Below are 144179 nucleotides of genomic sequence, written 5' to 3' on the forward strand. Positions count from 1 at the left end.
GCCCTTAGGATCAATTCTCCTTTCTACGTGTAAGTTAATTTTAGATAGAGATTGTGTCCTTGCAACTAAGAATTATAATACATTTAGGGAGGGACTAGTGTTTAATATTTTTTCAAGGCTGTAGATAAGTGTTACTAATAAATTGAGAGATAAACCAATCAAGAGTGAACATATCAAAAGACTATCAAAGTAAATGTCTGTGATTTAGAGGTCACTTTCCAATGTTTCTCTGCCACAGACATTCCATAAGACTTCCAGGACGACTTTACTACCAGGATCACTTGCAAGGCACACTCAGAAGTATCTGGTTATATACAGGTGTGCAGGGAGAACCTGAGTACTTGAGGGCATGGTGCAGCCACACGGCTCTGCAAAACAGGCAGGGGACAAAGTGGGCTAGCACCAGGATACCTAAGGACATGCTGTGTTTAATAATGAAAAGGTCCATAAAGGCGGTGGGCACAAATATGAGCAACAGCTTTTGTTTGGAGCAGGCTAGGAACAGAACAGAGGCTCAGTCAACAATGAGACAGCAATAGCAAGCCATATCAGTGTTGTAAGTAAGTAGAAAAAGGGTTCTTTGCAAACAAAGGTTGCCTCCACTTACTTCTCCCACACAAGATGGTGAGCTCTTTGAGTGCAAGGTCTGTGACTCTTTACCACCAGTGCCTAGCATGTGCCTGGTATACAGCAGGCAGAGTGAATGCTGAGTGAGTGAATGGAAGAATTAACAGCATTTTACAAAAACAGATCTACAATTCCTTGTCTTAAACTCCTGAAGCCAGATGTTTCAGAATAAGGAATTTTTTAGATTTTAGAAAGGCAAGAATCATGCATATTACATGACATTCCCCACTGGGGTCTGGGACAGCACCTTATAATCAAACATTCTATAATGAAACATAAGCATAGTCATACTACATGGAATGTACTAGTCTATAAATAGCCTCATATCAGTCTCAGGTCAGATTTTGCTACCAAATAAATTTTGTCACCAAATTTCCCAATTAAAAACCATCTGTATTTCAGAATTGCGGATAAGGTCTGCTGAAGATTGTGATTGGAATCCTGGAAAAAATGGAGCTCACAGTCTGTGAGGGGAAGCAGATTTGCAAGCAGTTTAATTCAATGTGATAAGGCCAAAAAAAGGAATTACCAAGTATTGAAAAAACACAATTAAATCTATCTGGTAGTATGTGAGAAGGCTAAGTTCATTCTAAAGAATGGGAAGTTTTCCAAAAAGACAGAAATCCAGGTAAAGGGAACAAGCACCAGCACATAATGGTGTGAAAGGGCAACCCTGCTGCAATTTCAAGATTAAGTGTGTGAACACCTGAATATATATACGTCAGCATTCCTGCCATTTTCTATGGGATCTAACTGTATTCTTCAAGCTTTCAAATCAACGAACCAGATGGATACTTTACAACAAATGATAGTTCATATGCTTCAGACACTCATCTGAGAGAACACCCCATGAGAAATCTATTAGAACGGTCGTTCTCAAAGTATGGTCTCCTAACTAGCAGCATCAGTGTCACCTGGACTCGTTAGAAATGCAAATTCTTGAGCCCCACACCAAAATTACTAAATCAGAAACTCTGGAGGTGGGTGTCAGTAATCTGTGTTTTAATAAGCTCTCAAAGTGATTCTGATGCATGTTAACCTTTAAGGACCCGGATCCAGAATAAACCTTTCTCACAGTGTGATTCTCAGACCACCTGCTTAGACTTGTTAAAAATTGTATCTCTTGGGAACCAGCCCAGACCTCTTAAAGCAGAATCTGCACTGAAGTGGAGCCCAGACCCTGAACATCTAATGAGCATTCCCAGTGATTCTGATGCACACCAAGATTCAAATACCACTGCATGAGATTATCAACTCCTTAAGGGCAGGGACTGTCTTGTTCACAGTTTATTTCTAATAGCTGTGCCATAATAGATACTCAGTGAATGTTTTTGAATGATTAGCTAGCTCCACAACAACTTGCACATCACTACAGCAACTGCCAAGGCTGCTGAGAATTATAGGGGTATATGTTTGTCCATTCCTTTTCTTGCCTCTCAAAACAATAAGGATTTTGCTTGTTTAAAAATGGTGGTTAGCAGCTTGCTAAGAATAGTTGGACTGTTTGTTAACTGATGAATGAAAGCCATCTTTGTTTTTAAAGACTTGGTTTTAAAGAAAGATGACTATGGTTTGGGGGAGAAGAAAGGAAGCTGAGGGCCTTACTACCTCAACTACCTAAAGTTCAGACTAATTTAAATAAAGTTGACAGACATAACTATTACCCTGGGGAAATATGATCCATTTAGAGACACTATTCTGGCAAGAAAATTCTAAGAGATGGCTTTCAGCACCTGCACCCTTTGTTTAGTTCAGGGAGAAAGACAGCCAAAACAACAAAGAAAGAGACTTTTAGAATTCAGGCTCCTTACACTTACCATTAAACACAGATCACCCACCAAATTAGTCTAGTTGAGGGCAAAAGCTGATTCCTCAAGAAATTAAATCTTTTCAGATTTCATAAATAACGGTGAGATTAAATTGAAATGGTTAAGGAAATACAAACACACCCCAGAAATTAAATAATTGACCTTGTAGACACACATATTTCAATTAATAGTCCCATTTTTTAAAACTGTCAATTTATTTTCTACCCAATTCAGTATCGATAATATACAAAAGGATATAAACAGATTGTCATTAATATTTACAGGAAGACACACAAAACAATTACCAAGGAACAAATACAGCAAAGTAACAGGAGTTGCTTATCCATATCTACCCCACTGTACAAGGTTTATTCTAGGACAGTTTCCCAGTTCTCTAGGAAAAAACTTGTGGATTTATACCTTTTATAGGGGTCAAGCAAACATTACAAGAGCTGATATGATCAAGGTTTGTACTGATAACCAGAGAAAGGCTTTTAAAGAACTCTATCTAATCTTCAGGCCAATGTTACAGCATCAGTGGGCTCACAGGCAGGATGTGACTTCATCAAAGGAAATGCTTCTCTCCTCCTGGCCTCCCTAAGGTCCTCCTCCTTGTACACAGGAGATGGTACTCCCTTTAATATCACCCTGTCCCCAACAGATGGTGTGTAGATTATCAGCACACAGTGGAGAAAAGGAACTGACCCCCTTATCAACTAAATACAAAGCATGTCTCGGGAGGCAGTTTCTAAATCTCCAATAGGCAGACATTATGTGGCCTGTATTTCATACACAGCACATTCTTTTGAGAGAAAATGGGGATGACCATCTCAGAAACATTCACATTTCTCATCAAGTAGGAGGGTACTTCAAACGGTTCACAGAAAAATAGAATTAAGAGATAACATGAATCTTTCCATGAACAGTTCAAAGTACCTTCGTGTACCTTTGCCCAAAGTCTAGGGGAAATGGCAAGAACCTAAATGTAACCAGACATTTTATACAAGTAAGTCAAAGTCTAAAGGAACCATCCCATCTTCAGTCTCAGGAATTAAATGGGTTAAATACCACAATTCTTCTTTAATGGAAGCAAAAGATTAAAAGTCCTTGTCTCCCAAAATGCCTCAGCCAGGGGCAGCACAGAAAATGGAATATAAAAGTCTTAACAGCTTCAATACATGGAACCCAACAGTTCTCATTCAACCTAGCCACAATTTTCTGGTCATTTGTTAAAAAAAAAACCTACCACATTCAAAATTCAACTTTCACATTCAAAAAAAGAGGTCAACTCAACTGCAGGGGCAAATGGCAATAGCCTAAATACACAAACACATGACTACTGAAGAACAGTCCCATAAAGACACTTTAAAGACCAGCAGGATTCATTTATAATTTGGCATGTGCTGGTTGAAAGGGCAATAGGGCCTGGAGCTAAAATAGTCTATTGTAAAGATATAATAATACATCAGTGAATTGGACAAATGGTAGACATATATACCACATTAAAGATTCATATACAATACTGTGCTGCCTTTAAAGAAAAAATTGGGGGACACTAAGGGAAAAGATAATAGAAAAAGAGCTACAATGGAGCATTTCAGTCCAAAGCTAGTCCAATGAATATTTATCATTAGGATTTCCAATCTTTCATCTCCAAAGAAGTTGTTCTAATAAATTATAAAATACCTCGCTCACATTTGGGACATACCACACACTCCCAAGTACAGTAATTCCTCTGACGTTCTGGTTTCGCTTGCTATTTGATGACTTAGTTGTTTTGGGCTATAAAGATTTTCTTAATATATTTTAATTAGCCAGTTAACACAACAGAGTCTGCTCTCTCTGTGAGGCCACACAAGCTTCACAAAATAATTTGATCTAATGAAGATGAATGGTGGGGAAAAAAGGGAAAGTTTCCTGTTTTTTCTTGCAAAACTTTTTCTCTCACTTGAAAAACTCTGCAATCACTTAATGTTTTATTCCAGAAAAAGAAAGCAAAACTAGTTGGGAAAACACCCATATACTTACTGTTTACTGGCATGATAAATAATAAATTCATAGATGTCAGTTAATTGTTTTTCAAAAACCAAAGGTGAATGTTTAATCTTGCAACTTAAGAACTGAACTTTTCCACATTCCTTTATAGAGTTAGCATCTGTAAATTGAGACTTTTTTTTTGGACAATCATGCAAATTTAATTTGTCCCTGGAAACAAAAACACAACCTAGCAGATTAACAAAATATGTCTTTTAGACAATATTTTTTCTGTGAATTTTTCTCCACTGTTACCATTTTTATCCCTCAGTAAACAAAAACTACTCTAAAAAAGTTTATGCATTTCGAATTTACAGAAAGTAAACTCTTAGAATGATTAGCAGACTGTATCAAGCCAAACTATTTTAACTTCTGAACTGGCTCCACTCTTCTCAAAAGTAAATTCTAAAAATTTTTGAGTTATTATTATTAAGTTATATGAGCTGGAGACATTTCTACTGCCATACATGCTTCTGTAAAATTGAATAAAGATTCTGTTATACCACACACACAAAAAGCAATCAGTATAGAAAAGGCAGTTTTTGGTTATTCTGTTGAGAATTTCTTTCCATGATTTCTCCCATTAAAGTATAGTTTTCAAAGCAACCACTACGACAAAGGAAGCATCTAATTAGTCCATTTTCTTCTGATCCAAGAATGCTGAACATTTACTGTCCCATCTGTAGTTGTATCAGCAGTGTAATGAACACAGTTTATATTACTTAACTATTCTTTGAACTCCAAGAACTGTTGAAGTCTTTTCTGATGTTCTGCAGATGCTTGCACAGCGCTAAATGAAACATAAATTCAAAGCATAAGCTTTATTTTACATTAAGCGTATTAAGTGAACCACAGGGCGCAGAGTCAATATTTTTCAAAACAATTAAAAATGAATAGAAATCTCCACTTATTTAGTACTTCTGAAAAAGCTGGATGAAAACCCTTTTTAATCTAATGAAGAGGAGGGCTTGTATTCAGTAATGGTGCACTTCTACCTTCTAAAAGACCAAAGCAAATTAAGACTGACAAGTGAAGCCATCGACTTTAACCTGCTCTGCTGTGGAACCTGCTGTGCAGAGTCCCAGGCCTTGGAATAGAATTTTCTGGGTTTTATTATTTTATTTAAACCAGATTCCAACATTATCTTTGAGTTGTAGAATATTTGAATTGCCTTTAATATAAAATCCTTTAAACTAAAATGTTTGGTTAAAACACAATAGACTCCACTAATCGTTTGCAAAGGTAACAGCTTGGTGGTTTAGATTTACTTTTCCCTTTGAACATATGTTTTACATGGGGACAGAGTTCTTTCTCCACCCTCGCCACCACAAAAATACATTACCTTGACAAAATTAGGGCAAATATATACTAAAACTAGTATAAAACTTTCTTTTAAACTTTTGGACAAAAGTTGAACACAATGAAAGATTCTGGTTTTCTAGTTCTTGAACAGTAATATATCATTAGTGACTGTAAAATTCCAGATAACTAAAGGTCACCACTTTTTAAAGTGCCAAAACAGTCTTATTTTAATAATTTTGCTACAAATCATCCTAAAATGCCTTATACACATCTCTGCTTTCTTAAAACATGTAGCCATCTCTAATTGAACCATTTCAAGCATTTCACTGTGCAAAGATGCTCTCTAGGTGCTAGCGAGGCTGTCATCTTTAACTAAATGGCTCTGAACTTTCTCAAACGCTAACTCTGCAGCTTTTCCCATGACTCTTCTCTTTGCTTGCACGTAGTGACCTAGCCCTTACTATTTACTGTTGTACTCCCAATAGCAATCTCTGTCTCTCTGATAAATTTTGGTAAATTGTAGACTGAAAAACCAATAAATCAAATTTGTCTAAATTAAGAGTAAATAGGGGTGGGGGGGGAGTGGGGAGATGTAGGTCAAAGGATACAAAGGAGAAAATAAGTAGGATAAACAAATCTAGAGGTCTAATGTACAACATGCGGGCTACAGTTAATAAAATTATATTAGGGATTTTTGTTAAGTAGATTTTAGCTGCTCTTGTTACACACATACAAAAAGCAATTATGTGAGATGATAGATAGGTTAATTTGCTTCCCTACAGAAACCATTTTACTGTCTATATGTATCCCATGACATGTTGTAAATATCAAATATATACAATTAAATTTTTTTTAAAAAGTAAATAGGTGCTGAATAAATGTCTCCAATAAGTAACTGGCCTGTATTAATTTTCATGGCTAAAGAGGTTACTTTATTTACACCTGGTTTTTAGGGGTGGAGCTTTGGGTAGTGAATAATTAGGTATTATACGGTAATAATAGTTGTCACAATAATATGTAATGTACAATGGGCTGTATGATCTCATTTTATCTCTAGTAATACCATATGAAGGGAAGTGGGTTTGATAACATTCCTTTTCATGGGAGCATAAACAGTATCAGAAAGGTTCAGAGGTAAGGGGAGACAAGACAGCCTACTGGTTAAGAGTATAGACACTGCAGCTAGAATTCCAGGGTTAAAAAGATTTGGGTCTGAATCTGGTCCTGCAACTTACTACCTGCATAATCTCAGATAAGTTACTTAAATCATTAGATAACCTGTCCATAATCAAAGATAGTCAGGGATGTAGCCAGACATAAATCCAGATGTTTTAACTCCACATCTAATATTCTTTCCACCATACCATCCTATCCTATATTTGTACAAAATACTTTCTTCTTTTTTTTTAAAGATGACCGGTAAGGGGATCTTAACCTTTGCCTTGGTGTTGTCAGCACCACACTCAGCCAGTGAGCAAACCGGCCATCCCTATATGGGATCCGAACCCAAGGCCTTGGTGTTATCAGCACCACACTCTCCCGAGTGAGCCACGGGCCGGCCCCAAAATAGTTTCTTCTGATCTCATCGGTTTTCATGCATATTATAAAATCTGGCTTTTCTCAGAGAAAAGAAACTAAGGCAGAATTTCATTCTTACAATTTTTAATCAGCCACCTATTTCTCTTTCTTATCTATAAGTTCCTATTTTCCCCTTTTCTCCCTGTTTTTGTTCCATCATGAATACACATCATACCTACTTCACTCTAAATTCATCAGTGAGTGTTTTCTCAGCGTATCCTACATACCAGTTTATATTGTGGAGGCACTCTAGTGTTGTAGATGGAAAGGCAGATTTTTAAGAGCAGGAAAGACCAGATTTTCAGGTTGACGTTCTAACATGCACTAGATTGTGCTATTAGGCAAGTTTAAACCTCTGTGTTCCTCAGTTTTCATATCTATACAATTGCAATCTCTATCCATCACAAGGTTGTTGAGAAGAGTTAATGAAAAAACATATATAAAGTACTAAGGGTACTGTCTAGAATAGCTCTGTCCAATAACACTTTCTGCAATGATGGAAATGTTTTATACTTATGCTATCCAATACAGTAGCCACTAGCCATTTATAGTTACTGAGTACTTGAAATGTGGTAGTGGGACTGACAAACTGAATTTTTATTTAACTTTAATTAATTTAAATTTAAATAGCCATATATATAGCAATCATATTGGATAGCACAGGTCTAGAAGGCACTCAATAAAAAGATTTTTTGTTTGTTTTTAAATAAATTAATAAACTTCTTAACAATAGAGAATTATCTACAGCTCTTATGTATTCCTACACAGAATCAAAGGGCTCCATAAATACTTGCTACTGCTGCTGCCTGGTATCATGGAAGCAAAAGGAAATATATGACTTGCTTTTAAAAGCAGGTGGTATGAGGAAGTCCTAAACTACGTATTGACTGCATAACAAAAATCAGGGGAATCTCCTGTGCATTCTAAAGTTCATTTATAATTATGATAAACACAGTTTAGTTAATAAACTAGTATCCCTCATCCTGCCTAGCTACTTCATTTCTTGAGAGGAAAGCAGTAAACATCAATAAATCTAAATATAAACAGATTTGGCCTTTGTGGTTTTCTCTCTGGTTTTATTTCTAAAGGTGGTGTGATCTGTTGGTGTTTTTCCAGCATGATTCACAAAGCAGCAGGGACTCATTTATGGAATACTCTGCTCACTCCAAGTCTTAATTTGCTGACCAAGATGTAATAACAGAATTATTTTTAATATTCTTTTTTGGAAAGGTACTCAGTGTTTTGCCTTTTTTCTACCTTAAGGATTTTTGGTAATTAAAAAAAAGAAAAAAACCTAATTAATTACATTTGCTTCTTTAATAACTTTCTATCCTTTCTTTTGTTTATTTGAAATCCCCAAAGCCAAATTTTAAAATATAATATTAAGTCTAAATTCAAGCTGTTAATTCACAATAGTAAATAATCAAGGTCCCAAAAGAACACTTTCGACATGTAAGCCTTTATACTTCTCATACCTGTTTCTTAGGGGAACTCCTGAAAGTGGACTATTATCATGAATCAAAACAGGTAAACTTACTTCAGATGTTCACCAAATGTAGTAGTTATTCGATAGATGGCAGTTTTCAGTGATGCTCTAAATGCAAATCTTAATGTTTTATAAGAAGTGTCTACAAGGCTTCCTGAAATCCGAGGTGGTTTACTGGAAGCATGAGGAAGCTTGAAGTACTTGTCAACTGCCTAGACAAAGGAAAACACACACACACACACACACACACACACACACACACACACACATTATTTCAGATCAAGAAAGCCAAATTAGTCCAAAGAATTAACAAGTTTTTATATAGATACACAGATAGATATACACATATAAGAGACATGCTATAAAATATATTTCTTATTGTGTATCACAGTCAAAACAGTTTGAAAAACAATGCAGTAGAGGCTCAGCTACTTCAGCAGTTACCAGGGCCCAACACACATCCAGACCTGCCCTCTAAGACAGCTGTAATTCAAGGTCCTTGAAAATTGCGAAGCTGGGAAGTAAGACACTAATATCCTACTTTGTTTATGAGGTGTGACAGGCAGAAGTACCTTTATTATGGATTTCAGCAAAAAAGACCAAAACTTTATACTTTACATAAATAAAGTTATTAAACTAATTAGTTTATCTTCTTTTTCAATTATAGATGATAAAGCATCTACAAATAAAAATAGGTGGGGGCAAAACAGTGAGAATTCCCAGGTGAAACTGATTCTACTTATAGTTGATAGAATAATAGTGATTTAGAAATATCTTTTCAATGCTAAAGGCAAATAATGTAATTTTTAAATGATATAGCTACATTGAGAAGTAAAGGTGAAATTTAAGTGTTTTAATCTATTATGGCAAGATAATTTCTAAAGTGACAGGAAATAACAGTATAATCACATTGTTTATAGTTATGGATGTAAATACCAAAAAAAAAAAAAGAAAAGAAAAAAAAGAAAAATAATTAAAATTATTTCCACCATCATGTTTTTAATTAAAGAGCTCTTTCATGTGATTTGACTATAGTCTTTTTTTATTTCAGTATCCTATTTTTATTTCAAGGATGCAATATCTTCTCTTATGTCTGAGGATTTTGATGACAGCTTTTTTGTTTTTTTTTGTTTTTTAGTTTTTTATAGTTTCTTCCAAACTGCTTTCCCTCCTTTGGTTCTGTTGGTCTCTACCTTCTGCTTTAGAGACTTTCCTCAGAAATACGGTGATCCATGGCTCACAACTCCGAGTGGGACCTCCTAAAGAGCTGACACAAAGCTCTGAGTACACGGTTGGGGATTACTGACAAACTTCACTGTAGATGATACGCATAAACTTTTCTGGAGTGAACTCCCAACTCAATCACTTCACGATCTTTCTTTGTCAGTCTCCAGAGAAGAGTCTTCTAGTTGGAAGGGCCTCCATCCTGGCTGGAGGGCCTGGGCCCCTGTGTTCTGGGAGCCAAGTGGGGAATAGAGCCATTAAACTCATCCCTATGCTTTTAGCACAGAACCCACAACTGTGTCTGAACTCTTCCAGTCCAGAGACCTGGTGTTCTACTCTCTCTAGAGGATAAACCTCAGAATGGAGTGTAAGAGCAATTACCCAGCAGCAGAGGATCTAAGAGTCTAACTGGTTTTCAAATAGCTTTCACCCAAACCTCCTTATTTTAGAACCTGTCCCTTCACCCTCGGATCCAGAGGTACCTGGCACTTTTTCCACTGTCAGCTTGGGAATTGCCTCTGAGAACTGCTAAGGTAGTTATCTCAACCATCTGCTCTGAGCTTCAAAAAATTTATTGCTGTTGTGGACTCTCTTGTTTATGAATTTATGTAGTTTTAAAGTTTTTACCAAATGCAGTATTTTTGAAAACTTTTGACAGCTCATTTTGTTGAGGAGAGTACAGCCATTTTCTTTCCACCATAACTGCAAAACATTTTCATTCTTAGGTTTATAAAGACAAACTCAAATAATCAATTCAGTGACTTTTTAAAGATGTTGGAAATGTAAAATTACTAAAAACTTATAATATATCTTAGTTTTGAAAAGTGTCCAATGGACTTAAATGAGTAACTACAAGAGAATAAATTTTATTAAATTTTTATAAGTAATTTTTCTCTTTGTTCTTTGAAAGACTTCCAAGAAAGAATAAAAGTCATAAAATATCAATCTTTATAAACCGTTAGAACTGCTCTAAAAAGAAATAAATTAGGTCCTACCGACCCTAGTGGTATAAGGGGGTTTAATCAAGAAGGAGAGTCTTTTGGAGCTAATGTGTCCTTAATACATCTCTAATCCTCACCTTTTATAACAAGGATAAGCGGGCCTCAGGTTCAGAGACTTCAGCAAACAACACCATCTAGCTAGAATTGAAAATTACTAACTTTTGTCACTTTAATTACCTTATCCTCAATTCTGAAATCCACGAAGCCCTGAAAACAAAAAACTTCTGTAATTCTTTTAGTGGCAAAAGCTGCCCTGACCTGAACTCTTCTGGCAGTAAAACCTGACCTGAGCTGACTCAGGCTATTTCCAGTCTTTGTCCCACTTAATATGAATATTCAGATGTTCCACTGGAAAAAAGCATACAAGGGGATTCTATCTGATACCAATAGGAGTGTTACGTAGTATAAGATATATACTATGTTACACTATTAAAATCCAAAAATATCTGAATTCTGAAATATATGGTAGGGTTTGAGATGAGGGACTGAAGACACATACTCTATTTGTAGCAAGTCAAACTAATTTTCCTTTTACAATAAATTTATGTTAAAAATAAAGGATTTAAAATACTAAGTAAGTAAAGTTCAGGTAAATAAAATATGATTGAAATTATGATGACAATATGTGTTAATGAAAAATTATGACAAAAATTATGAAGGTGGTACATGAATAACTTAAGTTTGAACGGGGCATCTATCTCACACAGTCTCCTAGTCTGCTTGCTTACAGTACTAACAGCAATGCTTTTTAAATCTTTCTTTTAGTCTGAAAGACCTTTCTTTTATCCTGTATAATATAAGAATTCTGCCATACGACATAGTAACAAAGACAATAAAGTAATAACAGCTGACACTCACTGAGCACTTAACATGGGTCAGGCACCATGAGTGCTTTACGGAGATGATCTCATTCATTCTTCCCAACTCTCTGAGGTAGATACTATTATCCCCATTTTTCAAATACAGAAACTGATGTTTGGAGATTACCATATTTATTGGTTCTGGAATGTACTTTTTAATTTTACATTTTATAAATTCTAAAATGGAGATATATCTTCCAATTAGCGGCATCATAGATTCAAAGAAATACAGTTAAATGTCTTTTCCAAGGTTGCACAACCGGGAAATACTAGTAGGGGCTAGAATTCAGACACAAGTCAGTCTGACGCAGATCTCACACTTTGGCACTTCTGCTACACTGCCATTCTATCGTAAGAAAGGAGGCTGAGAAACACATACCCCTGCCAAGCCTTCACAGAGGTAATCTGACGGGTGGACTGCTAAGGACCTGGGGTCCAAAAGCCTCATTTCCGATTCTGACTCAGCCATTACTGGGTATAATCTTGAATAAGTCAAGCAATAGGTATAGTCTTTCTGAGAGAAACTCAATCATGCAAAATAAGCCTTCTTCTAACCTCACAGGGCTGTTACAAAAAAATTTATAAAGCATTTCTTTTAGAGTACTATGCACATGTTAGGTAAAGCTGAAGAGGATTCTAGGGAAACAAAGAACAGACTCTGACTCTTGTAGTTAATTCTTTGTATGATTATCTGTTTTACAAGTCTGTAAGCTCCTGGAGGGCAGGAACTATGTCTGTCCTTTTCCATTCTGTATCTTATCACAGGCTAACCACTTGATAACTAATTACTGGATGCATGGATTTGTGAATGGCATAAAGGTAAACTTCAATATTCCAAATTTATCAACAATGTGAATATAATTAATGCCATAGAACTGCACACTAAAAAATGGTTAAAATGGTAAATTTTGTTCTGCATATTTTACAACCATTAAAAATTTTTTTTACTTAAAAAAATACTCTATTATTTTGGTCCCCAACCTTCTGTATATAAGGAACTTTTTTAAGAACAACAGCAACAAAATATTGTGACTTCCACAGAATAATTGTTCTCCATCTACTGACTGAGGAAATAAGTAACTACCATGAATTCAGTAATGCTTTCAAATAAATTTGTATTTCAATTAAGCAAAATGGCATATAGATACCCCTGAGTAATAGCTGCAAACACATCAGACACATGTTAATTATTCAGATAGTAACATTTGCGTGGGCTCATGAGCCCCTTGTAATAACTGTGATCTCCCAGATGGCCCAGCCACTGGTAGGAACTAGCATATCTATCACTCTACTCCTTGTCCTCTGAATGGTTTGAAGAGTGAAAGGCTCCCTTTTCCTTTCACATTTTGCCTTTAATGACTCATAGTGAAATGACCAATGGTACTGATACTGAAAAGTAGAACAAAGGAACAGAACAGTTCCATACAATTGTTCGTTAGTAACACCCAGAAGCTGGTATTGTAAAACTTGCCTTAAATTACCGAGGTACTTAGAATTCACTCTCTTCACTAAGAAACAAGTAACCCTTCTAGATCAAAGAATGTAATACCAAAAACATAAAACAGGGTTCATGTGAGTTACATCACATCCTTGCTTCTCAAAATGAAAGGGTGGTTGGAGATCACATAATCAACCCAATGCATCAGAACTGACACTCAATTCAAGCCCCAGAAGAGAAGCCTTCATACACTGAACCAGCAATGAAGCCATTCAGCAGCCATCCAACAAGCACTTAATAAGTGCCTGACAGGTACCATATCAGATTCTGGGAATACAGAGGAGGTAAGGTCCCGCCTCTACTCTGTCTAATAGAGTAGACAAAATGTGGAGATGGGGGTTATAGAGCAGAGCTAGACAAAAGGAGAAAAATATGTTCTAGGCAAGAAAGGAAACAAAAGGCATCATGTAGTACAGAATTAGAGTTAGGTTAAGAAAATAAGATATTTGGGGCAAAAATGACCAGTCCATGGTGGTTATTACTAGTGATTATGCTCATGGGAAGAACAGAGTGGCTAGAGTCAGAACATGAAAGGATCTCAGTTTAGAATTAGTAGGGGCCACAGTAATAATTCAGGACAGGATTGACAATAGCCTCACATAAGACTGAGGCAGGAGGAACAGGCAAGAGAACAGATGGGCAACAGTTACAGGTTTGACTCCTTGGGGTTCTGCCAGATAGGTACAGCTGAAGGACATGGGGACAAGGGAGTAGAATGAATTAGTAATAAAGTGGTTGAGTCAAGGGTTCAGATCCTCATACCAGCCAGCTGCCAAAAACTAAATACATAAATGTATACATACATATATACACACATACATAATAAGTGGTTGAAATGACGGACAATAAGATCTAATCTGGATAGGGAAAGACATAAATATAGTAAGGAGGGAGCTGAAAGACAAAGAACATGAGGAAAAGGAACTGGAAATATGGGTAAGACCAAAGACACTATGCAGAAGCAGCAAGGGCATGAGAGGGCTGGGCTTGGAGTGAGGGATCTTACACTGGGGCCCACAGGCCTATGGGTAAAATTCAGGGGGGATGAACTTTGGGATAAAAATTACATTTATCTTCACAAAGCTTTAATTAAAATCTAGTACTTCCTCAATTATGAATGTAAGCAACAAATCACATTTGTTGTATTAGCATTAGCAGTTCCTGTGACTTTGTCACCAACAGAAATCACCAATATCCTCATACCATTCATCTTATCACTGCTTCAAAATGATGATAGTTATTAGACTCACTGACAGATCTTGTTACTTAATGCAATCATTAAAAAGTGCATGAACTATATCACAGAAACCTTAATGATTATATTTCAATATAACCAACTTCTTTTCTAATCCTAAGTACTTCATTTTATGCATTAAAGAACACTAGTCTGAGAAAAAATCCATGGGCTTCACCAGACTGCCAAAGGCAACTATGGCACAAAAACACTGAAGGACTTTGGGTTAGAGGGTAGAAGGCTGGAGTTTCAAGCTTTGGAGTGGAGTACTCAGGGGATAATGATGCCCAGGTGATAGACATGGGTTTAGAGAGCATACAAAAGGGTAGAGAAGAGGAAGTCAAAGAACTGTGCGGCAATGGTGTGCAATACGTTATCCATGTGGGCACTGAAAAGAAAGTGTGTGAGGCAGTTTGTAAAATCTGATGAATGCATGATATGACCAAAAGGCTGACTGTGATGTAGCTTAGGGGAAATTAGATGTCACAAGCCTCACACAAGGAGGGGTTTTTATACAAAGAAGCTAAGTATCAAGTCACTGGTCCTATTCTTTGTTCCTTTTATCTCTTCCAAATACCCCAAAATAGAACTCTTTGCCTCCTTCTACTCTGTCCCTCAAAAGTATTCTCCATTCCAACTCCTCTGTTTCAAAATAAATAAGGCCTGACTTTTTAATAAATCTGTAATCCTTGCCTTCCTACTCAGAGGTATGAATGACTTTCATCAAATAAACAGATTGCTTTCCTTCTAATCCCCTATTGTGGAGTATGCATAAAGCAAAGGTATTTCACAGGGCCTGGTTTTCCAAAGCCTTGCAGTTTCAAATATTGACCTTGCAAAGGGCAGGAAATTTTCCCCAGGCTATATAGTCTCTATTGTAAGATAAAAAATTGTAACACAGCAAGGTTACTGACTCAAAGACAGACAGGTTACTGATTGATATGTAAAGATACTGGGAAATTGCTGTAAGAGAATGTTTGCTAAAATCAAGCTTTTGTTAGTGGATCAACTTAATTGCATTATAGAATGTCACCTTACTGAATGTTACCAGCTTCTATTGTTAAACTTGTTAAACTGTACTTAGCAAAAACCCCACCTGTGTTCTCTTCCTGTAACTTCCTGGTCTGGAGAATAAATGTGGGAAGAGAACCCCAATTTGTGGGTAATTTCCCAAATGGAAGGAATGCCTCTATCTTGAGAGTTCCAGGAGATTAACCCCTTTTCGGGGCTTCTCACTGCTCAGAAGAGATGGGCTTTGAGTAATCTTTGGTGGCTCCGTCACCCAGGGGAAAAAGGGTGACAAATCCATGGGAGGTAAAGCAAGCAACACCTATGGAGAACAACTAGGAAATTTGATGGTGGGGAAGGTGAGAACAGTAATTTTAATGCAGAACACCTCTAAGGCAGTGTGATCTTTATGAAATCAATTCAGTGAGTTTCAACCAGCATTAAAAAAAAAAAAAAAAAGAATGGAAAATATTAGATTACATTGCACATAATAAAAGGTAAGTATTGTTCCAAGAATCTTTTATTTCTGTTACATACACAAATATACACACACATATACACATATTCTGAGTCTAATGTAAACACACTGCAGATCGTGATCCAAAAAGCTTGAAAGCCATGGTTCTAAGGGTAGCACCGTTCCCTCTGAAGAAAGAATCCTATGTGGGGGAAAAATCCAGGGCAAATTCAAGAAGAATAAGGGGTGTCGGTCTGAACCTTCTCCTGGGGCCTACACTGCTAATGCCCTGCAATCATACCAGGTTCAAATCCCAACTCTGCCACCTATGAGATTTGTGTGTGAGACCTGATGTAAGTCACTGTACTACTTGTAAGAACCCAAATGCCCCAAAGGATCACACCGAGGAATGTAAGAACCCAAGTGCCCCAAGGGATCACACCCTGATCCTTCTCGGCCACACCCACCCCAAGCCCCATGCAGTATGCTAAGTAGGGATTGTATTTTAAGCCAATCAGCCTTCCCTTAAAGCCCTATATATGTGTGTGTGTGCTGCCTAATAAACGAGCTCTCTCCGGTGGATCGTCAACTGGTGCCGACTCGTCCTTTCACTACTGAGACTCCCTCATCTGTAAAATATGGCTAAAACACCTCCACCTTGCTTACTTCACAAGACAATTTTGAGGGTTAAATAAAATGATATAAAATCACTCTGTAGACGATAAAGCATTGCACTGTTATTTTAAACTACACAGTAAGAGTGATTAAAAAACTGTTATGAGCACCAAATATAATACCCAAATCATGGTTACCCTATTGTGTGGTTAGACATGCCAGACACAGATGCTCCTCCACTTACAACATGATTAGGACCTGAAAAACCCATTACTGAGTCAAAAATATTTTAAGTTGAAAATGCATTTAATACAAGGATAAACCCATCATAAATTCAAAAAACCATAAACTGAACCACTGTAAGTCAAACCATTGTTAAGTCAAACCACTGTTAAGCCTGGGACTGTCTGTACTAGAAGCTGTGGGGAAATACTAGAAAATTATTTCTTTAGATAAAAGGATCTGGGAAAGAGTACAAATAATAAAACTATCCATGTGGACAAACATGTTTCAAGTAATATACATGAGAAAGTGGGCACAAGGAGTACTCAAAGCAAAAAAATCACTGGTTTTGATGGGTAAGAATTCCTAAGAGGTAAAATGAATTGATTTTGAAGGAATGGTGAAGCATATTTTCTCTTCACATCTTAAATGGCTTTCCATTACCAAAAGAAGCACCACTTGTTATCCTTCAAGCCTAGTTTAATATCACCTCCTCTAAAAAGCCTACTGCACACCCCAGCCACTACCTCCAAATACCTCAAGCACATAATGTTTATACAACGTGGGGTAAAATGTATCACCCAACATAAAGTTAGGAAAGGAAGCATACTGGAAAGCAGAAAGCATATGTTTTATTTTTCTGCCTTTCCTCAAGTCTAGAACTTAAAAAGACCTGTTGGTTAAAACTAACCACTCAGGAGTAATAACCATGAGTGCAAAAGCGAGATACCCACCCCCCTGATCCCTTACCTGCCCACCCCTTTGGGAAGATCAAAATGCCTTTTAGCTAGAGGACGCCCTGAGGGACTTCATCACACCTGCATGAGGTCACAAGCAGTTATAGCGCAGAGGGGTGAGGCGAGTAGTGAGTGAAAGAAACGGGGCGGGGCTGAGGCCAAGGAGAGGTTGGGCTACGTCCTGAATGTTCCCCGTACAGAGGATTTTGAAACTGCCTTCTCAATGTATATCGACAAAATAAAATTTTTTTAAAAAAATGAAAAAAAATTAATTAATTAATTAATTAATTTAAAAAAAAAAAAAAAAAAAATGAAACTGCCTTCAACTCGTCCGAAATGGCTGACTCTCCTCTCTGCTGCTCGAAATTTCTCCAGACACAGAATCTTGCCTGTTTCCTCACAAACCCACACTGTGGCAGCCTTATTAATGCAGATGGCCATGCTGAAGTGTGGACAGATTGGAACGATATGTCCAAGTTTTTCCAGTACGGATGGAGATGCACTACTAATGAGAATTCTTATTCAAATTGTACCTTGATAGGCAACTGGAACCAAGAAAGATATGACCTAAGGAATATCGTACAGCCTAAACCCTTGCCTTCCCAGTTTTGCCACTACTTTGAAACAACATATGACACAAGCTACAATAACAAAATGCCATTTTCAACCCATAGATTTAAGCGAGAGCCTCACTGGTTCCCAGGACATCAACCTGAACTAGATCCTCCTCGATACAAATACACAGAAAAGTCAACTTATATGAATAGCTATTCAAAGCCTCAAATTGGGCATTTCTCTAGTTGTGTGTGGGATCCAAATATTGACCAATTTCAGGGTCCAGGATTCTGAGAAGGGATAAGACACTTAGTTTTTCCAGAGTAGAATGTAGGAGGGAGCACATTCTAAGCACAACTAAAAATTTAGCTCACTGTAACACAGTTTCACTCCCCTAATAAATAAAGCACAAAGCACAGAGAAAAAAAAAAAAAAACAACTAACCACTCAGCCTAGTGATGAGCATCTACTGGCATCAGCTCTTGAGCCTCTAGCCAATAGGAACTTATCTGTATGGGTAATTTAATTATAGACCATTTTCAGTAGATATAAATTGTATAAAGATCCAATCTTATATCACTGAACAGAATTCCAATATCCTAAAATAATCTTTAATAACAGAGACATATCCTACAGGTTTAGGATTTTTCTGTTCCCACAAAATTTTTATAAGCAAATTAAGTTTTCTCTTCCTACTCTCCTTCTTTTAGATTGCAATTTCCTGAGGGTGAGAATGGTATCATTATTTGAACTTCCAACATGTTCTGTTATTCGATAAATATATAAGAAACAAACAAAAACTCAGGGAGGGGGGATGACCTTTACCCTCACCCAACCCACAGATTGCTCACCTCTTGCAGTGTCAACAAAGTATTAAGGATAGCTGGTAATGTAGTCTGGACAACTCCAAATCTATCTTCTGTAAAGGATGCTGCTACTAAGTGAGACAGACCTCCAAGAGAAAAGAAAAGGAGACATTAAAAGTTAATCAAAATTAAGCAAATCCAGGGCCGACCCCGTGGCACACGCGGGAGAGTGCGGCGCTGGGAGTGCAGCAGTGCTCCTGCCGCGGGTTCGGATCCTATTTAAGGATGGCCGGTGCGCTCACTGGCTGAGCACGGTGCGGCTGGTCACAAAAAATGACAAAAAAAAAAAAAAAATTAAGCAAATCTGTTTGCAATACATCTGAGAAAGAATATAATCTGAATATAAAGAAAACTACAAATAGGGGGACTTCTGGTCAAGATGGCGGAGTAGACGATTCCTAGCGTTGCTCTCTCCCACAAATCGACCAATGTACAACTATTAAAAAGCAACAACAGGAGGCCCAAGAGCCGCACTGAAACAGGCAGGAGCTGCATGCCATGGGACCCCCCAACCCAGGCCAGTGCCCACCACCCAGAGAGGCCTGAGAGCCACCAGGCCCACACACCCTGAGTCAGCCACACAGGAACAGGCAGGAGCCACAGGACCTCCAGCCCAGGTCAGCCCCCAATGCTTAGAGAGGCCCAAGAGCTGCAAGGCCCACACGCCCCAAGTCAGCTGCACTGGAACAGGCAGGTGCCGTGGGACCCCCAGCTCAGGCCAGTACCCACTGCCCAGAGAGATCTGAGAGCCGCTGGGCCCACATGCCCAGAGTCAGCCATGCTGGAACAGGCAGGCACCATGGGACCCCCAGCCCAGGCCAGTCCGTACTGCCCAGAATTGGCAGTCCCTTCAGGATCCAGGGTGGAACAAGTGGACTGAGATACCCCCTGCCACAATGACTAAGCACCAAAGGAAAAATACCAGAAATATGAAAAATCAAGAAAGTACATCACCACCAAAGGAAAATAATAACTCTCAAGCTCTAGATCCTATAGAATAGGAAGTCCTTGAAATGACTGACAAGGAATTTCAAGCAACAATTCTAAGGAAACTAAATGAGATACAACAAAACTCAGTTAGACAACACAATGAAATGAGAATATACAGGATCTGAAAGAAGAAATATACGAAGAAATCAATGCCCTCAAAAAGAACGTAGCAGAGCTGGTAGAGCTGAAGGATTCATTCAACGAAATAAAGAAACACAACAGAGAGTCTAACCAGCAGGCTAGAACAAGCAGAAGAGAGAATTTCTGACCTTGAAGACAAGCTGTTTGAATTAACACAGGCGGACCAGAAAAAAAGAAAAAAGAATTTAAAAAATTGAAGAAAATCTGTGAGAGATAACACAACCTTAAGCACTCAAATATCTGAATCATGAGTATTCCAGAAAGGGAGGAACAAGGAAATGGCATTGAAAACATATTCAACAAAATAATGGCAGAAAGCTTCCCAGGTATAGGGAACGTCACATATCTTCAGATTCAGGAGGCCCAAAGATCCCCAAACATATTCAATCCAAAAAGGGTCTCTCCAAGACATGTTACAGTCAGACTGGAAAAACTCAAAGACAAAGAAAGAATTTTAAAAGCTGCAAGAGAGAAGTGGCAAGTCACCTATAAGGGAGCCCCAATCAGACTGAACATCAGATTTTTTCATCAGAAACCCTTAAAGCCTGAAAAGAATGGGATGATATACTCAAAATACCAAAAGCCAAAAATTGCCAGCCAAGAATACTTTACCCAGCAAGGCTATCCTTCCGAAATGGACAAATAGTATATTTCTCAGACAAACAAAAACTGCTGGAGCTCACTACCACACAATCAGTCTTACAAGAAATTCTCAAGGGAGTACTGGGTTTGATACCTGAAAAAAAACCATCACTGCCATGAATACTCAAGAAAGAACAAAACTTACCAGTAAAACAAAAATGCTAACAATAAAGAAAAAAAATAGTTTATCTACCACCTCAAGAAAGCAACAAACACAGAAGACAAACAGAAAATCAGAAAGAAAGGAACAAAAGATACTTAAGACATCTAAACAAAAATCAATAAAATGCTAGGAATAAATCAACACCTTTCAGTAATAACTCTCAGTGTAAAGGGATTAAATTCCCCACTCAAAAGACACAGACTGACAGACTGGATTAAAAAGAGGGACCCAACAATATGCTGCCTTGAAGAGACTCACCTTACCTGTAAAGACACACATAGACTAAGAGTAAAGGGATGGAAAAAAGATATGCCATGCAAATAGAAATGAAAAACGAGCTGGAGTAGCTATTCTTATATCAGATAAAATAGACTTTAAAGCAAAAACCATAAAAAGAGATAAAGAAGACCACTATATAATGGTAAAAGGATCTATCCATCAAGAAGACATAACAATCATAAATACATACACGCCCAATGTCAGAGCAGCCAGATTTATAAAGCAAAAACTATTAGATCTAAATGAGACAGACACTAACACCATAATAGCAAGGGACCTGAACACCCCACTCTCAACATTGGACAGATCATCTAGGCCAAAAATCAGTAGAGAAACACAAGATCTAAACAACACTTTAGACCAATTGGACTTGGCAGATATCTACAGAACATTCCATCCAACAACCTCAGAATATTCATTCTTCTCATCAGCTCATTGAACATTGTCCAGGATAGATCACATGTTAGGTTACAAAGCCAGTCTCAACAAATCTAAAAAAATTGGAATTATTCCATGTATTTTTTCAGATCACAATGGATTAAAATCAGAATAACAAACGAAACTCTGGAAACTATACAAACACATGGAAATTAAACAACATTCTACTTTTTTTTTTAAAGATGACTGGTAAGGTGATCTTAACCCTTGACTTGGTGTTGTCAGCACCACGCTCTCCAAGTAAGCTAACCGGCCGTCCCTATATAGGGATCCGAACCCATGGCCTTGGTGTTATCAGCACCACACTCTCCCAAGTGAGCCACAGGCCAGCTCTAAACAACATTCTGCTTAATGACATATGGGTCCAGGAAGAAATTAAACAGGAAATCAAAAAATTTCTTGAAACTAATGAAAATAATGACACATCATACCAAAATCTGTGGGATACTGCAAAAGCAGTACTATGGGGGAAATTTATTGCATTAAATGCTTACTTTAGAAGAATGGAAAGATGGCAAATAAACAACCTAACCCTTCACCTTAAAGAACTAGAAAAACAAGAACAATCCAAACCCAAAGTTAGTAGACAAAAGAAATAATTAAGATCAGAGCAAAACTAATGAAATAGAAACCCGAAAAAGATACAAAAGATCAATGAAACAAAAAGTTGGTTTTCCAAAAAGATAAATAAAATTGACAAACCTTTAGCAAGGCTAACTAAGAAGAGAGAAGACCCAAATAACAAAAATTAGAAATGAAAAAGGTGATATTACAACTGATACCTCAGAAATAAAAGGAATCATTAAAGACTACTATAAACAACTATATGCCAACATATTTGAAAATCTGGAGGAAATGGACAAATTTTTGGACACATACAAACTACCAAAACTGAGCCAGAAGATATAGAAAATCTAAACAGACCAATAACAATAAAAGAAATTGAAGCTGTTATCAGAAGGCTCCCAACAAAGAAAAGCCTGGGACCAGATGGGTTCACTGCAGAGTTCAACCAAACCTTCACAGAAGAACTGATACCAATTCTCTACAAACTATTCCAAAAGATTGAAACAGAGGCCATTCTCCCAAACTCACTCTATGAGGCAAACATCACCCTGACACCAAAACCAGACAAAGATACACCAAAAATAGAAAACTACAGGCCAATATCCTTGATAAATATAGATGCAAAGTCCTCAATAAAATACTAGCTAACAGAATATAGCAACACATACACAAAATTATACACCATGATCAAGTGGGATTCATTCCAGGGATGCAAGGTTGGTTCAACACATGCAAATCAATAAATGTGATACACCACATCAATAAAAGCAAAGACAAAAACCATATGAGCATTTCTATAGACGCTGAAAACGCATCTGACAAAATTCAACATTCATTCATGATAAAGACTCTCTACAAGTTAGGTATAGATGGAAAGTATCCCAACACAATTAAAGCCATATATGATAAGCCCAATGCCAATATCATCCCGAATGGGGAAATGCTGAAAGCTTTTACCTTAAGAACAAGAACTAGACAAGGATGCCAACTCTCACCACTCCTATTCAACACAGTGTTGGAAGTACTAGCCAGAGCAATCGGAGAAGAGAAGAAAATAAAAGGCATACAGATTGGAAAAGATGAAGTCGAAATGTCCCTGTTTGCAGATGATATGATCCTATATATTGAATAGCCTAAAGCCTCTACAAAAAAACTCTTAGAGTTGATAAATGATTTCATTAAAGTTGCAGGATACAAAATCAACATACAAAAATCAGTAGCATTTCTATACTCCAATAGTGAACATGCAGAAAAAGAAATCAAGAAAGTCTGCCCATTTACAATAGCCACCAAAAAAATAAAATACTTAGGAATAAAGTTAACCAAGGATGTGAAAAATCTCTATGAAGAGAACTACAAACCACTGTTCATAGAAATTAAAGAGGACACAAGATAGAAAGATATCCCATGCTCTTGGATCAAAAGAATTAACATTGTGAAAATGTCCATATTACCCAAAGTGATCTACAGATTCAATGCAATCCCCATCAAAATTCCAATGACATTTTTCTCTGAAATGGAAAAAACTATCCAGACATTTATAAGAAATAACAAAAGACCACTCATGGCCAAAGCAATCCTGAGCAAAAAAAAAAAAAAAAGCTGGAGGCATAACGCTACCTGACTTTAAACTAGATTACAACGCTATAATAACCAAAACAGCATGGTACTGGCATAAAAACAGACACACAGACCAATGGAACAGAATAAAGAACCCAGAAATCAACCCATACACCTACAGCCTTCTGATCTTTGACAAAGGCATCAAGTCTACACACTGGGGAAGAGACTGCCTCTTCAGCAAATGGTGCTGGGAAAACTGGCTATTCATATGTAGGAGAATGAAATAGACCCGTACCTCTCACCATATACCAAAATCAACTCGAAATGGATTAAAGAATTAAATACACATCCTGAAACAATAAAACTCCTTAAAGAAAACATAGGGAAACACTCCAGGAAGTAGGAGTGGGTACAGACTTCATGAATATGACCCCCAAAACACAAATGGGATTATATCAAACTAAAAAGCTTTTGCACAGCAAAAGAAACAATCAAAAGAGTGAAAAGACAACCAACAGAGTGGGAGAAAATATTTGCAAAACATAAATCTGACAAAGGATTAATATCCAGAATATACAAGGAACTCAAACAACTTCCCAGCAAAAAACCAAAAAACCCAATTAAAAAATAGGCAAAGGAGCTGAATAGGCATTTCTCAAAGGAAGATATACAAATGGCCAACAAACACATGAGAAAATGCTCAACATCACTCAGCATTTGGGAAATGCAAATCAAAACCACTTTGAGATACCACCTGACTCCAGTTAGGATGGCTAATATCCAAAAGACTGAGAATGATAAATGGTGGCGAGGTTGTGGAGAAAAAGGAATTCTCATACACTGTTGGGGGGACTATAAAATGGTGCAGCCTTTATGGAAAATGGTATGGAGGTTCCTCAAACAATTACGGATAGATCTACCATATGACCCAGCTATCCCATTGCTGGGAATATACCCAGATGAATGGAAATCATCATGCCGAAGGGATACCTGTACTCCAGTGTTTACTGAAGCACTATTTACAATAGCCAAGAGTTGGAACCAGCCCAAAAGTCCATCATCAGATGAGTGGATAAGGAAACTGTGATATATCTACACAATGAAATTCTACTCTGCTATAAAACAGAATGAAATACTACCATTCGCAACAACATGGATGTACTTAGAAAATTATATTAAGTGAAACAAGTCAGGCACAGAAAGAGAAATACAAGTTCTCACTTATTTGTGGGAGCTAAAAATAAACAAACAGACACACAAACAAATAAAGGGTGCAGGGGGAAGAAGACAAAACAGTCACAATAATTCCTTGAATTTATTAAGACAAGTGAACAGATAGGATGTAGTAGTAGGGAGGAGAGAGAGTGGGAGGGAAAGAGGAACAGGTAAAGGGTCATGAAAATCAACTACAATGCATATTGAGAAGTTAAAATTAAAAAAAAAAAGAAAGAAAACTACAAATATAAGAGAGGGAGGCAATACAATACAAAAATGGCAAAAGATTGCAATAAGCACTGAAAAGGTACTCAAACCACATTAGTCACAAATAAAATGACAAAGTCTCTTCTACATTCTATTAAGAAAAAAGTTCTTAAATAATATTGTATTAGGCACTGATAAGTGCTAAGAAGAAAAACAAAACATGGTAGGGAAGTAGAGTGACAACTGAGAAGAGGACACTTTGCATAGATGGTCAGGAAAGGCCTGAGTATCATTTAAGCATTGAGAAAGCAGTATCTATAAGATAAAAAGAAACAGTTCTTTAACTAAGTTTTCATATTTAACATAAATTAAAAACAATCTATTCACTGAATTTTTTTTTTTTTTTTAAGTAGGGAAAGATATGGAAGACTCCCAGGCTCAATTTCTCTGCTTACATATAAGAAAAAAATATGTCCAAATCAAAATACACCTGGGCCGAGCCCGTGGCGCACTTGGTAGAGTGCTGCGCTGGGAGCGCGGCGACGCTCCCGCCGCGGGTTCGGATCCTATATAGGACTGACCGGTGCACTCACTGGCTGAGTGCCGGTCACGAAAAAATGACAAAAAAAAAAAAAAAAACAAACCAAATCAAAATACACCTAAATATCTAAGAAAAAATGATCTATATAAAACAAAGATAGAAAAACCTATCTGAAAATTCAAAGAGTGGATCAAAATTGAGAACGGACCTTTCACAGATTATACTTCAATATTTAACTGATAATTAAAATCACAGTTACAGTTCACAGATATTGCTTACCTTCTAGTGCCCAAATATGCATTTGGGCATCTGAAAAAATAGCCTGAATGGAGGCCTCTGGGTGCTACAAATAAAACAAAAACATTTAAGTAAGTGCCCCTGGGCAAAAACTCTATTATTTCATTTAATCAGCTATGTAGACTATAACAAAAGAGTCACAGCTGCCTCTCAAGAATTCAAATCTGAAATAAATTCTTAAGTTTAACTTGATAATTCTTCACTTAACAACAATAAAGCATTCTGCCATCGACTTATTGTGTGTGTGTGACCCTTGCCAAGTCTCTAAATCTCTATGTTTCTCAGTTTCTCTTCTAAAATGAGTTACATGCTCAGCCCACCTCAGAGGATTAGTACAGGTCACTTAAGAGAATGGCTACAAAAGCTCTTTTTAAAACAAAAGACCTGTCTAAATACATATTACCTCTCTTAAATCGTCTACCCTCAACCCCACTCCAAAAAAAACCCACTCAACATTCTTTAATATAAAACAGTGGAGCAACAATTGGCCCATTTAAACAAATCCTGGCTTTGGTTATACACCTAATGAAGCCTATTAAATACAACATAGTAAGCCTATTAAGTCACATTTCTCAAATCAAATAGCAGTGTCTACAACTCCTTATCATACAATAGATCCACTTGCAAAATCTGAATCAAAAGTAGCCGTTCAGGTCCAAGGAAAAAGGAGATCTTGGTCAGCATCTGCTCTGCCACTTATTGGCTATGTGTGTGCCCTTAGGCTAGCTACTTGACCTCTGAGCCTCAGGTTTCCTTATCAGTAAAATGAGGACAAAAAGACCTCTCACAGGAATGCTACTAGAATTAAACGAGGGAACTTAAGTGAAAAGAACATGGCACACATAAGACACTCAAGGTGAGTTCTCTTCCCTTCCTTCTGAAACCAAGCACTAAAGTAAAACTTCAGACAACCCCTCTTCCTCTCGGTGGAAGACAAGACACCTTTCTCTAACAGAGAAGGCAGATTATTTTTTGGTAAAGGTAATTGCTAGTTGGGGGTATCTTCCTTTCCACTGTAGTGAAAAAGCAGTTTTAAGAAGCTGAAATGAGTCTGTTACGTATATGTATCAGGGCTGTTCAGATTTCCTTCCCCACAAGAGTATGACTTCCAAAGAATAAAAATGAATAACAGATGCCAATGCAAAGTGTCACTTGAAGGCATTAATTGAGTGCAACATTAGCTAATACTGCAATATGTGCAGAAAAAGAGAAGATACATTTAAGAAACTAGAAACAAAAATTCTTTCCCCTACATTGGGGAAAGGTTTTGCTCATCAAAAGATTAATCAAAACACAACAGCTGTAGCCAGTGAAATCAGGAATGAATCTTTAGCTTCTGCAAATGAGATTTACTCTCCTTGGCAGCTGGAACAGCTGATAGACAAGTTGGAAAGTAATTTCATTTGCGGTCTGAATTACAATTTTTTATACATCACAAACTTAACATATGCAATCTAACTTAGTCATCTCTTTTTTGAATACTAAATTGGCCACAAAGATGTTAGCAAGACAATGAGCAATAAAGCATCAGATGGCTATGGATGTGCTCACTTGGCTAAGATCTAGGCAGCCGGAAGGAGTCAATGTTGCATATTAGCATAAAGCTGCCAAGAGTCTCAGGAGGCCTCCTACAGAGCTTCAGGAAGCCCCTTGAGGTGAAATGTGTGTCTAGGGCAACTATTGCTAAAATGGAGGTTCAACGAAGCTCTATGCAAAGCTGCCTGGAGTGCTAGTATTGAGCTATAAAATATTTACAAGTCAGATCCTATCTGGTACTTCATTTCATATTTCATTTCTTCTCCCCCAATCACCAATGCTATAACTACATATTCTTACCTTACTGAAAAAATACATGATCAGCACCCGTTTTGACAAAAAATTCTTAATCTGAGTTGGAAAAAAGGAAGAACGAACACATTTACATTTTTAATTTTACTCAAATATAATATTACACATTTCCAAGATCTTCCTGACACTAACTTGAAGGAAAAAATAAAACACCTCACATCTTGCAGAGAAAAAAGTAATATTTACAATTAACCACCTGAGTAAATATGTTTGTAAAATAAACTGGATAACAAGATGGGCCATCTACCCTAAATTGTATTCCCATGGACACAAGTTTAATCCCCAAATTAGAGCCCTGCCATAATAAAAGGATTCTAAGTGGTTCTGGTGATGTTTTCTAAGACCATATTCTTTTTGAATTCTCTACAATTACCCTGACCTTTAACCTCTTAATACCAAAAATGCATGTTTCCCTTACAGAAAAAAAAAAAAACAAACAAACATGAAGTGGTTTTCTACTAGTTGACATTGACAAAGGAAAAAATGTTCTTAGTGTCAAGCTGAAAGCTAACCCAACTGAGTTGAAAGTGAATTTGCTCCTACCATACTCTCACCCAAAAGCTACATGACTAATCAGAGGAATGCTACAGGGAGCATGTTTCTAATTGCTACACAAAAAGTTACTTGGCAGTACTTATGGCATATAGAGCTATATGCGACCCTGAAGTTTATAAATGCCTTTAACTCTTCTCTCTATACTAATCGTTCATTCCATCAGCATACATTATGACTTTTCCCCATATTAAAAAATAAAACCCTTCCCTGAGCCCTCAACTCCCTCCAGCTAAAGTGCCCCATTTCTCTGCTCCACTTACAACAAAATTCCTTGAAAGATGTTTTTTGTTTGTTTGTTTTACGGTCTCCAAAATTCCTCTCCCAATCTCTCCTAAACCCACACCTATCATACTTTCGTCCCCACTACTCTACCCAAGAGCTCATGTCAAGGACTTGGTGACTTCCACAGTACTAGCTCAACAGTTAATTCTTAGTTTTTATCTCACGCTATCTATCAGCAGCATCTGATACTCCCTCTTTCTTCTCCTTGAAACACTTTCTTTTCTTGGTTCTCTACTTAGCTCAATGGCTACTCCTCAGTCTCCTTTGCTATTTCTCCTTATCTCTCAGAGCTTTAGTCATTGGAGGGTCCCAGTTCTTGTATCACTCTGTATCTGTACTCAAGAATTTGCATTGAGTCTCATGGCTTTAGATACTGCCTGCACGCTGATGACTGCCAAGTTTACATTTCTAAGCCAGAACTTGCCCCTACACTCCAGGTACACGTCTAATTTCCTACTCAGTATTTTCACTTGGTTGTCAAATAGGTATCTCAAAATTGGCATGTCCAAAATCAAACTCCTGATTTCCATACCTCACCTTTATCAAATCTCCTCCTCCAGAATCATCAGTAAATTGCAACTCAATAAACTGAAACTATATTATTCTAGATCCTCAGGCCAAAACCCTTAGTCAACAATGACTGTGATACACCACAACCAAACCATAAGCAAATCCTATTACATCTACTTTAAAATACATATCCAGTCTTTGATCATATTTTACAACCCCCACCACACTACTCTAGTCATAGCTACTACCATCTGCCAGTAGATTACTGTTAGAGCCTTAACACTCTGCTTCCATGCCTGCCCACCAAGAGTTTGGTCTCAACAGAGCCATTAGAGCAGCACTTTCAAAATTTAAGTTAAATTTTATCATTCTTGTGGGCAAAATCATACAGATGTCTATCTAACTCAGAGAAAAAGCCAGCCTTTACAATGGCTAACGGGCCCAGTGAGCCCTGAGTGTCTGCTACCTCTCTGACTTTATCACCCACCTACCACTCTCCCCTCACTCACTCTGCTCCAGCCACACTGGTGTCCACAGTGTTCCTCACAGAAGTCAGGCACACTCCCATCAAAGGGTTTTTGCATTTTGCTGCTCCCTTCCCTCCCTTCATGTCTCTGATCAAGTATCACCTTATCAATAAGTCTTCCCCTGATCACTCCACATAAAATAGTATTCTCTCCCCCAGGTACTCTGACTCCCTTACCTGATCTATTTTTCTGTATAATACTTTAGACATATCAAATTTCTCCCCTTTTAAGCGTATTTTTCTTATCTTGAACATGACCTATCAGGACGCATATTACAGTCAATAGCATGTCATAATTTAAGACAACTTTTTTTTTCTTAAAAGTACATAAGTCTTACAATTAATGGCATTTTATATTCCAAAGAGATAAAGTATAATACATTTGCTTGCTCATCTGTTTCCCTTCACTAGAATGTAAACATTATATGGGAAAGGACTTTGTTTTGTTTACTATTTTCCCAGTGCCTAAAACTGCACCCTGCATATATTAAGAACTCAAATGTTTCTTAAATGAAAGAAGTCACAGATTAAAGGTATTTTATGAAGTTGAACCATATAAAATTGCAGTTTATAGAGCTCAAAACCAGTCAAATATTGGCAGTCTCATATGGGTCTGCTTAATACATGAAACATCCAAAAAAAAAAAAAACCTAACTCTATTTATTCCTGATGACTTACATGTGAGATCTTTAATGCTTTCAATGTTACATGCAAATATGAATCCTATAACCATACCATCCTACCTGTTCACGTTTATTCTGAATCCATGAATAAATCACACTGGGCTGTCTCACTGTCTTACCATCAACACTAATAGAGGTAGATGGAGAAGGATTAGAAAACTCAGTCATTTGCTGATCTATAAAAAAAAAAAAAAAGGTAAGAACTTAGGCTGTCTGATCCTCTGCAACTATGACATTTCAATTTTTAGAAAATATATAAATAGTTCTCACCACAAGCAAAAGTCCATAATCTTGGCCCTCTTCTTACTAGCTGAGGACTTTGCAGTGAGCCATAGCAGGGATTTACATCAAAAATTCCAGCCATCCGATTCACTAGACTAGAGCCAAATGGAGTACCAGGGGGACTTGCAACATCAGGTGTAGAGAATTTTGAAGAAAGCAGTGATGTTTTAACTAATGGTGGCACTGAAGGCCGAGGCATCTGGCTAGATTTTGGTGTCTGAAAAGTAGTTTCTTCTGCAAAAGAACAGACCCAGTGCTGAAGAGGCAACATGACCCAAGCAGGCTATCACGGACGTTCTCAAATGCTATACAACTCAATTTTTTTGTTTAACACATTTACCCAAGGTTCAGTAGATTGTTTTCATTTAGGTTTACATTCTCAAGATCCATATTTTACTACTGCAATTCAATGATCACTCAAGGAGCTTCATACATTTTTCTCAGTCAGACTAGTGTAGCCTCTCGTTTTTCCCCCTCCACAGTTATCTTCATCTTCACAGTCAGCTTCTCTAACTCTAAGCTGTTTTGAATGAACTCATTAAGTTCACATTTTATTTTTAAATGGCAATAACTTTAATTATTGCATTAGAATCTGTCTAATTTTGATGCATGTTCCTATTGTAACTATTACTTGGCTAAACACACCAAATCTACATTGTGAAAATGTACAGGAAAAAAGTGCTAACCTTATCCCATTTTCCCCAAAGTTCTTTAAGTTACTAAAAGTCACATCAAAGACTAATTTGCCCAGGATATCTATAAATCTGACCCTACATATCTGACCTGTAAACGGCTTCTTTACAAATTATTTTATAACTCCACCAATTTAGTTAGAGTCTATTGTACCAAAAAAAGGAATTTTCCTGCCACTCCAGCACAAAGCACAAAGACAAATAAACTGCAATAGGAGTCTATCTTCTAAAGATACTGTAAGAAATAAAACACTCAAAGTACCAAATTTTTATTAAATGAAGTTTAAAGGGTTAGTGGAAATTAGAAATCTTTGAGGAATCAATTTAAAAATTAAGACTGGAATTTTTAAGAGTATTACAATTATTCCTCAAAATTGGAGGTAAAACTGTCGCTGAGTGATAGAATATGACAATTTAAAATATGAAATCTCCATGTCTGGCCAGACCCATGATCCACCCAACCGAGGATTACAATGATCTTTCTAAAATGCTAACTTGATATAACTAGCCTATTCGAAATTCTCCGGGCCGAGCCCATGGCGCACTCAGTAGAGTGCTGCGCTGGGAACGCGGCGACGCTCCCACCGCGGGTTCGGATCCTATATAGGAATGACCGGTGCACTCACTGCCGGTCACGAAAAAACGACAAAAAAAAAAAAAAAAAAAAAAAGAAAGAAATTCTCCAAAGTTTCCATGTCCCTATGAAATAAAATGTACACGTTTCTTTGTAGCATACAAGGCCTCCTTTCATTATCAAACATTGTCTTTCCCATTCAAACTCCTTTCTGACAGATTTCCTTTCAGCAATAATATTATTTTGTCATTATTTGTGTGCCTTCCACTGAAAGGTCAGTTCCAAATGTGTTTTTTTCATGTGTGATTTTCTGGCGTCAAGCACACTGCTTGGTACATAGTAGGCATTCAATAAATATTTGTTGAATAAATAAATGCTTATCTGAAAGTTGATAACATCCGAAACACTCCAGAAATCTTTTAAAATCTGACATTCATAAACTTATTTAAATCATTTTTCATTTGTAATCTATTTGTTTTGGGGCCATGACCAGTCCCTTCAGAGTAATGACTTCAAAATTACAAACAAGTTTACTTTGGTCTATACGGTAATTTTTAAATATTAAGATTAGTTGCCAACATTTAAAAAGTAGAAGATTTCACCTAAAATTTTTTTAGATTTCAGGCTTCTCTTTAAAAAAAAAAAAACATACAAACTAGAAGTTCAGATACTGGGTCCAAATTCCTACATGGTTGGTTAGAGCATGGTGCTGATAATACCAAGGTCAAGGATTCAGATCCCCTTATCAGTCAGCTGCAAAAAAGAAAAAAACAAAAACAAAACCCCAAATTCTCACTCGGGAACAAAAAGCTACCCCATCGGTCCTTCATAGGAAGCCTGTGCTCTCAGGTAGACCACTGTCCTCATCCAGCCAGTTTTACCCACACTCATTAAATGCCTGGCTCCAAAAGGTATCTGAACATTAAGTCCTTTCATCAGACTTACATTCACCTATCTTCTTTCTACTTAAGGGATTTGGTGAATGGCAGAGGTTCCTCCACCTGCACTTCTCCCTTTCAGCTTACAGCTTTCAAAAGGAAAGGGGTATTAACATTATATTGGGCTATCTTGAAACAGTGAGGGTGATGCCCCACTCCCAAATCACTCAGTCATTTCAGTTGCTCTTCTCTGGACCAGCAACTTTTTGTCTGGGATACTGCAACCAGAACATCATCCAGTATTACCTGTAAGGAATCCCCTGGCTTTGGTAAGCCAAGCTTTCTGGTAAGCTGAAGTCTTCCATTTGATGACCAACATTTTGTCAGCCTTTTACTACCACCACCACCACAATGAATTTTTTTTACTTCAAAGATGAAAAATTGTATGTATTAATGGTATAAATTGTGATGTTTGGACTTAATTTTTTCAATCTACAATGATACCCAGATCTTTTTCTTGGTTCAGTACAATATCCCATATGTTGAACAATTTTCCCTAAAAATGTACACCTCATATTCACATAAGTATCCTCAGATTAACTACTGTCATCTTTCTTAGGAAATAAAATGTAAATGCTTTCCCCTCCTTAATAGTACTAGGAGTTACCTGGAGAATTCAATTTCCTAGGTTCCACTGGGTATGATGAAGACACTCTCCCATTTGTAGCAGCAGCTTCTTGGTAGAGAACCAGTTTCTGAGTCATATCATTTAAAAGATTCAAACACTCCCTAGAAATGGCTGTCCAATTGTGAGGATGTCCACCTACAAGGTCCAAACACCAGCTTTAAAATGTAGATAATCTTATAATCTCCACTCAAAGAAGGGAAAAAAAATCAATAATAAATGCTACATTATACTTTGTTTTCAGGCCCACTTTTTTAAGTTAAGCTACTATTTATATTATGCAATCTAATATACAGCAGGCATTCAATAAATATTTGGAAGAATTTTCCTAAAAGTGTCAAGCAAAAACTTGCTATTTTACAATAAAAAACCCCTCCAATTGATCGCTAAAATAAAGCCAAACACTAAGTCATGGTTTGAGTATGAGAGAGCAGGGTTACTTCACTAACGGTATTGAACAGACTGCTGAGACTATAAACAAAGAATTAAGACAATGAACACTACGATGTCCGATGAGATGCAGCCCATGGTCCCCAATGACCTCTAAACTGTTGTGTCTGACACACTGTGCTTTCTTGCATTTTCATTCATAAAATAGCCACTATTTGCTATTACATCTGTAGGAATGACTTGTTATTTGATAATAATCATACCTTATACTTGCAGAGTTTACCTATCTGCTATCTAATTATTAAACTTAAATTACTATGATCCCCATTCCTTTAAAAATTCCCTTACTTCTTATTATCTTTTGATTTTCTAAGACCTTTGTCTCATAGAGTTATCATGTAAAAATTAAGCATGCTTCGTTAATGTGTTGAGAACAGAAGTCCAACAAAATCTGGTTTCTCCCTCCTGTGTACCAAGTGATCATTCTGTCTCCACTCAGATCTCTGCTTAACATTTCTCCCATTTACAAGTCAAGAGGAATACCACTTAACCTGCAGACAAACACACATGAAAATACTCTATCAGTAGGCCTAAGAATGTTTTGTATTGCTGTAACTCGGGATCACTAGGAAATGTGTTAACAGTCCAGTTAAATTTTAATAATATGTCTAGAATGCAGGTTCTCTGTCAGAGCACATGCCACCACGTTACAGTTTACATGACTCTCTGGCAAAAATATTTCACGTAAAAGAATTCCTAAGTTAACCCAAGACTGACAGAAAAGTATTGGTATAGTTACTTTTCCATAGTATCAACTCTGGATTTCTCATGCTGCTAAAAGGCGAGGGGTTCCAATCAATATATTTCTGTATAACTGAATTTCATTTCCATATAACATTTAACTATAGAAGGTTTATTTTACAATTTGGGACTTGGCAAGTTTGGCAAAATAATGAAGAGCTGATTAGAAAGAAGATGAAAAGCTACCCAGATTCTCTTGTTCCCCACATTTTTCCTCTAGGAACAAGGCAGAGCACTGGCAAAATCACAGTCTTGAACAGCTTGGTAAGTAACAGTGGAGAAGTGTTTCTGAGTTGCCATAGGCATCCTTGGGTCACCATCTAAACTAGTTCCTTCTGACTTTTTTTTTTTAAAGGAAGGCAGAGTAGCGTAGCAGGAGAAGGGAGCTCTGTACTTAGAGTCAAATGACAGAATTATTTCAATTCTGACATTAACTTTATTTAAGCCACTTACTCTCTCTGAGATTTAGACCGCCCAGCTAGGGATCAGACCATCTGATTTTTAAGACCCCCTGTAAAACTTCAAGGATGCTTAAGCTGTGCAAAATTCTCCTTTAAAACTGTCGATCTACTGCACCGTTCCTTCAGGTTAAGAGAATGAAGAAACTAAACGAAAAAAATCTTTAAAATATTTTCCTGGCAACAAATTCTACCCATAGCAATGCAAACTCTTAAGTTGTATAAAATTTAAGTCAGGGCTGGCCAGTTAGCTCAGCTGGTTAGAATGCAGACTTGTAAAACCTAGGTCAAGGATTTGGATTCCCACACTGGCCACCCAGCAAAAAAAAAAAAGAAATTAATCAATACTTCATTTAATGGACTAACTAATGTGTGATATTTTATTAAATAAACCTCTGTCACCAAAAACTTTAAGGGGAGCACATTCTGCACATACATGCTTCATCAGGTCTATTACTTCTAGCAATACCTGGTTGGCTAAGGCTAAAAACTTCTTGTCTTCGTGAAGGAGAATATTGAGAAAGCAACATCAGGTCTTGCAAGGCTAAGTACTAAAAAGAAAAAAAAAAACTCATTATTTAATGATTTTACCCTCCACACAATATCTTATTTATGAATTGGGCCCATCATCATATATCCAAGGGGAAATTAGTTGGACGTTTTCATGAAAGAAATAATATTTCAGAACCATAACCTTCCTTTCTAGACTTCCAGAACTTTCCTGCCTCTACCCTCCCTATCCACTGTAGGCTCCATCTATAAGGAACTACAGAACCTCTCTGTTCTTTCATTCCTCTGTGGTGGGAAACTTAAAACATCACTTCCTCCTGGAATGTTCCCTGGCCTCCCTCGCACAAACATACATTCGCATGGCTCTTAACTGTGGCATGTAAAATAATGTATTATAACTGCCTGTTCATTTGTTTTCTCTAGTTCTACCCACCAAACTGTGAGGCCCACAACAACAGGGACAACATCTTGCTTGCTACCAGATCCAAAGAGGAGACACAACATCTGTTGTTCTTTTTCACTGAAAATCTTCATTTTTTTCCCCCTGGCATACCTCTTTACTCATTCTTCAAGAAACCATCCCTTCTGTAAAGCTTTCCTGTATTGATCCCAAGCAGAATAAGTGGTCCTACTGCACTTGCCATAGTAAATGTTAATTATTTCATGTGTCTGCCTTTTCCATTAAGCTGTGCTATATCTTTTTCATCATTCTACCCCAAACAACTAGCATTAACTGACACCTTCCCACTAAATAAGGATTTGGTAAACAACCAAATGAGTAACTGATATTTTTAAGTTTATATAACATATTAGTCATAATTGATATTTAAAGGTAATTAGGACCTCAGTGGTTCATTTTCTTGTTTATAACTTCTCTAGAGTGTGATCAAAACTCTGGGTTCTACTTTCTTTCAATTCATTGTAAAGTAGCATAACCTTTTAACCTGATAAAACATATTATAGATCCATTTCAAATTTTCAAATTGTGATTTGAATCAAAACAATTTATACTCAATTAGCTTGATTTATAAACTTATTACAGCCTCTTTAAACTCTTTTGATGCTAATGCCCATAGTTGGATATGCATTATGCTGAGAAATATTTTTGTATCTTTTCTGAGCATAGAGTTAGCTAGCTTATATGCATACACTGCACTACACGCTAGCACTTCAGTCAATTGGAATGAAAACTAAAAAAAATAAACAGCATTAGCAAATAGGTGATTTTTATAATAGTACTAGAATATTCTAGGCCCTCAAAAATATATCTAAATAAATATGCTAAATATTAAGTTCATTCTGTAAGGTAAGTTAGAGAAGGCTGTATAAAGATACAAAAAATGCACAGTTCTGGTACCTTTATGATGAGAGGAGGATTGCTGTTTAAAACTTTTGGGAGGCATTCATCTGATTCTTCTGCAAATGGTGGTTGAACAGGGAACACATGAGCCTATCAAATATAATCAAATATAAAGACTATGACAATGATTATTTTCATGACTTTATTATATACAGTAAGTAAGCCCTAAATGAAATTACCATAAAAGGAGACAATACAACCAAATTAAGATCTTTAGTGCTCCTTGCAAAAACAGGTTACATTAAAGTAATATAAACCCAAACACACCATTTAAAAAAATGTTACTGTCCCAATTTTAAGATACCGGCTTCCAATAATAGAAACAAGTTTCAGAAACTAGGATTCTTTCAAACTACTGAAGAAAAAAACCTACAGAGATACTAAAATGAAACAAACACACATTTTCTAATACAAACACTTGGATGATAAAAGCAATGTAATTCTTATTCACTTAAGATTTTTTGTGGAAATTACCCAGAAGATCGTCTCAATTTTCAAAATAATTTCTTCAATATAAATTTTAAAATTTTTCTTCAAAAACAAACATTTTATTGCCATATATTTAAATATTTTTATAGTATCTATGTCAGTAGCATGTAAAGTTAATTTAAAATTCAGGACCACTTAGTAGGTACTCAACAGAGAAGTGGAAGCCTCCGGAAAAGAACTAGACTGTAAATAAAACATAGTAAGTACCATTGGTAGTCCATTCAGTTTAATTTCCAAAAATTAAGTAACACCAACACTGTTCCTCAGAAAAAAAAAACCAAAGTAAAACAAACAAGCAAAAAAAACCAAAGCAAATGATGGTTATAAATAATATGCCCCTAGTAAAGTCTCAGAAGAAAGATCAAAAACCAACTTATTGAAATGTTTTTGGACCCTGATCAGTGCTCTACTAAAAATCAATTTGTGCATTCTAAAACACATAATATTAACAAAAAACTCAATACTAACCTCTGTGGCATAGATTTTGAAGAGTATCCATGAGATGTACCAACTCATCAGTAGAAAGACACCACATAGCCAGACATGGTAGAGTAATGAGAGACTCAAAAGGCCACTCACAGTATCAAGAGGCCTCTGAAATTGCCTATGAAAGCAGAAATTACTATTTAATCCTATGGGAAAAATATAACCTACGCATTTAACAGACTCGAAGAAACAAATAAATACTATTTCTAAATAATAATGCTGACAGACTCCGCTCCTTCTGTACCCTTATAGGGTTCTTTCCCTAACACCTCCTAACAAGGTACACAGGGAGCCATAAAGGAAGCATCGACCTAAATTGGCACTACAGTTTCTTGTGTTCCAAGTCTTCACTGACATTTACTATGGACGAAGAATGAACCCAGCCCATAAGCCTAACTACTAGAAGCTGGGTGAAAGTTTATCATTGTTGCTTTGTAGTTTAATGCTTTGTAGTTTAATACTCTATAAACAGTTTTACAGTGGTTAAAAACACATGCAACTGAAATAATGATTTTTACTTTTAAAACAATTTAAGAAACTCTGTTAGAATGCTGAATAAAGCTAATGCTACCGTCTTACCAAAACCTTGAATAGATCGATTATCTAAGTCATAATCCTAAAATCACACAACTAGCAATTGTGAAAACCAGGATTTGAACCTCTGACTCTGCCATTTATAAGTGTTATGATTAGGTAAAATCACTCAACCTATCCCACCCTCAGTTTCTTAACCAATATAATATTGGCATAATCTCTTCATTCTTCCTTTTAGGGCTATTACAAGATTTAAAACAGCTTACATTAGGAGTACCCAGCACGGTGCTTGACATCAACTGGGGGATCAATGTATAATGAAATTATTTTTAACTTTTAATATTTAACTGAGGGCCTGACATACATGAAGGACAGAATATCAGGCACTCAGCCATACAGACAAAACATTTTTTGACTAAAAGGAGGAAAAAAGTATCATGTTAAATTTCTATCAAATATTTTTTCTCTTTCCATCTGACCCAGTTTAAAATCTGGGCTAACATAATAAATGACCCACACATTTGGTTTCATACCTAGCAATTAAGCACAAGACAAAACTAAATTTTACCTAGGAACTTTTAAAACTAAGGAATTGAAATCTACATCATAGAAATCACAATACCTCTTAAATATCCACATATGCCAATATTCCCACTCCCCAAAACTGATATTAGTGAATTCCATATGTGATACATAAAAGTCTCACAGTGGAATAACCAATAATTAAAAGAACACTGAGAGAAACTGACATTTATCCAGCAAATATTGATCAAACCTGCAAAATATGTGGGGGATAACTAGAACAATACATCCCATGGCTGCCACTCAGTTGACACTGTGTCCTTCAACTGGTTACTTGACCTTTCTCAATTTTGGTTTTCTCATAGGCAAAATGAGAATAATGCCACAGCATGGTTAAAGCATGGCGCTGATAACCAACACCAAGGTCCAGGGTTCGAGCCCTGTACTGACCAAACATCAGAAAAAAAAGAAAGCCACAGCATTGGTGTGTACCACAAGATACCACAGAATGAATGTTGAGGGAAAACAAGAGAGGCATGGTTCATGCAACTCAAGAAGTATACTTTTGTATAGTATAAAAGCTGTATCTAACAAAAAAAGAATGAATTATTGTTTACTTTTGGGAAGAGGAACTAGGTGACTGGAGACAGGGGCAGAAGGTGTCTTCTTCACTGCATACACTTTATATACCTTTGGAACTTTAAACTATGTAACCTATGTGTACAATGAATAAATGAGTACAATTTTCAAAAAAATGTTTAAAGGCTAAATCTAAACATGTGGAAAGTAACAAACATCTAAGGGATGGAAACAGAGTTAAAATTAGACTTTTTATATATCACTTACTCATCTATGTGAAGATCCATAGCAGTGCTAATCCAAGCTTTGGGAATATGGCCTGAGGGGAAAAAATACCAAGCTATGAACACAAAAAGTTAATAAAGTAAATCTCAATCATGCTTTAGAATATGAGGTCGTAGAGCACAGCCTTGTAACACCAATGTCAAGAGTTTGGTTCCCCACTAAGAAAAAAAAAACAGAGCTATAGGACATGAGGTCAATGATATGGCCAAGTAAACACCAAGACCTCAGTAAAAATGCTAGAATGTTTGAGTAGGAATGAGTAGGAAAAGAAAATAATTTCTAAATATAGTCCTTGCTTTGCACGGTCCTGATATATACCTATTTCAGTTACCATGGTTTAGTTAAAAAACACCAGTCCCCCAAGAACACAATTCAAATTTCAGTTACCATGGTATATTAACCAAAAAAATAATAATAACTGCAAGCAACTGCATATAGCAAGCACTTCTAGCTTTTTAGTACACAAATCAATATGCAGATAACAGACGCACCATGATCTGTGACCAATCCTGTTACTTCTCTCAAAGTCTGTTGGTGACTGGTCACTTGCATCTGCTACTCAGTTCAGGCACAAAGAGCAAAGCACATAGCTGTGTTGTCTCCTTGTCTCCCATGATAAATCTACATGACATTTTACAAAAATGAATAGCTGAAAGAAGAAACTGGCCAAAAATGTTCAAAGTGCAGCAAAGAAATGAAAAGTGATACTGCTGGAAATGAAATTTGAATACAATATAAATGGAGTTATAGAAAAAAAGAGCTGACGATGGGAATGTTGACACAGCCACTACGTCAGCCAAAGGCACATCTCTAGGGGAAGAGCCAGGCTGATTATAGTAATGAAGTATTAACATCAGAATGACAAGAGCTATATAGAAAAATGGATTATATAAACTACAAGTGAAAAAGTAAACAACAGGATGGCTTATACACAGTGAGGACAGTTCGGTAAAATTATATCCATGGAAAAAAGTAGGATCAGAAAAAGTCTAAAAACAGTACTTTTGAATGTTGGATTTTGTTTATATTATTAAGTGTTGCAGATGAGATTCATGTTATACCTGTACTGCTCATTATACTAAATAAACTACATTTTTGTGCTTAAAATTCATGTTAATAAATTCTACAAGGTTCTCCTACCAACAAGATATTTCTATTGAATTAGTATCAAGTCATGAACTTATAAAAAGGCGTATGTTATTTTTAGATAAGAGTAATGACCAAATGATGCACAATATTTTCTTTTTTTAAAAGAATACATTTTTCAATGTGGTTTAAAAACAAAACAAAAAATTTACCATCTTAATCACTTTTAATTGTACAGCAGTGTTAACTATATGCACATTGTTGCGCGACAGATCTTTAGAACTTTTTCATCTTGCATTACTGAAAATGTATACCCACAGAAAAACTCATCCCCTTTTCCCCATCTCCCAAGCCCCTAGCAACCACCATTCTACTTTCTGTTTCTAAGAATTTAACTACTTTAGATACCACATACAAGTGGAATCATGAAGAATTTGTCTTTTTGTGACTCAGTTATTTCAGTTAGCATAATGTCCTCAAGCGTTATCCATGTTGTAGCACATGACAAGATTTCCTTCTTTTTAAAGGCTGAATAATATTTCATTATATGTACATATCACATTTTCTTAATATTTTCCTTTAAGTAAATATTCTGATGATTTAAACAATCAGTTTGGCTAATCACATACCTACAACTATAGAAAACATACAAACATAATCAAGAATGATTTTGTAGCTGACATTTCTTGAGATACAAGCTAATACATACACTGTATCAAAAAGCAGAAATTCTTACCAAGAAAATAATACACAATGCAGAAATTTCTAATCAGGAACAGTGATTCCACACAACTATGTTTAACTAGTAATAGTAGAGATCTTCTAAAGCGCAAGAACTTGTATTGCTGTGGAAAAAAAGAAAAACAGGATAAAATGACACATCCAATTCATATGACATATTCCACACCATTATAAAGCAAGCACTTAACTATAACAGCCAACATATAAAACATAATCACTGTACAAAAAGACAAAGATTATTCCAGAGGCAAGAAATCAACTATTTCTGATGTTAAAATATTTAATATTTGTATTATACAACATCTTACTTTTTTTTTTTTTTTAAAGATGACCGGTAAGGGGATCTTAACCCTTGGCTTGGTGGTGTTAGCACCACGCTCAACCAGTGAGCAACCAGCCATCCGTATATAGGATCCAAACCCATGGCCTTGGTGTTATCAGCACTGCACTCTCCCGAGTGAGCCACGGGCCGGCCCATATCTTACTGATATAAGATCAGAAATAAGAAAATTAGCAATATCAATCCATACTTGATACTAAGGACTATGGAGATAAAGAAAGTACAAAAAATATAGTAACAACAACAACAACCGCAGCTAACATTCTTTGGATACTTACCACATACCAGGTTCTATGCACTTCACATGCATTAATCCATTTAAACCTCACAACAACCCTGCGAAAAAGGTTCTACCATTATCCCCATCTTAAATGAGAAAACCAAGGCACAGAGAGAATAACTTAACCAATGTTACCAGCAAGCAAAAGGACAATCTGAGATATAAATCCAGACAGGAAGGCTTTAGAGACTGCAATCTTTAAGATAATGCATACTGCTTTTACACTAAATTTTTTTAAATGATGTTTGCAGAAAAACGATAGGCAATGAAGATACTAGCCTAGGACTCAGGAGACGTGAGCTCTAGTGCTCCTTCCTCTGTACAACCTTGAACAAGTCACATCTCCTCTCTATCTAATTATCTATTAGATAAGAAGGCTGAACCAGCTAAATAGCTCCTTAATGGGTAACTGACAATTCTAACAATCTAACAGAAAGGAATTTTTTTTAAAAAAAGTTTTTTCCTGAAAAACCTACACTTCTCAAACAAGGGTTGTCTGCCCCTCTCTCCTTCCTAATCCCTGCTCCCAAAATGACAATGGAAAAAACATAATAAATTATGGAAAGAATCTAAAGAAACCTAATGTACAAAAGATAAAATTCCCAAATTCTAGTCTTCTCTTTGCTTATACAGAATTGATCTTTCCTTAAGGAATTTCAGAAGTTAAAAAATAGCAAAAAATTACAGTATTAGGTAGAAGTTATATTTTATACCATGTCTGCAAATGTCTACAATATCTTATAAAAAGCAGCCCACACAAATAGATGTCACTAACCATACAGCTTCAATTACATTGGTTTATTAAAATATTTTCAAAGTGCAAGATATGGAATTGCACTATTCCATGCAACCACTGGGTGATATCACCACCATACACATACCCACAATAAAAATGGCATAGTTCTTATACTATTCCTACTGTACCTCACACCTCAGCACTACTCGAGGTTACAGAGAGGCTAGGGAAGTGGAACTGTCTACCATAGATATGCAGAGAATACCTAATATACCCTCCTCTTGCTCCCAACCAAGCTGAAGGGTTTTTCAATTCCCTGTTGGATTTCTTCTGTGATTTGGCTATGAGCTACCCTTTACTGAATATTTACTATGTTCCAGGCACATATTTAGTGCTCAATAAATCTTATCTCTCTCTCTCTCTTTTTTTTTTGGTGGCTGGCCAGAACAGGGATTGAACTCTTGACCTTGGTGTCATCAGCACCATGCTCTAACCAACTGAACTAACCAGCCAGCCCTCTTATCTCATTTAATACTTTCAACAGTCTTGCTGGCATAGTTTGCCAAGCTCCGTCTTGATGCCCATTTCTTTGTTCCCTACTCCATAGTAATATTCTGCTTTTCCCTATCACTCCGTTGCTAAGAATTTGATATGAGTAATGGAACTGGTTTTAGTAGTGTAGTCAAGCTTTTTAAAAAAAAAAACCTAATGGGCTAATGGCAATTTGGTTAAAATTAGTATTTTTTTAAAGACATAATATTTTATAAGTTACATGAAAACAGTAGTTACTGAACAACATGGACAACAGGAAACCACTTATGTAAACCTGATCCCACAAAATATATATTACAGTTACATATATACATAAATGAACAGTAAAGGATCTGGAAGAATATACACTACACTGGTAACAATGGTTATCTCTGGAACAAAGATTGAGATTGGCCACAAAGCGGTCACTGGGGGACTTTCAATTTATCTATAGTTTCTGAATATTTTATAATAAAAATGTTACCACTATACTCTTGGAAAACAGGCTGACAGGCAGAACCAAAAATGATGATGATGATGATGATGGCTATTCTTGCTCACAAAAATATATTTAAGGTCTGATGTTCTCTGGTCAGCTTGGTATTTAAAAAAAAAAAAAAAAAAAAAGCAAATGGCTATAACCACCGCATTGCTCTATGGAGGCTTAGAAGGGACAGGAATGAGCCTGACTTCTCACATCAAGCTTGCAGTTTCTTAACAATCCATCCTACTTTCCTTAGCAACTTAAAACACACAAGGAAGGTCATACACTGTACACCATGCTCCTAGGCTAAGCTATGGTGTCCTCCCTTACCCCTCAGTCTTCTGGGGAGGCAAACCCACCCTGCTAGGTAAACAAAGACATTTACAAAGGATGAGGTACTGAACAGCAAGCTGACAAAGTCCTTGCTATTCTAGGAAAGCCAGCAAGGCTGGCTTCCCGTTTGCCTGCTTCCCCCTTCTCCCTCCCCTTGAGATCTGACCTTTGATTGAACCCAGGACCCTGAGAGCTTTGTAAATGAGGAACTTATGTTCTTATTTTGTTGATAAGTAGTTAGTCATGAACCTTCAAGCACCATGGCAGCTGAAGATGTTCTATAAATAGCTTTGCACCAGTCATAACTGATTTAATCAGTACAATTTGTTATTTTCACTGGCTTATAAAAAGGAACCTAAAATAAACTAAGATGCCTTGTAGGTCATAAGCCTGTAAGGTCCTCCTGATCCCATAAAGTGTATCTCTTCATTTCCCACCATCTCCCCTCGGGGTACTGGTCGGCAACAACAAACCTGATGGATGAAAAACTATGGTCCTGGACACCAAGATCTATCATTTCTACTGCTCTTGCCAAATCTTCACCTCCCTTACTCCACTGTCCTTCCACTATACCCTCCAGCAAAACCCCTGCTCCAACCACCCCCTGTTCTAACCATCTAACTGTGCAGACCAAAAACCACCACACACTCATGGTTACAAGAGATGCCCCAAATACATATTTTGACCAAATACTTAGTGGCCAAATGTTAAAAATCAATATTCTGCCAAAGCTGAAGCTGAAGCCAAAGGTGAATATTACCATCAGAGAATAAACTTTTGGGATACAAGAATAAATCTAAAATTTTATTAAAATAAATTACAAAAAAATTTAGTATTAAAATTTTACAGGGGCTGGCCAGTTAGCTCAATTAGTTAGAGCACAGCCTTATAACACTAAGGTCATGGGTTAGGATCCAATCCCTGTACTGGCCAGCTGCCACAAAAAAACAAACAAACAAACAAAAACTAAAATTTTACAAATCTGACATTGCATGGTAGAAATAATAATTTATCAGCATGGTCAACTACTGGACTGCTCCTATGTTCACTCCATTACATACATGCAATGTTTAATAGATGGTCACTTTCAATTGAGGTCCATGGAGTTCCAGCAAGGTATTTTGGGGTATTTCATTTTTCTCTAACACTTTCTTTTCTTCATTCTCTTTATTCTTAATTATGTTTGGATCAAAGTATGATTTACCATGGCTATTTCTGTATAGAATTTTGGAGTTTTTTTCTTAGTGAAATACTGAGGTAGTAAAATTGACATCCTATTTTTAATTCATCTTCACAAGATGTGAAAATTTCTAAATAAGACTTTTTTTTTTTACGCTCACAGATTGCAAGGAGGTAAGGGTCAGATCCTTTTCTATGAGCACTATCTGTAGTATGTATATTTTCATCAGATTGTTCTCATGCAACAGGCATGTCAAACAAGCGTGTGAAAACTTTAGCTAATTCTAATCCATCACATTCTCACATATTATGCCCTCATAACAACATACCATGTGCTTATATATCCCTCCCTCCCCACCAGACTTGGTCCTAGTGGGAAGGGGCTGGTTCTAACATTTTTGCTGAATGAAGTAAATAATAGCACAACCAGGAACCGTGAAAACAGGCTTGGGAGAGCCTTGATGCCACAGTGAGACATCTCAACCAATCTTTCTCTCTCTTGCCAGAGGAGGTGGCTCTGAGTTCCAGGGACAACTCCTACCAGATAAGATTTTTTAAAAACCTAACTGAAAGATAGTTTATACTATACCACTTAAGCAAGTCAGAAATGTTTTATTTATTTATACATACTTTGCCTAGTTCTGAAAAGGATGTGAGACAGTTAACTGACATATTATAAAACTATTTGCATATCCCCAAGCTCACAAGGTTCTGAAGTTCAAAAAGAAGTTGGCAGCTGCACAGAGGTACTTTGCATGAATGTCATCATCATCTTCCTCCAGTCCTGCTAGGTCACAGAAAGTGCAACTACCTAGCAGGAAAAGAGTGGGACAAAGCAGTATTCTAAGAGTGGCAAGAAGAAAGAGTAGCTATAGTTCTCAAGTCTCATGAAAATAAATCTCTTCTCTCTAAATGACATTTTGAGGATATCAGTCCTAAGTCTTACTCATCAAATCTTGGATTAATCAGATGAGGCCAGTTACATACATATACATCAGGCAATTTTAACTCTGTGAAATTCTGGCATAAGGTAATACTCAAATGATCTTACCTGTATTATGGGAAATGGAAGATAGTTCATGTTGTTAACAAAATACAAGAGGCTATAACTATAGCCCATAAATGCTCCAGCCAGTAGGAAAAAAAGATGATGTTCATTTAAGCAGGTTTGTGTGGCAGGGCTATCTAAGCTGAAGGGAGAAAGTTAGGCGATTAATTCAACAGTCAAGGATATGTATCACTGTTTTAGGCCCATTATTTACTGAACACAAAGCTCTGACTTAATCACTTAAGAAATGTTCCAAATTCTAACTAAATGGCTCATTTTAGGTGTAAACAAAAAATTAACTAAACCCTTTTCCCTGAAGCATGAGAATCTGACCTTTTTTAGTTAACTCTAGCTCTGTTCCCCTAGAAATCTAAGGGGGTAAGAATGTCAACTACAATAGTAAGCAATGTTGCCTACAAGTTGCTTACTATCATAGTAAACTGCATCTGGACTGAGAGGAACTATAAATAAATAATATATACCTGATAGAGATGCCATAACTTTGGGCTTCTCTCTGTGTTGTCTCTTATAATTGAGCATTCTCTCTTGGGATCCTGGATGCTACACCTACAAAGTTGTTACAAGAGATACTAGATCCTGTGGGACACAAGGCCTTTAAACCAGGGAGCCCCATGCCTGTTTGATGTGGATCTCTTCTCCTTGCACCTGAGTTGTACCACAGGAAAGAAGACAGCTCCTAGATGGCTGTGGGACCTATCACCTGTATGAACTGCTTCAAGAACTCCTGCTAAAGAGGAGCTCCTGATGCTTCCCAGCTGAAAAACTATAAATCCAAGAAGATCACCTGGAGGGCAGTGCCATAAGCTACTACCCTATCATCATTATCTTATGATATCTTTTAATTGTAAGAATAAGATCTTATCCAGTTGGTGAACATCAAGATCTTAAACTCCTCTGAGAATTTCCTGAGAACTTCTATCATCTATCAAATATCTGGGGGTATATAGAGTCAATACATCATAATTCAGTAGGGGTCAATTTTTCCTGAATGAGTACAGATTGTGGACCTGCCTCACCATCTCCCTCCATGAGAGATGAGGCTCCAGGTTGATTGTTTTCTAGACCCTGAGTTACAAGATAATGAAAGAGATTAGTTCTGCTAAAGATTCTGACTATGAAATCATCAGTAAATTATACGAGGGGTCTTCAAAAAGTTCATGAAAAGATTCATATTATCTTTTAATTCTATTTTTCCATGATCTTTTTTGAAGTACCCTCATATTTATAATAGGTACTAGTCTCTTTAACCACCCTTAGTTTCATTCTGCTCCCTGGAACTCCGACTGCCGCCTCTGCTAAAGAAAGATACGCAAAAAGAATCCAAGACTCATCCAAAATGAGCAGTTGGGATTTCCTTATTCACAGTAGTCCTGTATTTATACATGTCCTTTATCATATATTGTTTGTCAACAAGACAATTTTCACTAAAGAAAAATTATATTAAGGGGGAAAAACTGCCTTACATAATAGTAGCTGGGGGCCAAAAGGAAATCAAATATTCAGTAGTAATCATTTAACATTGTTTTAGGCAGTGGAAAATAGAGAACTTAAGATTACCTCACTAATCTTTTTGGATTTTTAAAGTCAGAACATCAACATGCAATTTATATAAATGCCATGTGTTCAAGAACTGTAAGTTTCAAAAATACAAAAGCACTCTATAAGGGAAGGTAGTTATAATAACTTACAATTTTCTTCATTCTTTCCACACTACCCTTCCTTCAAACTCCAACTAATGCAACCTCCTCCAGGAACATGTATGGATCCTCCCTACTTTCTGAATTCCCACAGGTTTTATCTGCACATCTCACTTTCTTCTTCCTGTTACATCCATCTGTGTCCATGTCTGAATTTTCCTATTATTCTTAACTCTCAAAAAGCTGACAGTCTTATGCATGTTTGAACCACTCTCATAAATCTGACAGTACCTAGCATAGCACCCAGCACATAACAAATGGTTTTTAAAAATTACTGAATTGAACAAACATAAAACATCAAAACACTTGATGCATGTAAAAAAAGCACATTCTGTAGAAGTCTGGAAAGCAAAGAATGTCCATAAGGTATTAACCTATATAAGTCACCTTCGGCTTAGTAACTAAACAAGGTTCCTTAGACAAAACATATTAAATATTACCTCTCAGTACCAGCGCAGGGAACCACAAGAAAACTGTATTGGCCCTTGGTCATCACTGCAGCACACCAAGCCATCACCATTCCCATTGCAGCATGAATAAATGAGTGCATGAGTTGCTGAGGATGAATGATCTTCCCAATCAGTGCCAGTCTGGAGCAGGGAATGGAAGGCACAACTGCAAAGAAAATACATTACTGTTGCTTTATAATCTGTAGCATATGAAGTCAGGGAAGCTAAAACTATTCCCTTTCATCCTTGCCCAAATACTAAAAAGGGCAGGAAAAAATCCATAGTCAATGTAAAATATAGTACAGAGAAAGTCTAAGTTAAAAATTTTTGAGAAAAGAATGAATAAAAAGAGATGCACACACAAAAAAAGAAAAACCAAAAAATCTAGAGGGATGGAACCTAAGGAGAGCATAATTCACATTTTTTCATTTCTTTTTAATTAACATTTCCTGATAGCTCAAATTGTACCCACCCTAGCACTCTCCTAAACACATAAAAAAATAAATAATAATTTTAAAGAGTTAGCTCGTGCCCTGCAGCAAGTTGTCTTTATTTCAGCACTGGAAATTGTCAATATATAATTCATCTGTGAGAATGAATGCTGGGTAAGTGGTGCTCCTATATACTCCCACACTATCCAATGTACTGTAATCAAATATGCTTACTGTCTGTCTCCCCATTAACTGTGATCCTCTGGAGAAAGCTGGCACCATATCACTTATCTCTTACCCCTACACAGTGCATGGCACTTGCCAGGCATTAAGAATGATTGGCTGGAGAGCCCTCGTCTGGCATATCTACTTATGGAAGACAACCCAGGTACAGGGGAGGGTGTGAAAGAACACATGCTCTAAGCCAGGGAGTTCTGAATAGGGCTTGAATAGAGAAAGAGGCCCACCAGCCAGTAGTAGGCAATTAAGAAAGCAAAGAAAAAGTAAATGTATTATAACATCCACAGTTAGCACTTGAAATTTTATACCATATTTTACAAGTAAGTAATGAAGAGCTAAAAAGAATAATGATGTTACAGTCAAAAAAAGAAGTGTCAGAAAAAGCTTTTTATTATATCTAAGGACAGACTCAAGGAATCTGAAAAGGCAGGAAGAGTAAGAACAGGAAAAAAAAAAAAAAAAAGCACTGGAATCTAACAGGTGATTTTCCCAAGGCAAAACATAATTACTTTTAAGCTTTTTTTGGAAAAGAACAGAATTATAGACTTTTGTCTTTAAAAAGAAATCACCTGGTCTTCACCAAGGTCAAGGGTTTGGTTCCCAGTACCAGCCAATCACAAACACAAACACAAACAAAAACAAAAACACATAGTCTTGATCTCCTGCCCTACAAAGGAATTATTTTTATAATACATCTGCTAAATCACATCTTTAACAACAGCTGTAAAAAACAAAATTTTTCATTGGGGTAAAACACACATTAATGAAATTTACCATCTGAACCATTTTTAGGTGCACAGTTCTGTGGCACAAGCACATTCGCACTGCTGTGCGACTATCACCACCGTCCATCTTCCTAATTTTTCCATCTTCCGCAAATGAAACTTTACCCATTAAACAGCTCCCTGTTCCCGCCATCTCCCTAGTTCCTGGGAACCACCGTTCTACTGTCTGTCTCTATAAATTTGACTACTCTAGGTACAGCATAAAAGTGAAATAACTTGTTCTAAAAGGTCTAAATATATTTTTAAAACAAAGAAACTAGTACCCAAATGAATTTCAATGTACGAAATTCAAAGCATATGATTCTGTATATTTTAAAATTTTGACACAAAACACAGCCTATTAAACACAACCACATATAAATTGCATTGAGTCTGCCCTTAGTAAATTCAGACATTTTTAAGATGATTAACATTTGAGGGTCGGTCCCTGGCTCACTCGGGAGAGTGTGGTGCTGATAACACCAAGGCCACGGGTTCGGATCCCATATAGGGATGGCCGGTTGCTCACTGGGTGAGCGTGGTGCTGACAACACCAAGACAAGGGTTAAGATCCCCTTACCGGTCATCTTTAAAAAAAAAAAAAAAAAATTGAAAACTCACCTGCATAGAACTCCACATTGAAAATACTTATTATTATTATTACCACTGACAGCAGCAGGAGGTAAAAGATTACGTAGGAACTATAAAGATCATTGAAAGAATCTGAAACACAAGAGAGATCAATTAGTAAAGTTTATTCAGTAACATAGTCATGTTCAATACACTGCAATATAAAAAAGGTTTGAACCACAGCTATAATTTTAATTTTAGGTTATCTTTCCTTCAAGAATTTAATTGTGCACTGCTGACAGGTCCAGTGGGACATCAACTCAAGAACTACAGTGGGAGTTATTTGGACCCGACTCCGGGTACGTTAAAATACTAGACACACCAGCCAGCAACAAAACAAAATAAAACAAAAACTAGAATTTCTTTTAAATCATCCAAATGTTAACATCAGACAAAATACTACCATATGTGAACATCTCATCATATGAAACAGAAGTACCATATTTAGTAATATACCAACAAAGTCTCTTTTTAAGATGTAAATATTTTTCAGATCAGAATCTTCTTAATAAATGCAATTGGTTCCTACAGCTAAAGTCAAAATAACATTTTTGGAAATGGCATAATCCATGAATCATCTAAATGAATTGAACCAAAAAACAAAAACTGTAATGTCCCTGTGAAATACTAATGCTTTCATATTTTGGAGTAGTTCAACCATCAATATTCCATTTCAAAGTTTAAAATATGGATATGTTATGCCTAACAACATGAATGAGAGAAATAAAAACAGTAAGGATGTGTTTGCTGAATAGACTAAGACTTAATAATAAAGGAAATTATCCTTAAAAGTACAATTCATTGACCAAAATTAATGAGGAATATTTGCTAAGCATCCACAACTAAACCCAAGCATACTGAGCCAAAAGAAAGAAATTACTCATGTGACTAAGGGTAAGTAAGAAGAGTACAATTTCTCCGAAAAAACTTTGTGAACCAAAAGTTAAGGACAAGTAACATCTGATGAGAAAAATGTCATAAATCAAATCCAATCTGGAGAGAAAGAAAACGTTATTAGGATTAAAGAACCCCTGGCCATGAAATGTGAAAAAGTTTTTATCCCCAGTGCCAATGTGAACAATTGGTAATGGCTCTGGAATACAATATTGAGTATTCTGAGGTTGAAACTAGAAAGCCATGATCAATAAGCAATACAGACACGAGCAATATGGCTACAGAAATACTTGCTTTACTGCTCTGGTTTATGGCTTAATTTCATCTGATGTATGGGAGCTATCCCAGAAATCATAGACATATATCAACCAAAATTTTAACACAACTTTAATTCTTTAGTAGCAATATCTCCATAGACCAGAAAGTGAAAATTCTAACTCTTTGAAATTAGGCATTTTCTTATGAAAAATGAAATTAAAAACACACTTCCCTCTTTCCAAAGCAAAAGAAATTTATCGTTATTGTTGAGAAGGGAGAGAAAAAGGATTTCAATGGTATTTGTGCTTCTTAGCCTTAGGCAAGACTTCAAAACCTATTCTTACAACATTTATCTTTTCATTTATTTTTTAATTCTAGTGTGGTATAGTGGGAAAACAACAACAACAACACAGGCTTTGAAGTTAGAGACCAATGTTCAAACCCCAGTTCACTTACTTAGTAGCTGTGTCTCTGCACAGATTATTTAACCTGAATCTCAGTTTCCTCATTTATAAAATAGAGATAATACCTCTTTATTATACAGGGTTATAGGAAGGATAAGAGGTAACATACATAAGGTGCTTAACATGGTGCCTGGCACAGAGTAGATGGGCAACAATTGGTAGCTATTATTAATTAGCATAGAACAATAGTTATATTTTAATAAATCTAGTAATTTTATTTTATTTTATTTATTTATTTATTTTAAATCTATTAATTTTATTTTGTCTGCAAGGATTTTTGAGAAGCATTTTGGCCTGCCTCAATCTTTTCTTCCTTATCAATTTTTATGTTTAACTCTATCTTCCCTAGTCTTTAACTCTTTCCTCCTTTTCTCTCTTCTCATCTTTTTTATTAGCCACACATAGAAATGAAGTATTCTTAATTTCTGACATATTTTTAAAGAGATATATATCATATTTTCTATCCCTAATTTAAATAGATGACTGAAACATTCTTCTAAAAAGACAAACAATTTCAATAAAGCTATCAAAAAGGAAAGACAAACAAAAATTAAGTTTTCATTTATGTGGTCGTCTAATAATCTTTTTGTTCCTGTGATTATACATAGTCCCTGACAGGTTTACTAGTCTTATTATATAATCAAAAGGTGGTTTACATTATGAAGGGCATGCCTTAAAATGATCTCAAAGTGAATGCTCTGACATGTCAATATAGGCAGTAAATAAAAATAAATTATTTAAAACACAATGCAATTTTTATGCTTAAAAGCAGATCCTGTAATATTCTTCCCCAAATTAAACGTTACTTACCTGTCAGCCACTGTATAGGATGAAATAAATCAATGCTGCTGAAGATTATAAATACTGTGGTACAGATGGGCAGAAGCAGCACTGACCAAACAATACTTGAAACTATCCTCCAGCCCAAAACCTATAAGTAAACAAACAAAACCCCTGAGTCATGAAGTCAGTTAAATGACTTCAGTTATGCAAATCCTATCTTTTCATACAGGATGTCAATGTTAATCACTAATATTTATACCCAGGTCACAGTCTATGCAGCTATATATAAACCCAAGTGGTTACTACTATTAACACTGCATACCACTACAAAATCTTGTAGTGTCAGTGAACTGATGCTTGCATTAGTCCAGAGACAGGTGCAACATCAAATACCACTTGGTGAGGAGGGAGGTTGGGCCATTGTTATTTAGTTTTATAACTATTTTATAGCAACTAACGTTTGTCTCTCTAGGTTTAAATGACAGTTATAGTAATACCTAAAGGCTGTATATACTTTCATTGGAACCATCTGTATACTGCAATTGTATTTACAGTTATTAGATATGCACTCCTTACTGGGCAATTACTACACTGCAGCATTGTATTCATTTCCGAATCGCCAGTGCCTACCACATGGGAGGTACAAGACTTACTGTTGAATAGTGAATACAAGGAGAGATACTAAGAGGTTTTAAGCATGAAAGTGACCATCGGATTTATATTCTGAAAGGTAAAACATCTTTGTGTTTACTGTAAAGTGATTGCCAGGAACATGGATCAGAAGGGACCAGAACAAGACAGGAGACAAAGACGTTAGGAAATAGTCCACCGCAATGTCCCGAGCTAAAGATTATAATCAATGTCTGAACAGAAGTGATAGCAAGGGGAAAGGAAAAAGAAACTGCAGCAAAATTTCTAAGGTAGAATCTACAGGACTGCGTGATTGATAATATAGGTGGTACAGAACAGATAGGACTGAAGGCCCCAAAAGTTGTTAGCTTGGGATACAGAAAAGATGGCAGTACAATGGGGTAGAAGTACTATTCACAAAGGGACCTTATTCCTATTTCTTTTTGCCTTCCACAGAACGGCTGCAGTACTGTTGATTAAACGACTTCGGCGAGGAAGCTCAGTCCCACAGTGCACCCATAACTGTAACTTAATACCTGCCCTGATTACCTGGTGCCCAACCCCAGCCTCTGCTAAAGCCACGCCACATTCTTTCCAATTCTGGACATTCCGTCCCACTTCTTATCCCAAAGAATCCAGTTACTTATTTTGCACCTACTGGATACACTATAAACTCTCCACTCCCTTCCCCACTTTCCAGTCAAGTCATGCCTCCCACTCTGACCAGCTTCCATTCAGGACTCCTCTCCCACCTGGTAACCAGCTTCCACTCAAGACGCCCCGGACCACCCTATAACCAGACCCCCACGGACAACCCTGTAACCAGTCCCCCGGGTGGTCTGCTCCGCACGCGTTCTCCGCACTCTACCACCAGACCCTCCCCTCCCCCGCCCAGCGCGCACGCGCGGCCAGAGCCGGCTCACCCAGCCCGACCCTTGCAACGCGTGCCACAGAGCGCGCTGCACTCACACGCCACAGGATGTCCCGCGACCTGCCGGCGCACGGCCCAGTCACAACCGTGGCCATGGAGATGGTGGCCCCCACTCTAAGAAGTGCTGGAGACAGCGCACCCGCCCGCCACCGCCGTTCAAAGGGAGGAAGGCCCCTTGAGGACCCCGTTGGGGCTGCCTCAAACACTGCCTGACCGAAGCCCGGCCCAGGCTCCAACTCATCCCTTCGAGGCTTCGTCTGGACAAGCTCAACGGCACCGAAGTGCTGCGCAGACACGCTTCCCAAAGTGGGCTGTGACTCCAGGAACTGCTCTCTGGAGTCCAAAAGATCCCTCCGAAGCAGGGCCGAGAGGGGCGCCAGAAACAGGGGGCGGCGCTGCACGCTGGGAACTGCAGTCTCAATGGCAGGCTGAGACCAAGGAGAAGAGCGTCGCATTCCAGGACTCGGCGTCCCAAAGTACAGCATGCTGGGAGTCGAAGTCCTCCCGGAGGTGCCCTGGGGCATGCTGGGAATCGTAGTCTTTATGAAGTACTGATTGCTAGGAATTCCGCAGTTAGAAAGACCTGGCAGGGCAGGTTTGCCCAGTTCGTTAGAGTGCTGTGTTACAACATCAAGGTCAAGGGTTTGGATCCCCTTAACGGCCATCTGTTAGCTGGAGCTTTACCACCATATTGGAAGAGAGTCACACTACAGGAATATGAAGTTCTGAGCTTAAAGGAGACTTGATTATTCGGAGCAACAATACCAGTCCTGGGTTACCTGCTGTTACCTCCTGACTTCATTTATACAAGAGAGAGAATTATTTATTGTTTAAGCCACTTCTGTTTTTATAGCACTTATCACAGTCTTAAATCATTTTGTGTAATTATTTGTTTACTTCTTATTGCCTGACTTCCCACTAGTATACAAGCTTCACAAGGGCAGGGTTTGTCTTGTTTATCATTGTTTCCAAATCGCCCATCACATAAAAAAAATTAATAAATGGGAAAAATTAACTGTATCAGACAGTGTCTATTGAGGACAACAACTCTGATATCTAAATCACTGAGGGGTTATGCAGGGAATTTATAAGAAAAGTGTTAGAAGGGATAAAAGAACATAGGGCAGAAAGAACAGGATTGTAGTAGTGAAAGGGAGAAAGAAGTTATTGCCCAAATATCAGGAAGCTACTACTTCCTCTGCATTTAGAGTCCATGAGACACATTCAAGGCTGAGCCCCTGCTGCTGCTAGAATCACACCATTGCTCTTGAGCAAGAACTGAGGACCTGGTACTCTGTAGCTGTTGAAACCACCACAAGTGCCCACATATATCTGAAGTTGCTCTCTGAGCCTTAGTTTCCTCATCACTAATAAAACCATATTGCAAGATGCTGTATTAAATGAGATTTTACTTGTAAATTATCTGGTACACTGTAGAAAGATTATAGGCTTTGGAGTCAGATAAATATGGTTATGAATGCCTGCTCTGCCACTTAGTAACTGTAGGGTCTTGAGAAGGTCATTTTATCTTTCTAAGCAGATGTAAAAGAAAGATTAAAAAGCATCCCTATAGACAATAAAAGCATTTCAGAAAGACACCAAATAGATGAAAATTATAACTTAATCCTTCAAAATGGAATAAAATTAAGAAAAGGATACAAGATATGAAAGAGCAATAGCAATTAGTATCAGAAAAACTCAGAAATGTAATAGAACTGAGGGAAGAAATATTTCAAAAAGAAAAATTATAATAAAAATAGAGGTTGAGCTAGAAGGAATTTCAAAGCAAAGAACACAACAGTAATGCCATAACAAAGGAAGAACTTTTTTTTTTCTTTTTTATCAAAAAGGAATAAAGAAAAAAAGGATTTTGGGGGGGGCGGGGCAGCTGGCTGGTATGAGGATCCGAACCCTTTACCTTGGTGTTATCAACACCACACTCTAACCAAATAAGCTAACTGGCCAGCCCCAAAAAGGATTTTTTAAAAAGTGACAAATAGGGAGCTGGCCAGTTAGCTCAGTTGGTTAAAGTGCAGTGCTGATGACACCAAGGTCCAGGGTTCAATCCATGTACTGCAAAAAAAAGAAAAAAAAAATGTGACCAATAGGGAAAATAGGCAAAGAAGATCCAACATATGACTAATGGGAGTCCCTGAATCATCTGTACTATCATGTTAAACCACCACTCTCTCACCCAACAGTATACAGGGATGTGGGAATTACTTTTTGTTTTCAAATTGCCCTAATATTTTTAAATTCAAATCCACATTTGTCTGACTCCAAAGTCTTTACCTATTGCCTCTCAGGCACTTAAGTATTCATGTGAAAAGCCTTTGATTCTGCCTCTTCCTCATATACTTGGAGATGAGGCACCATGGAGCCTCACCTTCACCCACAGATTTCATTTTACTGTCTCTGTATCATAGGCAGAGCCATCATTTTCCTAAAGTTTTCATTTCAAACCCTTCACTTGTATTGTCTTTGATATTTTATAGCCTTAAAAAATATGGGGTGAAGGGTGGCTAATAACCCTTTCTCCCCATCTGTAACCTGTTTAGTTTCAAATTCAGTCCTTCCAGGAGAGAAGGCTGCCAATTCTTGATAAAATGTGATTAGCCATTTGCAAAGGCAAAACAAAAGACATTTACATCTTCTTGGACATCCAAAGTCTCTTGTGCAACAGAGTCAAGCAAAAAATAAATTCAAAACACATGAATGATATCTCCCCATGGGGCATGGAGAACACATGCCCCAGGATAAACCTGAACCTTTATTTATTAATTTATCTGTTTAATGACCAAACTCCAAGGCTTGGGGAAGAATGTGAAAGATTCAGCAAACTGAAAAGAAAGCTCAGGCTCTTCCTCCTTCCCTTAATGTCCCCTCTCTGAAGCCAAGTGGCACTCCTTGTTGGCTGTTTCATGGGGCTGTACTCTGCCGCCTCCTTCTTGGGGGTCAGATCTCAGAGGAAAGGCCAATGAAGAGAGAAGGCGATCCATGAGGGAAAACCCACATAGTACAAGCAAAGTGTGTCATCCAGGCTTCAAAAATGTTTTTTTTTTCTCACTTTTAAATACTGCCTAGGTTGTTTACAAAGGCTGATTTAACCCTCTGCCTATGATACAGAGACAGCAAAATGAAATCTGTGGGTGAAGGTGAGGCTCCATGGTGCCTCATCTCCAAGTATATGAGGAAGAGGCAGGATCAAAGCCTTTTCACATAAATACTTAAGTGCCTGAGAGGCAATAGGTAAAGACTTTGGAGTCAGACAAATGTGGATTTGAATCCCAGCTCCCTACTTAATAGCAGATTAGCTTGAGCAAGTAACTCCACCTCTTAGTGCATCCATTTCCTCAACTGTACAAAGGGGATATTAGTGTACTCTGTTTTTTACTTCTAACTATCAACCTATCTAAATTGAGCTTCATTACCTGCCTTTCAAATAATGCGATAGTCATTCATACTGTTCACCAAGTATTTCCGGCCCTCTGCCCTCTAGGCACATGATAGGATTACACTCGATGGCTCTCTTTGAAGTTAGATATGACTGTATTACAGTTCTAGCCAATGAACTGTGAGCAGAAGTGACATGTGTCATTTATAGGTGTAATTTAATAGCCATTGTAAGAGTCTCTAAAGCTCTCTTTTCCTCTGGCACAGTGGCCAACAATAATTGACATGGCAGTTGCTCTATCACCCCAGGTGCCTGAATAGCTACAATGAACATAGTCTTCCTGCCAACCTGTGACGAACTTATAACATGAGCAAAAAATGAAACTTTGTTGTTTTAAGCTGCTAATATTTTGGCGTTGTTTGTTATTATAGAATAACCTAACCTATCCCAAATGATACCAATAGTAAGTGAATAAATGCAGTTACCTGAAGAAGACTTGAAAAGTTCTTGAAAAACTTTGTTTTCTGTATCACCTTATTAATTCACCTCATAAGCATTTCATAAGCAGTGAGTAAGGGCCAGGCACTGTGCTAGGCCCTGTGGGGGTATACATCAGAGCAGTCCCTGCTGTCAGGCCCTACCTGTTTAGTATACAAGGCCCCAACTTTAGTTACTCTCCTGAACCATACTCTCAACTAATGCATGTGGTGGAACTGGTTATCAGTTTGTAGTTTACAGGCTGTTCTTGGAAAATGGATGAAAGCAGTAAGTACTGGTTTAAGAAACTAAAATTGATCTGCTTACAGACCCCTCACCCCCTTACCAACACACTGTGTCTTTTTCTGCCTTAATGCCTCTGCATAAGCTGGATTCTCTGCTTCTTCAAATTCCATGTCGTCCATGAAGCCTTTCCTGTCACATCCCTCCTTCTAAAAATCCTGTAATTATGCCACTCATTGGATACATCCTGCCTTCAGTAGCATAGTAGAGAAAGCAAACTTTGGAGCCAGCCAGTCCTGGGTTCAAGTCCTGCCTTTGCCTCTCCCTAGCTGACAAAGCTAGCGACCTTGCTTTGGTTGTACACTTAGTATATGTTGGACACCGTAAGTCATATTATATAAATTTAATTGTCACACTTGCTTTTCAAGATTGATGATACGTATAATCTTTTACAAAGGAAGCCAAGCTGACAGAGGTAAAGTGAAGCAGAGATTCACACTCACATCTACTTAAACGTATCAATGCTTTTATATAAATAAACTTTCACTGTGTGGTCTATTTGCATGTGCTCCCCTTTTAAGAATATTTATAAAGGTTTGTATTTTTGCTGTAATCATTTCCTTTATATAACATCTTTAATCCCCTATGGGGGGGGGCGATTATTGTCTTACCGTTTCCCTCTTATGAACAACATAGACTTTAGTATTGCCTCCACCCCCTCTCCTCCAGCATCTGATTTGAAGCAATATTCTTTTACTCTTGGCTAATAACTTTGAGGTGATCAGCAACCTTATTCTGCTTTAGAAATGCTCTCCTCATTCTTTTTTTTTTTTATGGTTATACTGTATAGTTATTTTAAGGGTGCATAACCATTATAAACTATATTCTCTCCCTTATAACCATCATTTATTCTTAATTCTATAGGTAAATAGATATTTAGTGCTCACCACCTGTATGTCAATGTCTTGCCAGTCATTCTGAAGTATGTTCCCCAGAAGATGCCTCAGGAAGGTCTTATGGGAATATTCCGTGTGTTCTTCCATGTTGATGGCATCTTTTCTGTGGTCTTTTCACCTGAAGTCAGTTTAGTTGGATGTAATATCCTTAGCTCACATTTTCGTTCTTTGGGTATCTTAGATATGTTACTACAGTCTTTTGATGTAAAGTGCTGTTGTCAAAAAGTCTCATGACAATCTGATTTTCTTTCCCTTATAAGTGAATTTGTGTTTTAGCCTGGATGCCGCAAATATTTTTTCTTTTTCTTTGAAATTCACTTGTTTTACTAGATTATGCCTCAGTGTTGATCTTCTGTGTTGATTTCCCTAGGTATGAGGTGTACCCTTTATTTAGTTTCGTCTTTTTATTTTGTTTCCAAGAAAAATTTTAACTTAGGTTTTTCAAAATTAATTCTCCATTGCTTTGTTATTTTTTTCTTCTTCAAGGACATCTATCATCCACCTTTAGATCTTCTTTGCCTATCTTCTGTATTTATCAATTTCTCTTGAATTCTTTAATTTCTCCTTCTTCACTCTGGAATGTAAATTTTTTTCTTCTTTTCATGTTTTATTCGCTTAATGTAACTGGTAACCAAGAACAGCCTCTTCTTTGCCTGGAAATAAAGGACTTGAGAGTCTGATGTTGACGCAAGTTTAGGAAGCTTTATTATCAGGAAGCGTAACCTGGGAGACACTGTCAGCTGCAAACTGTCTCAGAAGTTTGAGAGCCTCAGTGAGAGTTTTTAAAGGGAAGAGTGTGGGAAACAAAAGGAGGAGCTTAGACCCATCAGAAAGCTGCTACGTGAAATTTTGCAGGTTCTGAGTTTTTTTTATCTGAGGGCCGGTACTATAATTCTTTCATTTGGCTCTGTAATTCTTTTATTCATCCTTGGAATGCGGTGCTATCCAGCTCCCACAAGCCAGATGCTGTCTGGTTCCTGGGCAGCTGTGACTCCAAAAGAAGAAGGTTTAGTTCACCCAGTTCCTGATTAGCTATTATCTCACTCCTCCTGAGCACCAAGTCCCACAATGTTTCCCACAAGCTATACTGTGAGCCAAGGTTACAAAAAGACTTCTTTACGAAACAAGCAAACAAAAACTTCTTTATGGCTAGCATTCTGCTTAAAGCCGCATTTTACAGAATGGCTCTTCTAAGCCCAATTGTCCGTGACCGTTTGTGTGCTGGGCTCCTACATTAAGGCATTATATGTTGTGCATATTTATTCTTGCTCTCTTTTTAGTTGGGACATGGTTTATTGTACCTATCTGCAGGGTGTGCATATTTATTCTGATATTTCTTCTAGTTCAGTCTTCATTTCTGAAATGAGTTCTCCCTTTTCTTTCCAATTCTTTCATGAGTTCTGTTACTTATTCCTGCTTTATAAGTCTGATTAGCACCTTAATTTCATACATTGTACCATTTTCTTAATTTCTTTTAGCTCATTTTGAAATATTAAGGTATAGTTTTTATCTGGCTTTGGGAGCATGCCTGTCTGGAATATTCTCATTACCATTAAGGATGTTACTCTAATCCTTCTTCCCATTTTTCTTATAATAACTTCATTATGAGATTTGACTAGGATCCTCTTTGTTGCTCTTTTCTACACAGAATTACTTTTCCTGCACATTTAGAAGGGAGAGGTGAGTCAGGACAACTTTCTTTTTGGGGAGACACACACACACACACACACACACACACACACACACACACACACACACACACACTGCTTTTCTAAACTCAAAGCTCTACAGCACACACACACACACACACACACACACACACACACACACACAGCTTTTCTAAACTCAAGGCTCTACAGTTTCCTTTTTTGTTTTCATGAAGGGTTCAAAAACATGGCTTCCTACTTTCTGAGATCTCCTCCCCTACTCTCGTCTGGACTCCCCGCCCCCCCCCCCCCCCCCCCCCCGCAAATATCCCTGGCCTACCCTATTTGTATTGTGTTTCCTGCAGTTTCTCCCCTGGTGTCCTGGAAGGAAGGTGATGGAGTTTGGATGTGTTGTCCCCTCCAAAACTCATGTGGAAATTTGATCTCCAAGGTGGCAGTGTTGGAAACTGATTGAGTCATGGGGGCGGATCCCTCATGAATGGATTAATGCTCTCCCTGGGGGAGGAGGGATTAATGAGTGAGTTCTCACTCTATTAGTTCCCACAAGAGCTGATTGTTTAAAGGACCCTGGCATCTCTTGCTTCCTCTCTCTTGCTTCCTCTTGCCATGTGATCTGCTTGTACCCACCAGCTGCCTGCCGCTTTTCAGCCATGAGTGGAAGCAGCCTGAGGCCCATGCCAGATGCAGCTGTCCCAGAATCGTAAGCCAAATAAACCTCTTTTCCTTATAAATTACCCAGTCTCAGGTATTTCTGTTATAGCAACACAAAATGGACTAAAACAAAAAGTTTGGCTGCTTTGGAGAGTTCACAGGACCTGGGCTGCCCCAGCTTCTTCAGACCTTACTGTGGAGCCCTCACACTTGTGGGCTGCAGACCAGGTTGTACAAAACTCCAGCTCCAGCTGCCGTTCTCCTATAGGTCCACTTTTCAGTGAGTAGCTGTTGGTTATTTGGGGGTTCTCTTCAGATTTCTCACACTCCCTGTTGCTTCCCTCTGCTGCTTTCCACAAAAATGCTGTTACCATGCCAGTCTTGAGAGCTGTCAGTGGTTTCCACCTACTTGAACTTTTGGGTCTGTGGGCATAGCTTGTCACCTAGTTTTGTTGTAGATGTTGTGCACAGGTTTTTGATTTTGCTGTCCCAGTTGCTGTCTTTATGAGGGATTCAGGGAGTTTCAAAAACTATGCTAGTGCTGCTGCTGTCTTCCCAAAATTCATTTCCCTCAGTTCTTTATATGATAACCAACCAATGGAATCAAACCGACAATGGACAAACCACCATCCACTAACTTTTCTAAAAGTGGGGGTTCCAAGATGTAGTAGTTATCCAACTTAAACCCATTTCTCTTCCTTCCATACTAATGGTATTCTGATTTCATTCTGGGTGGCAGCATGCCCAGTTAAAGAGCACTTCCCAGCCTCTCTTGCACCAAGGGGTTACCATGTGATACAGTTCTGACTTACAGGATAGAAGCAGAAGATATTGGGCGAGGCTTTGGAGAAAGCTCTTTCAAAGGCAGGCCAACTCAGCTGGCCTACCCCCTTAGCCCTTTCCCTTCTTCCTGCCTGTCAGAGCTGAACTGAGCTCAGAGCGCTGAGATGCCAGGTGTTTGAGCAGTTGATTAAGACAACTGAAAATGACTAGTAGCCACATCTTTAAACACTTACTGTGATGGCATAAGCAAGAGACTAGAGAGGAGAAAGTGCCAGCTCCCCCAATGTTCCATTTTCTCCCCGGGGTCAGTGCAGAAGTGGGGATTGTTTCACTACCAAAGGATCCCTAAACAAAAGGCTCCTGACATTTTATGGACTGGGGGCTGGGGAGGAGAGGGGAAAGGACAATGAGTCGAAAGTATAATACTGAGCATAAAGAAAACTATCTTCAAGGCCCTCTTCTTCTTTCACCCCAATAAGTTGGCATAGGCACCTGAGAGAGGCTGCGGCTAGGGCTCCCCTCCCCCTTATAAGGAGGCCTCCAAATGCAGGAGCCTGGTCTGGAAATGCAGATATGCATTAAGAGCACAGCCCGGGTGGTGGCAAGGAGGCTGAGTCCCTGACTACAATCCCTTCAGAGATGCAAGGCACAGGCTGTGCACCTAGTTTGATATGGGAGCACAGCTTTCCCCATGAGGCCTGTCAGGTAAAGCCCTTGTCGTGCCTAAAAGGTAACACACAGGTTTTTGGCCTGGAGCTGGGCTCCACACTACCTACACTTTGCTGGGGATTGAACAGGCATCTTGGGATCAGGTGATGACAAATTAACACTAAGGACTGCTGAGCAGAAGAAAAATAAGAAAATAGAAGTCATCAGAATACCTAATGGCATAATGGAGCAGCCATATGTGGGGAAAATAGAGTAGTTTGGTCAGGGCCCCCCACCCCCTCACCTCAGGTCCCTGTTGGGTGTGGTGCAGCACATTTCTCATAAACAAGTGTGTGGGTGGAGTTAGTGCACATGTGCACCCCTGTATCTTTTTAGTTTGTTGCTATTGTGTGTTCTTTAGTTTGTGAAGCAGCTCTGGCCAGTAGAGTTTGCATCTAAAAATAGAGCATGTTTACTTTGCTGGCAGCTGCTCAGTTTTTCTGTGGACTTTGCCAGTAGCAGTGGAGTTTGAGTTTCTCTTTGTACTGCCTATTAGATGCGTGTCTGCTAAATAAAAACTATTCCTACTTCAACCAAGGCTCCAAGGACCTTTTTCCTGTTACCTAGCTCAAAGACCTGCGTGTGAAGGGTTTGTGAATGGGCTTGAGGGGTCTGTGAGCTCCAGACCCAGCCCTAGCTCTACACCATATTAACCTCAGATTATCTTTAAGCTTCTAGATACATGAGAGACATATAATTGCTAATTTGTTTAAGCCACTGCTTGTCAGGATTCTTTTATAGCTGAATGCAATTCATAAGTGCTACATGGGGGTCCAAAGAGCAGTGGCTCCCAAATGATGGTACTGGTTGGTTCCTAAAATTTTCACTGGTCCTTGGTTAGGTGAGAAAAAATTAAGTTAGTCAGTTTTTCATAAAGCTAAATTTATTCAAGTTTTTAGTAATGAGATTATGCCCTTCCAGATTCTTGGATATTATTATGTCCTTTCCTGTATAAGATAATGGTGCTGATTTATGATGCTAGTTGTGTCTAAAATCCTTAATTAAAAACTAAATCCTGACCACTTTATTACAGAATATCTAAACATATTTCTGGGAAAATTTACCTATCATACCAACTTAAAAGCACTTAGTGGTAACCATATTTCTCCTTGTATTAGTCTGTTTCTGTTGCTTATAACAGAAATTCCTGAAAATGGGTAATATGTAAAGAAATTGAATTTATCCCTTACAGTTTTGGAGGATGGGAAGTCGAAAGTCTGGGAAACACATCTAGTGAGGGCCTCATTGGTGGCAACTCTATTTAGTAACACAGTGTGTCACCCAGCAGGTAACTTGAGCAGAGAGAGTGAGCTAACCTCTTCATTTGCTCTCCTTTTAAAGCCATCAGAACTACTCCCATTAATTCATTCACAAGGGTACGGTCCTCACAATCTAATCACCTCTTCAAGGCCCCACCTTCCAATTACCATAATAGGATTTCCCACCCTCTTAATGCTGTCACAATGGGGATTAAGTTTCTAATACATGAAAATTTGGGGTACGCAATTTAATCCTCATCACTCCTTGCATATGGATAAAAGATATTTATATGTTTCTGTTCTTCAATAGGACAAAAATCCTGCCCTTCTTTGTAGGAGATACAAAGAAGAGGTTGCAGATGGCTTGTACAGGAAAATTCACAGGATCTGCATGCATCAGAACCACTGCCTTGGGTAGCAGAAGGAAGTATTAAACAGTAAGCCAGGGTACCAGCTGAGGGTGACTGGTATGGACACTAAGTTCTCTGAAGAGTCCTTGAAGACAACAGAAATATTTGGCTGGACTCTTCTCAGTCAGGGGCACAAAACAGCTGCCTTCAAACATCTGAAGTCAAGGAAGGGAAAAAGGCTCAGACTTCTTCTGTGAGGCCCAGGGATAGAGCTAGGACCAGCCAGTGAAAGTGCAGAGGCACTTCTAGCAGAACAAGTTGTTCAAAAGAGGAAACTGCTGCCTTGAGAGGCTGAGGTTGGCAACCACTGAGCCAAGAGCACCATACTGTGAGATCTGCAAGAACAGGGAGTTTGTCTGTTTTGTTCACTGTTCTAGCCCCAGTACCTAGAATAGTGCTCAGAACATAGTAGGTGCTCAACATATATTTGTTGAATAAATCAATGGGAGAGATATTCAGTATTTGATGGGAGGTATGCCAAAGTGACCTTAAGCTCACTGTAGCCTGAATTTATGTGCATCTTCCTTTATCTGCATGGTCAACCCTTTAAGTCCAAATGAGTCTTTGTTGCTGTCTCAGAAATACACAGTGAGCTCTATCTGGAAGAAGACAACAGAAACAGCAGAGAATCAGCAATCCTGACCTGCTAGAAGCTCAGCCTCCCAGATAATATGCATTTTGAACAAAAAGTATAAAAAAGTATCTTTGCAGTGTCACTGGTTTCTCCCTTTAATACACTCTTACCAGGAAGTCATGCCACCTTGAAGAAGCACTCAAAGTGCCCTAAGAGAATTTTCGAAAATCTGTGTCAAAATAGGTTGTAAATGAGCATGTTCTTTAAACCCAATGTTTCATAGTTATAGGAGGAACAATGCAGATGTCCACTTTATTCTACACATCATAACACCTAGCACATTAAATCAGATTCCCAGCAGACTCCAGCATGCTACAGATAAAACATCAAGGAAAAACTAGAGGTCAAAGCCATGAAATGCAGACACGGGCATCATATGAGATATTTATTTTACAACCATTAGGTTCAGTTGTCCAGTTACCAAAGACAAATTTTCAGGTTCCCAATTAATCCCAAGGTTCATACTGTTTGGTTACTTTAGGATGGCATGCATTTGGAAAGAAGAGGGCCGGTCACCCATGTAATTGGTACATAATTCCCAGAAAGGACAGGTCCATTTCAGGTATTAAGGGTGCACCTACATACAGTGAAGCACCTCATATGACTGTGGGAGGCAAATGGTGGGGCACCTGAGCATGCCTAACCCCTTCTCTTGTGTGATGGTTAATTTTAGGTGTCAACTTGACTAGATTAAGGAATACCTACAGAACTGAGAAAGCATTATTTCTGAGTGTGTCTGTGTGGGTACTTCCAGAGGAGACTGGTGTGTGAATCAGTGGACTGAGTGCGGAAGATCAATGTGGGCAGGCACCATCCAATCAGTGGGGACCCAGATAAAACAAAAAAGGCAGAACGGCTATTTCCTCTCTCTCTCCTGGAACTGAGACACTCTTCTTCTCTTCCATAGACATCAGAACTCCAGATTCTCTGGCCTGTGGGTTCTAGGACTTGCACCACCGGCCCCCTCGAGTTTTCAGGCCTTCAGCCTCACACTGAGAGTTACGCTACTGGCTTCCCTGGTTCTGAGACCTTTGGACATGGACCAAGCTGTGCTACCAGCATCCCAGGCTCACTAGCTTACAGATGGCCTGTGATGGGACTCCTCAGTCTCCATAATCACATGAGCTAGTTTTCCTAATAAATCCCATCTCATATATCTGTATATGTATCCTACTGGTTCTGTCCCTCTGGAGAACCCTGACTAATATACCTCACATTTCAATCCAAATCAGCGCATAGTCACAATGGTAATCAATGAGTGAAAAAGAAGAGCTGAAAGACACATGTGCTGAACAACGTTTAATTTTGTTTGTTAAATACGTGATTAGGCTTCAGGGTGGCACCATCCAGATGTTGGGGGTTTGTACCATCCCATCCATTTTCCTGATGGCTTTGGTCATTCTGCTTTCCTCTAGTGGATGCCATGTTCAAAAGAACCACGCTCCAAAAAACATAAAAGAGAACTGAAAAACAAGAGCAACTTTCAAAATAAAGGAGCTACAAAACTTACAAAAAGGAGCTTACAAAACTTACAACTTACAAAAAGGAGCTAAACTGCAGAAAAGGGTGTTTGTTTATGTCTAGAGGTAAACTTCAAAACCGGAGCAGTCTGCCACCAGCAATTCCCAAAATCTTCAGCCTCAAGCTCTGATTTCTTTGCTCATAGAGATTACTATTGGAGGGTAGATGACATTTTTAAAAGTTTTCCTCTGTTTCCTTGGAAACCCAGTGACCTTCTCCAACCCAGAATAGTTGCTACCTTCACCCACCCTCTTCCTCTCTCTTCTCTGTGACAGCACTGTGTTAGGCACTAGAGGAGGAGAAAGTGGATATGGAGGGAAGTATAAATATCTGGGAACTGGAAAGCAGTGTGTGGTAGTTGAAACATGAGGTTATACAGGGGACAGTGCAGCATATGAACAGGACAAATAGGTCAAGGGTAGATCATGGCAATACAAGGAGTTTGAATTTTCTTCTTTAGACAACAGGAGGCCAGAATTGTTTTTTTTTTTTTAAGTAGCAGAGTGACACACTCAAAGGCATGGTCAGATTTATAAATTTTCCAAGACCCCGGTGGCTCCATATAGGATGAACTGGAAGGAGAAAAAAAAAAAAAAGAGGTGGAGATTGGGTCCTGAATGCTGGGTATGGATAAGACAGATTTGAGAAATAAGAGGTAGGAGAGACAAGTCTTGCTGACTGATGAGATGTGGAAGGTGAGAGGGAGGAATCTACATTGATGTTGGAATTTCTAGCTTGGGTGATGGGGTGGATTTCTTAATCCAACAAACACTTATTGAGGACTCATGTGCCAGGCACTGGGTACAATAATGAATTGGTCAGACATGGTCTCAACTCTCAAACTTACAGTCTAGCAGGGGCAACTATAGGGTAAACAAATACATAAAACATTACTTATTTATAATTCCAAATTACTGAAAGGGCATAATAAAGAATCTAGCCTAGTCTGAAGTCAAGGACAGTGTGGACTATGGTGACATCCACTGAGACTGGAAGACATAACAAGATCTGGCTGTAGAGGAGGACAAGTTTAAGTTTGGGACATAATGAATTTGAGGCATCTCCTGGTACACCTAGTTGATGATTTACAAGAGACAGGGACTTGGAAAGAGGGCCTAGAAACAGTTAAATCCAGGGGAGATTAAGGAGTGTGGCAGACAAGGTTTCCTAATGCACAGCCTTCCACCTTAGAGAACGAGCCAAGCCTCCCTAGAAGCCTCGCCAGGGGCAGCACCACATTCAGACATCAGTGTCTGACTACACCATGAAGGTCAGGCTAAGGCGACGGCTATCTGCCTGAGTCTACTGGCTCAAGAAAAGGGAAACAACGCCAACAAAATACCTGTGAAAAGCGGTTAGAGAAGGGTGGAAGCTATAATTTGCTGGAGTAAACAATCTAAAGCCTTCCAGTAAACATCAGCTTGGGTTTCTGAAACACTAAATAAAGGTACAGACCAGCCAGTCCACTAAAAGGCAAGCACTAAACATTTTATTTTCATAAATATATACTCTGTTTTTCTCTCGTTCTTCTAACTGTCTATTCCAAATTAATGTCAAGATGAGAGAAGAATTTAAAAACAGGAAATACCCTTCTGCTGCCAACTTTTAATGGGTGGCCTGTAAGGAAGAGGCTGGGAATTTTTGGCACTTAGGCCAAAGAGTGTAACATAAGATGATACCGCCCTTTGTGCCACACTTGATCCAGAATGTCACTATCAGCCAGCACTTCCTTGTTGCTCAAAGATTGCCTCTACTGCTTCTTGGCCCAAGACCTGACTCCTGTTCTCTTCTGGCTCCCGATATTGGGTGGCCCTACTGTGGCACAGGCATTCCCTGCTCCTTTCCTTGCCTCAGCCCTGTACCCCTGCCTGGCCAACATCACCACTGCCTGATCTGGGGTGTTCCAATCAGAAGTTCTTATAGTCACTATTCTCTCTTTAATTTAGAAGGTCCTTCTAGTCTATGAGGCATGAGATATAAAATTGGAGTATAGAATCTGAGAGGGTAAGGACCTCAGTAGCCTCAGCCCCTAGCACGTAGTAAGAACCTCAATGAATGAACAGGTAAATACTTCCCAAATGACGTGGCAAATAAACCCGGGAAAGTTTTGAGTGCCACATGGTATGCATATCAACGGTCATTTGTTCAAAACCAAGCTTTCTCCTTATGTCTGCTGGGTGCTGAGGCTATGCTGGTAAATAAAACTCTGCCCTCAAGGAACTCCCAGACTATGAAGTTATAGCAAATAAGAAAGTTGGCATAATAGAAGAGCATACAAAGAGCTGCAGTAGAGCACAAAGAAGAGAGTAGGTAATACTACCTGGAGAAGAAAAACTTCCCCAAAGGGAAGGTAGCTGAAGCGGGTCCTCAAGATTAAATTGGAAATTGCCAAGTAGACAAGGCAAGGAAGGGCATTCAGAACTTAAGACAAAATCCTTTTTTTTTTTTTTTTTAAAGATGACCGGTAAGGGGATCTTAACCCTTGACTTGGTGTTGTCAGCACCACGCTCAGCCAGTGAGCGAACCGGTCATCCCTATATGGGATCCGAACCCATGGCCCTGGTGTTATCAGCACCGCACTCTCCCGAGTGAGCCACGGGCTGGCCCAGAACTTAAGAAAAAATTCTTAAAGGAATTTAAATGTTTCCAGTAATTAGTGTTAGTGTTGGTGCTGTTATTACTAGATTGTTGTGAGTATATGGTGGATAAAACAAATAAGTACTATGTGATATTCCAATTCTATCATTATTGGTATCATCTCAGTATGGGAAAAAGAATATAAAGACATAAGATAAAATAATTTAGTAAAAACTTTATAGTACTACATAGGAATTAGAAGTATCAGTATGAACTCACAATGTATTTTCTTTAAAAAGTTAATAAACAAGCAAACAAACATATTTCCTGGCTTTGAACCCCAAAAAGGCCTGAAAACAATGACCAAGCCAGCTGCAATAAGCGTCACTGCCATCCAGACTGTGATCTTGAAATACCATTTCCCTTTGAAAGGAACCAAGACTCCTTAGAGAAATGGCTCCGGCTGGGTCTGGGACAGGAAATGTTCAAAATGAGCCTAGAACATTTTGTCATAACATAGCAAGGCATTTAGCAGAGACTCCTAGGGTTGTGTCAACAGGACTCAGGAGCCAACCTGAAGAGGCTGCCAACAGCCAAAGATGGGATAATTGAGCATTGATAACGATAATATTTACAATGTATTGAAACTACTGGGTCATTACTGAAGAGCACTGATGAACCAACTACTATTGGAAGCAGTAAACAAAGGAAAAAAATAATTTATCTTGCCTTTCTTATGCAAACTATATCACTGGATAAACAAATAGCAGATGAAGGGAGGTTTTTTTATTAGTAGTATTCTAGTTAATAAACAATGAAAGATAGAATTGAAATATCACCATTTTGAAACCCCTCATGAATTAACAGATTTAGGCATTTCTTATTAATGGCCACTAACATCAGAAAGAAAGAAATAATGAGACATCATGAGTTTTGAGATGAAAGAATTTAACAGTGCACACCAAGTAGGATTGCAAAAAAAAAAAAAAAATCCAACATGAATCTGATCAAGACTTTAGAGCCAACCACCAACCTACAAAAACAGAGAACAGAGTAACATTTTAAATGACATCATGGAGATATAATCAGCAAGATCCAAGGGCTGGCCCGTGGCTCACTTGGGAGAGTGGGTGCTGATAACACCAAGGCCACGGGTTCAGATCCCTATATAGGGATGGCCGGTTAACTCACTTGGGAGAGTGTCGTGCTGACAACACCAAGTCAAGGGTTAAGATCCCCTTACCGGTCATCTTTAAAATAATAATAATAATCAGCAAGATCCACACAATGAGAAACTACAGGATGAATGATTCTTCAACAGATAAATGGCAAGAAGAAAGGGAAGGAGAAGGAGTAAGAGTCTATAATTTAAAAGACACTTAAGGGACACATCAAACGGTTGCAATAAGTAGACCTTGTTTGTATCTGATTCAAACAAGATGGAAAAAAGTTTATAATATTTATAAAGTAAACTGAAATTCAAGTGTTGAAGTATATTTGATATTAAAGAGTTATTTGTTAGATGTGACTATGGTATTATGGTTATGTTTTTAACAGAGTCTCTGTCTTTTATACAGAATTTAAACCTTTATGGATAAAATAATAGGATGTCTTAGATTTGCTCCAAAATAATATGGAGTAAAGAGGTAGGGAGTAGATGGGTGTATGAATGAAACAAGACTGGCCATGAGTAGACAACTGTTGCAAGAATTAATACAAAACAATTAGTAGACAATAAGTACAAAACAAATAGTAAATTAACATTTACTGTTCACTCCGCTTTTGTCTGTTTAAAATTTCCTACTAAAATAAGTTAAAAAAATAAAAATAAAAAGTTATTGTATTGGCCCTCTAGCCATCCCAGTTTCCCCCAATCTACCTTAAAAAAAAAAAAAGGGAACGAAGAAGAAAACTGAGAAAGAAATAGCCCAGGAACTGAACATGGAATCTCTAGGCAGGGCCATTACAGACATGGTCTGGAAAGGAATAGGGGCCAGTAGAAAATAGTATCAGCTACAGTGTGAAATCATGCAATTTGGATGCTGCATTAAAGGGGATTATAGCATTGTGTTAAAGCTCATTTCACAATAAAAGAATTGATGTATATAAACCTAGTAAAAAGATTTGTACCTTCTGTTTATGAAAAGAACACTCTTGACATGAGGGAGTGAAAGGATAATTGCATACAAACTCTATCAAATCAGGAGGGTTTTAATTACAAAGGACTCTCTAGAAGCCCTTTGTTCATCTCTTATTAAAGCCCTATTACACTGCAGTACAGTGATCTGCTGGCCACCCTCCTCTGGACAGACCCACTTGTCACCACCCTTGAGAAGGCAGCCCCAGTCTGGATGTGCTCCTGCAGATACCCCATCCCTTAAGGCAAAGCAAGGCTTCCTAGGGTCAGTTTCCAGGCTTTAACAGTGTCTTGGCTCAGAAAAGAAAAGGCAATGGTCCTCAGGTGATAAGTTAATGAAAAAGGAAGGAAGGAAGCCAGATATTCTTTATACGATTTCAATGACTTATGTAGGGGTAGCCTCCATTACAAGTAATTGGAGGCTCCCATAAGATCCTGAGGTTCCAGGGAGAGAAAAGGGGTTAATGCTCTCGCAGGAATCCATTCCAGGCTAAGCCTTCCAATGCACAGATTTACATGGGGAAGGTTATCAGTGAGAATAGAAGCCATTCTTTTTCAGTGAAAGCTGGGAGTCCAAAGATTACGACAGAAGGCACAGCCAGCTCATAAATCTGCAGTGCCCAGGGCTCTGGGAAGGCTCTCTTATTGGCAAAGCGATTGATGCTTCTGCCAGGGAGACTACAAAGAAGCTGTTCATTACTATCTCATTTGGAGACTAGATACCCAAATGGAGGTACTGACACCCACATTTACAGATCTGAGCAAAGCCCAGAGGTGTCAAATCTGTGTAAACCAGGATGCGAGATCTTCAAGGGCCCTGAGAGCCAGTCTCTTCTCAGATACTGCTTTGACTCTCTGAGGCGTTACAGCACTTGGGACACTTGGTCCAGAGCCTTTACAACTAAAATGTAAGGAAGGCACTGAAGTCCCAGCTCAGGAGCTCTCACCAGGGTGATGTCATGTATTCCCAGCCAACAGAGAGACCCAGGCAACAACTGATGCTATAGTGTCCTCTACCTCTGTCCCTCCCCAGCTGGGCTCAGATTTTCTTGCTCTCAGTTATGTGAGCCCACATAATGCCATCAGGTCTGACTGAACAGCTTATACATCTCCACCTTCCCAAAAGCCATGGGAAACTGACTCCTCTTTTTAGAACGAATAACTGAACTGCTTCTAGTCAACCTTCAGGACCCTGTTCAAAGAAGACCCCTCTGCGAAGCCTTCCCCTGGGCCAAGTGAGTCACACCCTTCATGCCCCAACAGTGCACAGCTGACAACTTGTCTATGGCACTTCTCACATTATTTGTTTTGCTGTTTTACACATCAGATTGAGGGTCCTTGAGGCAGAGACTATACCTAATTTTCTAGGTCCCCAGTGCCTGGCCCACAGAGTGCCTCAATAAATGTGAGAATAATAGTCACTGATGACTTGGGGCTCAGTGAGCCACAGCACCTCTGGTAAAAGTCTACATCCTGACTTCTGCCTTAATCTTACAAAGGGTCACGTCCACCCACCCAACATTAACTGAGCACTTGCTCTGTCTGTGCCAGGTGGGCATTAGGCTAGACACTGGGGAGCCCAAGTCAAATAAGACTCTGCCCCTTCCCCATGGACTTTGGTCTGAGGAAAAGTCCCACCCTGCCCTAGGGCCTTCTCACCAACAGTCAACAAAGCCCATCTGCAGGATGAGCTATACAAGTGTGTAGACAATTAAACTGTAATGCAAACAAGCTACCATATGCTCATTCTAAGGTCACAGGCTCCAAAAATAATCCACTGAGGTGGTGAAAGGAAAATATTAGAATTCCTGTTTATATTTCATCAAAAAAATAAGGAATTAAGCTTTAATAGTTACTATATGGATTGGCAACAGTATATGCAAACACTTCAAATATACACATATCACTGGTGTGTGCCTGTGGCAGAGACTCTAAAATGGCCTCCAGTGATCCCTGTCTCCAGGTACTCGTGCCCTTGTGTAATCCCCTTCCCCACCTTGACTGTGGGTGAGAACTGCTTCCAATCAATAGAATACAGCAAAGGTGAGGGACATGACTTCCATGTTTACATCACATAAGACTGTGACTCTTACCTTGCTTACAGACTCTCTATTGACTCTCCCTTTATGGCTTTGATAAAGTAAGCCATCATATGAAGAGGCCCATGTGGCAAGCAACTGAGGGCAGCCTCCAGATGACAGTCAGCAAGGAGGCCCCCATTCTCACAGCTATAAGGAGCTGAATCCTCCTAACAAACATGTGAGTTGGGAAGATCTTTCCCCAGTCTAGCTTTCAGGGGAGACCTCAGCTCTGGCCGACACTTTGCAGCCTTGTGAGAAAACCTGAAGGACAGGAGCAAGCTTAACTATGCTCAGCTTCCTGACTCACAGAAACTGTGAGAATGTGTATTTGTGTTAATATTGTTGGGCAGCAGTAGGCAATTAATAAAGTATTCAAACTCTTAACTGATAGAACATGCAATCAAAGAAGTATGGAGACCAGGGAACTAAAGCCATCTCCAGACCAGCAAAGGGGGGCTCCAAACAAAGCCAAAGGTCATTAGTAGAAGCCTGTGAATTTTAGTGGTAAAAAGAATATCAGTCTAAAAAATGGAAAAGTGGAAAAGCTCAGAAATTGGCTTCCCAAGACTTAGGTTTGAGTCTTAGCTCTGCCTCTAAGAGGTAGGTCAACTCAGACTTATTAAGCCTAGTCTCATCTATACAACAGGATAATGGGCTGGTAAGAGAGAGTGATCTGGAAAGTATTTTGTATAATGGACTATGATATACACTAGTTTGCCAATTAACTCTGGGGTGGCCTTGGGCAAGGCACTGTTCTCTCTTGGCCTCAGCTTCCTCATTGTAAAATGAGGAGGGAAGCCCATACTGTCTCCAAGGTCTCGACCTTATTTCATTCTAACATCACATACCCATGAGAAGAGAAGAAGAGGCGAAGATGGTGGACTGTGACATTTTACAATAGGTCCCTAATTTAGCCAGGGCGACTGTCTTACCAAGCTCACTGGAGTCACCTTTGACCAGTCACACCTTATCAACTTGCAGGGCCTGCAACCTGAATTCCTCAACTAAGAGGAAAAATCCCCATTTGTTTTACAAAAAAGGAAATAAATCCTCATTAGTATAGTGGTGAGGAAAAAAAAAGAAAAAGGAAATAAAGGGTCAAAGTAAAGTTAGTGGGAACCATCAAATTTCAATACAAATTACTGACCCATCTCAGAGGGGCAGTAGCCTTGATTTTATTACAGAGCACCTTAACTATGTGCCAGGAACTTTTATAAACATCATCTCTAATCTTCATTATAATTATAGCATAATAATCTATACATAGGTTGTGTCATCCCTATTTTATAGATAAGTTAGCTGAGGCGCAAAGAAAGTTAGCCCCTTGCCCAAGGCACATTGCTAGTATATGGTAGGGCTGGGATTTTAATTTTAATTCTATTTTACTCTAAAGCCCCTGGTTTTTGCACATACCCTGCGCTGCTCTGAGAGACAGTAGCTTGGGCAGAAAGAACAGCCTGTGATTAAAAAACACAGTAAAGGTTCTTGGCCCACACTGAGATCATGTGCAGAGTGTGGCCTCATTCATTCATTCCACAAGAATTTACTAAGTACCCACTGTATACCAGGTTATGTGGTAGGCAATGAAGATATAGAGTAACACCCATTCCTTATTCTTATGGACCTTAGTCTAACTGGGGAGACACTAGCACACAGAGAACAAGTGAATAAATAAATGACTGAATGAATGAGGACAGGAGGACAAACGGACAGTCTACAATTAGTGTTTTAAGCACCGTAAGAGAGTGACATAATACGACGTGTAATGGGATCACAAGGTAAGTGATGACTGGTGGAAGGGAAGGAAATTTTAGACAACTAGAACAGCAAGTGCAAAGGCATGATATGTTCTGGCAATGGCAAGAAGTTTAGCATGGCTGTATCCTTGGTATACTGAGGAGGTGGAACAGGGAGGCAAGAAACAAGCCATGAACTTGGGTCTTTTTCCTGTACTCTAACCCACTGAGCTAACCACTGACAGTGAAATCACCAGAGGCCCTGAGAACAAATGAAGCATGAAAACTGTAAGCTTTGGAGAACCCTATGAGTAATTCAAGAGGGGCCACACTCAGCATCTGAGGCCAGCCTGAGAAGTCACAGACACACTAGGAAAAACCACCAGGACTATTATCAAGTGGAACAAACCCATAATGTGCTGCTGGAAAGAGCACAGGGAGTGGAGGACAGGGGATGCCGAGACCAGAGGCAGGAGCTCCTCTTGCAGAAGAATCTAAGAGCTCAGGTTCCCCAATTCTAGAAAGCCAATATCACATGGATTTCAAAACTGAAGCCAAAACAAGAGGGACACATCTACACAAAAAACAAGAAAAAACAAGAAAACAAAAGGGACATGTATACACAGACATGTACATGCACATACCTACATTAAAAAGGGTTTGGCCCTCTCTGTTCTTGATGCTAACAGTGACAGAACAGATGCTCCTACCCATTTCTGACTATACCACACAGCAAGAATATAAATATATAATCTCTTACATTTCTCATCAGCTGGACTTGGCTGCTGCAACTGTTTGGTTTGGAGTAGCTATAGTTGTTGGGAGATGGTCCATCTCTGGTGCATCAAAAAAATATGCCTACAGGAAAAGAGATCCAAAATAAATAAATAAATAAAATAAAATATATATGAAAAAAGAAAAAAAAGAACAACAACAACAACAAAAAAGAACAAAGAAAGAGATCCATGAGGGAGTTAAAAAACAATGATCCCTGTCAATGTTCTTCTAGACTCCATGCTAACAGTACTTCTGGGCTCTCGTGGCCCCTATGTATCCCTTACCATATTTGTCATCACAATGAACTACAACCATCTCTGTTTATGTCTGTCTCACTTACTCAATTGTGAGAACCTTTTTAAATTTAGCTACCATTCATTGAACACTTTCTATATTACATGACTTAATCTTCTTAACAACCCTGTGAGGTTGTTACGATTATCCTCACTAGACAGATGAAGAAACTGAGGCTCAGAAAGGCTGTCATTTGATCAGGTGCACGTGGCTAATGTGTAGTGGAACCAGGACCCAAAGCTAGGTCTGTCTGACTCCAAAATGCAAGCCATTAATCACTGCATTATACAGTCTCTCATCCAAGGTAAAGACTATCTTTCTTAATTTTTGTGTCTCCAGTACCTTGCACAGGGCCTGGCACACTATGTCAACAATCAATACTTAATGAACTGAACTATGATAGGTTGCTGCTAAACCAGTTAGCTGGCTCTCTGCAAAGACTTTGCAAAAAAAGTGTTAAGCATGCTCTACCTCATAATTCTTCAGCTTGGAAATGAAAGGTTTGATAAATACTTCCACTCACCATCTACAATTTTTTTTTTTTTTGGCAGCTGGCCAGTGCAGGGATCTGAACCTGTGACCTTGATATTATAACACTGCATTCTAACCAACTGAACTAACCGGCCAGCCTGCCATCTACAATTTAACTCAAAAATTAGAAGGAGGTAGAGGAAAGAAGACATTAAAGAGGATCTTCCCACCTGTCTCAAGGCCTGAGAATCTTCACTTTAGCCTAGAAAAATACCAATCACACCAGCCCTGAACACTGGTTGTTCAAAAGAAAGGTGAATCTGTTACTATGGCGAGGACCACTGAATGCTCACCACTCCCCCTTGACATCAGTGCCTTAGGAAGGTAAAAAGTTAAAAAGCCATCAAGAACCGTTTTTCACCACCTCTGCTCTCTATCAGCCAGAAGGGGGCACCAACATGACATGCTGGAGCTTTCCTCAACATATTCCTATACCATGTTAACTCTTCAACAGTCCTTTTCAAAGTTTCCAGCTGATGCCTTTTTCTGCAGACTCCCTCTAGTTTGTCACATTCCCAGAGCAATTCTATTACTTTCAAAAGGCTTCCTCCCCAGGGCCCCTTCCTGAAGCTGGTTTCTGGAACAGGGATAGAATAGTTTAACTTAAGGGGGACACAGGGGCCATGCTGCTAGTGCTGGGCTCCTCCATTTCTCTTGCAGGTACACTGAGCCACAGAGCCCCCATGTTGTGGGAACAATGCCATTTTTCCAGGCTACTGAAGGAAACCCTCATCAGACAAACTAGCCAAAAAGCCCAGGTTCTAAACCTGGCTCTGTTACTAACTCACTGTAACTCTGGACAAGTCACTCCACTCATGTGGGCCTCGGTTTTCTCATCTGTAAAATATAAGGATTGGAACAAATGATCTCTAAGGGCCATCCCTTGAACAAGCTTTAATTTTGATTCATTAATTCCATAAATGCTTAATAACAACCACAGCTATCTTTGGGGACTGCCTACTGTGCATTGGTTACACACTTGATCATTAACCTGCTTGAAAACCCTATAACAGGCAATTTTATCACCATTTTATAGATGAGAAAGCTGAGGCTCAAAGAGATAGAGATTTGTGTCTGAGCTAGGATTTCAATCCAGTCGTGCCTGCATCCACAGTACAGTTTATGCTCTTCTATTCTCTGACACAGTCAGTAACTTGGGCCCTAGTCTATGTATGCCCAGCCCAACTGTGGAGGCCTTGAAGGTGAATCACCAGGCTCTTTGGTAGAGGTAGGACACAGGTCCCTCTAATCAGCAGTAACCACCTCAAACATAGGCTCGTACATCTCTAAACATACAGCCAAGGACACACCTTCTGGGTGCTTCCTTAGTTCTACAAACTTAGAGATTATTTACATGTGCAGTCACCAAGGGGCCCTCAACAGGTGCAGGGCTGTCATACGCTTCATTGCATTAAGGCAAGAACACCAATCCGCGTTCCCCAGGGGAGAGAGAGAAAGCCAGGTTGTCTGGTTTAGCGGGTGCCCCTCAGCTCAAATAACTCCCCTGCCAATTCCTCACTCTGCCCTTCTAATAATAATAATGCCTTCCATTCATATGAGTTGTCATATTTTTCAAGTTCAAATATCATTCAGTCCTTACAACAGCAATAAAGATGTAACTACAGTGTGCACAATTAGCTCCTTTTTCTAAATGAGGAGGCGGGAGTCCAGAAAAAGGAAATAACCAAAGTAAAGTGATGCAAGTGGGACCAGAACCCAAGTCTCCTAACTGCTGGGTCAGCCCTCCTGCATAGCACATCTCCTCCAGAAAAGAGAGGAGGAGCCAATCTCCAGCATGGAGAACAAAACCCAGACATGGTGCGCCCCTGGCTAAACACCCGACCACAGGATGGTGCCCTTCGTCCAGTAGAAAACTGTGCCTGCCCTCCTATCTCCCACAATTACCTCCCTGCTCCATGGTCCAATCTGCTCTGCTCCCTGAGTGCCTTACAGAAGTGAACAAGGCAATGCCTTTTCTACAGCCTCCCTCTATCCACCAATTTCTCAACCAGGTATATAATGGGTAAACAGTTCAGGAGAGAGATGGGAAGATGCCAGTGAGAGAGGCACCAATGAAAGGGCACTTTGTCAGAGTGGAAGATCAGAGCCTTAGTCCATGTCCGGGTTGTGTGACCTTGGGACCACTCTTACTGGGGCACTGAGGAGGAATACGCAGCACACTCGCGCTGGCAGCATCTGATTACACAGGGCTCCTTTAATAATTTCTTTACATCTGAAAAACCCTTCTCAGTATATGAAGAACCTCCACAGCCATCTCACTCAGTCTCACAAAAGCCTATAAAAATTTGAATCTCGGGCCGAGCCCGTGGCGCACTCAGGAGAGTGCGGCGCTGGGAGCACAGCGACGCTGCCGCCACGGGTTCGGATCCTATATAGGAATGGCCGGTGCACTCACTGGCTGAGTGCCGGTCATGAAAAAGACAGAAAAAAAAAAAAAATTGAATCTCTTTGAGAGATGAGGAAACCAAGGTTCTGAGATTTAGGTCACTTGCCTAGATTCACAAAGCTGACACCTCCCTGTCCAGGGCTCTTTCTACTTTGTAATTATGCTCTCTTTTAGAAAGTTTCTGAGCAGGAAAATGAGCAGGTAAATCGTAGCTTTAGTGCCAATTACCACAAAAGGGAGTAGCAGGCATAGGAAGTAAAAGATCCTGCTGTAGGTACCAAATGAAATGGGTTCTTAATAAATAATAATAATAATAATAATAATACCTCCCTGTTCCATTGTTCAATCTGCCCTGTTCCTCTCTACTCCTTACAGAACTGAAAAAGGCAACACCTTTTCTCCCGTCTCCTTCTCTCCACCAACTTCTCAGCCAGGTATATAATGGGAAACAATTCAGAAGATAGATGGAGTGAACACCCGTGAGAGGTGTTACAGTGAGTTAGTCATCATGAAAAGGACATTCTTCTTCAGCAGACAGAAGGGTCCCAGAGGATCACAGCAGCATTTCAAGGGATCAACCCAGAGATTCCATAGTGTCACTGTGCCAAAAGTCAAACCAACAGTCCTGTCTCAAGAGTTTAAAGCTGAGGCACATGGAAAGTGCATGTAAACTTGGTCTATGTTTCACAACTTGGCACTTTTTATGAGACTTGCTTAATGATAAAGTATCGGGATCTTATCAATGCACTTAATGAGACATGGTTATCCATTCAAAAATATTAAAGATCAAATGGTGCCAAAGAAACATTTACTCCCACAATTGCAAAACTTGACCAAGGGTCTGGACACCTGTTGTGTGGACATTTTTCTGTGTGCTAAGGGACATCTTTCCATGGGCATGTCCTTCATCGGTGATCTCAACAGGGCTTGTTATAGCCACAGGAAGGCAATTTTTGTGCACAATATGTACAGAAGATATTACACCATGTCTCCCTTAGGATCAAAGGAAAGGGACTTAATTTATGGGCATTATGGGACAAGTTCTATGTTAAGTGCTTTATAGATACTATTTTATTTGATTCTCAGAACAATCCTATGTGTCAGGAAATATTATACCCGTTATGTATTAAGAAATTAAGATTCTTAAGAAGTAGGTACCATGCCCAAGCTCACACACAAGTGAGTGACAGAGCTGGTATTCAACCTGAGCCTGTCTGACTCAAAAGCACATGCTCTCCCTAAAAAAAAAAACACCTAAACAAATGAACTCAAAAACGGTTTTAAATGTTGTTCAGCTTAAAAATAACTCCCCTTTCCTACATTTGACTTCATTCTCAGACTTTCCACCTATGAAACTTTAAATTTCAAAAATTTTTCTAGGTATGTGCAGAAAACCGGTAAAGGCATCCAAAGGCAGAATTCCTCCCATCCTGCTCCCCAACCCTATACATAGACATTCATTCTCCCACACTTACGCTGGCCAGACACCAAGTCCTAACCAGATTTCAGAAATTAGGTAAAGCCAGAGATTACAATCAAATTCTCATGACTTTACCACTTCCCACCTAGGAGAGTCTATTTAAAACAATACGTATTTCATGGAGCCAGTTTTAAAAGAACCATTGTGTCTAACAGTTTGAGGTCTTTTAGCATTTGCATATAATGAACATAGGAATGAATATAGGAATGAGACCATACCAAGCAGCCCACAGAAAGAAACATGTGAAGCAACACAATTGTCACAATTGTGGCCAACGCAATGCGCCGGTTGTCCTCACGAACAGCTGGCCAAAATGTCATTGCCAAGACAGATCCTGAGATGCCCAGGGCAATCATGACTAGAATCCAACGAACAGCCTTCTGGGGGATAATCCACAGTATCTGAAATAAGAGAAAAGGAGGAAGGAGAGGGGTTCTTTGGAGGGACTTCAGAGAGGCATTTGTTCATTCCAGGCACATATGTTTATAAAGGTCCCTGAGCCAATCAGCAGCTGCACCCCCACTGCCACTGTGGTTTTTCAGTATAGGCTGGAGAAACACCACCAGCATGCAGACTGAGGTAGATGCTTTCATAATGAAGGGCCCGAGATGCAGTGAAGGGACTTGGCTCCCCAGCCCCATTCATGCTGAACTTCTAAATTCAAAGGGGATTTTTCAAGAGCACATGAGTGTTAGGCTGGATATACTGATGCATGGTCAAATTCTTGGTTGAATTTTCAACCCAGAACAGAACATCACTCAGAATGTCCTATCAGTGTGGTACTTACTGCTGTGGGGATATAAATGAAGAGTGAATATCCATAGACACACACAATCTCCAGAAACGAATAGGAAACGATGTTCATAACTTTGCTGTTTCTCCACATGAGGAAACCCCAGAGTGAGAGAGGAACCAGCCAGGCATAGGCATAGATGATTGTAGCTGCTATGGACACTGAGGATGACAGGACACAGTTTTAACCTCCATCATGCATTTAATACACTATCAGAGCACTTCCAATACCTTCCTGTACTTATTTCCTGACATGTCAACCTACCTCAATGGACCATGGGATCATGTCTTACTGGCCGGACACATAGCAGGCCTTCTGTAAATGTTTAACTGATAAATCTTCAGCATTTGTCTTTGCAGTGATGATTAGTAGTCTCTCATATAATTTTTATAATTCATTTAATAACTAACAACTAATATTATTAAACAACTGAATTTTGCAATTAAAATACTTCAGAGGACCACACTGCAAGTGTTTAATTATACTGAGCATTTCAATCAAATAAAAGCCAGCTATCCCCTTGGAAGAAATCTTCCCCTTCTCTCGTATAACAAGAGCTGACACTGATTTCCTTAGCAAATTTATTAAAATACCCTGGGTACAGATTAACGCTCTCCATGCTATTTAGAGTTCCTTCTGTCTCTGAAATAGGGAGTTCCAGCTCATTGATGAATTGCTTGAAATACTCTCCAGTTTCACTTTCTTCCTTAAATAAATAATTCTGCCTCTGTAGTGGAAATGCTAGTTAGTGGCTCCTCAGAACAGCAATGTTCAGTATATCACTGTAACTCTCTCCTCCTCCTCTAGTAGCAGCATGCCCCAGAGGATTCGTTTTCCTTTTTCTGGAGTGGAGGCTCATAAAGCATGGCTAAGCCCCTGGCACCAGCCCTTCCTACATGAAAATCAGCAGGGAATTCACTTAATGCATCTCAGCAAGAACAAAGGCCCCCCTAGCAATCACAGTCAGATTCTGGTTAAGACATGTAATTGTCCAAAACAGTTTTAGCTCTCAGAGCAGTATTTTCATGTTGGGAACTCCCTTATTAAGCCAAGTGTAATTTTGCTGACATACTGCCTTCTCCTTGGATAACTAAGGGAAGGGGAGGCGATTACTACTATGACTATAGCTACCACTTATTGATTACCAACTGGGCATAAGGCATTACACTCACTGCTTTACTGAGAGGCAATGTAGTATAACAGACAAGGGCACAGACTCTGTATGCAGACTCCATGGGTTCCAATCCTAGGCAAAGTAACTCTGGATGGTGAGTAGATTCACCTTCCTGCCTCAGTTTCTCATCTATAACAGGGGAATAAAAATAGTACACTACCTTATAAGATTATTAGGTGAATTAAACAAGTAAAAACAGGTAAGAACTGTTCTATGTAAAACAGTGATTGATAAATAATAAATGCTCAATCAAGAATTAGTTTCTTAAGGCAGGCCGACTGACTCAGTTGATTAGAGCCCAGCCTTGTAACACCAAGGTCAAGGGTTCTGTTCACCACACCAGCCAGTCAAAAAAAGAAAAAAAAAATTAACTTTTTATATTATTAACTAAAATGTAGATATATTATTTCATATGATCTATATCTTCATTTTATTTATTTATTTATTTTTGGTAGAACAAATCATGAACAAAACATTTTCCAGAGGACAGCACTGTAAGTATTAACATTGGGATCAATGGAAATAATGAATATAAATCCAATTTTTGAAGGTGATAATTTCTCAGAAATGTATGTCTTCAGGTCATTGAAAATCATCTATAAGCAATTGGTCTTGGAAAATCACAATTTTTGAAGAACTCTCTCACACTGCGAGAGTGACCTTATGTGAATGAATAAAACATATTTCTCTAGTTGAACTGAAAATAGGTACACCTCTATTGTTAAACTTGAACAATCCTTTTATTCACTTTTCAAAAACTTATATAGTAAAATTACCAGTGTTCTTTTGATTTGCTACTTTCTCCAAATTTATATAGCTATCTCAATAATACTCTTAAAATCATAAGTATAATAATTTATAAAGCCTCTTCTTTCAATTTTTCCTAAAATCTCCCTTTTAAATGACTTTTTAAAATGTATGATCTTTGGACTATTTTACAATTCAGGGTTTTATTTATGTATGTTGGTTGCTTCAAGCCACTTCACACCACGGTGCTGCATGATGAACGCGAGAAGAGATAAGACAGGGCAACACGGGAAAAGATGATGAGACAGGGTGAGTATGGATCGCCAGTTATGTTGCAACTCAGGCGCTTTAAAGGATGCAAGAAAGAACCAGTAATTCAAGCTGGATAAAAGCTGAACAAACACACATTGGATGCAAACAAACAACAACAATAAAATCATTATGGCTTTGTATACCTTCATTTTAGAGATGAGGAAACAGGATCAGAGAAGCTAAGTGGTTTGGTCAAGGTCACAAAATTAATAGGTTAATGATGCAGGATCTGACCCCAGATGTGACTCACACTCTTTACATAAAATGGAAAAATATGTATTGATAGGGCTAGTGACTACCTTACTGGTACATACACCACATCATTCCCTAATACTGGGATGCACAGACAAAGAGGATAAGAACAAATAAAGACCCTTCTGGGTTTCCAGATCCCCAGGTAGGGTGGGTTACTCCTTCTTATGGGGCAATATACCTATACGTACCTTTGATATAGAGGTTAACCCACATTATTTACAGCGATATTCATTTACCTATATTCCTTTACTTAACCATTGAAGGCAAGGTTTATATCTCATGGATAACATTTATTGAGTTAAGATCAAACCAAGATTATTTGATAAATGGAGCTGGGACTGAATCCAGGTCTGACTCCATGATGAAAGAACAGAAGAAGGGAAAATGTGCATGGGAGATAGAGAGGAGGGAAAGAAGGAAGGACACATGGATACACACATACACACCCATACATATACACATAAATATATTTCTCTCTATACACACATGTATATATGTACACATATAGCAATAGTTAATATTTATTGAACTCTTTTTTTGTACAAATCACTATTCTACCCTCTTTATATGTATCAACAATTTATTCTTACAATAGCCCTGTAACATAAGTATTATTATTCCCATTATACTGATAAAGAATCTGAGGCCAAGAGAGATGAAATAATTTGCCCAGAATGGCAGAAGCTAGTGAGTAGTGGAGCTGGAACTTGAAGCCAGCGGTCTGGTTTCAGAGCCATCGCTCTTATCCAGGCTATTACAGCCTCAACAGGAGAGTGGTCAGGGAGGGAGGCAGGCAAACAGGGAGGGAGGTAGGGGATTAAGAAAGTGATTCAGGTCAATCTCCTACAAAGCCAAACTTCCTCATTTTGGGGCAGCTGTCATCTGCAGGTCCCTACAAGCTCTTTTGTTTTTCTTTTAATTACCTAATATGACAAAAGAAAGGACTTTTTAAAACAGAATGTCATTTACAAGTCTATCACCAGGACACACACATTTCTGTATTTTCTCTTCCAGGTCTTCACCATTTGCAGACTTCCCTTTAACAAAGTTGCTAACAGAACAGGCACCAGTTGGCATTAAGTCATCAGTTTTCCACATTGCTCTAGTGCTTCATAATTAGTGGTTACAGACTATCCCATCTAGTTGAGCCATTACAATTTAAGTAACAATGCCTTTATTGTTTCCAATATTGGGATAATACAAATGTTACCATGGAGACCATCAATGCACACTGTTTTTTAGTTATTTTGCACATTTTCCTTAGAATAAATTCCAATTTTTGGGGGGCCTTGCCTCACAGCTTTCCAAAAGATTATGTGGATTCACAACATTGTCAAAGTACTTAATGCCACTAAATTGTACACTAAAAATGGTAAATTTTATGTTACATATGTTTTACTACAGTTAAAAAAAAAAAGATTATGTGGATAATGGGTAGTAAACTGAGATAGTAGGTATGTCTAAACCCTAAACCACAAAAAGCGGGGACTGCAGCACCTAGAGATGGGGCCCAAGAGCTCAGCGGGTAAATGGAACTCATGGTTAGAAGCCAACAGCATTCCAAATGAGTCACACTATTCACCAACCTTTTCGGAATTCGGGTACATAATGGTACGTCTTCTCTCCCAGATGGATTAAGAAGTTGGAAAGATTCCCACTAATTGCTATGGCAAAGACCAATGTGGCACATATCCAAAAGGGGCCTGCAAAGGAAACCAGAAAATTCAAAGAAGAAATGAAGCACAAGCCTTTAGACCCCTATGGAATAATTTTTTATCACCCTCTTCCTATTCACGTAAATAAGGGAAAATGAATTTTAGATGCAATCGACACTTGCTTAAAGAAAATTTTCTTTTTTAAAAGGTCAAAACACAACTCAGTAATTAGCTGCCTTCAAGACTAGGGGCATTAGACTCTACAGGCTAAAACACCTTCCACAATTAAGTGAATAAAGATACTGATTTGTGTATGGCTTCTTTTATTGGAAGATCATCAAAAAAAACACAGACATTTTGTTAAACCTTCCATCAGAATACATCCAGCAAAGATTACTTCCCTTATCTAAGTGCTAAATGTTAATGCCAGAGAAAAATAACTTAAATCAGACAGTTCTTTCTGCAGTATAAATGAAGAGTAGAGCAAGCAGAGTTAATTTAATCTACCATGTTACTGTGTCTCTCTGTGTGTGAGGCTTTCTTTTTTTCTTCTTTTTTTTAATGAAAAAGTAATACATGTATATAGTTCAATGCTCAAAAGGTATAAAAAATATATAGAGAGAGAGAAAAGCATGCGTCCCTCCCTCTTTGTGACCTAACTCTATAGTTCCCTTCCCCAGAGCTCACCACCATAACCAGTTTCTGGGGGATCCTGCCAGAAATATTCTATATATATATGCGCAGATGCTTATGAGAGTACTTCAGAAAGTTCATGGAAAGATTTGTATTATCTTTAAATTCTATTTTTCTGCGATCTTTTTGAAGTACCCCCGTGTGTGTGTGCACATGTTTTACATAGATGATAACACAGACATATATCCTGCTTTGAACCTTTCTCTTTTCACCTTACTATGGCCTAGGATTCTACTGTAGCTATTCATAAAAATCAGCTCGTTCTTTTTTAATGGCTATAAAATATTGCACTGAGTGGATGAGTGCATCATGCTTTGCAAATCCCTCTTCTCATTTGCTTCATTTTCATGAACACCATCCTTGTCTCTCCCCACCTAGGAAAAGTACTATGTGGAACAAATACCATTTTTAAATTGAGAGATTGTAATAGATGTTATGAATTCCACTGTTCAATTTCACTAATATTTTGCAATACCCTTCGGGATAGTTTGAGGTATCTTGACATATCGCAGAATAAAGAAAATTATTGCACTAGGGGAAACTACCAGAAATGGATTGGTCCTTTTCAAAGCTAAGCACTGGCTCCTGAAGGTCAAAGAGGGAATATACACAATCAACTGGGATGCTCCAAAGACTTACCAATATCAGCTTTCCATAAATCACCTGTTTACTCACTAGACTGCGAGCTCTTTGCTGTAGCCAAGGACTAAATCTCACTGTATTTCATATTCTGAGTGCCTACCACATAAGAGATGCAAAAAAACAAAAATCACAAAAACCCCACTACCAAAAAGTTTTATTGAATTAATGAACAAAATTGACCATGTGTTGTACACAGACTGAAACCATCCAAGCATATGACCACAAGTGATCAAAATATCAATTTATAGCACCCATATAACTAGAAAGCAAAGAATACTGTATCCAATCAGCCATTATTTACAAAGTACCCAGTACCCTCTAGGCCCCAAGCTAGGTGCTGGTGACACAATGATATGCAACAGAGACACAGTCACTGCCTCTAGTGCCCTCAGGCACACTGGGGAGACAGATAATAAAATATCTAATCTCAGGAGTTTTGATAGCATGAAGTACAGGATGCCCATGGGAGCACACAGGGAGGGCACCAAAAGGGAAAGTGGTGTCTTAGCTGGGATCTAAAGAAGAGCAGGAGTTTGCCAAGTGAAGACAGAAGAGAAGAATGGTCCAGGAAGAGGGAATAGCATGAGCAGAGCCCCAGAAGCAAAAAAGAACAGTTTGAGGCTAACGAAATCTGAGGTTGCGAGTAGCTAGAGATTGCAGAGATGGGCCAGGGTCAGATCGTGAAAGGTTTTAGAAGCCCAGTCAGTTAGTTAAGAATTTATCTTGAGGGCAACAGGAAGCCTGGTATAGGGAGATATTTATACTGATTTAAAGATTTCTCCAGCATTCTCTGGCTGTCCCATGCCCTAAGCTACCTAACAACCCTGGCATAGGGACAGCTGCAGGAAAGATATTTTCAGGTAGGCTTAAAGGTCATCAACACCGCCCACCCAGCTTTTTAATGGTGTCATACTATTCATATCCTTCTACAACATGCACTTTTTTTTACATTTACTATTGTTGTGAAAGTTATCCATGTCGATGTTTATAGACCTGGTTTATTTTTAAAAACTACAGAATTCATGTATGAATACAACACTATTTATCCACTCTCCTGATGATGACTACTTTGGTCATTTCTAAATATTGCTATTACAAGCAATGCTGCTACTACAGTGAATGTTCTTCTTCTATATGTAATATTGTATATATGAGGGTACTTCAGAAAGTTCATGGAAGGGCTGGCCAGTTAGCTCAGGTGGTTAGAGTGTGCTGTTACAATACCAAAGTCAAGGGTTTGGATCCCCGTACCAGTCAGCCACACACACAAAAAAAAAAGTTATGGAAAACTACAATTAAAAGTTAATACTAATCTTTCCATTAACTTTTTGAAGACTCCTCCTATGTGAGTTTCTCTAAAAATATATATCTAGGAGTGGAACTGCTGAGTCTTAGAGTATGAGTGTCTTCAAACTGCTCCAATTTGCGTACCAGTTACATGCCCTCCAGCATTATACAAAAGTTCCCATTGCTCCACATCCTTGACAACTCTTAGTAACAATATTTATGAAATCTGACTTAGAGTGTGTCACTCCTGTGCTCAAACCCTCCAATGGATTCTTACTCAAGAAAAGCCAAAGCCCTCACTGTGCCTTACCTACATGATCTGCCCCTCCACACTTTCTCTCTGACCTCATCTCCGACTAGTCCCACCTTGTTCACTGTGGTCCAGTCACACTAGTCTCTTCGCTGTTCTTTGAACATACCAGGCCTGTGTAGTTGCTGATCCTTCTGCTTCAAATGCTCTTTCCTTAGGTGTCTACATGAATCAGTCCCAATTCTTTCAGGTCTTTAATCAAAATTCACCTTTCTAAAATTTCCAATTCACATACCTAAACAAACATTTCATGTCCTTCCTCTCTGCTTTTAAATTTTCACCTTAACATTTGTTACTAGCACACTTTTACTTTTATATTTTACTTTTCTTCTTTGTTTATTGTTAGGCAGTTTATAATCTACTGAGCTGAAGAGAAGGAATTTTTGTCTGTTTCTCACTGCTGTATCTCAAGTACCTAGAATAGTAAGTGCTCAGTGTCTGTTGCATTAATTGAATGAACGAATATGAGCCAATTTGTATATGTTTGCTAAAATGATGGGCGTAAATAAATATCTTGTTTTAGTTTTTTATTTCCCTTATTACAAGTGGGATTAAGCATCTTTTCATATATTTATTGGTCATTTGGATTTCCTTTTCTGTAAATCTGTAAATTGCCCATTTTCCCCCAGAGTTGTTTATTTTATTCTTACACTTTGTAGGAGTTCTACACATATTCTTGCCTCTCATCTTTAGTGGTTAGGTACATTGCAAATATTTCCCCTGATTTGTGGTTATTTTTTGACTTTGCTTATGGTTTATTATTTCATTGTGTAGAAATTTTTCATTTTAGTTGAAATTTAGTCAAATTCATCAGTCTTTTTCTTAAACTGTTCAGACTGTCATCTTTTTTCCTAACTATCTTCCTCCAATCCACCACACCCCACAAGGCCTAGTCCTCTCTGCTATAAAACATCTCATAGCTTAGTTGGTTAGACCACGATGCTGATAACATGAAGGTCTGAGGTTTGATCCCTGTACCAGCCAGCAAAAAACCAAAAAACAAAAAATTTCACCTATATTGTACCTTCTTCTTTTCACAACACCAGCAGTCTCATGAGCAAGTTTTGGGTTCAAACTCTGGCTTTGTCATGAGAGGCAGCATAGCATAGTGATGAAGAATATGGATTATGAGCCACAGTATTAATTTGAAAACTGAGCTTGGCACTTATTAGCTGTATGATCTTAGGTGAGTTAGTAGACCTCTGTGTGACTCAGTGTTCTCATCTATAAAATGGGGATTATAGTATCTGCCCCATAAAATTGGATTGTTATAAAGATTAAATGAGTTAATATAGGTTCTGCCCTAATAACAGTGTCGGGTACATAATAAACACTTTTCATGTGTTTGCTATTACTGTTAATATTGCTAACTCTCTGACTATGGGCAAGTTACCCTCCCCAAGCCTCAGTTTTCTTTTTTGCAAAATAAGGCTACCTTGGAATATGGGAAAATAGTATAAAATAGTAAAATAGTGGTATCTCCAGGCTTGGCTAAACAGATGTTAGTTCTCTCTTCCTCCTTGGGGCTGGAGACTGTGGTCTTATCTTAAAATCCTGAGCCTCTAACACAGGGCCTCACACAAAATAAGGTGCTCAAAAACTGTATGAGCACCTACCTGCTCTGTGCCAAGCCCACTGCCAGGCACTGAACACATGGCTTATTCAGACACAGCCTGCCCCTCAAGAAGTCCTCAGACTAGAAAGAATGCATGAGACAGCTAAAAGAGAAACCACCTTGACAACCTTTAGAGGCACAGGACAACGCCAAAGTTTTCACACCAGGCTCCCTGGAGCTCCAGAAATTCCACAGAGCCCATATTTATAATCAAAATATATAATTTGCTTTACTATTTATTATTTAGGATTGAGCACATATATTAAGAAACCTTACTGAGCATCCGGTTCCTCATTTGAAAAGTAGGGATTCTTTGCAAGGGGTTGTTGCAAGTCTGATCTATGACCAAGTACGCAAAGTTTTCAGAATAGTACCGGACACACAGCCAGCACTCTCTTCTTCCCTCAAACACTTCCCTTCCACTATTGCTGGACACTGAGTGGATCTCTCTGAATGGATGTCAACCATCAGAGAGATCGGGGATGACAGCCATCCCTAGCCCAACCCTCTTTCGGACTTCCAGGGCTAGTGATCAGATGCCAAGGGGAGCCAGCTCATCTAAGGACAGAGCTAGAACTCAGCACATCAATGAAAACATGAGAATACTTCTCCACATACACCCCCCCAACACCCAAATCCTCCATAAATTGAAATCAACAATCTACTCTCAGTTAAAATGATTTAATTTGTCTCAAGTTTCTAATGTCATTTGAAGACTTTTGAAGGAAATACTATACTTGTAATCACAGCATTAACACTCATATAATACATAATTGCATTTTCCCCAAATTTCTTTGCAAGGGTCATGACTGCGGCTCAGAAGAGTCGAATGAAACTGTGCAGAACTGCAACTAACAGTGCAATTCTCAACTTTACAGGCAACTCGCACACCTACCCAAGTTCAACAGGAATACGGTAAGGAATGAAAATGGCACCACACATACCATAGAGATCTGGATTGCTGCGGATATATAGCCTCACAAAGTTTTTTCCGGGTATTGGCAAAAGAGACCCTTTTATTCTGTCAAAGACCTGGAAAACAACATGCCAGTAACTCTCCCAAAGATTTTTTTTTTTAAGTTTAAAAAAATTCAACTACTACAAGATTGAAACTCAATCATTAGCGCTTTTATGATAATATTTTCAAATGCTAATAACCTTTTACTTTTGTAAGACCATTTCCAGCACACAAAGGCTTTCCCATCATTTGATTGTTTAACCATGGAAGAAACAAGTCTCCATTACATATAAAAGGAAAAGCAAAATTGATTTACAAACCTGGTGAGTGTCCACATCAAAGAACGTTTGATAATATTCAAACGTCCAGAAGGGAGAGCTTTTCTTCTGTCCAGCGAGTAACTGTCAGAAGTAAAATAAAACATAATGAACACAGAAGCAGTTTCCTAATTCCAGCTGCACAGAGAAAGAGAGGGAGTTGATCTAATGGAAAACCAAAGTGCATGAAACACCAAGCATTCAACAACCAACTCCGTAATAGCCAATGCCCAACTCAGCCTGATATAAAAACAAGCACACTTTCTGAGTGAAGTCACACAGAAAGGCTCCAAATCTTGACCCCTCCACTGGGAGGAGCTTTGGCAAATCACTAGATTCCTCTCAGGCTTAGTTCCTTTATCTAAAACGTACAGCTCACAAGATCTACTTCATTGGATTATAGGGAGGATTAGACTAAATAGTATACAGAATATATATTATGTACAATGATATATACATATATAAACACACATGCACATAACAGAAGGCAGTCAGTGTAAATCTCTTTTCCTCCTCTACTCCTCCAAGAACGTTCCTACTATTGCCACCAAAAACCTGATATATTGACTCACTCAAAAACACTAAAAATATTACTCCTCTGACAAAAAAACAAAGTCCAATTTAGAAGAGGCACATGAAGGGCCGGCCCGTGGCTCACTCGGGAGAGTGCGGTGTTGATAACACCAAGGCTCCGGGTTCGGATCCCATATAGGGATGGCCGGTTTGCTCACTGGCTGAGCGTGGTGCTGACAACACCAAGTCAAGGGTTAAGATCCCCTTACCAGTCATCTTTAAAAAAAAAAAAAAAAAAAAAGAAGAGGCACATGAAGAGAGAGGGTCATTCCTGTCCCAATAGCACTTGCCCTATGCCAAGAATCATAACTGCCATCTTTAAATATCTGAAGAGGATTCATACAGCAAAAGGCACAGTTGGACTCTGAGCAGCTGTGCAGAAAAAAGGTAGATGTTATGGGCAGATATTTCTTGTTCATTATGGAGGAAAAGATTTTCACGAAGTCCAACAGTGACAGCAGCTGCCTTACATGGTAGTGAACAGGCCGTTCCTGGAGGTATTCAAGTGTTGTCTTTCTGATATACTACAGAAGGCAGTAATATCTTGGGAGGGAGGCTGAAACAGAGGTTATTTGCAACTCTAATATTACAAGATAGTGAAACCAGAGACCCATATTCCATAAACGAGGCCAAGGAGTTCTGTCACTGTCATAGAATATTGATAACCTCTTCCCAACTCACAGACAAAATTAAGATAATGGATAGAATTTTTTCAGTTTTAAGATTTTTACTTCTTAAACATTTCTTCTTAAAATTTGATGCCTGCTGTTGGTCAGTGTGGTGGTTAATTTTATGTGTCAACTTGTCTGGGCCATGGTGTCCAGATATTGGTCAAAGATTCTGGATTTTTCTGTGAGAGTGTTTTTGCATGAGATTTACATTTTAATGGGTGGAATTTGAGTAAAGCAGATTGCCCTCCATAATGTGGGTGGGCCTCAGCCAATCATTTGAAAGCCTGCATAGAACAAAAGGCCAACGCCACCCTTCACCCACCCACCCCAGCAAGAGGGAATTCTTCAGCAGACAGCCTTTGAACTGCAACTGTTTTTCTAAGTATCTAGCCTGCTGACCTCCCTCATCAGACTTTGGATCCCCCAAAGGCTATAGTTTGAACGTCCCCCAAGCTCATGTTGAAGCTTAATCCCTATTTTAATAGTTTAAAAGGGTGGGAAATCCAACTAGGGTATTTGAAAGGTAAGGCCTTTAAGAGGTGATTGGCCTTTAAGAGAGCCCTCATGAATGGATTAATCCATTCATCAATTAATGGGTTAATGGATAAACAGGTTATTGCAGGAGTGGCACTGGTGGCTTTATAAGGGGAGCAAGTGAGGACATTAAGATGCTCTAGTTCCCCCATCATGGGATGCCCTGTGCCACCACAGGACACTGTAGTCCCTATCAGGAAGATGGCCCTTACCAAATGCACTGCCTCAACCTTGGACTTCCCAGCCTCCAAAATGTCAAGAAATAAATTTTGTTTCTTTATAAGTCACCCAGGTGCGGGTATTCTGTTATAAGTAACAGAAAACTGATTATTACACCAAGCCTCCACAATCACATAAGCCAATTCCTTAAAACAATCCTCTATATACAATCCTATCGGTTTTCTTTCTCTATAGAATCCTAACACACTCAGATGCACTAATAATCACTCCTGGATCCTGAGGGCGCCAACTACTTGAATAAAAACTTAACATGCATTAACTCTAGTGCAGAGGCGAGGAGCACAGGCACTGGACTCAGACGGCCTCAGTTCAAAGTTCCATCTGCTACCTGTCAGTTGTGTGTCCTGGGGCAAGTTACTTAAACTCTACGCCTCAAGTTTCTCATTTATAAAATGAGAATAAGAATCTCCTCGTTCATAGTGTGTTTTGAGGATTAAATGAGATGACGCAAGTAAGGATCTTTAAATGGTGTCTGGCAGCTATTAAACACTGAATACATACTAGACACTGTGATGATAATGATAGCAAGAGTCAGCATATTATTTTCTCTTATTACAGATGAGGAAACCAAGGCTGAGGGAAGTTAAGGTACCTTTCCCAAGACCACACAGCTATTACTATTGGCAGGACCAGGATTCAAACTCAGGCTCTTAAGTCTGAGATTTTCCCACAATATTTAGTATCTAGCGGTATTTAGTTTAGCATAAAATTCAATACTTATTTTGATACTCATGGAGTTCCACAGAGAGCATCAGGTCTCCAAGAACCCCACTATTTTAATAAGCCTGTGTATCTACTGCTATAAACTGAGTGCTCCTCTAATGCACTACAATCACAATTCAACTTGTAAAATATTAATAGAAATACCATTTTTCTTAAACGCACCAACTGTGTACACGGAAATATATCTTTGTGATCAAAATCATCCACATGATTTATTTATCATCCAACCAGACGGAGGAGACCAAGATCTGAGAATCCTCCCTCCTTCTACCTCACCTAACCCTTCCCATCAAGTCCTACTAAGCCCACTCCTAAATATCTGTGTCCAACTCTAGTTCAGTCTTCATCACTTCCAGTCTAGAGCACTTCATTTGTCTCCTACCTGCTCTTCTGGTTTCTAGTCCATCTCCCTCCAATTCATTCTCCACACGGCCACCGTATGTTTAATATCTTTAAATGTATCTGCCATATTGTTTAGAATCTTTCGGTAACTCCTGATAGTTTTCATAATACAATTCATACTCACTGAATTGAGTCCTGGCCTACTAGTGTAGCCTCATATGTCTTCATCTATATTTTGCTTCCAATTTAGGTGAAGATGGGGACATTCCTGTTGGTACCATGTTCTTTCATGCCTTTGCGACTGCATCAAAACTGGTCCCCTTGACTAGATCACCCTTCCCCACCTTCCTCCCCTGACTACCTTATCCTCCTTCATCAGACTTGGTCCAAGTGTCACTGCCTCCAGGAAACCTTCCCTAACCCCTCTCTAGGCTCCCACCACCTGGTGCTCCCTTATACCAGTGGGCTTCCCACAGACAATAATGGTCTGTTTCTCCCACCAAAGCAGAGGCCATGTGTCATTTGTCTTTGGGTTGTCACTGCCTGGCACTGTATCTGGCACACAGCAGATAGCGATTAAATGGATGAACAATCTTTTAAAAAATTAAAGGGAAAAAATTCCAAAGACAAGTTCAAACCTCAGTTTTGTCAGAATCATCGTTTCCCAGTAACTCATCATCCTCTTCTCTCCCTGGGCTTCTTGGGGGTCCTGGATGATGCTTTGGGGTTTCACCAGGATCTTCAATGCTTATTGTGGTGACATCTGGGTTTGTTGCTAGAGAAGTGGCTGCATCACCAAATTCTAAAACCAATTAGAGCACAAGGATCTCAGAAATCATACCCACACTAGAAATGCTATACTTTTAATTTAAAGACAAGCTGTTACAACCTCAGCTTTGCTCTAGAGCCTATCTGATACAAATGGCAAAAGGATCTGAAAAAAACCTCATCTAGAAATCAGTCTCACGTAGAAAGATGACTAGAAAGACAACAGAATTTGGAGTCAGACCCAGATTTTAATTCTGGCTCAGCTACTTACTAACTACATGAGACGGAGTAAGTTAACCTCTATAAACATTAGTGTTCCCATCTGTACAATAGGGAGAATAATACTTATTTTAAAGAATTTCAAGAGAATTAGGAGTTTTACCTAAATAAAGTCCTAAACTTCTCTTCTTTGATTCAAGTTCAAAACGTTTTAATGGAAGTTATTTTTCCAATTAGTCCATATAATTGCTATAGAAAATATGGGGGGCTGGCCAGTTAGCTCAATTAGTTAGAGTGAGGTGATATAACACCAAGGTCAAGGGTTCGGATCCCCATACAGGCCAGCCACCAAAAAAAAGAAAAGAAAATATGGGGATAAAAATGAAAGTGGAATACATAGAATAAAAATCACTGTTAGTCCCACCACATAAAGGCAAACACTATTAACATTTTGCTACATTTCCTTTTCTTTACATAGTGAGACTCATGCCACTGATGACCATTTATTTGTTCAACAACTATTTGCTGAATACCTACAATGTGCTAAGTACTGATCTAAGATGTAATAGCACTATAGTAAACAATTTTGTATCCTGCTTTGTCTTCTGAGGATTATATGCAAAACTGATTTTCATAACAGTCTTTAAAATGATCTTATGTGGCTGCATAATATTCCATCAGTAAAGATTTTATTACAAATATGCAGGAGTGTCGGTGTAGAGAAAGCTTTTGGGGTTACTACCTTAGGATAAACAATTATTGAGGTGATCACAAGGTCAAAGGGTGCAAACCATTTTTAAGGCCCTTGACCCATACTGCTAACTGCGTTTCAGACATCTTGGTAAAAGACTGTTGGCCATGTTCAAGATCTGGATTATGAGTTCTAATATCTCTCTGAACTTTTTCTCCAGCATTTTCATAGTTTGTAGATACACATTTAAATGATCATTTAGCAAATGAATGTCTCCCTCACTAGACTGAGAGCTTCATAATGGAAGAAACTGTATTGTTCACCCTTCTATTTCTGACAACTAGAACAATGGCCTGGTTCATAGTCACACTCATGAGATACTTATTGATTAAATGAAGGAATGATCTGATCACATTTCATCAATATTAGCTTTTTATACTTTTATATCTACTCCAGCGTATAAACAACTTTAATTTTTTTTTTTTATCTCTGCTATCTAATACAGTCCTAAGTACAAAGAAAGGGCTAAATAAATGTTTGTTGAACTAGTGTGGGAACTCTATAAACATTTTCTGTAATCACTGCACTAAATTTATGATACCTGTTATCAATCTGAAGGGCTATTTAGCAAAAAAGAACAGCTAGTCTGGACAAACAGGAAAAACCTGAATGTGGCCAACAGTCTTTTAACAAGATGTCTGAAATATAAGAGTACTTCAAAAAAGTTTGTGGAAAAAACTCTTATTCTCTTTTAATTCTATTTTTCCATTAACTTTTTGAAGTACTCTCATAATATTTTTTACCATGAGGCAGCGTAGCAATGCAAATCTGTTGCTATGACTGCGGAAATAGTGATCTCAAAGATAAAGGTAGGTACTCGAATGATGTACCTTCAAACTGCAAGTCATCTACAGTTGCCATTCAGCCACTGGGTCTTCTCCCAATTATGAGGAAAAAAATTTGCAGGGGTCTAAAAGGAAAAAATAAGTAAACTTAATAGAATAACAGAATAGAGTATCTGCAAACAAGTCTTGTTTCAGTATTAGAAACGGTATTGCTTTCCTTTGCCTCCTTTTTCAGTGACTTTACCTAAACCCATTTGCCTCCTTTTTTAGGTTTAAACAAAAATAACCACTAAGCATCAGATATTATTAAAACTGTTATAAAAAAACTAACGCTGGCGGTCCAAAGATTCCGTCCAATCTCACTCCCTGTGTGAATGTCTAGGAGCCAGGTGCAGCCTGGAGATGGAAGAATGAGGAAGGGGAGACTGAGGTTTGAGAGGAGTGATGGGGACAGTGAAGAACAAAGGCAGTTCAGCCTAGCCAGTGGTTAAGGGCACAGGCTCTGGGGTCAGACAGACCTGAGGTGGATTGCCGATTCTGCTGCTTCTCTGTTGTGTGTGCGCTCCTCGGGGCCTCAGTTTCCTCATCTGTAAAATGGGTTCATAAAGGCACCTACTCACACAGTGGTGGGGCCATTAAATGAGACAGAGCGTGTAAGGCGTTCAGCGCAAGGCCAGGCGATTAGTAGGTGCTGGAGTGTTGGAGACCCTGCAGCCTGGGACACCGCGAAGCAGAGTCAGTGGATTAAGGGGAGGAGCTAGGCCGCAGCGGCAGGAGATCTTGGGCCCCCTCAGCCCCGGACCGGCCCCGCAGACCCGGCCACCTCACCTCGCGGGGTTCGGCGTCCAGCCGATCCCGGAAAGGCTCGGGCCTTAGAAGTTCCGCGCCGCTTCTGGTCTAGCCGAGTTGCCGGAAGCCGGAGATCCGGGGGACGAGACTGCTCCGCTTCCTCCGCAGAGCCCCGCCTTCTTAAAGGGGCAGCAGCACCAGGAGAAGACGCTCCCAGAGACGTCAGCAGGCAGCGGCGCGCAGAGCCCGCTCCCTACTCCGCTCCTCCGGAGGGTGAGCCTCAGGTTCTTAAAGAGACAGGCTGCGGTCGCCTCGCTCTAGGGGGCGCAGAGGACTCTTAAGAGTTTGGGAGTTTCTTACTGTTTGTTTATACCTTTTTCTTGTGGAAATATAAAATAGGGTGATGAAAGACCATTGTGAAAAGAAAAAATGTCACGCTTGTCACCAACCCCCCAGTTTCTTTTGGCCATAAAAATTTAACCAGTGCGGGAGTGCATGAGTCAATTTCATTCTGAGTTTGTGAATGAGTGATCGAGGGCAGAATGATGTCTCTTCATATGAGCAACCCCAGCAGTAATTTGTTTCTTCATTTTCGGCTTTTGCCCCTGGAGGGGCGGGGCTCGGGGGAGGAGATTGATAGAGATCGGCCTCAACCACCTCTGTGTCCCCCTGCAAACGATGTTAGAGTTGCTCTGCGAGGACGTGGAAACGTTTTGCTCTGCCTCTTGCCTTTGCTTGGTTAATTCCTACACAGCCCTCCAGACTTTGGGAACCATTTCCTCCTCCTACGGGAAGGCTGCCTTCGCCTCCCAGGACTTCTTTTGCTCCCATAGTCACCTGGGCTTGCCAATACCACGGCATGTTTACCCATCTCTGCCAGCCTATGAGTGCTCTGAGGGCAAGGAACAGGAATGATTCCGGTCTCTGGGTCGCCGGTGCCCAGCCCAGGGCCGAGCACACAGTAATTGCTCACTAAAGGCTAATGCAGAGTGAAGACGTTCTTGCTGTCTGGAGCAGCATAAGCCCAATTCATGGCTCACACAAGGTGGAACCTTGTGGTGACTTTGGCCTCGCCACACTGGGCCCTTGTGGCCAATTGGAAAGACATTGTATTTGTTTAATAATAACTAGAGAGAGAAAAAAAAAATTTTTTTTAATTGGAGTCATGATCGGCTTTCATACATGCAGTATCTCTAATTCTCAGACAATCCTGCAAGCTTGGGGTAATTATCCTCATTTCAGGTGTGCAAGTGTATCACACACCTCTTATGCCCTATTTCAGATCGTCTTGGTCTCACCTGCTGCTTATTTCACCACCACTAATCTTCCAGCTTCAGCAGGTATAACCTGAGTAAGCGTCACCTCAAGCCCATGCTTCAAGCTTCTCACCTTTGTGTCAAGGCTGGTTTCTTGATGCCATGGGGTCATGGGACTGCTTGAACTGCTCAGCACCCACACAGGTGCCCAAAAGTGCAGAGGTGGGGAGTGGATAATGCCTCATGGGGCAAATCTGTGACCAATGGGGTCAACAGATGATGAATACATGCTTCTCCCTTTTCCCCTTCAGGTAGACGCCCTCATACATTTCATATAGCTTTCAAACTATCTTGCAGGATTAAGAAACCAAATGCCTTTGGAAGTGGCCAATTTGATAATGCATCCTTGCAATGGCTCTCCTTCCTCACCACTTTACAACCCCTGTCCTTCACTCCTAGTCCTTGAACTCACACTTGCCAGTAAAATACTCATGAGGAACCCACTAAGGCATGTTGGTAGCAATAATGGCCCCAGAAGACAGAATCTCAGGTTGGCACTTTGGAACTGTACTGCTTACTAGTCAGATGGGAACAACAACCCCATTGCTGGTGAGGGGGGGTTGTGGAGGAGTAGGGGATGTGATAACACCTAGAATAGAGTGGCATCACAATTACTAAGGCATCTATCTATGGTTGATTGGGATGAGGTTCAGGTAGAAGATAAGGTGTTGGGGTATCTAGCATACAGATATGTAGTACGTGCTGGAGGACAATGATAATTATAAGGATTATGGAATGGACTGGCTTTTCTTAACTTCATTGGAAGCCTTAAAAAAAAGATAGGGTTAGAACAAACAGCTGTCAAGGCATTTTGTGAAAGCTAGAGAGTCTCTATGGCAGCTTTGAAGGAGATTCTTATTCTTCTACAGGCTTGAGAAAGACTGGGCTGAAAATTAGGCCCAAGATCTAATTGTAAGAGTGGCAAAATTTCAAAGAAGACTGAAGGCACAGCCTTTACACGTTTCCTCCATCAAAGTTGGGGCCCTGACAGAAAATGAGTGGAACCTGAGAACTGGAATGGGGATACTTAGGAAGAAATGCCTGAGATTCTTGACCATCCCCTGCTTCCAGATTCCCTTGAATCTCCCACAGAGGCAAAAGTAGTCCCCCCATTTTGCCAAAGAAAAGCAAACCCTTCTTGCTCAGAGACCCTGTCATGATAACCTTAACCACATTGCTTCAGACCAAGGAACCAATTTAATTGTAAAAAAAAAGTGCAGCAGAGACACATGACCATGGGATCCACTGGTCTTACCATGTAACTCAGTCACCCAGAAGTAGCTGGCCTAATGGAATGGTGGAATAGCTTGTTACAGGCACAGCTAAGGCTCCAGCTTGGGTAAAACACTCAAGGGGATTAGGGTACTGTCCTCCAGCATGTAGAACATGCACTAAACTAATGGTTTATAAATTATTTACAATGGTGCTTTGTTCTAAATACCTAGCATATTTGGATCTGCAAACCAAGGGGTAGCACTTTCTTTCACTTCCAGTGAAATCCACTCATGGAATTTGTACTTCCCACCTCACAAGTTGAAGTTCTATTAGCTTAGAGGTCTTGGCTCCTGGGGGTGAGGGTTGGGAGAGTAGAGAACACTTCCATTCCACTAACAGTTCCACTGAGTTGGAAGCTGTAACTACCACCTAGAATTTTGGCTCCTCATGCCAATGTGCCAGCAGGTAAAGAAAGGAGTGCTACATGGTGGGGATAATCAACCCTGATTAAGTTGAGACACTGGGGAGGATTATGTCGGGAATTTACTGAGCATCTCTTGGGATTTCCACACCCTGTGATGGTGGTTGTAGTGGATTGAATTATGTGTCCCCCCGCAAACTCATTGAAGTTTGAATTGTGTCCCCCCAAATTTTATATATTAGAAACTTAGACCCCCACTGTGACTGTTAAGAGGGTGGGAAATCCTATTATGGTAAATGAAAGGTAGAGACTTGGGAAAGTGACTGAATTGTAGGACCATGCCATAGTGAATGGATTAAAAATGTTGGTCAGGGCGTGGTTCTGAGGGCTTTAAGTGCCCTCTTAAAGGGCTCTTATTTGAGAAGAGGAGAGTCTGTCTCTCACTGGTCTCTCTGCTTCCATCTTGCAATGTGAGCCCCCTGGATCAGTTGCCACCACCAGGTGGACTTTGGACTTCCCAGCGTCAGATACTGTAAGCAGTAAATTTTGTTTTCTTCTTAAATTACCCAGTTCCAGGTATTTCGTTATAAGCCACAGAAGCGGACTAACACAGTGGTAAATGGGTAACTGCAGCAACTGTAGCCTCAAAGGGCATCTAAGTGCTCAGATCGCCCAGGAGTGAAAGTCTAGGTCAATCCAAAGTGCTGGCTGAGGGCAAGGGAAATCTAGGACAGGTAGTAGAGGAGGGAAATGATGAATATTAACTTTGGCCTTGACATTCCTTGCAGCAGCAGGGAGTATGGTTTGTTTTAATAACCCTCTTACATCAATTCTTTGTAGACTAAGGCTGGCCTCTGCTGCCTTGAAAGGGACTCTGAGAGATTGGACTTGTTCCTCCCAATCTTAGGGAAGCAGTGAGGATATCCTGATATCACAAAAACAGAGGGTCCATATTATACAGTGGGGGAGGCTAATATTATACAAGGCACAAACCTATATGTAGACTGCATCAGGTTCTTCTCAAGCATCACTTCAGGTCTTCTTGGCCTTGTCTTCCAGTCAGCTCTGTCATGACCAGTTCTGTGTGGGCTTCTCACAGGGACTACCTCTCAGTAACTTACCTCAGAGCTTCTCCACTGGACCCCTCTTTGTGTCCACACGTGTATCCTGGAAAGGTGGGGGAGTTAACATTCCATGGGGCAAACCTTTGACTGTGGGACAATGGGTAAATGTTTCTCACATTTCCTCCAGACAGATGGTCCTGAGATTCATTTTACACAACCTCTCAAATGTCTGAAGTGGTATGCTGATGCTGTGTCTTGTCTTAGCTCTCTCTCCTTCCCTGCTTCATTCCCCTGAACTTCACACCTGGCCTGTCTGCAAGTCTATTTCTCTTTCTAGCCTTTATTATGCTAACTTGACAGAAACTTAATCTCAGACAGTTCAGCATCCTCCCCTTTCCTTGGATTTGTATCTAAGTTCCTAAGGGCTTAGGTGGCCACAGCTTTAGGCGGGGCCCACTTGGTCCTTGCTGTCATCTCTCCACACTGACATCCCTGGGTCACCCATGGCCCCTTCATTTGGAAGGTCACTGAGGGTATATCCTTATTCCCACAGCAAAGCCTCTTCAACCCCAAGAATGCTGTCTACCATTTCCAGGGTGAGCTTCTAGGAATCATTCTCTGCTTTCACACTGTATTAGTCAGTTTTCTGTTACTTATAACAGAGTGCCTGAAACGGGTAATTTATAAAGAAACAAAATTTATTTCTTACAGATCTGGAGGCTGGGAAGTCCAAGGTCTTGGGGGCACATCTGATGAAGGCCGTTTTGCCGGTGGGGACTTTCTGCAGAGTCCCAAGGTGGTGCAGGGCATCACAAGGGAAGAGGGCTGAGTGTGCTAGTGTGCTCAGGTTTCTCTTCTTCTTATAAAGCCACCAGTTTCACTCCCATGATAAACTATTAATCCATTCATTCACTAATGGATGAATGGATTAATTCATTCTTGAGGGCAGAGCCTTCGTGATCCAATCACCTCTTAAAGACCCCACCTTTCAAATACCGTAGTGAGATTTCCCACCTTCTTAATACTGTTACACTGGGGACTAAAAGTTTAAACATGAGTTTTGGAAGGGCCATTCAAACCACAGCATGCAGTACACTGAAGTATGGTAAATCTCTGCTGTGCTAAGCCCCACTTCCCTAGACAAAATACTTGATCATTTTCTCTCTTCGGGGTCTTTCTACCTTGAGATGGAACTCTTAGGGCTCTGCCTGGGAATTAAGGCTCAGATCCTCTCTTCTCTTGGGGTTCACAGATTAGGGTTTATCCTAGGGAGATGGCACACAAGGGGATCCCATTTCAAGAGAACATCCACATCTACACTGTCATTATTACTCAAATTCCTTCTTCCCTGCCCAGCCTGAGGAGTCTTTTCTAGCTTAGCTCTTATTCGTGAATCTTCTTCTTGTCCACTCTCCTGAGGACCTACATAAGCCTTTAAAACTAAAAAATCCCAAAGAGACTCCCTTTTTCTCTGCACTTTGCTACTTCTCTTCCCTAGGCAATTCACTCAGTTAACTAAAAACCAAAGGTTTAGCATAAGGGTGCACACAGGAATAATGGAGGCAGGTATTTGGCTGGGAAGCCATGAGAACCTGAGAGTAGCACTATGGTTCTAGCTCAAAAGAAAGAAGGCCACCCAGGATCCAAGGCAGCTCTAGCAACTGGGTTTGCCATCATCTCTAAGCAGCAGGAGTCCCCCAATTCCTAAATTGACACTTGGTCATTATGACTCCCCTACATCTCACACTGAGGTGGGTCCTTCTGAGGCTACAATGAGTCAGAGAGATAGAACTCCCACTTAAACAGAATGAGGGAAGGTGGAGGGAGAGAGGAAGCTGAGGAGCACTTCTTGCTCTGATGGACAGGGACTGGGGGTGGAGGGGATACTCCAAAAATTATGAGCTTTGGTTAGGGGATGCTGACCGAGTCCCCTGGCTATCCATGGAAGTGAAAGCTGGAGACCACACAGCTGACCCATGTCACGAGCAACACCCATCCCAAGGAGGAGGCTGTGGGGACTGTGGGAGTGTCTTACTGACTCCAGGGGTCACAAATGAGGGATGGGCAGTTGGAAAAACCACTTTAATCATTTACTTTTGGCCTCTTCCTTTCTTTATGTGCCTGGTGTTAAGGGCTTAGGATGTTTGAACCCAGGGTGTGGGTGAGGGAGAACTTGAATAGACATACTTCTGAGCAACAAGTTGCTCAGGCGAGTCCAGAGCCATCCTGCAACAAGCAGGTGTATTAGTCTGTTTTCTGTTGCTATTAACAGAAATACCTGAGACTGGGTAATTTATGAAGAAAAGAGGTTTATTTGGCTTACGATTCTGGGACAGCTGCGTCTGGCACGGGCCTCCAGCTGCTTCTACTCATGGCGGAAAGCGGCTGGCAGCCGGCGGGTACAAACAGATCACACGGCGAGAGGAAGCAAGAGAGAAAGAGAGAGAGAGGAGGTGCCAGGCTTCTTTAAACAATCAGGTCTCGTGGGAACTAATAGAGAGAGAACTCACTCACTACCTCTCCTCCCTCAGGGAGAGCATGAATCCATTCATGAGGGATCCGCCCCCATGACTCAATCAGTTTCCAACACCGCCACATTGGAGATCAAATTTCCACATGAGTTTTGGAGGGGACAACACATCCAAACTCCATCAACAGGGCACAAAATTCACGTGTCCCCACCCCCCCCACCGCCAAAATTTGGTTATGATAATCTGTAAGCAAACCACATACATTTTTTACAACAAAACAGGAAATTTCAAAGAACTTTGAAAACTGCAATGGGCTAGAACCAGATACTCAATAGTTAGAGGTACCTGGGAGATGAAGTTGACAAGCCTGGCCTGGGACTCTTTCCTTAGCTTGGCCTGCATTCTGTTGCATGGCTTGGGCCTGTTTGGTAGGGAGAGGGTGAGTGACTGGCCTTGGTCATACAGCTGGATGGAGTTCAGGACAGTGTTGTGCTAGAGCATGTTTGAACCAGTTTATGAGAGCCAATTGTTAAATTTTCAGGAATTCTATGGGCCAGTTATTAAACCCAGTCATTAAAATTAAATAATACAAACTTAAAATAAATTATATTAACAACAGAGGTAATAAATAATATTCAAAACATCACTTCATACATTTTTTTTATATTTTATTATTATCTATGCTCTTGAGGTTACTTATGTCCATTTTACATGTATGGTGTGCAAGTAAGCATCTCTTGCAACTCCATGTACATAGTAATGTCACACAGGGTAGCTTAAAATCAGCAATGGTGGAATTATTTACATTACGGAAATCAGCAAATGCTACATATCTGGGGTTGGTTTATCATTATGTTAAAAACGTTATGTTATATTATCTATATAAAGGCTAGCAAACTTTTTCTATAAAGACCCGATTAGTAAATATTTTCTTTTTTTTCTTAATTTTATTTATTTTTATTTTTTCCTTTTTTAAAAATTCTCCTTGAGATTCGTAAATATTTTCAACTTTTTGAATCATACAGTCTGTTGCAACTACTCAACTCTGCTGTTGTAGCACAGAAGCAGACATAGACAAAAGTGTAAATGAACAGGCAGGCTGTGTGCCAGTTAAACTTTATTTACAAAATTAGGTGAGGGACGGATTTGGCCTGTAAACTACAGTTTGCCAACCCCTCCCTGATCTAGATTCAAGATGGAGACAATGTTAATAATGCAGATTAAATATAAAATCTGTAGTGTTCTATGTGTAGTAGTAATAGTGTGACTATCACAAAAAAATTGAGGCAGTATTCTTTGAGTATCCAAAAACAAGTTGCTCACATCATGAATGAACAAATGAAATTGTTTGTTCAATTTCATCTTACTCCTTAACTTACAGGAAAATATTAACCAACATTCATGTCCAAACTATCCTTGTTTATCTGTTGCAAACATAGGTGGGCTATAGAAACAAGCACTTGGCAAAAATCAGTGAAGGCGTTCTGTGAGAATCAATTAACTGTATAGAATTTACAATAAGGAATATTGTATATTTTATTATTATTTGTAAATTATTTACTAAAATCCTTTATATCAGTAGAATTTATAATAAACTTATATATGTATATGTGCATAATTAAATATGTATATATGCATACTTTTTTTTCAGGGTACCAGTGGTTAAACATTTAGGTTCAGGCCCAGGTCTCTCACCAAAGCCCTAACTCTTCCTCCTCACTGGCTATAGGAGAAGGCTAGCAGTAGCTCAGTGCTCTCCAAACCTCAGCCATCCAGGACCACCACCACAATTTCTGTCAGACCTGAGAATACCTGTAACTAAAATATCTTATTTATGTAATTCTCCTCTGCCTTGGAACAAAACATGACAAGTAGTTAATATCCTGGCTTTGCAGATATCATAAACCAATCTGTATCCGTTGGCTAACTCTGTCTATAATGTCCGCGTTGTTTTTTTCCCACAGAAATCCTTAATTTTGATTTAGTCAAATCCATCCATTTTTTTCCTTTTTGATTTGTGCTTTTCCAGTCTTTATATAAAAACCCAATGTTTTTATATAAAAAACAAAGTTATTCCCTATTATTTTCTTCTATTAATTTATGGTCTTGCTTTTTATATTTTTAGGTATTTGTTTATTTATCTATTTATTTGCATTTACTTGTTTATTGTGAAGGATAAAACTCAGAAACAGCCAAATGAAGAGATGCATAGGGCAAGGATTGGGGGTGAGGCATGGAGCTTTCATGCCTTCTCTGGGGCACTACCTCCCAGCACATCCACATGTTCATCAATCCAAAAGCTCCATTTGTAGGTCTTTTGTCCATCTGGAGTCTACTATGCTGTAATGTAAGTTTCCAGCTGTATTTTTCTCCATAATCATGAACCAATTTACTCACAAATTCATCTTTTCCCTACTGATCTGTGGTTTCGTCTCCATAACATGTATCAGCTCAGATAGATTTTTTTCTTTTTATTTCTTTTTATTAGTTCAGATAGATTGATAGGTAATGTATCTTTTAATTTGGCTCCCTATTCTTCCTGCTGCCACTACCATTCTGTTCTTTAAATTACTCTGGCTTTGTTGTATTTCTTTATGCTCTTCTTTTTCAAAACTGACTTAGCCTTTTTTTTGTAGTTGATTATACCTGCATATAATGAGATTAGTAAATTTCCTTTCTATCTTATTATACTTTTTTTCTTTGACTTATTATATTGGCCAGTACTAATTTCTCCACGGAGTTTACTGGGGGTTTTGAGGTATGTACATATACATATATATATATATATATACACACACACACACACACACACACACCTCAAATTTATAATATTTCCAATTAATGAAGCTTCCTCTTATTTTCAGTTTTCTTAAAGATTTTCTTTTAAAAATATAAATAGATTTTGAATTTTATTAGATGCTTTTTCTAGGTTTAATGAAAAATCATGTGATATTTCTACCTTAGTCCACTAAAATTATGTGCAGTAAAAGATTAACTCAACGGATCCAAGTGTCCAAATCTTGCATACTTCAAAAAAAGGTTTAACCCTTGCCTGGCTTCTGGGTGATAACCTCTAAGCCCTTGGAATATTCTTCATAGTGTCTTTGTTTACCTAAGGCTTTGAGCCATGCCAGATAGTTCATGCTAACAATGTGATTTATGGTACAAACCTTGGGCCCTGTGGTATCAGTTTGATGTCTGGAGGGTTTGGAGATGGAAAGTCAGCCACATGAGACTGTCAACCACGTCATGTGATCAACTACCAATGAAAACTCTTGTTTGGGTGAACTTCCTTGGTTGGCTATGAGAACTGAGGTCACAGGAGAAACTGATATCCCTCATAATTGAAGAGAAAGACAAGCATATATAGAAATTCACAACTTACTGGGGCAGAGACCCATGAGCAGAAGCCTCTGCAGGAACCAGTTCCAGGGAAGAGAAATCTCAACTGTAATTGATTACTTTCTAGGGGCTCAATACACTCAAGTCTGAGAGTTGGGAACTCCATGGGGCACTGTCTTAGGGGAGTGCACCTACACTTCAGTGAGATTTACCTCCTGGAGCTCCACCAGGTTTTCACAGTGAAGACTGGAGGAAAATCCCCTCATGCTTCCAGCAAAAGAATGGAAAAGTGGAAAGATTTTACAATATTCCGGAGCACTTTGTCCTTTTTAACAAGGCATGCCCTCAAAAGAAACTATTTTGCCAAAGCCTAACTTATAGTGGTTTTATCAGAGCCTAAACTGACCTGGAGGAAGGGAAATACCCAACTCCAGCCCCCTCTAGCCATCCTGTACCACCTAAAAGATGGAAAAAACTAAGAAACACTTGTGAAGTTCAGTCCAGGGACACAGGCTCACTAAAAGACTGAGAGCTAATTATAGGACTATAGAACACTTCCCCTCCCCAACACCTTAGCACCACATTATTAAAGCCCTATTTACTGCAGCTATTTTACCCAGTACATCATTTTAGGCTTTGTAGAGCATTGAATTATGTATGTCCCTGCCAAACTTACTGAAGCTTGAATTGTGTCCCCCAAGTTTTATGTATTAGAAACTTGGTCCCCCGGGTGACTGTTAAGAGTGTGGGAAATTCTATTACAGCAATTGAAAGGTGGAGCCTTGAAAAGGTGATTAGATTGTAGGACCATGCCATAGTGAATGGATTAAAAATGGTGGTCAGGGGCACAGTTCTGAGGGCTTTAAAAGAAGAGAGAAGAGAGTCTGTCTCTGTTTCTGCTCTCCCTGCTTCCACCATCTTGCAATGTGAGACCCCTGGGTCACTGTTGCCACCACCAGATGGACTTTGGACTTCCCAGCCTCAGAAACTGTAAGCAATAAATTTTGTTTTTCTTTGTAAATCACCCCGTTCCAGGTATTTTGTTATAAGCAACAGAAATTGACTAATACATGCTTACAACAAAAAATTACAAGACATATTAGAAGCAAAAAATACAGTTTGAAGAAGTAGAGGAAGCATCAGAATGAGAGTAAGATATGGCAGGAATGTTGGAATTATCAGACCAGGATTTAAAATAATTATGATTAATATGCTAAGGGTTCTAACAGAAGAAATAGACAACATGCAAGAACAGATAGGTATTATAAGCAGAGAGACTGAAACTAAGAAAGAATCCAAAAGAAATGCTAACGATCAAAAATACTGTAACAGAAATAAAGAATGCCTTTGATGGGCTCATCAGTAGACTGAACACGGTGAAGGAAAGAATCTCTGAGCTTCAAGGATATGTCAATAGAAACTTCCTTAACTGAAAATTAGACAGATAAAAGAATGAAAAAAGCAGGACAGAATATCCAAGAATTTGACAATTACAAAAGTTGAAACATATGTGTAATGAGAATACCAGAAGGAGAAGAGACAGAGAAAGGAGAAGAAATGTTTGAAATAACAATGACTGAGAATTTCCCCAAATTAGTGTCAGATGCCAAATCACATATCCAGGAAGCTCAGAGAACACCAAGTAGGATATATGCAATAAAACAAAACAAAACAAAAAACAAACCCACTACACCTACGCATGTCATATTCAAACTCCAGAAAATCTAAGATAAAGAAAAAAGTCTTAAAAGAAGCCAGAAGGGAAAAACCTATAGCCATGAAATATTTAACATGTTGAAAGAAAAAAAGCCCCATCAACCTAGAATTCTTTATCCTGAGAAATTATCCTTCAAAATTGAAGGAGAGAAAAAGGTTTTCTCAGACAACAGAATTGAAGGAATTTGTTGCCAGTAGACCTGCCTTGGAAGAAATAAGAGAACTTCTTCAGAGAGAAAGAAAAGAATATAGGTCAGAAACTCAGAACTACATAAGGAAAGGAAGAGCATTATAGAAAGAAGAAGTAAAGATAAAGTAAAAACTTTTTTTGTTCAAAGCAATAATAGCAACAATGTATTTGATTATGTATGTTCATATATATACATTTATGTACATTTAAGTATAAGTAAAATGAATGATAGCAATGACACAAGGGATAGAAAAGAGGAATTAAGAAAACTTTGTTATTAGAAGGCACTTGCACTGCTTGTGAAGTCATATGTTATTTGAAAGTGGACTTGGACCAGTTGTAAATGTATATTACAAACTCTAGGGTAACCCTAAAATTATTTTTTAAAAGTACAATTGATATGCTAAGAAAGGAGAGGAAATGGATTCATTTAAAATGCTCAATTATGGTGCTGGTGTTACCAACATACTGGCCAGCTGCCTACATAAATAAATAAAATTCTCAACTATAATCACAAAAGATAGAAAAAGAATGAAGACAGAAATAAAAAAGAACTAGGGCAATAAATAGAAAACAGTAACAAATATGGTAGATATTAATTCTATTATATAAGTAATCACTTTAAACCTCAATGGTCTAAATACACCAATTAAAAGACAGAGTTGTCAGAGTGAGTCAAAAAACAAGACCCAAGTATATGCTGTCTACAAGAAACCCACATTAAATATAAAAATACTTATAGATTAAAAGTAAAGGGATGGAGAAAGATATATCACCCTAACACTAATCAAAAAAGCTGGAGTGGTTATATTAATTTCAAACAGAACAAACTTCAGAGCAAGGAAATTTTTAGGGTTTAAGGCAGGCAATACATAATGATAAAGGGGTCGATTCTCCAACAAGACATAACAGTCCTTAATGTGTACATGCCTAACAACAGAATGTCAAACTATGAGGCAAAAACTGATAGAACTGTGAAGAGAAACAGATGAATTTGCTATTGTAGTTGGAGATTTTAACACCCCTCTATCAGAAATGGATAGGTCCAGCAGGTAGAAAATCAGTAAGGACATAGTAGAACTCACCAGCACTATCAATTTACTGAAATAATGGACAGCCATCGACTTCTTCATCCAGCAGCAGCAGAATACACATTCTTCTCAAGCTCATGTGGAACATTCACCAAGCTATCTTGGTGACACATTCTGGGCCATAAAACACACCTTAACAAATTGTAAAGAATATAAATTACACAATGTATGCTATCACATCACAGTGGAATCAAACTAGAGGTCAATAACAGAAAGATAGCTAGAAAATCCCAGAATATTTGGAGATTAAATAATATACTTCCAAATAACATGAGTCAAAGAAGAAATCTCAAGAGAAATTTAAAATATTTTAAACTAAGTGAAAATGAAAATACGACTTACCAAGATTTGTGGGAAGCAGTGAAAGCATTACTTAGAGGAAAATTTATATTATTAAATGCATATATTAGAAAAACAATAAGCTTCCACGCTAAGAAACTAGAAAAGAAGAGCAAATTAAATCCAACGTAAGCAGAAGAAAATAAATAATAAAAATTAGAGCAGACAGTTGGTTAGAGTGTGGTGTTACAACATCAAAGTCAAGGGTTGGAATTCCTGCACCGGCCAGCTGCCAAAAAGAAAAAAAAAAAAAAAAAAATGGAGCAGAAATCAATGAAATTGAAAACAGGAAGTCTATAGAGAAAACTAATAAAGCCCAAAGCTGGATCTCTGAAAAGATCAATGAAATTAGTAAACCTCTAAACCAGGATAAGAAAAAAAAAAAAGAGAGAAGCACAAATTACTAGTATCAGAAATTAAAGAGGAAACATCACTACAGATCCTATGGACATTAAAAGTATAATAAAGTAATACTATGAATAACTATGCCCACAAATTTGATAACCTAGATGAAATGGACAATTCCTTAAAAGATGCATCCTGCCAAAACTCACACAAGAAGAAATAGGCAATCTGAATAGGCCTATATCTATTTTTTTTTTTTTTTTTTTAAAAAAGATGACCGGTAAGGGGATCTTAACCCTTGACTTGGTGTTGTCAGCACCACGCTCAGCCAGTGAGCGAACTGGCCATCCGTATATGGGATCCGAACCCGAGGCCTTGGTGTTCTCAGCACCGCACTCTCCCGAGTGAGCCACGGGCCGGCCCGAGGCCTATATCTATTAAAGAAATTGAATCAATAATTAATAACCTGCCAAAACAGAAGGCACCAGGTCCAGATAGGTTCACTGATGAATTTTATCAAACACTTAAAGAAAAAATTATACCAATTCTGTACAATCTATTCTAGAACACAGAAGAAGAGGGAATGCTTTCTAACTCATTCTATAAAGCCAGAATTACTCTAATACCAAAACCAAACAAAAACATTGCAAGAAAAGAAAACTATAATCCAATATCTCTTATGAACATAGAAGTAAAAATCCTCAAGAAAACATTAGCAAATCCAGTGACAAAGAATTATATACCATGACCAAGTGGGGCCTATTCCACACATGCAAGTCTGGTTCAACATTCAAATATCAATTAATGTAATCCGCGCCATCAACAGGAGAAAGGAGAAAAATCACAAGACCATATCAATAGATGCAGAAAAAGCATTTGACAAAATTCCAACATTTATTCATGATAAAACAAACAAACAAAAAACTCTCAGCAAACTAGGAATAGAGGGAACTTCCTCAACTTGACAATATCTACAAAAACCCCACAGCTAACGTGGTACTTAATGGGGAGAAACTAGAAGTTTTCCCACTAAGATCAGGAACAAGGCAATGATGTCACCTCTCACCACTACTTTTCAACATTGTATTGAAAGCCCTAGCTAATGCAGTATGACAAGAAAAGGAAATAAAAAGGTATACACATTGGGAAGAAGAAATAAACTGTCTGTTCACAGATGACATGATAGTCCACGTAGAAAATATGAATAAATTGATTAAAAACAAAAAACTCCTGGAACTAAAGTAATGACAGCAAGGTTGCAAGATAGAAGGTCAGCACATGAAAATCAATAGGTGTCCTATTTACCAGCAATGAACAACTGGAATCTGAAATTAAAAGCACAATACCATCTAAATTAGCATCCAAAAAATGAAATACTTAGGTATGAATCTAACAAAACATGTACAAGATATATAGAAGAAAAACTAAAAAAATCTGATAAATGAAAGAACTAAATAAAGAAGACATATGCCATGTACATGGATAGGACAACACAATATTGTCAAGATGTCAGTTCTTCCCAACTTGATCTATAAATTCAACACAATCCCAATCCAAATCCCAGCAAGTTACTTTGAGGATATCAACAAACTGATTCTTAAATTTATATGGAGAGACAAAAGACTCAGAATAGCCAACACAATAATTAAGGAGAAGAACAAAGTTGGCAGACTGACACTGCCTGACCTCAAGACTTACTATAAATCTACAGTAATCAAGACAGTGTGGTATTGGTGAAAGAACAAACAAGTAGATCAATGGAACAGAATAGAGCCCAGAAATACACCTACATAAATATTGTCAACTGATCTTTGATAAAGGAGCAGAAACAATACAATGGAGAAAAGGCAGTTTCTTCAACAAATGCTACTGGAACTACTGGACATCCACATGCAAAAAAAATGAATCTAGACACAGAAATTGCGCTTTTCACAAAAATTAACTCAAAATGAACCATAGACCTAAATGTAGAATACAAAACTATAAAACTCTTAGAAGATAACATAGAAGAAAATCTAGGTGACCTTGAGTTTGGTGACCACCTTTTGCATTCAACATCGAAGGCATGATCCATAAAAGAAATATTTCATAAGGTAGACTTTATTAAAATTTAAAACTTCTCTGCAAAAGACACTACCAAGAGAATGATAAGACAAGCCATAGTCTGGGAGAAAATATTTATGAAAGATATAGCTGGTAAAGAACTGTTATCCAAAATATACAATGAACTCTTAAAACTCAACAATAAGAAAATGAACAACTCAATTAAAAAATGGACAAAGGATAAGAAGGGATACCTTACCGATGAAGACATACATAGGTGACAAATACGTATATAAAAAGATGCTCAATAACATATGTCATTAGGGAATTGCAAATTAAAATGAGATGCCACTCCACACATGTTAGAATGGCAAAAATCCAGAACATTAACAGCACCAATGCTGGAGAGGGTACGGAACAACAGGAAATCTCATTCATTGTTGGCGGGTATGTAAAATTGTACAGCCACTTTGGAAGACAGTTTGGCAGTTTCTTACAAAACTAAACATACTCTTACCCAGCCCAACCAGCAACTGCACTCCTTGGTATTTACCAAAAGGAGTTGAAAACTTATGTCTACACAAAAACTTGCCTATGGATGTGTATAGCAGCTTTGTTCATAATTACCAAAATTGGGGAGCACCCAAGATGTCCTTCAGTAGGTGAATGGAGAGATAAACTGTGGTACATCCAGAAAATGAAATATTATTCAGTGCTAAAAAGAAATGAGCTATCAAGCTATGAAAAGACATGGAGGAAACTTAAATGCATATTACTAAGTACAAGAAGCTAATCTGACACTATACGACACTATATGACAATATGACACTATATGACACTCTGGAAAAGGCAAAACTATGGAGATAGTAAAAATATCAGTGGTTGCCAGGGAATTAGGGTTTGGGGGAGGAACAGATAGATGGAGAACAGAATATTTTTAAGGCAGTAAAACTATTCTGTATGATATTATAATGGTGGATACATATTATTATACATTTGTCAAAATCCATAGAATGTAAGATACTATGAGTGAACCCTAATGTAAACTATGGATTGTAGGTGTCAGTGTAGGTTCATCAATTCTAACAAATTTACACTCTAGTGCAGGATGTTGATAGTGGGCAAGGCTATGGTGGGGGTGTGTGACGGGATATATGGGAACTCCCTGTACTTGCTACTCAATTTTGCTGTGAACCTAAAACTTTTCTAAAAAATAAAGCCTATTGAAAAATAAAGCCTGGAGTGATACAGGGATGTAGGAGTGTTTTGTACATGGCACAAAGCTCTGCACATGTGAGGGGTTGTTATTGAAGAGGCAGATGCTATACTTTGTGGGCATAGCACAAGGCATTTGCAGTGCTCAGAAACAGAGCATTCTTACGGAGCTTTATTTTCCTTCTTTTTTTTACATATTATTTATTATAAGCATATTATTATTATAAATTATGATTTTTCTTTATGCCCTTTACCCAACCTATCCCTCCCTAAGCACCGCCCTGCCCTCCACCTCACCCCCATCTCTAGTATTCTGAAAGTTCAAGGAGTTGTGTGGGTCTTTTCTTTCTTTTTCTTTCTCTCTTTCTTTCTTAGATAAAGTTAATGTGGAAGAAGCTACTGGACACAAAAGCCAAAGTTGACACCTTTTTTGGAGGTGGCATCCAACTTTTATGTCATCCTTCCCTCTGTGCCCTTACTGACACACAGAGTACAGTCATCCTTCAGTATCCAGGGGATTGGTTCCAGGACTGCCCCTCATACCCAAATCTGCAGATGCTCAAGTCCCTGATATAAAATGGCATAGTATTTGTATATAACCTATGCACATTCTCCTGTATACTTTAAATCATCTCTAGATTATTTATAATACCTCACATAATGTAAATGCTATGTGAATAGTTGTCATACTGTATTGTTTTTATTTGTATTATTTTTATTGTTGTCTTGTTGTTGTTGTTTTTTCTTGAATATGTTCTATCAGCAGTTGGTTGAATCAATGAATGTGGAAACCACAGGTAGAGAGGGCCAACTGCATTTAGCTATGTAAATATCTCAAGGAGGGGTAAATTTAAAGCTTTGTGAACTAACACCTTACATAATACCAGAACTGGCTTTAGTCAGGCCACTTCCCCTCTCTGGTCTTCAGTTTCCCTGTATTAAAAAAAGTGGTTTCAGATGTGTTTTAAAACACTTTCCAAATCTGAGCCTCTATGATTCTTCTTTCAGTTTCTCCAAGGAGCCATGCGCTCTCTGGCCTTCTAGGCCTTTGGCCAAGCAGTTCCTTGCACTGACATCACTGTCCCCACTTCTCCTGGTTGACTGCTTGCTGTCTTTCTGGTTTCAGCATAGACGTCATTTCCTCAGAATTAGCTGCCTCTTCTCCATGCTCCCATAGGCCCCACACATCTTCCGTCTTTATACTTAATATACTAAATGGTAATTTTCCGTTTTCTTGTCTCTTCCCTGCCCTAGATTATGACTGCCCTGAGAGCAGAGAGAGTGTTTTATTTATCTCTCCACTCCCAGTACTAAGGGGAGTCACAGGCCCCTGATTTTCTTGGGGATGAACCCAGCTCTATCTCTGCCCTGGGAAGTTCCAGATCCATATCCTCTGGGGAGGGCTCTGACTCCAGAAATATTCAGCCACCAGCGGGAAGCTATGAGTGTGAGAAACATCTTTCATTAGTAAAAGAACAATTTACATTATTAAGAGAATAATTAACATTAGAACCTATTCACTTGCAATACATCCTTTAACAGGGTCCCTTTAAGTGTGACCTTTTTTAAGAATTTGTTTTTAAAAATTAATCAAAGGGAGAATTTAAGATCTGGAATCCCAATCCAAGAATTTCTCAAAAGCTAAGGCAAAGAATCTGAAATGATAATGACTAGAACAGACCTTTGTGCACCTAGTTTGGAATTTTCCATTTTGTTGACAGGAAGGCAAACAAACTTCTGTCCTGGCACTTCGTTCTTGCCCGGGGTTGGCCGCTCCCACCCTACACCTTTGTTCAGCTCCGCCCAGTGTTGCCTGGCTGTGGTCTCTCTGCTCATCGGCCTCAGAGCCAGCTCTGGCTGTGTCGAGATGGGGCTGCCCTGGCCAGGGCTATGGCTGAAGAGGCTCTGGGTACTTTTGCAGGTGGCCGTGCATGTGGCCATGGGCAAAGTGCTACTGACATTTTTTCCAGAGAGAGTCAAGCAGCACATCCTGGCCATGGGCCAGAAGACTGGTATCGCCAACAACCCCCACTTCAGCCATGACAACTGGATCCCAACCTTCTTCAGTACCCAGTATTTTTGGTTCGTCTTGAAGGTCCAGTGGCAGCGACTCGAGGACAAGACTGAGCTAGGGGGTCTGGCTCCAAACTGCCCAGTGGTCTGCCTCTTAGGACAGAGGTGCAACATCTGGGACTTCATGCAAGGTCAGGAGGCTGCTATGTGCTTGAGAGTTGCTTGAAATAGCAGTGGTAAAGGGGGATAAAGAGGTGGGTGGGAAAGTCCTGAATTATTCTTCTAACACTCCAGTTGTTTCTTTCACAGATTCTTTTTCTCTTTCCACTTCCTGAAACTAGGAACTCTCCTGGATTCTGTTTCTTTGAGGCATCGACACCTTCCCAGGCACTCAAGTCATACACCGTCCAGTCTGGCCTTTCAGCTCCTTGAATACTGCTCTTCCTGTGCAGTCCATTCTACCTGCAATGCTCTTTGCCCACCTCTCTGCCTGGTTAACTCCTGTTTATCCTTCAGACTCCTGCTCAATGGCACTTCTTAGGAAAAGCCAACCCACCTCCCCCAGACTAGATAGCCCCTCTATGTGCTTGATTAACAGCCTAAACTTTTATTACACCTGTCATGGTTTGTAATTATGTGTGGGTATTTGATTAATGTCTATTGCCCTCCCTAGCCAAAAACTCTGTGCAGTTAGAGACCATCCCTCTAACCTATTGCGCCTATGCCTGATGCTGGCACATGGGAGTGACTCAGTAAATACTTATTGAAGATCTCTCTGCCCCAACCCCACCCCCCATATCCTGGCAAGCCAGTTCCATCTATTTGGGTTCTTAAAGACCTCTCCAATCAGTTTTCTCCTTTTTGTCTTCACAGCTTCTCTTCCTGCTAGGACTTCCTTCCCCCACTCTTGCCCTTTCTTCCAACCCAACTCTGAATGGTTGCCAGATTGCTCTTCTCTAAGTACATCCCAGCTCAACAACCTTCCGTGGCTCCTCTCTACATTCAGAATGATTACCTAAGCACAAGTCTTATCTCCCTGCACAATGGGGAGCCTCAGGAGAGGGTTTATATCTGATTTATCTCTGACTTCCTCAGCATGCTTAGCCCAGGGCCTGGACACAGGAGGTATAGTAGAGAAGGCTCTTGAGTCAGGTGGCTAATATTGTGTTTTTCAAAGCGTGTTCTTTTTGGAACCCAAGTCCAACAGATATACTTTCCTATGTAGAGGTCCCTGGTCAAAGGAGTTTGGGAAACCCTGCATACCATATCCTCCTCCTGGAAATTCCCAGGGCCTGTGAGCATATAAAAGGCTCTGAGAAGCCCTGAAGCCTAAAAGCACACACAAAACTTGAGAAAACATTGTTTAACACAACACTGACTAATTTTACTAATGTACACACACCCCCAACTCTCCATTATGGAAATGTCTATAATTATTGTATTGGTTCCAAAGAACAGCCTTTTGGAAATGTTGATCTAATTCAATCCTCTCATGTTAGAAGGGAAATGGATAGAACTAAAAGGCCAAGGTAACACAGCTGGTGTGTGACACAGTCAGACCCAGAAGCAGGGATTCCTCTTGTTTTTTCAGTGCACCTCAACAAACATTCATGAGCACCTTCTATGTGCCAGCTACTCAGCTAGATACCAGGGACATAGAGTTAGGACTCCTTGACTCAGGGAGTTTATGGTTCCACAGAGCAGATGGATGTAATAAATCCTTACAGTCCCGTGAAATGGAGGAGGCTCTAAAGGTATGACTTTTGCTAGCAGGACTTGGAAGGTTTCCTGGAGGAGGTGGTTTTGGAACTAGGCTTTAAAGAGTAAGATCTTTGTAACGTGATAAGGGAAAGGCAAAGAGTGTTTCAAGCAGAGGGAAAGGCAAGGGTTTCTTTCTTTTTCTGTTCATGATTTTAAACCACAGTGCACAAATGACCTCAGTTTATTCAACAAACATTCACTAAGTAACCACCAATAATAAGAGCAATGAGAATGACAACTAAACTATTATCTTCTATGTGCCAAGTACTGTGATAGCAGCAGCCCAATTTGCTGAATGCCAAACATCTAAAGATTAGTTCCCTGAAAGCCAACTTGCCTCATGGCCAATTCACAGAATTCACTTGCATCATTTAACTGTCCACTTTCAGTGGGCCAGTTCACATAGTAAAGTGTTCGATTTGTCTCTGCTCCCTGCTGCTGCATCTGAGACTCAAGGATGGCAACAGGAAGAGACTGAGATGCAAAAGAGAACTCTATTTATAAAATAGAGTTGGCTTCCACCACACTGACCTAGAGTCCCCTGAAATAATGGACACTGGCAATACAGAAATAAACACAACTGGCCTCTGCCCTGGAAGACCTCATAACTCAGAGCGAGACTCAGTGTAGTGAGAGAGGGAAACAGAGGGTTCTGGAGGAAGGGACCCCTCTCATGGAGTGCAATAAGGAGGTGGCCAAGGGAAGGCTTCCTGGAGGAGAGGAAGGTGAGCTGATTGTCTAGGGGCAGTGAAGCCTTGGGGCAAGTGAGGAAGAGGGGTAGGGGCACAGGGCAGTACAGAGGGGAGGAGCAGCAGAGGTCCAAGATATAGAGCATTGTTAAATTTGGCAGAGGTAGGGTGCAAGAGGAAGGAAGGGGTGAAAGAGGAGGCTGAAGGGCCAGCCTGTGGCTCACTCTGGGGAGTGTGGTGCTCATAACACCAAGGCCACAGGTTCGGATACCATATAGGGATGGCTGGTTTGCTCACTGGGTGAGCGTGGTGCTGACAACACCAAGTCAAGGGTTAAGATCCCCTTACTGGTCATCTTTAAAAAAAAAAAGAAAGAAAGAAAGAAAGATGAGGCTGAAGACATCATCAGGGACCAGAGCTTGGGGGATCTTACATGTCTTACCTGAGGTAGACTTTATACTGAGGGTACTGGTGAATTCTGGAAGGGTTGGCAAGTGGGGAATTAACATGATCATCTCTGCTTATTAGAAAGACATCTTATACTACTTTGGAAACCCACGAGGCCACTAAAAATCTCTGATGTATGCTTTGGGTGTAAACTCTAAACTCATATTAGAGCCACAGACTGGGAGACCTGGAATAACATAATCTAAAGCAACCCCTTCATTTTTCAGAGGCAAAGGCCCAGAGAGGTAAATGACTTGCTTAGAGTCATACAGCAAGTTCTTAGTAGAGCTAGAACAAGAACTTATGCTTCTGACACTCAGATAGTGCACTTTCTGTTATTGGATCAGACAACAGGGGCTCAGAGAAGTTCTTAGCCACCTCTTATCCTCTGTATGTCCATGTACATGCACACACAGGCAATATACACACATTCAGTGACACACACACAGAGCAAAATTTTATTGACTGGCAGGTTGTGGCAGAAGGCAAGTTCTGGATAATTTATTTTCTGGGTACTTGAGAGTTGATCCGAAACTGACTTTGTTTCAGCCCCTGGTTAAAATCCTCTAAAATCTCTCCCAGCGTACATATAAAAATGTTGCTCAGTAACTATAAATGGGATTTCTCCGCTGAGAGAGACTGATATAGGGGTTAATTTACTGGCCACGAGTTATGAGGGGTGGGTTCCAGTTCAGCTCTACTATGGAGCTATTTTCCCATTTACACAAAGGAGTTGGACTTGACAGCTCCTGCCCAACATTCTGGAAATGGTGTTCTCTGCACGGTGGCCTGTGCACACGAACAGTCAGGTTGCCAGCCCTCAGCACGGCATCCCCTTGTGCTCACCTTCCTCTCTCTGCTACCAGGAAAGCAGGGAACTAAGCTTAAACTTTGCCCTCTGTTCTGACCACTGTGCCCAACCACACTATAAATAATTAAACAAATGGTTGTTTCTTCCAAGGCTCTAAACAGTGGGTATTGATTTTTTTCCAATTAAAAAGAAAATTCCAGACAGCTAATATTTAGAGTTGGTCCTGACCCCAAGTCTTTTGGGTCATTATGTGAAGAGAGACTCCCTGGGGTCACAAGAGACCAACAACTGGACACTTGGCCATGACTGGCCTCTGAGCCTCCCCTGCCGAGGCCTGGGCTTCCCTTTCACATGGGTGAGGAATCATCCTGCAATCAACCAGCAGGACTGTGGCCCACTCAACACCTCCTAGGGCCTCCTTTGAAAAAATCTGTGCACCAAGGACAAGAAGAGCCTTGTATCTCTGGAGAAACTCGCCTGCTTTCTCCTCCTATACTGAAGAATGAGGAATATAAAACTGATCATGTTTCTCCTTTTACCTGGCCATCAGGAAACTCAGAGTCAAATATATAGCTCAGTTACAAATGCACAGGACCTTAGGGACTGTTATTTGTGTTCCATTTTTCCCTCCCGTTCTCTGACTCTCAGAGTGGCATGATTTTTTTTTTTTTTTAGTTTCTATTTACTATTTTATTATATGTATAAGCTGCTTCAAATCCTTTGCAGATCAAGGAGGATCTATAACTAACCAAATAAATCACAAGAAAGTTAAGATGCCCTTATCCCTGTCTATCAGCAAGCCCTATCAATTCCACCTTCTCCCCTTCTCCACTGCCTGCACACTGGCCCAGGCTCCTGTTATCTCTCACGTGGACTTCTCCAGTGCACCCTAACTGCTTCTACCCCACTTCTATTCTCACTCATTTCATTCTCCATAGAGCAGCCAGAGTGATCAAGTGTAAATCTGATCATTACACAGCCTTACTGTAGCAATCAGGGTTCTGGCTTTTAAGCAACAGAAACTCACTCTGGTTTTCTTGGTCACACACACATATGTCCATAAAGGAACATACTGGAAAGATGTTGGGAGCTCCAAGGAATCAACAGCAGCTGGAGCCTGGGCCTGGACTGTCTTTTAGCATCAACAGTCAGGCCTGGATCTTGTTGTCATTGTGGTTGCCATGGGAACCCATTACTGTCCCTGACAGGTGCACCACCACTAGGCTGTGAATGAATTCTACCATCTCACTGACTCCAGCATCAAAGATCTATGTGGGAGGGTCTAATCAGCCCAGCCAGCATCACTGCCTGTGCCCTGGCTGCTGGGGGCAGAGAGCGAACCTGGCCCCTTGTCTTCCATGGAGCAAGGCTGGGCACAATGTCCCATCAATGAGCATAAAACAGGGAATTCCAAGTAGGAAGGAAGGTTAGGATCTGGTCAGCCAAAATTGCATCATACATCCACCACCCTTGCTTTATATCTCCATGATCTCCCATTGTACCTAGAATAAAATCCAGATTCTTTACCAAGGCCTATGAGAACCTGCCTGCTCTGGCCCATACCTAACTCTCCAACCATCTCTCTCATTGTTCTTCTTGTCTGGTTCTGGCCAGAGTGGTATTGAGGGTCCTTGAACACACCAAGCTCTGTCCCTCCTTGGGGCCTTTGTACATCAAGTCCCTTTGCCTGGAATGCCCTTCTCCCCTTGCCCAAGGCTGGTTCTTTCCTACCCTTCATTTCTCAGGTTAAATGGCAGCTCTTCAGAGGCCCTCCCTGACCCACCTGTCAAAAGTAGGTCGCTCTGTTATAGTCTCTTTCATAACACTTATCACAATCTGAAATTACTGTACTTCATTTACACGTTTATTTGTTTTTTGCTTGACTCCCTAGTTAATAGACCTCGAACTGTATGCAGGTAGAGATCTGCTGAATCCCCAGTGTGTGGCAGGGAGCCTCGCACTTTATAAGTGTTGAGTAAATGCTTGTAGATAGAAAGAGAGTGTGCTTGCTGTTGGGGATATGAGGATGACTAAGGAGCAGATCCTGCCCTCAAGGGGCAATGAATAGCATGGGGGACATGGACACTTAAGCCATGTCACAGTACAGGACCAGCCACGCTCCAGTAGTTGTATGGTAAGGGCACAACAATGTCAGCTCTGGCCAAAAGAAATCACAGGTGCTGGCAGCTCCTCAGAGTAGTCCCCAATCTAGGCTGGGAGTTACAGAAGGTTCCTACCCAGGGCTGGCTTCATGCACATGGAACCAGTGAATCACACAAGGTCCCACACTCAGAAGGGCCTTGTGCTTGGGATTTAATGCTCTGTAGTAGCTGTCTTGAAATTCTTAATAATTTTATCTTTGAGTCTGCATTTTGTAAGTGAAGCCCAATGGGACAATGGAGCATGCCCCAAAGACTTGGAGCCTTGGCTTATACAGGATTCCACCTTCCAGGCCTCCCTTCTACCCGCTCCACGTTCTCCAAGGCCCACTCTTCCACCCTCAAGTGCCCCTTCTTCCTGCTCCCACCCAGTAACTGCTGCCACTTTCTGGCCCCAGAGAGGGCCTGGGAACAGGCAAAGGGAAGGTCATGGACAAATGTGGGCATCCCCAGTGTCTCATGGCAGGGCATGGAGGCAGCTGTCCCTGTCCCAGGCTGGCAGTGCCATGGTGCAATTTGGCAATTGACTGGGGATGACTTGGTGGCAGAATCCATTTGCCCTCCTCCTCCCCCATCAAGGCACTAGCATGTCCCTGCACAGTGGCTGCAATACCCTGTGGGTTGGGGTGGTGGGCAGGTAGGAAGGAGAAATATCTGGCTCAACTTCTGTGCTCCTGGCCAGGGTGTGGCATGTTGGTGTGGTGACTGGAGGGAGAGGGAAGTCAATAGCCAGCGGCCACAGGCATACATGCACACAGGCACACACGCACATAGGCACACACGCACATAGGCACACACGTACACAGGCACACACGCACACAGGCACACATGCACATGCCCACCGAGTTGCAGGGCTGCTGGGTGACTATGACAATCTGTACTCACCCTGTGAATATCATTCTGTGCCCAGGGGGGTGTGACATTAAATAGCAACTAAAATACACCATGCTAGGTCAGGAGAGAGACTGTGGATGATAAGAAACATCTTTATATTTTAATACATTTAATAGCACTTTTTCTCCATTTTTTTCTCTTTTTGGTCAGCTGGCTGATAGGGGATCCGAACCTGTGACCTTGGTAATATAAGGCTGCACTCTAACCAACTGAGCTAACCGGCCAGCCCATTTTTCTCCACTTTTTGAACAGGGAGTCCTGCATTTTTATTTTGCAGCAGACCCAACAAATTAAACAGCCAGTCCTGCTCTTTACTCCCTTTGTGGAGCCTCCTTCACCTCCTCCCCACTTCATAGCTGAGGAGGAGATAAAAGCTGATAGCAACAGCTTACATTTATTGAGCACCTAGTATGGGCCAGGCATCAGTTTAAGCTCTTACCTGTGTTAACTTATTTAATCCTCATAACAATCCTACAAAATAAGCTTTATTATTATGCCCGCTTGTGGATCAGAAAACTGAGGAGTTTTGAATGGAAAGAGGACTGAATTGAGAGTCCAGAAGCCAGAGTATTCATTTTAACTCTGCTGCTGACCTGCAGCAAGTCTATACACCTCAGTTTTTTTGTAAAATGGGAGAAAAGTTGCCTACCTTGCAGTGTTACCAATCACATCACATGAGAGAATGGATGCATGCCTGCTTTTATCATATTGTAACTACCAAGCAGTGACTGCAGGTGGTCCACTGAGACCTAACAAAACCTCCCATTTTGGAGAGGATTAAACCAGCTCCAACCCCTGCTAAGTGGTACTCTCTAGGCTTCAGCCCCCAACTGTGCCCAGGACCCATCCTGGAGGGGCAATAAAAGTAACAGAATTGAACACTGGAGTGAAAATGGTACTTGCAAAAAAGCTGTGTGTAGATTTTTGGTTTACGATGGTTCTATTTCCATTTTAGGTAACAGACCACTGGTGCTGAATTTTGGAAGTTGCACCTGACCTTCATTTATTTTCAAATTTGACCAATTCAAGAGACTTGTTGAAGACTTTAGTTCCATAGCAGATTTTCTCATCATCTACATTGAAGAAGCACATGCATCAGGTACAGAAAGAGTCTCTGCCTCTACCTCTTCCTACCCTTTCTTTTCTCTCTCCCCTTCCCCCAAGCCCCATCTCAAGGCTGGGGGTGGAGGAGGAAGAGGAAGAGAGAAAAAGCTACGATTCATTGAGGACCTACCATCTCCCAGTCCCTCTATTAGGTCTATTCACCCTTGCAAACCCCACAGTCTGGGCTTTCAACCAGGTCACACAGAGAGCAGAAAACCTGGCATGATGGGTCTGGCTAGGAGAGAATTCTAATATCCTGAATGAATAAATAGGGAAATCAAGGGAGAGGAACTGATTTGAGCACATTTACAAGGAGTTTAGAACTGAAATGTCACAAGTCAAATGACTGTTACAAAGCTATTTGTAAGATACCCCTAAAGGGACGGTATGGTTCATCTCAGTCAGTAGTTCCCAAGCTTCAGTAGAGCATTAGAAGTATCTGGAAGGCTTGTTAATACACACTGCTGGCCTCTACCCCAGAGTTTAATAGATCTGGGACAGGGGCCCGAGAATTTGCTTTTCTCACAAATTCCAGGTGATGAAGATGCTGCTGGTCTGGGGACCACATTTTGAGAACCACCTCCTAGGCCAACTTTTGCCTAGAAGGGGAATCCTTTCTACAGCCCCTCACTGGTGGTCACCTGTCTTTCTTACATCACAGGAAATCTTGTCCCTTTGCTGGACAGCTCTGTTCATGAGAAAGTCTTTCTTACAATGGGCAGACATGTGCCTCCCTGAAGTTTTCAAAGTGGTCAGATGCATCCCCATCACCTTGATCTTCATGGGGCTTGAACCAAATTTCAAACTCAGAGACTGAAGAAGGCAAGAAGACTTGTGTGGCCAAGTGGAACAAGTGTCGTTCACTCACCTATCTCCCCACAAGATGGGAAAGATACTGATTATTCATCACTATCACCCAGCACCCAGCACAGACCATGTCACACAGTCAGAGCTCCATAAAAACTGGGTGAATAAGTGTTTAGGCCAATATTAGCCTTGCTGTTTGGTCTGTTTGTTGTAACTGTAGAGATTACTATTAATTAATTTTCAGCCAAGTTGGCCCAGTGATACTTTTCCCAGTGTGGATCCCCAATGTCAGAACCTGGGTGGCTTTTTGAAAATGCTTATTCCAGGGCCGGCCCGTGGCTCACTCGGGAGAGTGTGGTGCTGAGAACACCAAGGCCCCGGGTTCGGATCCCATATACGGATGGCCGGTTCGCTCACTGGCTGAGCGTGGTGCTCACAACACCAAGTCAAGGGTTAAGATCCCCTTACCGGTCATCTTTTAAAAAAAAAAAAAAAAAAAAAATGAAAATGCTTATTCCAGTGCCCCATCCCAGGCCGCTTGTATCTTGATTATACACACCCAAAGGTCTGAGAACTACTTTCAACTTAATGCTGTATTCTCTTAACTGGCAGCTTCTGTCCTCATTAAGACTTTGGGGCAATTTAAAATATTAGCGTAGGATAATAGGTACCTGGAGGTTCATTAATCTATTCTCTCTACTTTTATGTATATTTGAAAATTTCCTTAGTAAAAAAATTAAAAATCCTAGGGAACAGGAGAGCAAACACAAGCACAGTGTATCTCTTAGTCAATTACCCCTTTGTGAGAGCAGCAGCCATCAGTTAAAGAGATCTTGGGCAGTGACATAGGCCTCTGTGGTCTCCATGGCTGAGAAGAAACAATGCCTTGATGTCATCACAGCTGACAGCTAAAGTTCAGCCAAAGCTGATTTAACTGTCCTGCAGCAGTGCTTCTCAAACTTTAATGTGCACTCAAATCACCCGGGGATCTTATCAAAATGCAAATTCTGGCTCAGGAGGGCTGGGATGGGGCCCAGGTGAGGCCAGTCTGCTGGTCCAGGAACTGTACTTTGAGTAACAAGGTTCTAGAGGATCCGGCTTTAATCTCTTAAAGAAAAAATTGCAAACTCTGACAAGAGGGGTTGGATCATCATAGAAATTGTTTCCTGGTCCTGATACCTGTCTCCTGACCCATCTTTCCTGGAATCAGACCAGGCAGGTTTAACCCTTTTTAGAACCCAGAACTGTCTACATCAAGCCACTGAGGAAAGGCTTCCTGCCCCTGTCCTGATGAGACCAGTTTCCATCCTCTGTGACTTGTCACTCCTAGTGCAGACAGTTCTTCCTCCTCCCCATCTCCTTCCCCAGAGTCTTTGTTTCTGTCAATCAGACAGAAGTGGGTATGGCCTGAACCTCAGAAATAAGATGTTCACCAGTTGTAGGAAGTCTGAGGTCTGTGCACCACGCTGGTCCAGGTAAAATATGGGGAGGCACAAGGTGCGGTGGGAAGAACACAGACTTTAGAATTTCAGATCTGGGTGTGAGTCCTAGCTCCATCACGTGCTGGCCACATGACCTTGGTCAACTTACCTTCCATGCCTGTTTCCCACTAAAATGGGATGACAACACCCACTTCACAGAAATCACTCATTCAACAATATTTAATAAGCACCTGCTATGTACCGAGCCCTGTGCTGAACCTAGGGATATAGAGACTGAAGATACACACAGTTCCTGCCTCTAAGGAACTCACAGTTAAAGTTGGGAAGGCAAATCACTGCTCCTCTGTGGGTCTCCATGTTCTCGGCTGCAAAATGGGGATGAGAATCCCTGCTTGTCCTCCCATAGGAGGTTGCTGTGAAGCTCCCAATGAGCTGATGGGTGGACAAGGCTGCCTAAACACGGTACAAATATAAGCTGTAGCACATTTGATGACAAGTGATAGTACTTCAGTCTGTGGCCAGGCACTGGTATGGTTTGAATTTCTCTTGAGGACTGGTTTTATCTGGGGGAAGGTTACTGAGCAAGGAGACTTTGAAGCACTGAGGAGGTGAGCCAACTCCACTGGTAGAATTAGGCAACTTATATCACCCACAGAGGCGACTATTATTGTAAACTCAAGCAGCAGGGCTTCCAAAGGAACCCATGACCACATTATCTGGGTTCCAAGCTCCCCAGAAATGAGGCAATTAGAAGAACAAGACCATCAGCAGTTTATGGTTGTATTTTCAATTTGTGGGCCCATTGTTGTGAGTCTCTAAAGGACAGATGGGATGATGGGTTGGAAGGTAGTATGATTAGAAGGCTGGAAGACTGCTTAAGAGGGGATGAGAACAGGGTCATTGCCAGGCTAGTGGTGGTACTTGGCCATGAGCTCACCAAGTGGCTTATCATGAGGCTGTAAGTAGAGCTTGCACAGCATCAGCCACAGGAACGGAAGTCACAGTATCTGAACCAAGGAAAGAGAAGGTCCCATTCTGCTCACTCTTCAGGTAGAGGCAGCTACTGTGATGAAAAGGGTGGAAGTGAAAGACAGCTTGGGGGTGGGTGGGTCAAGGAATCCAAGAATTTCACCCATTTGACTGGAATGAAGAGGTGAAGGCAGGCTGGAGAGATGGGCAGGGGCCAGGTCACTTAGGGACTGGTGGACCACACTGAGGAGTTTGAGACTTATCCTGAAGGTGATAGGGAGCCACGGAAAGATAGAAGCAGGAGAGTGGCATGGTCAGATTTGCATTTTGGAAAGAACACTATGGTGAAGAAGGATTAGGAGAGGAATTGTCTAGGTGCTAGAGCAGCAGTTCTTAAACTTGGTGTGCATTAGAATCATCTGGAAGAAGCAGTCCCCCATTCTCAGTCAGTCTAGGGTGGGGCCTGAGAATTTGCATTATTAACAAGCTTCCAGGTGATGTTCATGCTGCTGTCTAAGTGGACCACACACTTAGACAACCACGGATCTAGACCTTTGCCTTTCAAAGTATGGTCCAGGCACCAGTGGCCTTGGCATTCTGGGAGCTAGTTAGACTCTCAGTGCCACCCTAGACAGACTGAATCAGAATCTTCTTTTAATGAAGCCCACAAATGATTCATATGCACATTAAAGATTGAGGAGTACTGGTTTATTGGACTATCTCACATTAAAGAGTGGCAGCCTGGCAGTCAGGAGGCCTGGGCTTCAGTCTGGATCAATCTCTAACTCCCTATGTGACCTCGCACATTCAACCATAATAGGAAACTGGACCAAATCATGGCCAAGGTCTTCTCTGTATGAGACCCACAGTTAAAAGTGGCGGGTATTCAGTCTGCAGGAAGCGTGTGCCATGCCTGTGGGGCCTGGTGCCTGGACTTTCTCTTGTAGATGGCTGGGCTTTTAAGAACAACGTGGACATCAGGAATCACCAGAACCTGCAGGAGCGCCTGCAAGCAGCCCATCTGCTGCTGGCCAGGAACCCCCAATGCCCTGTGGTGGTGGACACGATGCAGAACCAGAGCAGCCAGCACTACGCAGCACTGCCTGAGAGGCTCTACGTACTCCAGGAGGGCAGGATCCTCTATAAGGTGATGATGACCCAAGGGCAGGGGGTCCAGGGAGAACAAGGGGACCCAGGGAGGGCAAGTGCAAAGAGAGGGCTTTTTATCAAGCAGAGCTGGATTCAAATCATTGCCCAGCCATTTACCAGCCACGTGACTATAGGTGAGTCCTTTCATCTCCTGGAGCTTCAGTCTCCTCTTCTGCTAAATGGGGATGTTGGTCCTCACCTCGCAGAGGATGAAATAATGCATGTGAAAGTCACCTGGACTGGAGCCGCTTCCTCCTGGCTGCCTTCTGAACCTGGATGACTGGCCCAGCCCTGGTTTGGTTTTAAGCTGAGAGACAGAGAATGTTGTTTTAATTTTATAAACAATGCTCAAAGAGAGGAATTCACTTGCCCAGGGTTACACTGGGCAAGGCTCTGATTTCAGTTCTAAATCCCCTGAACAGAATAGGGCAGGAGTGGGAGGGTCTGAAGGTGCTAATCTCTGAGGCAGGCCTGCGTCTGGAGGGGATCACCCCTGTAGTTAGGAGCTAGAAAGGCCGAAACAGGGATGCGCGGCAGGAAGTGAGTCCAGGCTTCCTTTCTGGTGACTGTTTCTTCTCAAGGCTCCCAGCCTGGTCAGGGCAAGGCAAGTAACCACAGCCTTTGACCCGTTGGACACTGTTGGCTTCCCTTGAAAGGACAGAAACTAAGTTTTATAGCTACTGAGTGCATTTCAAGGCTTGGTGAACAGATGAAACCCAACCATCTGGATGCTCCTCTGCCCACGGGTCAAGTTAGTCCTACTTATGTAAGGATTTAGGTCCCTCTTCCTTTTCCATCCCCTGAGACTTGGTTCTAAGATGGTATGACTAAGGCATGCTGGACACTGAGTCTCTGCTCTGAGTTAGGTCCTGTGAAAATGCCAGAAACAAAAAAATGAATTGGAAATGGCCCATGCCTTACTTCAAGATGCTCATAGTCCAATGTCTTAAGTGCTGGGGGACTCCAGAGCAATGTAAAGGGCCTGTAAAGGGCCAGATAGTAAATATTTTCTACTTTGTGAGCCAAATAATTCCTGTCACAACAATTCAGGTCCTCTGTTATAGAATAAAAGTGGCCGTAGACAATGTGCAAATGACAGTGTGAGGTATCAAGACTGGTGTGGCTCACAGACTGCGAGTTTTCTGATACCCGGGGAAGGGTAGGATTCTCAGAGCAGGTAGCAGTTGCTTGGGCTTTAAAGGATAAGGAGTCAGCCAAGGGAGCATGGTGAGTGAAAAGCATTGCAAAAGGGCCGGTCCGTGGCTCACTTGGGAGAGTGTGGTGCTGATAACACCAAGGCCACGGGTTTAGATCCCTATATAGGGATGGCCGGTTAGCTCACTTGGGAGAGCGTGGTGCTGACAACACCAAGTCAAGGGTTAAGATCCCCTTGCCCATCATCTTTAAAAAAAAAAAAAAAAGAAAAGAAAAGCATTGCAAATATAGGGAAGAGGGTGGGCAAAGGCACTGAGGCATATTAGGGCAGAGTAGGAATAGAGAATTGGGGGCATTTGGGTTACAGGGATCTCATTCTGGAGTTTGGCCTTCATCTTAGGGCAAAGGGGAGCCACTGAAGGGTTTTGAGCAGGGGAAAGGCATGATGAGATCCATACTTAGAAAGATCACCGGCTATTGGGTGAAGGGACAGGGACTGAGGACTGGGAGCAGCTGGGAGGTGTGGCAGCTGCCCAGGTAGTGGGTTAAGAGAGCTGACCAAGGGCAGTAGGATTGGAGAGACAGAGGTGGTTCTGATACAGAATGGGTAGAACTTGAAGTGCGGGCTGGAGAAGATAAGGCCAGTCTAAAGGTCTGATTATGGGAGAAAAGCTTATTTGTATAGATCCCTTTCTCCTTCTGAAACTCTTTGTTACTTTACCTCCTCTGGTTTTCCTCCTACTTCTCTATCCAGTCTATAAATGTTGGTGCCACTCTACTCACTTTCCCTGGGCGATCTCATCCACCTCACGGTTGCATTTGTCATTTACTACATAGATGATTCCCACATAGATATCATTTGCCCAAATGTTGTAACTAAGCTGCAGACCTACATATTCCTTGCAAGTTGGGAATCTGGGAATGCCTGATTCATTTCTCTTGCAGGGTAAACCTGGCCCTTGGAACTACAATCCAGAGGAAGTTCGTGTGCTTCTGGAAAAGCTCCACAGTTAATCTGGACAGATCCTCCAGTTCTAGGTGATCAACAGGAGGGCTCCTCAAGGGTTGGCTCTCCCTCCAATCCAGCTGGCTTCTACCTTTGACCTGTGTCCCCAGCTGAATCTGATCTAAGCAAACAACTTCCAGCTAGGGAGTGCAGGTCACAGCCTTCAATCAGGACAAGTTGTTATAACCAGGAAATGAAACAACATTTGATCTGTTCAGGCAAGTGAACAGTTAAAGAAAGTATAACTCCACACTTCTCCCACTGTGGAGGCCACATTCATTGCACAATGTTTTCAAGTGAAAGAACAGTCGCACTCCACAGCATACTTCTGAGATGTGGTGTCTCTCTACAGTCACTCTGATACCAAGTGGTCCATTAGGGCATCCTTTCTATTAGATAAATTTGCCATTTATGGAATTGATTATTTAAGACACTAAATTGGTTTTTAGAACCAAGCATGGAAAGAATTCCAGTTGTAATGGAGAGATGAGGAATTGGAAGAGGAGAGAGTAGGAACAGAAGAAGACAGTAATCCTTTCCTTGCCAAAAAATTTAAACTAGTTGATGCTGGTGGTTGTGATGGGTGAGTTTCCATGGTAACACATCTCCAATTCTACCAGTGAAGAGAGTATTTACTTTAACATCTTTGAATACATTTCATAGAAATCTGACTCTCTGTACCCTGGAATCTTCCACTATCCTCACTTATCAGAGTCATTTGGAGGGGAGGACTGCCTTCCCAAAAGCCTTATATAACCTTTGGTTATAACCTGGACCAAACCAGACACTAGGCACCAGCAAAGCTATCATTCAGTTATGTAGAAGCTCATATTTGAAATGTTTCTCTGATTTCTTCGCAAGTCTCCTCCTAAAGGTCATTTGTGTTAGACTACATCACACTAATGGATAACCATTGGTATTCATCATGGTTTTAACTCTGCTTCTTTTCATATTTCTTTATGACGGCCACAGCCTAAAGTGTACACAGCTGTGACTTGATTTGAAAGAAAATGTTTTAAGATGCAGCAAGCTAATACAGGATGATTAAACTATATTAGGCTATTTTGGATGGCTTCAGTGTGATCTTTATATTTTCTTTTCCAACTTGCATCAGCCTGATCTGTCTTTGATTAGAGCCCAATGTAATCTGATCAGTGAAAATACCATATGCTGGAAGGGCCTCATCTGGTGGGAAGAACACTCAGTCTCTATGCATTACATGTCAAATTTGGTTTTGTCTTCTGAACTCCTGCTGGAGGGGAATAATTTTTCACATTGGACTCAAACTGTAACATGACATAAAATAATGGATTTGGGAGACATTCTGATAACATGAAACTTTCTCTTTGGCTCTGCTGTAGTTGCTACAATGCTAATATTATTATTGCTGTCATTTTACTCTTTTAAAAATAGCTATTATTAATCATCTACCAGGCAAAGGCAAATTCAGATATGCTATCTCACTTAATCTCCCTCTATCCCAAAGAGGAGATTATTATACCCATTTTACAGATGAGGAAATCAAGGCACAGAGAGTTAAGTGACTTTCATAAGTTCTCAGGACTAGTAAGTAACAAGCTGAGATTTAAACCCAATCTCTAACTTCACAGCCAGAGTCCTGGCTCTGTTCCTGCTGGATGTGTGACTTTGGTTAAGCTGCCTTGGTATCTTCAACTATAAAATGGGATCTCAATAGTGCCTACCCCATAGAAGATTCATGAGCAAAGCACTCAGAACTTTGCCTGGGCTTGGAGAAAATGCCATATAAGTGTCGGCTATTACAATTATCAACACTATTGTTCCAAAGCTGCCTCCTTGGGTCCCTTTTTGGGGTTTGAGGGATGGAAGAAAGACAGGACAGCAAGGACACTGAATAAAAATTCTCCATCCTGCCAAAGCAACTGACCAATACACACATGAGTTTGTGAGCTTATACTGAGAATGAGTAGCTAGGAGAATGGTAGAACTGAAGCACAGCTGAGCACTGACTGTCCTTCCTAAGTACTAAGTTCTACAAAAGGATACAGCATATAAGGGAATGCTCTTCTGAATCACTTCTCAGAAGGTGTTCCAATTCATGTCTATAAACGCATAGCAATGTCCCAGTGTTCAACAAATAATAGTAGCTGGAACTGAGGAATTTTCAGAATGATAAAATATACCCCAGGCTTTCCAATTCAATTCTCTCCAATTTAATGCATCAAACGTTGAGTATTTATTCTTTTCTGGATGCCAAGATGCACAAGGAACAGCTCTTATCTTCCGGCAGCTTAATCTCATGGAGAACCACACAGACACAACAATGACCATAATTCAAGGTGGAATATATATTAGAGCTGAGGCAAAGACTAAATGCTCAGAGGGCACAGAGGAGAGAGCAATTCCTCTGGGCTGGGTGAATCTGGCAAAACTTTATGGAGCTGGTAGCTTTGGGGCTTAGTCTTCAAGGATGCTCAGTACTTCTACAGTTTGGGATGGGAGCCTGGAGAACATGGGAAAGGAGAAGGGCATTTCAAGTGGAGAGAATTACATGGGCAAAGGTGGAAAAAAGAACATATGTAGGGGACTGAAAGAGGTTTGGGCTCAATTCTAATTCATGATGGAAAGTATCTGGATATCAAGAATGAACCCATTCTGCCTGGCTAACATTGTAAAGTACTGGTAAGTGAAAGAAGCTTATTAATATATCCTGTCCAGATGTGAGTGTAGTTTGTATTCAGAACATCAACTGATTTAAAGGAAGTGTTTCCCTCTAGTTCACATATTCTCTGAGGGTGACGCCCTTTGTAGTACTTGGCTTTATGTGAGGACTCTTAGCCTGCACCTTATTGTGGCTGGCCCAAGACATTGCCTCCTGTGCCTGGCAAGAGGCCTAGGAAACCAGACCTCTGACTATCAGGAATTGGCAGATACCCCCAGAGTGGCCAACAACTTTAATGCTTGTTTACCTCCCAGGAGCAGGTCTCTAAATTTGTTCCTGGCCACAAAGTACTTTCTTTTATTTGATGTAAGCTCAGCCATTAATTTTAAAATGTGTATTAAAATATTTTTATCCAGAATTGTTAGGTGTTTGATTGAGGAAGGATTCCAGGATACTTAATCTGCCAAACAGATTAGATCATTGAAAATTTCCGGTAGTTTTGTCAAGAGGGGCACATGTGTCCTGTATTCCCTGTAGTCTTACATGCTTGTGACTACCAGTTGTCTTTAAGCCTGAATGATACGTGGCTGGGTTTAAGATTCTTGTGTTTTGGTCTCTCTCAGAGGTTTGTGGATGTTGCTCCACTGTCTTCTAGCAGTAAGGAGAGGAAAAGTCTGAGGCCAGCCTTATTTCTCCTAGCATTTGAATTGCTTTTATTCTGCCTGGGAACCTATCAATTATTTCTTTATACTTGAAGTGCAGTAACTCTGCTAAGACATATTCCAGTGTTGATTGTTCTGTATCAAAATTTCCTGGAATATAATACTCTCTCTTTTTTTTTATAATTAAGCATGCATCTTTTATTTCAAATTTCAATTTAACAAAATATAAATCCTGGGGCCGAGCCCGTGGTGCACTCGGGAGAGTGCCGCGCTGGAAGCGCGGCGACGCTCCCGCCCCGGGTTCGGATCCTATATAGGAATGGCCGGTGCACTCACTGGCTGAGTGTCGGTCACGAAAAAAAGGCAAAAAAAAAACCACAACAAAATATAAATCCTGGCTATTTGAATATTTTTATAAGAACTCTCATTTATTAAGAAATAAGAAATGCATCTGCCTTATTGCTAATAAAAACAAACTCTTCCGTGGCAATATTTTTTCCTTAGAATCCTTAAACTAGAAGAAATAGGACCAGAAACTAAAAGCCATGGATTTTTTTACTAGTGCATCTTAATGGTCACTTCGAGTCTGAATGAAAATTAATATTCCTTATGGGATAACTCCCAGGATTTATTTATTTATTTATTTATTTATATTTTGTCAATATACAATGTGGTTGATTATTGTGGCCCATCACCGAAACCTCCCTCCCACCTCCCTCACCCCCCTCCCTTCCAACAATGTCCTTTCTGTTTGCTTGTCGTATCAACTTCAAGAAATTGTAATTGTTATGTCTTCTTCCTTCCCTCCCCCTCCCCCCTGGTTTTTTGTGTATTTATTTATTTGTAGCTCTCTTTTGATCCTAAGATTTAATTTTCTTTTTAATTTCAGGGACATTTTCTTCTGTTGCCTTGAATATCTTTTCTGTTGCATTTGTCCAATTCTCTTACTTAGGACCTAAAATTGTGGATATGTTGTATCCCTTTTTCTTTCATAACTATTATCTTCTCTATAACCATTTTTTCAATCTTTGTTCTTTTCTATTTCATGTTGTGATTTTTCTCAAGTTCACTCCTCCAATCTTGATTATTTTAAAATTGGTTTTATTATTGTGCCAGATATAGTTTGTTTGGTCCCACCCATTCCCACTCTTCCATTCTTACCTCTGTATTTCAGGGAGCTGGAGGCCTGAAAACTGCATTTCCCAGTGTAGGGAAAGTAAATATAAATGTTCGGGATCCCTCGAGGGGTTTGGAGTCTTGCCGAGCATTTGATGTAAATATACATCTGTGCCCAGGTGTTTCTTGGTTATTGTCTAATGTAATTGCGTATGTGCACCCAGGTGTTTTGGCTTATCGGACTTAAGTATAAAGTAAGAGCAGCTCTGATCCACAGTGCCCTTGGGACACCCCGGGAGGCCACTAGGGTGGCTGCTGCTAGCTACCTGAGCTTGCATCTGAATAAAGCCTATTAATTTTTTACCCACGGCTCCCAGGATCTTTTACTATTACCTAGCTCATGGACCTGCAGGTGAGGGGTTTGTGACCCAGACTGTACAATGGGTTTGTAGGGTCTGTGAGCCCTAGCTCTAGCAACACACCCAGGCTCTCTTTTCAGCTGCTTCCTGGTTAGGTTCTGCCAGTGGGAAGCTCTGGTGGGAGATTAGAAGGTGGCTGGAAGGGAGGAGGCATTTTTTCCTCTTCTGGCTGTAGGGATTGCAGGTGACTGTGCTCTGCAGGTAGTAGCTTTGCTATCATCAGCCATGGTGGTGGGGTGGCTTCTGTTCAGAGGCAGTGGTGATGCCTCTACAGGTCGACAGTAAGTGTGGCTCATGGGCTTTTAGCTCTGGTTTACATCACATCTTCCATTTGCTCTTCTAGCCTTGTCAACTTCATAACCGATTGCTCTTATTTCCCTCTCTGCTTGAAATATCTAAAGTGATTTCAGTTTTCCTAATTGAATACTGATGGCTAAAATTACATCGTCATTATTTCTTTGTTTATGTGGCTTTCAAATTTGAAAAAGTTTTTTCTCTTCCATTTTGTTTTTCTTAGCTCTGCCAGCTCACTTCTCATCTTGTGTCTGTAATTTGAGAACGCTTGTGTCTCTTCTTTGAACTCTTCTTGTCTATTTGAGGGATAACTATGGGTCTCAACTCAATATGTTCTTTGTGTATTTTCTCTTGCAACAAATATTCTGTATCTGCCTTATTTTTCTGTTTGTTTTTCATCCTTTTGTTTTACAGTTTCTAGTCATGGGCCCCTATAGTACAGTGGTTCTCAAACGTTGGCATGCATCAAAATCACCTGGAGGGCTTGTTAAAACACAGATTCTTGGGTTCTACCCCCAAAGTTATCGATTCAATAGATCTGGGGTTGGCCTAGAGAATTTGCATTTCTAACAAGCTCTCAAAAGAGGCTGATGCTGCAGTTCTGGGAACCACACTTTGAGAACCACTGCTATAGTGGGTGTTGTTGGTACCTTTTATTTTACCAAGCCAATGAACTCATCAGCCAGCTGCTGTGAGTGCTGGCTGCTAATGGCTGCACCTTTTCCTAAAAACTGCCTACACAACAAGAGCTATCTTATCCAGAAATGTCTAAGGGATTATGTCCTTCACCTGAGTGTGGCCCATGGCCAATGACTGACGGATTTATGAGTACAAAGGCTTGCCCCCTTGATGCAAGGTGGGGGAGTATACCTCTCTGGTGCCATTTATGCTCCAGAATTCCCTCTGCAATCAGGCTGAGGCTAGACTTGGGCTGAAGCAGTATCTTTGATTAACTTTTCCTTCTGCACTTTCCTGCTTCCCTCACTTGCTGAGAAATTTCTCCTGGGAGCACTGTCTCAATAAATCACTCTTAAAAGAATTCCTATCTCAGGCTGTTTTTAGAGAACTTGACCTAAATCAGTCCCTTTCTGGGCCTTTTCTAATTATTAGTATTTTTAATGGGGCTTGTTATTTGCTGAAACATAGCATAGGATGAGGAGTCAGCTGGGGCAATCTGCAACTTTCACTTAGATTAGTTGTCTTGAATACCCCCTTATTATTACTGCCTTTGCAGTGGGGCTCACAGAAATCCTCTTCAGTCACCTTCTGCTTTGGCTGTCTTCTTACTTTCTGCTATGAACTGATTTGTGCCCCACGACCCTCAAAATTTATATGTTGAGCCTTTACCCTCAATGGGACTGTATTTGGAGACAGGGCCTATACAGAAGTAACTATGGTTAAATGAAGACATAAAGGTGGGACCCTGATACATAGGAGTAATGTCCTTTAAGAGGAGACACCACAGAGCTCCTTCTCTCTGCACATAAAGAAGCTACCTACAGTGCAGGACGGAAGCTGACCATGCCTGCACCCTAATCTTGGACTTACAGCCTTCAGAACTGTGAGAGAAAATAAACGTCTGTTGCTTAAGCCATCCATTCTACAGTTTGTTATGGCAGTCTGAGCTAGACACCTTCCTTCAGTGTTTTTACCTTCAGCAGCCTCCTTTGGTTTGTCTTGCCTGGTTTCTCATTCAGCTCCATCTCCCTCGCCATTCTGTTATTAACCTGAGCCTCTATGGGGACAGTCTCCATCCTCCTGAAGCCACTTACAGCCCTTGTCAATCTAACCAAGGGATTGTTGGATAAACCTTTCACAACTGGGACATGTTTAGGGAAGTCTCTAGCTTTGAGAGAGCAAATGCCAGTTCTCAGCTTCCTCCTTTACCGAACTCCCGATTTTACTGTACTTAGTGAATGTGCATCCCTGTTTGATGTTATGGTTATTAACTATTTCCTTGAAGATGAAATTTTTTTCTCCTTATAATTCTTTTTGTTGTAAATAAAGAGTTTTGAGAAAGGGGATGGAGTAAAAATCACTTTACTCCATTTTTAAGCAGAAGTATCTATTCTATATTGATATGATTCATATTCCATTATAAAGTATGGTATATGATGTCTTTTTAATGTATGGACGTGTAGTAGTTTCCAGTTTTCTTATCTTATAAACAGCATTGCTGTAAATCTTTGTCCATTCATCTTTGTACATTTGTCCTTTATCTGATTATTTCATTAGAATATATTTCTAGAAATGAAATTTTTGTGTCAATGGCTATATGAATGTTTAAAATTTTGATGTACACTGCCACACACTATCTTTTAGAAGTCCTGCTGTATTAGTCTGTTTTGTGTTGCTTTAACAGAATACCTGAGACTGGGTAATTTATAAAGAAAATGAAATTTATTGCTTACAATTTTTGAGGCTGGGAAGTCCAAAGTCCATGTGGTGATGGTGACAGTGATTCAGGGATCTCACATTGCAAGATGGTGGAAGCAGAGAGAGCAAGACATACTCTCCTCTTCTTTTAAAGCCCTCAGAACCACACCCCTGACCACCATTTTTATCCATTCTCTACTGTGCAGTCCTAGAATCCAATCACCTCTTCAAGGTTCCACCTTTCAATTACCATAATAAGATTTCCCACCCTCTTAACTGTCACAGGGGGGCTGTTTCTAATACATAAAACTTGGGGGACACAATTTGAGCTTCAATGAGTTTTGGGGGACAATTCAATCTACTACACCTGCTATCAGGGCCAAGGTACAAAAGGTTATTGGAACATCACCTAGAAAGTGAAGCCCACAAAGAATGCCCCCCCCCCCCTGCAGAGGAGCATTCCTGAGACAGGACTCACAGTTGCAATGCTTTAAAAAAAAAAAAAACCCTGTATAAATGAATGATAGACACAATTTTCATTTCTGTAATATTTGTCTTGACTGGGTACATGATTAAAATGCTACTAGATTTTTACTTTTTTATCCATTCCTTTACATAAATATTGATTGGTTATTTAACTTTATGCAAAGCATTGTGATAGGCAAGGGCCCTGGTAAGCGATCCAAAAATAAATATATTATTAGCTAGCTTTATTAAAAACTCCTCAAGGATTTCATAGTATAAAAAGATACAATGTTCATTTATTCAGTCGACAAATATTTATTGAAAATTTATGTGCTAGGCACTATGCTAAAGCTCTGAGGATTTAGTCATGAGCAAAAGCAACAAAACTCTCTACCCTTATGGAGCTTACCTTCTAGTGAGAGAGACAGTAAACAAGATATACATTACAAATAAGGAAAACATAAGTTAGGGATAAGCAGGGCTATCCCTATAAGGGTGTGGGAGCCTAGGGCAATTCAATCAACCGAAGCCCCTACCCAAGAGTCACACTTGTTGTAAAGAGGCTGCACGCCCCTCATCTTTTCATAAGCTGCGTGGGATATCATTAAAGGTAAGATAATAATTGAATCTTTTTTTTTTTTTCCTTAATTTTATTTTGTCGATATACAATGTGGTTGATTATTGTGGCCCTTTACCATAATAATTGAATCTTAATGATAATGTTAACCTAAATAACAAATGGAGGGCTTGCTGGTGGCTGAGCTGGGAGAGCATGGTGCTGATAACACCAAGGTCAAGGGTTCGGATCCCCAAACTGGCCAGCTGCCAAAAAAAAAAAAAAAAAGTTTGTTTTACACTCTAAATAACAAATGGAGAATCTCTCTAAAAAGAGTAATGAGTTTAATGGGGAATATAACATGGTAACAGGAATACACATGCTATAGTAAACTACATGCACATTCAGGGAGGTAAAGGAAGACAAAAAGTTTTAAAGAAAAAACGATGGAAGATTACATAATTATTTGGGGATAATTAGCCTTGGCTACAAGGATCAATAACAAGGATGACACCAGTCCGAGGCTGGACAGACAGTTGCTGGGCAGATGTACTCACAGAAGTATTTTTTTGTGTAAGGTTGTGATGGCCTTTGTGTAAGGTTGTGGTTTTGCAGTCTGTTGTGATAATTTTTGTTATCAGCCATTTGTGCATGGGAACCCTCCCTTCATGGCCTTCCTCAGCTCTATTTGTCGGGGGTTTTTTTTTTTTTTTTTTTTTTTTGTCGTTTTTTCGTGACCGGCACTCAGCCAGTGAGTGCACCGGTCAGTCCTATATAGGATCCGAACCCGCGGCGGGAGCGTCGCCGCGCTCCCAGCGCAGCACTCTACCAAGTGCGCCAAGGGCTTGGCCCTGTCGGGGTTTTTTAAACACAAGTGACTCCATTTTTATTCTGACAATTTTCATGATAGTCAGAAAAGAGGAATAAGGTATAAGAACCCTTGAAGTACAGAACACAAGGTGGCTACATGTCCCTAACCCAAGAAAAAGAGAAAAATAAAACAGGGAAGGAAGATTGAATGTATTTATGTTGTAAGGAGAGCGGGGCAGGAAGGGGAGAAAAGAGAAGCCATAATTTTAAGTAGGGAGGCTAGAGAAAGCCTCACTGAGGCAAAGCTAGTTAGACAAATACCTGAGGAAAGAGCACTCCAGGCAGAGGAAACAGCAAATGCAAAATCCTAAATCCCATATCAGGCACAGCACAGTTGCAGGTGGAAAAGAGGCCCAATGAGGGGAAAGAGGAAGCCAATTGAGGACAAATGAGACTTTAGAAAGATGATGGGTTTCAGCAATGAAAAACAAAACAGCAAAAAAGGTAAAGCCACGTGTCATATCTATTGTCTGAAACTTGGAGTGGTTTTGTGAGTTGAAAATGAGTTTTCTAAAGCCTAGGGTATTGAAAGCTAAACAAGCTGTTTTCAAATATCATTTATAAAGTGGTATTACAAGTACTACACTGATCACTTGTTCTCTGCATCTACAGAAGATAGAAAAGACTTAAAGATAATTCACTAGACCTGTGCCAAAGAGATTAATCAGATAACCTCTAGAGATCCCTTCCAGCAATCTGTAAACCTTAACACAGTGTGTCTTACACAAAGAATTATTGACATTTCAGTTTAGGAACTTGGCAAAAAGAAAATCTTCAGCATTTCATTTATTGGGCATGAACACAATTGCTCTAAGTCACATTCTTTCTCAAAAACCTTAAATGGTTCCAGTGTTATGAGAGAATATCAGAATGCATTAAATGTCTGTGATCTAGCTGTAATGTCTCATTTTAGTCGTATTCTGTGCTCGAATCAGTTTTTTCTATTCATCATTAATTCCAAATGTGTTTTATGAATGAGTATTCACCTTCACATATTTGATTACACCAATGTTGTGTTGCTCTTGAAATGCCTTTCATACTCTCCTGTACTTATCTAAGGTAGATTTAGAGTAAATCTGTGTAACAAATCTTGGTAAGCAGCTTATCAGGAAGTACCAAGAGCCTTAAAACTGTTCCTGACTTTAACTGTCTAATTCCCTTCTGAGAATCTCATCTAAGGAACTCATCTGAAGGGCAGGCAAAGATTTATGCACAAGGATGTCCACTGCAGCATTATCTTTATTTTTCCATTATGACGAATTTTAAGCATATGTAAAAGTAGAAAGACTAGTACAATGAACCCCCATATGTCCATTGCCCAGATTCAACAACTTATTGCCACATTTGCTTCAATTCAACTAACCCCTTTTCCCTTATTAAAAAATGTCTCCTTAAGTATTTTAAAACCATTCCCAGATATCATGCCATTTTACCATACATAGTTCCATATGAATCTTTGAAAAACATGCACATTTTCTTACATAAGCTTAATGCCAATATCACACTTAGCAAAATGAACAATACCCAGTCTACAAGCAAATTTCCCCAATTACCTTAAAAATGTTCTCTCTGTTTGTTTAAATCAGCATCCATCAAGATCCACACATGGCATGTAGTTAGTTATAGGGGCTCTTATGTCTCTTTGGATCTAGAGTGGACTCCCTTTCCTGATTAACATTTTCCATGCCATTGGCTTGAAGAAACGAGGACGCTTGTCCTGGAGGATGAACCATATTCTAAATGTGTTTGTGTATCAGTTAGGATAGGCTATCTCCTCTCTCTCTCTGCTCTCTCTGCTTCCACCATCTTGCAATATGAGGACCCCTGGGTTGCTGTCGCCACCACCAGATGGACTTTAGACTTTCCAGCCTCAGAAACTGTAAGCAATAAATTTCATTTTCTTTATAAATCACCCAGTTTCAAATATTTTGTTATAAGCAACAGAAACAGACTAATACAGAAAATTGGTACCAGAGAAGTGGGATGTTGCTTATAACAAAAACTTGAAATGTAGAAGTAGCTTTGGAACTAGGTGTTAGGCAGAGACTGGAGGAATTTGGAGGAACAGGCTAGAAAAAGCACAAATGCTGGCAAAAGTTTAGAAGACAGGAAAACCAGGGAAAGTTTTATAGATTGGTTAATTGGTGGTGACCAGAGTGCTTATGTAAATATGGACTGTAAAGACCATTCTAAGGAGGTCTCAGACAGAAATAAGGAGTTTTTCAGAAACTGGGGCAAAGATCAACCTTGCTGTGAACTGGTAAGGAACTTTCTGCTTTGTGTCCATGCCCTAGGACTCTGTGGAAGTCAGAACTTAGGAGTTGTGAACCAGAGTGTTTGGCATAGAAATTTCTAAGCAGCAAAGTATTAAGGAACTGCGTGGCTGCTTGTAACAGCCTATGCTGAATTATGGCGGCAAAGGCATGACGTAAAGCCAGAATTTAAAAAGGAAGCAGAGTGTAAATATCTAGAAAATCTGCAGCCTGGCCATGTGATAAAGAAGCAGAGAGCATGCAATGAACATTAGCTAAGAAGATAAATACAAAGAAAGGGGATTATCAAGAGAAGGGGAAAAGGGCCCTGAAGGCATTGCAAAAGGCTCTGGGGCCAACCCTTCCATTTTAGGCCAAAAGACCTAGGGAGACAGAATGGTCTTGGGGAACAAGTCTGAGGTGCCCTCCATAGATTTGCTGCCC

At 39.7% G+C, this 144179-nt stretch overlaps 4 protein-coding genes across 7 annotated transcripts; 2 read left to right on the forward strand and 2 right to left on the reverse strand.

The window, feature by feature from the left end:
* Positions 1 to 2613: 2613 nt before the first annotated feature.
* On the reverse strand, positions 2614 to 55236 carry NDC1 (NDC1 transmembrane nucleoporin). Its single transcript, XM_063104909.1, has 18 exons — positions 55073 to 55236; positions 53501 to 53621; positions 51066 to 51167; positions 49001 to 49175; positions 46846 to 46984; positions 41907 to 42015; positions 40067 to 40118; positions 38147 to 38282; positions 37187 to 37279; positions 35789 to 35870; positions 33653 to 33808; positions 30830 to 31075; positions 30620 to 30735; positions 27992 to 28042; positions 26138 to 26201; positions 19098 to 19198; positions 8887 to 9047; positions 2614 to 5259 (listed from the first exon to the last, which is right to left on the reverse strand). Exons 1-18 carry the CDS (start codon positions 55127 to 55129, stop codon positions 5196 to 5198), a joined length of 2025 nt encoding a protein of 674 aa, XP_062960979.1. The 5' UTR covers positions 55130 to 55236; the 3' UTR covers positions 2614 to 5195.
* On the forward strand, positions 18028 to 18412 carry LOC134383029 (cilia- and flagella-associated protein 68-like). The gene is made up of 2 exons (XM_063103689.1): positions 18028 to 18296; positions 18364 to 18412. Exons 1-2 carry the CDS (start codon positions 18028 to 18030, stop codon positions 18410 to 18412), a joined length of 318 nt encoding a protein of 105 aa, XP_062959759.1.
* An 11352-nt stretch (positions 55237 to 66588) lies between the features above and the next one.
* YIPF1 (Yip1 domain family member 1) lies at positions 66589 to 99033 on the reverse strand. Of its 2 annotated transcripts, XM_063106048.1 has the most exons (11): positions 98950 to 99033; positions 98640 to 98708; positions 98167 to 98246; positions 96237 to 96400; positions 92519 to 92599; positions 92185 to 92272; positions 86625 to 86741; positions 82545 to 82711; positions 81976 to 82158; positions 77029 to 77126; positions 66589 to 67679 (listed from the first exon to the last, which is right to left on the reverse strand). In XM_063106048.1, the coding sequence occupies exons 3-10, from the start codon at positions 98195 to 98197 to the stop codon at positions 77037 to 77039; spliced, it is 921 nt and encodes a 306-aa protein (XP_062962118.1). In that variant the 5' UTR covers positions 98198 to 98246; positions 98640 to 98708; positions 98950 to 99033; the 3' UTR covers positions 66589 to 67679; positions 77029 to 77036. The 2 variants fall into 2 exon arrangements, with proteins under 2 accessions (XP_062962118.1, XP_062962119.1); XM_063106049.1 differs by lacking the exon at positions 98640 to 98708 and having other exon boundaries at positions 98950 to 99032.
* An 18512-nt stretch (positions 99034 to 117545) lies between these two features.
* DIO1 (iodothyronine deiodinase 1) lies at positions 117546 to 132092 on the forward strand. Of its 3 annotated transcripts, none has more exons than XM_063107170.1 (4): positions 117546 to 117882; positions 125408 to 125551; positions 129722 to 129921; positions 132024 to 132092. In XM_063107170.1, the coding sequence occupies exons 1-4, from the start codon at positions 117546 to 117548 to the stop codon at positions 132090 to 132092; spliced, it is 750 nt and encodes a 249-aa protein (XP_062963240.1). The 3 variants fall into 3 exon arrangements, with proteins under 3 accessions (XP_062963240.1, XP_062963243.1, XP_062963242.1); XM_063107173.1 differs by having other exon boundaries at positions 117546 to 117690; XM_063107172.1 differs by lacking the exon at positions 125408 to 125551.
* The last annotated feature ends 12087 nt before the right edge of the window (positions 132093 to 144179 follow it).

Source organism: Cynocephalus volans, chromosome 8 (assembly GCF_027409185.1).
Source record: "Cynocephalus volans isolate mCynVol1 chromosome 8, mCynVol1.pri, whole genome shotgun sequence".
Taxonomy (NCBI): Eukaryota; Metazoa; Chordata; class Mammalia; order Dermoptera; family Cynocephalidae; genus Cynocephalus; species Cynocephalus volans.

Coding starts and splice junctions, on each gene's coding strand:
- DIO1 (XM_063107172.1), top strand. CDS start 117,546: ATGGGGCTGCCCTGGCCAGGGCTATGGCTGAAGAGGCTCTGGGTACTT. Junction 117,883..129,721: donor CATCTGGGACTTCATGCAAG/GTCAGGAGGCTG, acceptor TTTCTCTTGTAG/ATGGCTGGGCTTTTAAGAAC. Junction 129,922..132,023: donor AGGGCAGGATCCTCTATAAG/GTGATGATGACC, acceptor TTTCTCTTGCAG/GGTAAACCTGGCCCTTGGAA.
- YIPF1 (XM_063106048.1), bottom strand. CDS start 98,197: ATGGCAACTGTAGATGACTTGCAGTTTGAAG. Junction 96,401..98,166: donor AGATGACTTGCAGTTTGAAG/GTACATCATTCG, acceptor AATTGGTTTTAG/AATTTGGTGATGCAGCCACT. Junction 82,159..82,544: donor TCATTTATATCCCCACAGCA/GTAAGTACCACA, acceptor CTCTTATTTCAG/ATACTGTGGATTATCCCCCA.
- NDC1 (XM_063104909.1), bottom strand. CDS start 55,129: ATGGCCACGGTTGTGACTGGGCCGTGCGCCGGCAGGTCGCGGGACATC. Junction 53,622..55,072: donor CGCGGGACATCCTGTGGCGT/GTGAGTGCAGCG, acceptor GTTTACTTATAG/GTTTTGGGCTGGAGGATAGT. Junction 30,736..30,829: donor ATTATGGACTTTTGCTTGTG/GTGAGAACTATT, acceptor TTTTTTTTATAG/ATCAGCAAATGACTGAGTTT.
- LOC134383029 (XM_063103689.1), top strand. CDS start 18,028: ATGGCTGACTCTCCTCTCTGCTGCTCGAAATTTCTCCAGACACAGAAT. Junction 18,297..18,363: donor CCTAAACCCTTGCCTTCCCA/GTTTTGCCACTA, acceptor TTTTCAACCCAT/AGATTTAAGCGAGAGCCTCA.